This window comes from Panthera onca, chromosome C2, assembly GCF_046562875.1.
Source record: "Panthera onca isolate mPanOnc1 chromosome C2, mPanOnc1 haplotype 2, whole genome shotgun sequence".
NCBI lineage: Eukaryota > Metazoa > Chordata > Mammalia > Carnivora > Felidae > Panthera > Panthera onca.
The window spans coordinates 58061630-58205808 of NC_138347.1; the positions used below are offsets into that span (position 1 = coordinate 58061630).

General features: G+C 40.5%; 3 protein-coding genes and 1 pseudogene across 14 annotated transcripts in view; 3 read left to right on the forward strand and 1 right to left on the reverse strand.

Annotated features, from left to right (window-relative positions):
• Nucleotides 1-2956: 2956 nt before the first annotated feature.
• CD96 (CD96 molecule) lies at nt 2957-99182 on the forward strand. Of its 8 annotated transcripts, none has more exons than XM_060640073.3 (14): nt 2957-3310; nt 5739-6092; nt 24376-24500; nt 33972-34179; nt 37224-37279; nt 48451-48541; nt 51364-51552; nt 58939-59031; nt 80973-81041; nt 81561-81644; nt 90604-90666; nt 91492-91578; nt 95410-95533; nt 97460-99182. In XM_060640073.3, exons 1-14 carry the CDS (start codon nt 3250-3252, stop codon nt 97566-97568), a joined length of 1713 nt encoding a protein of 570 aa, XP_060496056.2. In that variant the 5' UTR covers nt 2957-3249; the 3' UTR covers nt 97569-99182. The 8 variants fall into 8 exon arrangements, with proteins under 8 accessions (XP_060496056.2, XP_060496054.2, XP_060496058.2 ...); XM_060640071.3 differs by having other exon boundaries at nt 2958-3310; nt 90601-90666; XM_060640070.3 differs by having other exon boundaries at nt 2960-3310; nt 33969-34179; nt 90601-90666.
• ZBED2 (zinc finger BED-type containing 2) lies at nt 42257-44039 on the reverse strand. The gene has a single exon (XM_060640079.3). The coding sequence runs from the start codon at nt 43545-43547 to the stop codon at nt 42894-42896; it is 654 nt and encodes a 217-aa protein (XP_060496062.2). The 5' UTR covers nt 43548-44039; the 3' UTR covers nt 42257-42893.
• Nucleotides 87198-90311, forward strand: LOC132683739 (cytosolic 5'-nucleotidase 3A pseudogene; annotated as a pseudogene).
• Nucleotides 99183-117707: 18525 nt separating the features above from the next.
• PLCXD2 (phosphatidylinositol specific phospholipase C X domain containing 2) overlaps nt 117708-144179 on the forward strand; it is a 50445-nt gene continuing 23973 nt past the window's right edge. Inside the window, exons 1-2 of one of the 5 annotated variants that reach the window (XM_060640066.3) lie at nt 117708-118055; nt 118169-118448. In XM_060640066.3, the coding sequence (XP_060496049.1) occupies nt 118286-118448 (163 nt within the window). In that variant the 5' untranslated portion in view covers nt 117708-118055; nt 118169-118285. Of the gene's footprint in view, nt 118449-126414; nt 126689-144179 lie in introns of those variants that run through there. The other 4 variants (XM_060640065.3, XM_060640067.3, XM_081796577.1 and 1 more) reach the window with 4 other exon arrangements.

Here is a 144179-nt window from a genome sequence, read left to right on the forward strand (position 1 = left end):
TCCATGATCACAACTGACTCAGAGTTGGCCTTGAACTTCAACAATTCCAACTGTTGGCTCTTCTGTTTGCTCTGCTTGGAATGACTTATCTTGTGGTTTCCACCAGACTCGCCCTTACAATGTGAAGCCAGCTTCACATTTCCACAGTGATTTCCACACTTAAAATGTTCCTAGCTTACTTGATCCCTCCTCTTCCTTTCCTAAAATCCTGGGCTACTTACTCATTCAGTTCTATGTCTTATGTTTCTTGACTCCTTTGTGGTGTGCGCGGATGTTTCTCTCCAGCAAAATAGCAAATGCCTTAAGAGCAAGAGCTGTGTTTTATCATTTGCATTTTAAAATCACTTAAAACTGTGCCTCTTCAGTAATCTCTTAAGAGTTGGCACTCAATGAATGAGTATTTCTCAGTTATTTGAAACATTAAACAGCATGTTTTCTAAGCATTTTGGGAGAGAAACATGTGCAAAGATAGAACAGTCTACATTTTAATTTTTATATATAATAATTAAGAATAAAATCTAAGACACATCAGTAATATTTGAGCTAACCTCTATGCAAACCACAGAGGTAAGTGTGCCTTTGCTCAACTTCCTATTTCTGAAAATGTCCTTTTCTCATTGAGGGCGTTTAAATGGAGCATTTAAAAAGTTTGCTAAAAACACACAATGACAGCTTGCCTCTAGCAGAAATAATATGTGCCCCTGCTTCTCTTTGTAAATAATTGAATTTGCCTCTGAAGTTCAAGAAGTTCAAGATTTCTTTTTGTATGTGGAACTGACTGCCTCTGTTTTCTCTTCACAAGCAGCAGACTATCATCTAAGGCAGGAGAAACGCTGTGCAATTGGGATTTGGTCGAGCAGGGAGGATAATAGAGATTTTCATGACTTCCACTGAAGAGTTATTTTTAAGTGTAGAGAACGCCTGTCCCCATGCTGCATGGGCCTCTAGAAAATATTACTGGGATTGAAACGCAGTGGGGGCAGTTCCCATCACCTGGGAGAGCGGCGCCCGTGTGCGGGGCGCTGCTGCCACCTGCTGCATGCACACTGTCATGGAGGGGCTGCTGCTTGGGTCTCACAGCTGTAGGACACCACATCCGTTCAATTAACATTCTGTGGGCATCTGAAATTTTTCTTCTCTTAGAGCCTGAGTGAATCCCAAAGGAAACTAGTCAAATCAGAAGGCTCTGGGCCACCGAGGTGTCTATAGCCCTGAATGACACCCAGAGAGGGCCAGTCTGCCCAGCGGCCTCTGCACGGGTGCCTTGGGCAGCCCAACCCCAGTGAGAGGCAAGGACTCCGTCTGTAGCTCTGGAAAATAAGAGATCTTTTCCCTTTTTTTCTGAATTTGAGGGATTTTTTTTTCCTGAAAAGGTGTTTTAGTTTAAAGCAATAGGAGACAGGAGACCACGAAATGCTTCGAGAGGACAGATTGTTTTTAGAGAATTCAGTAAGTTTAGATTTTTATTGATTTCATGTAGGTAATTCCTGATAATATGACAGGTGGAGTGAGATAACCTAAATCCCTCCCCAGGCTTGTAATGGGAACACCACCTGCAGGTCCAGATCTTCTTAGCCCATGTTTGCCACTGTAGTCCATCGCTGTTATTTACTAGAATGTCCAGGGGTAAAGGGGAAGATAGGAAGGCAGGGGTAAAGGGGGGGAGATGAAGGCACTGAGAACAGTGATACCTCCTGACTTTCGGTCAAAGTCTCTGCAGTCTGCAGCCTCCCTGAAAACATCCCTGTCAGCACCACCTGACCTCGCCCCTCCAGGTCACACCCCTGAAACTAAGTGTGGAGATGGGAATGGGGATGGGAATAAAGGTCTGGGGAGCACTGGGCTAGGAAATAAGTAACTCCATCCTCTGGCCTTTACAAGAAACATCATTAGCTTTGTAGTGATGAATTCGGATGACAGTCATCATGGCAACTGTTTGCAGTGGTGGTGTAGAGGGGAGCCTGGACATCCTGGGGGACAGTAGCCCTTGTTTAACCACATGCACATCTCTGTTCCCCCGGTTACATTCTGGACTCCTCAATGGCAGAGGTGATGCCTTATATCTTAGCATCATCCATATTACTCCCAAGTCCTTGCAGAGGGACAGATCAGTATATACAAGGTAGATCAGTACACCATGATGCCACGGTACACGATGGCAATATATATGATGACAACCTGGCCAGAATTCTCTCCTGGTAAAGAGTAACCACCTCAGGAACACAGCTCAGCCTTCTTGTTTGTCTTCAGGCTTGCTGGCTGATGCCTTTATTGTGTTAGTAAAATTAGAGTCACAGAATACTTCACCAGATGTTCATATGGTTATATGTAAACACATATATTTATTCATTTTTACTCTTTGTTCATCAACTTTATGCTGTAGTCCTCAGCCTAATGCATGTTTTCTTGAGTCTGGAAGGCCTATTTTATCTCCAGCTGGAAAACCAATATCTGGCATCATATCCGGCAGGGAAGTCATCATATACTAGGACCCTTCCCTGAACCCCAGTCTGTCTTCTGTAAATGGAGGCAGCTGGGCAGATATCACAGGCGTGGTTGCTGGCTGAGATAGGAGATTCTTTGCCATTGGATTCAGATTGTTTCTGCCTTGCTCTTTCTGGTTTTTGGCTGAGGCACGGGCAAGTTCTTCTGCTCTCAGCAAAAAACGCCCTCCAGCCAGCTGGGTGGGAAGCTTCTCTGCCTGACCTCCAGCCTCGCCCAGATGGGGGTAGAAAAGGAACCCTCCTTCCTCTCCACTCCCCCCCCCCAGAAAATGAAGGTTTTCCTGAAATAGGGGTGACAATTTAAAATTGAGCAGAAAAATGGATATGAAAGACACTAAGCTCACATTTGTTAAATGACTTTGTGCTCTTGAAAAGAAATGTATAAAAAGCACATTATGAGTCGCTCTGCATGATTTCCTTTGTTTGGATTTTAGAAGCAGCTTGACTGACACAGAGATCCTGAAGGAGAGAATCTTTGGATCCTGAGAAGTCTTTTAACGAAGGTGATACACAAAATTTTAGAGAACAATTTCAACATTGTTCTGTTGAAGGTTATACTTAGCTCTGAACCACATTACTTTCCTGTCTACGTTTCATTTCCTGGGGTCTTGCCAAGTGATAAACAGACCCAGGCGTGCAGCAGGTTTGGGGTTTTTCTGCACAAACAGGGTAGCTGGAGTTTGCTTCAAGGCATCAATTGACTTCTGTGATCGTGGAGATGCTGGCGTGAGGCCTTCAGGAGACGATGGAGAAAAAATGGACATATTGTGCTGTCTGTTCCATCATCCAGATACATTTTGTCAGGGGTAAGGCTTCCACTTGTCCTTTCTTGTCAGATCGGCTGCTTTCGGGGTGAGTGGGGCCTCTGTTCATTTAAAATGCGTGCGACTGCGGCTGACATTGATCACTGAAGGCAGATTGTTGCTAAGGTTTTCAGTTACATATTTAAGTGGCAGCTTTCGCAGAGATATTAAGAGTCCAGAAATGATTACTAACGAACACTAAAAACGAGAAGGGAATGAGTAGTTTGTGTCACTGCTCTGAGACATTTTCACCCATTTCCTTCTGAAGAGGACCTCTGGAGTAACTGGGAAATTGTGCTTCTCGGAAATGAAATGCTCTCCAAATGGTAGTGAGAACAACTCCAGAATACTAAAAAAAATCACAAAGCCATCAGTGCTCTGAGATCCTCGCTCATCTTTCTCTCTCTCTCTCAAGGATCCTGTTTCTTTTGTATGGAACAAGCATTACTCCTCCAAATAGCTAACGTCTTTGGGAGTTGAACATATGTTGAATTTTAATGCGGCATGTGTAGGTAAGGACCCAGAAGACAAAGGAGAGTCCTTATGACAGTGGGAACCCGTGTCTTCAGGGCTTATTTAAAAAAAAAAAAAAAAAAAAAACACGAGGAAAGATTAGTTCTGCATTCCATAGCATGGGAGTATTATAGTGAGCTTGAGTGTCTTAAGAATTAACTGTGCTTTACAGATACAGCAACGAAGATCCTAAGAAGAATTTCTAAATCAAAGGAGACTTTGGAATACAGTGCTGTGGATAGGATCAGAGTCGTATTATCAGGCAAAAGAGAGCTTACAGGGAACGACATTAAACTGTACTAACCTCTGTCCTACCCAAACTTTTGAATCCATAAAAGTGTAATAATTCCCATTTGTCAAGTACCTTAGAGAGCCTTGTTTCTTCTCCATTGCTTGTCATCTTTTTATCTTTTTCCTTTGTGAGCTTCAGTGGGACCTGTCATAATAGTATATCATTCCTGTAACAGTGTTCCATTAACGCTAAAACGGAGGCCTCCACTATTGAAGGCATGTCAAAGGCTCAATGCTTAACATATTTTAAGTGCCTTATACCATGTGGTCAGAGAGCTGATGGGAGAGAATCTTCTTCTTTTATGTCTAGTATTTCAAAGTGTTGATTATTGATGATCCTGACCATAGTTTACCTTTAGTGGACACCCTGAGGTATTTTCTTTCTCCCCTCAGGAGCCCCAACTGCATGAAAATAAAGGTCCTTTTGATCTTCATATATTGAAAGTCAAATTTCTTAGTCTTCTCAACCAATTTGGGAGGCAGTTTGGAGGTTATGAAGGTTACAGAAAGAGCACAGACTCTAGGCAACCAAATTCAGAGTCTTTTACTGTGAGGTGTGACTTTAAACAAAGCACTTACTCATCTTGTGCCTCAGTTTCGTCTTTGGTAGAGGGTTAACAACATCATTCTTTGATATGTGAGAAGGATTAAATAGTCTATTTAAAAGCCTCTTGAGAACATACATTTTTATTTTTATTTTTATTTATTTTTTTTAAATGTTTATTTATCTTTGAGACAGAGAGAGACAGAGCATGAACGGGGGAGGGTCAGAGAGAGAGGGAGACACAGAATCAGAAACAGGCTCCAGGCTCTGAGCTGTCAGCAGAGAGCCCGACGCGGGGCTCGAACTCACGGACCGTGAGATCATGACCTGAGCCGAAGTCGGACGCTTAACCGACTGAGCCACCCAGGCGCCCCTGGAGAACATACATTTTTAAAACAGCTACACACGTATCAGTTATGTTTTCAGTTTCAGAAAATATTATTTGTGTGTTATATGCAGCTGTTGATTCATCAAACCAAACAAAACCAAAACAAAACAAAACCAGCCCATGAGAGTCATTGCAAAGATAGCTGTCATAATGTTTGCTGGTGGGCTTCAGGTTCTAAATAGGCTTAATTTTATTCGCAGGTAGAGAACTTAAATTATTCTTTGGACAGACCAACAGACAAAGAGATCAATATTCCCCTAGCGTCTTTAATCAAATGCCTCCTCATTTGCATTGAGTCTCTGCTTTACTGTCAGGGTCACGCACAAGCTCTCTCCTCTACCTAAGGCAACCAGAGAAAAAAATTCCTCAGTTGCTCACCTCACCGAAGTGACCAAGCTTTTTAATTTTTTTTTTTTTCAACGTTTTTTATTTATTTTTGGGACAGAGAGAGACAGAGCATGAACGGGGGAGGGGCAGAGAGAGAGGGAGACACAGAATCGGAAACAGGCTCCAGGCTCCGAGCCATCAGCCCAGAGCCTGACGCGGGGCTCGAACTCACGGACCGTGAGATCGTGACCTGGCTGAAGTCGGACGCTTAACCGACTGCGCCACCCAGGCGCCCCGTGACCAAGCTTTTTAAATAAGAGTCATTCCACATGAATCACGTAAACTGATGGCTCATGTTCCCTTTTCAGGAGTATGGGGAAAAGCATCCAATGAAGAAGACATCTATGCTTTCCCTGGCTCTGATGTCAACTTGACCTGCCAAACATGGAAGAAAGACTTGTTGGTACAGATGCAATGGTCCAAGGTCACTGACAAGTTGGACCTGATTGCTCTTTATCATCCCCAATATGGCTTGCACTGTGCCAATGACAGTCCCTGTGAATCACTGGTGACTTTCACAAAAACTCCCAGAAATGTGTCAAAATGGACCCTGCACTTAAAGAACGTGTCCTCTTCATTCTCCGGGAAGTATGAGTGTAGCTTTACTCTGTTTCCAGAGGGTGTTCGGACTAAAATCTACAACCTGCTCATTCAGACAAATGGTAAGCATAACTGGTAGAGGGAAAGAATCCCATGCTTTCACTCAGCTCTCATTCATTCAACAGGTATGTATTCTGAGCCAACCACATGCTAAACGTGGTGCTAAGTTCACAGAAGTTGAGCAGAAAGAGGTATTGCTTGGAAAGGAAGACCGGAATTAACCAAATAATTCCACAAACAAAAGTAAAATTGCAACAGTGATAAGTGATAAGGACTACAATAGTCTTGTGAAAGAGCATGTAATCGCGGCAGGGAAACTGACCCTCAGAAAGCAACACCTGAGCTCTGAAGTCTGAGGAAGGAGTGGACATTAATACCATTTAGGATGTGGAGGTTTTTGAGTGATCCCTTACAGCTTGTGTAAGGGACTTTATAGTGTTTAAAGAAATGGGAAAATGCCAGCAGGACTGCAGTGCAGAGGTTAAGAGATGAGGTGGGAGATATGGCAAGGACCGGATCGTGTCAGATCTTGTCAGCAATGTTTCAAGGGTTTGATTTTTATCTAAGAGCCATAGGAAGACATTGAAGTATTCACCACAAAAGGATGGCCTGACATTTATAGCCTGGCTATACTTGGGTCATAAAAGATTTTGCTGGCTTCAATATAAGAATGGGGTGAAGGTGGGCCAGAAGGGAAAGGTGGGAGTGAACTAGGAGACCGTCCTCGTGGCCCAGAGGAGACAGAGTGGTAGTTTGGGTAGACATAGAAACAACAAATTATGTGCTTTGGGCATAAAAGTGAGGGCAATATGAGTGAGGGAGAGAGAAAAATTTAGGGTGACATCTGGGGGGGAGGTTGCCACTCACTGAAGGGAAAGGGAGCAGAGGAGGTTTGTGGGGGAAACTATGCAAGGTGCTTTGGATATATGATATATTTAGTACAGGGCAGGTAAAGGCACAAAGGTGGCTGCTGCACATGTAGCATTCACACATACTTGCTTTAGGGGGCTGCGTTTGGAGGCAGGAATCCTAAGCTTAAGTTCTAGCTCCTTTCTGGCCAGAAATAAATTTCACCTGGGGACCATCATGTCCATTCTCTGAACCCATCTGGAAAATGATAATATTGCCTACCCCTAAATTAGTTGGTCCTATAGTAAATGATTTCCATTTATACTAATGGAAAAGAATGAAAATGAAAGCCAACAAATGGAACATGCGCTGGAAATGAAGTGTTTTTAACTCAGGGGCAAAGTGGCCTGATAATATAAGCAAAAAGCAACAAAAATTAACTCCTGAAGGCTGTGCTAAAAGAGGCATGGAACTGCCCAGGACGGGCAGCAGGGAGGGATTTATTACCCCCATCACTTCCTCTTCTTCCTTATCAGGAGATAAGGTGGTATTCAGTCCACCTGTAGACGCGGAGCTCCTCTGCCACTACTTTACAATGCCCTGTTCCCAGTGCTGTTGTCCAGGAAAAAAGAAATACTTGAGTTCAATTGGGGACGGGGTGGGGTGGAGTTGAATGAAGAGAAACAAGGAGACCTGTGTAGAACAGTGCCTACCTGCCCATACCTTGAAGTCAGGTAGCCTGGATTTGAATGCTGGCTCTGTCATTTATTAGAAGTATCATCTTGGGGTGCCTGGATGGCTCGGTCGGTTAAGCGTCCGACTTCGGCTCAGGTCATGATCTCACGGTCAGTGAGTTCGAGCCCCGAGTCGGGCTCTGTGCTGACAGCTCAGAGCCTGGAGCCTGTTTCAGATTCTGTGTCTCCCTCTCTCTGACCCTCCCCTGTTCATGCTCTGTCTCTCTCTGTCTCAAAAATAAATAAACATTAAAAAAAAATTAAAAAAAAAAAAGAAGTATCATCTTTGTCAAGTTATTCAAGTCTCTAAGCTTTTGTTCTATTGTAGAAGAAACATGAATGGTTATAGTACCTCCTTCACAGGTACCATTATTTTGATGATTAAATGGGGTCATCTGTAAAGCACTTAGCATACTTCCTGCCAGACTGGAAGAGTTTGGTAAAGGGTATTTTTCATTAAGAAGAGTAATAATGATAATGAGTGAACTCTATTTATCAGTTCTTATTTATAATGGGTCCTACTCCCTCTCTTCTTGCATTTGTGTAATTTGGAACCCAGCCGAACATTGAACATACATTAGCCCAAGTACACACTGACCTTGGCTTTAGATTAAGATTTTGTACCTTTTGCCTAAATCTGTGAACTGTACTATTGCATCTCTGTGGGTCTAATGTCTACTCCATTGAGAATTGGCTTGATTCTCAATGGATTGATGTACCCTATAGGAAGTAAGTCATATGGGGACATGTCCTCAACATGAGGACAGCACTGGAGAAGAGGTAGTATGTTATCCAGAAAGGAGAGTGGTGTTGCCTTTAAGGAAAGTGTGTTCCTTGAAATAAAGGGCAATTCAAAGAAACTAAGTTTGTAGCTACTAAAAACTGCAACTCTCAGGAGAGGTAGAAGCCATGTCTACATGCTTTGTGGTTGGAAATATCCCAGATGATAACTTTGCTGTTGGTCAGCTGGACCAGATGAAAAAGAAAAATGGCCTCAATGTTAGAGAAATAGTTCTGCTACTGTGTATTGAGTACAAAGCGGGCAACATACAAAAGAGCAAAACAGAACAGGAAAAACCATCCTTCATTACAGAGTGACCAAAAATGTAAGCCTGGTAGAGTGCAAAGGGGCAGACACTTAACTCAGATGAAGCAGTTGCCTTTCGAAAGCCCTATCAAGTCCCCACCCAAGGACACACCTTTTCCCCCTTTATTCCTTTGATCTTCACTCACTTCTTCTCCCATTTGTGCCATTTCCCTCATACATCCCTGTGAGATGTTTGCAAGCTAGTTGGGTAAGCAAAGCACACGCGACGTGAAAACACTTATGAAGCTTGTGAACAAAGGTGAATTGAAGTGGTGTGTAAGAATCTAAATATGAAAATCTGAGGGACCACAGGCAGTTGGGACCTCTTGTTTCCTTTCCGTTGTGCTCTGAGCCATTCTGAGCCCTGTCTGTTCACAAAACAGTATATGCCTAAATTCTGTCCCTATGTTCCTGGGGCGGGGGCGGGGGGTGGGGGTTGCTGAGAAGGGATTCTGTTCTCTTGTCAAAAGATTTTGTTCCTTGGTGTGAGTTAGTGCTCCGAGGCTGTGGACAAGTATAGAAATGTAATAAACCGTTCAGCATTTGCTTCTTTTTCACTTTCACTTGACAGGGTTTTCTTCAAAGTGAGCTTTCAACTTACCCCAAGAAATGCAGTTTTCTGAGTTAAGCCCTGGGTTGTAGTAATCCAGGTTTCCTAGTTTGAATGCAGCTGGACCCGCAGTGCCTGAGATTGTATGAGCTTGATGTGTTTTAAAATCTGAAGTTGCTGGGCTCTGTTATCAAAGTGCAACATGATTTTAATTTTCCAGATCACTACAAAAGCCTTAGAGGGCTGTTGATGTTGTGACTGAAAACAGTAGGAGGAGAAGAAGTAGTGGTAATAGAAGGAGGAGGAGGAGTGAGAAAAGAAATACATAGCATCTAATAAGAGAAATATTCTATTCTGTTGTCAGTAAAAGAATATAATATCTTGATAATATAATCTTGATACTCTGAGTCTAACTACCTTGTCCATAATTTGTTCTCTGATATTTTTTTTCCAGTTTTACTGAACTATAATTGACATAAGACATTGTATTGGTTTCAGGTGTATGACATGATGATTTAAAAAAATTTTTTAACATTTATTTATTATTGAGAGACAGAGCATGAGCATGGGAGGGACAGAGAGAGGGGGAGACACAGAATCTGAAGCAGGCTCCAGGTTCTGAGCTGTCAGCACAGAGCCTGACGCGGGGCTTGAACCCACGAACCGCGAGATCAGGACCTGAAAGGAAGTCAGGCGCTCAACCGACTGAGCCACCCAGGTGCCCCGGCATGATGATTTGATATATAGATAGATCGATCTATGTAGCTATCTGTATATGTGTATAGTGAAACGATCATCACAATAAGTGTAGTTAATATCCATCACCTCACACAGTTGAATGTATTTTTCCCGTGATGAGAACTTTTAAGATTTACTCTCTTAGCAACTTTCAAACATATGGTACATTATTATTAACTGTAGTCACCATGCTGTACATTATACCCCCAGAATTTATTTATCTTATAACTGGAAGTTTGTACCTTTTGACCACCTTCACCTATTTCACCCCCACTCCCTGCCTTTAGCAACCACCAAACTGTCCTCTGTATCTATAAGTTCATTTTGTTCTGTTTTTGAAGATTCCACTTATAAATGAAATCATACAGTAGTTGTCTTTCTTTGTCCACATAGTATAATGCCCTCAACGTCCATCCATGTTGTCACAGAAGGCAGGATTTCCTTCTTTTTTTTTTTTTTTTTTACGAATGAATGATATTTCCTTGTACATTAGAATATTTTCTTAATCCATTCAACCATCAGGACGCACTTGGGCTGTTTCTATGTGTTAGCTATTGAAAATAGTGCTGCAATGAACATGCAGATGTGTATATCTTTTTAAGATAATGATTTTATTCCTTTTAGAAATATACCCAGAAGTGGAAATGCTGGATCATAGGGTAGTTCTATTTTTAGTGTTCTGAGGAGCCTCCATACTGTTTTCCAGAGTGGCTGCACCAATTTTACATTTCCGCCAACAATGTACAAGTGCTCCCTTTTCTGCATATCCTTTCTGATACTTGCTATCTTTTTGGTAATAGCCATTTTAACAGGTGTGAGATGGTATCTTATTGTGGTTTTTACTGGCATTTCCCTGATGCTTAGTGATGTTGGGCAATTTTTCCTTGCCTTTGGGACACTTGGATATCTTATTTGGAAAAATGTCTATTCAATTTCTCTGGCCATTTTTTTTTTTTTTTTTTTAAATTTTTTTCAACGTTTTTTATTTATTTTTGGGACAGAGAGACACAGAGCATGAACGGGGGAGGGGCAGAGAGAGAGGGAGACACAGAATCGGAAACAGGCTCCAGGCTCCGAGCCATCAGCCCAGAGCCTGACGCGGGGCTCGAACTCACGGACCGCGAGATCGTGACCTGGCTGAAGTCGGACGCTTAACCGACTGCGCCACCCAGGCGCCCCATCTCTGGCCATTTTTAAATTGGGTTATTTGTTTAGTTGTTGTTGAGTTGTGTGAGTTTTTTTTTATATTTTAGATATTAATCCCTTATCAGATAACGTGATTTATAAATATTTTTCCCATTCCATACATTGCCTTTTCATTTTATTGATATTTTTCTTTTCTGTTAAGAAGCTTTTTAGGTTGATGCACTCCCATTGTTTATTTTTGCTTTTATTGCCTTTGCTTTTGGTGTCAAATCTAAAAAATCATTGCCAAGGCCAAAAAAACCACTGCCCCTATGTCTTCTTCTAGGAGAGTTATGGTTTGGGGTCTTATGTTCAAGTAATTAGTCCATTTGATTTGATCTTTATGTATGGTTTAAGACAGGCGTCCAGTTTCTTCTATCTGCAGCTATCCAGCTTTCCCAATATCACTTATTAAGAAGACTGTCCTTTCCCCATTGTGTATTCTTGGATCTTTTCATAATAATATTATTATAAGTTAATTGATCATATATGTGAGTTTAATTTTAGGGTCTCTGTTTCATTGATCTATGTGTCCGTCTTTTTTTTTTTTTTAATTTTTTTTTTTAACGTTTATTTATTTTTGGGACAGAGAGAGACAGAGCATGAACGGGGGAGGGGCAGAGAGAGAGGGAGACACAGAATCAGAAGCAGGCTTCAGGCTCTGAGCCATTAGCCCAGAGCCCGATGCGGGGCTCGAACTCATGGACCGCGAGATCGTGACCTGAGCTGAAGTCCGATGCTCAACCGACTGAGCCACCCAGGTGCCCCTATGTGTCTGTCTTAAAGTTTCTTTGAAATTTGCTTATTTATTCTGAAAAGAAAGCACAAGTAGGGGAGGGGCGGGGAGAGAGGGAGAGAGAATCCCAAGCAGGCTCCATGCTGTGAGCACAAAGCTGGACCGGAGGGCTTAAACCCACAAAACTCTGAGATCATGACCTGTGCCGAAACCAAGAGTCGGACACTTAACCGACTGAGCCACCCAGGTGCCCCTGTGTGTCTGTTTTTATAGCATAGTTTGTTCTTGAACTTGAATGCTGACTCTTCTTAAATTCTTGTATTCAATCTTTATCCAACAAATATTTTGTGTACTTAAGGTGCTAGGCACCAGGAATACAATACAGACATGACTGTCATCAAGAATCATGAAGTTCAATGGGAAGAGACAAAAAATAGCCAAATAAGCCAAAAAATGTCAAATTGCAACAGTGAGATGTGTTCTTGCAGTAAGAAAGTAGTGTTTTGAGAGGATATAATAGGAAAATCAAGAAGGGTTTCCTGGGGAAGTGATGCTTGAGCCATAGTTAACCAGGTCAATGTGGGGAACACAGCTTTACAGAAAATGGGATGTATAAAGACTCTGGTAGTAAGGAGATAGTGCAATTGTGGGGGGTTTTAAAAGGTATTATGTCTTGAGCATAGGGATTGAAAGGGAAGCAGTTGAAGATGAGGCTAGAGAGATTGAGAGGTCCAGTCAGGTTTTATCTTTATCCTAAGAGCTGTGGAAACTAACTGATAGATGGTGGTTTTGATTTTTTTTTTAATTTTTTTTTTAACGTTTATTTATTTTTGAGATAGAGAGAGACAGAGCATGAACGGGGGAGGGTCAGAGAGAGGGAGACACAGAATCTGAAACAGGCTCCGGGCTCTGAGCTGTCAGCACAGAGCCCGAAGCGGGGCTCGAACTCACGGACCGCGAGATCGTGACCTGAACCGAAGTCGGCCGCTTAACCGAGCGAGCCACCCAGGCGCCCCTGATTTTGTTTTTTTAATTGTGGCAAACGTATAGAGAATTTATTGAAAAAAGATACAGAGGATAATGTAGAGCAGTTAAAAGACAGGGCAGAAATCTAAGTGAGACATGCTAGTAATTGAGTAGAGTGGCAGTGAGGTACATGGGGAGGAATGTTCAAATTAGAAGTATATTTAGGAGGGGTGCCTGGATGGCTCAGTCAGTTAAGTGTCCAATTCTTGCTCGATATCTGCTCAGTTCAGATATCGTTGAGCCCAGTTCATGAGGTTGAGCCCAGTGTGGGACTCTGTGCTGATAGTGTGGAGCCTGCTTGGGACTCTCTCTCTCCCTCCCTCTCTGTCCCTGCCCCCCTTGCTCTCTCTCTCTCAAAATAAGTAAATATTTAAAAAAAAAAACACATTAAAAAAAAAAAGAAGTAAGTTTAGGATATTCACCCCACAGGATTTGGTGTTGGATTGTACATGTGGAATGAGGAATAAAAAGCATTGTCAGGAGATGCTTTTTGTTTCAAGTATGTGGAACAGAAAAAATGGGGGAATTACTCACTGTGTTAGGAAAAACTAGAAGACAATCAGATTGTGCAGAGATTGCTTTGAGTTTGATTTTGTACATGTTGAGTTAGACATGAAGTTGACACATTCAGGAAATCTCGAGGAAATAGATGATAGATGATAGATAGATAGATAGATAGATAGATAGATAGAATTCCTGTTCTAGAAGAGAGGTTTAAGTTGAAGATACAAATTGGTGAGGCATATGAGTGTGTGCTAACTGAAGTTTGGGGAATGAAAGAAATCATTTAGGCAGAGAAATTCGAGGGAGAAAAGCAATGTGGCCCTTCAGCAGAGTCCACAGTGAGAGACGGAGAAAGATACATCTTTAAAGGTTCCAGAAGAATGGCTGAAGAGGCAGCAGTAAAATCAGGAGAGGAGTTGGCTCACAAAAACCGAGAATGATAACATTTCATGAAAGGAGAGGCTGTCAATTCTGATGTTTCTGAGAGGACAGCGTGGTTATTGGATTGTATTTAGGAACAGGATGGTATTGATCACCTTAACAGAAGCTGTTTTTGTGGCATGGAAGAGAGATGGAAGTTGGGCTGTGGGGAGCAGAGGAGTGAGTAGGAGGCAAAGAGGCAGAGACAACAAATGTTGACACAACTTGTAAGAAGTTTGTTAGTGATCAGAAGAAGGGCATGCGTGCCCAAATGAGGGTTGTCATTGGCGTTGTGGCGTTAGTGGTGGTGGTTTTAATTAATGCAAGATGCTTGACTAAGCTTCAAAGCCCAGTCAAAGTTGAAAGAGAGTAGTTAAATACACCATAGAGAAAGTACAATAAGTAAACTAAGGTTTCGGAGAATATAGGGGCAGTGGGATTTATAATAGCAGTACTACAGCTACCCAGAAATTGGAAAAAGGGACCGGTTTTAAAAACTGTAACAGCAGGGAAGGAAATTGGGATAAGTGCATTTGAGGAGGGCGTTGCCCTCGTCTATTTTCTCTAAAATAGGAAACAAAGTCACCTTCAGGTAGAGAGAGGGAGGAGGCTTCAGAAAGAGATTGGAGAGAGTTTGAAATACCATCTATGAACAGAGGGAAAATGAGTTCACAAGGTAAATGTATTTGGATTTTTGGTCAGGGTTGAACATTCAGTTGAATATGGTAACAAATTGTAGTGAAGACAAGTGTTTGGCTGCTTGGGTCTGGGCATTCAACAGTAGATCATTGGAGAGGGGTGTCTGGGTGGCTCAGTTGGTTAAGCATCTGACTCTTGATTTCAGCTCAGGTCATGATCTTGCAGTTCATGGGTTTGAGCCCTTGAGTCGTAACAGCATGGAGCCTACTTAGGATTCTCTCTCTCTCTCTCTCTCTCTCTCTCTCTCTGTCTCTCTCTGCCCCTCCCCTGCTTGTGTGAGCACTCAATCTCTCTCTGTTAAAATAAATGAGTAACTGGGGTGCCCGGGTGGCTCAGTCGGTTAAGCGGCTGACTTCGGCTCAGGTCATGACCTCGTGGTTCATGAGTTTGAACCCCCGTGTCGGGCTCGGGGCTGACAGCTCAGAGCCTGGAGCCTGCTTCCAATTCTGTGTCTCCCTCTCTCTCTCTGCCCCTCCCCCACTCTGTCTCTCTCTGTCTCAAAAATAAGTAAATGTTAACGTTAAAAAATTTTTAAATAAATAAATAAGTAAACATTAAAAAAAAGTAGATAGTAGTAATTCACTATTGTTGGATTTCTTGTATATTAGTGGGGAAGGGAGACAAACCAAGGGATTTGGGATATTAGCAAGAATATTGCTGAAATTATGGGCTATAGAATTTTAGCTCAATAATGAGGGAAACGAAATAAAGCTGATGGACTGGGAGAAAGTAGAGATCAATTCATTAAAAGACTCAATGAGGAGAGAGAACAGTTGAGATGAAGTTAGTTGCACAAAACGACTAGCAGGGGTGTTTGCAAGTTTGACTTAGTGAGTTTGTAGGTGGAGCAAATATGTATGGCAGAAAAGGTCCAGATGTGATCAGGGGAGTGGATGGCACAAGTGGAGTAGGGACAGCGGAGGTAGCAGTGGCAGGACTGAGAGGCCAGGTAACGGATAGGACAAAGGCACTGTAACTGAAACCACTCAGGATTATATAAGGGGTTAGGCTGGCTAAGGGTGTTGCAATCCAGATACCAGCATCTTCAAGGAATAATGGATGATGATTGGGACATTTGAGTGGGCGTTGACAAGCTTGAAGGACCAGATAGTAAATATTGTAGGCTTTGTCCCTATAGCCCCGTCAGAATTGTTCAACTCTGCCATAGCATGACAGCACCTATAGACAATACGTGAGAAAATGGGCCTGGCCGTGTTCTAGTAGAACTTTATTTACAAAAACAGCCACCAGATTCAGCCCACAGGACACAGTTTTACATTTCCTGAATTAGAGGATAATAGCAGTGAATTTGGGGAAAGAGGGATTATTTAGTTTTTCTCAAAGTGTGTTATATGTAGCTGGCAGTACTCATGATGATTTCAGATGATTCATCAAAAAATTTTAAAACTTCTAATTGTGGAAAATTTGAAACATGCAAAATTATATAGAATAGTATAATGAGTTCCCATGTACTGAACATGCAACTTCAACAATTATTAACTCACAGACAATCTTGTTTCATTTAAACCCTTAGCAACTGCCACCTCCCAGATTAAGGAAAATCCAAGGTATAGTATTTATTTATTTTTTAATGTTTATTTATTTATTTTGAGAGAGGGAGAAAGAGGGAGGGGCACAGAAAGAGGGAGAAAGAGAATTCCAAGCAGGCTCCATGCTTTCAGTGCAGAGCCTGACGTGGGGCTTGAACCTAAGAACCGTGAGATCATGACCTGAGCCAGAATCAAGAGTCGGATGCTCAACCAACTGAGCCACCCAGGTGCCCCAAAATCTTATTTTAGAATGAGTCTTTAAAAGATATATATGTTGTAATATATATATACATATATATAAAATAAAGCCATGATACCACTACCAGAATTAAAAATAACTAGTAAGTTCTTAAGACCATTAAATATCCAGTTGGCCTCATAGTTGTTATTTTTACATTTTGGTTGTTTAAATTAGGATTCACATAAATCACATAAAGTATTGGGAATCATTTGAAAAACATCTTTTAATCTGAAGACTATTTTATATTTATTATTTTTCTTTTCCAATATATTTGTTAAGTAAATTTGACTCTTTATCCTGTAAAATTACCCACAGCCTGGATTGTACTCTTATGTCCCATGGTATCTCCATGTCCCTCTTTCACTAGTTGGGTATAGAGATTTGATCACACTATTTGTGTTTTTATTTTTTGTTTTTGGCACAAAAACTTTATAGATGATGTTGCACAGTTACATCAGAGGCACATAATGTCTAGTTGTGTGATGTTAACAGCCACTGATAAGTATTGCTTAGATCCATTAATTCATTATGGGTTGATAAATAGTTATGCTCTAATCCTATCCTTCTTTCGTTTTTTGGATGAAGTCTTCTTATAGAGAAATTTCCTCTCACAAATCAGCTGTTTATTGGATGTACAGGTTGTATAAGAAAAGCAGAACAGATACTTGATTCTTTCCTTTTATTTATCAAATTTAAAAATGAGTTGGTTCACTAGCATTCTTACAAGGTGACCAAGAAGTATTCTGTGTTAAGTATTATGAATTCATATGAATTTAAACATATTGATGAATTCCAGCCCATTATTATCCTTATTTTTGTTACGAGAGTCCCATATATAAAATCTATTTAATCCTTTGTGATGTAAGTTGCAAATATTTTCCGAGTTTGTCAACTATCTTTCCTTGCTTGTGATATTGTTTCCAAATCAGCTTAATTCTTACTTTTATGGAAAAAGTTTCCCCATTCTCATATTACATACAAATTCACTCATGTTACTTCTAACACTTGCATGGATTTTTACTATCATTTAAATTTGTGATGCTAGGTTTCTAGTATTAAAAAAATGTGCCCAAGTTTATATTTTTATATATTTCTAATGCTTTTTTCCTATTTATTGTTTTTCCTTTCTGCAGCTTAGAAATTTTCTATTGACCTATATTGCATTTCACAAATCTTATTTTTCGTGATGTCCAGTAAGTTTTCAACCCAATCAAATTAGTTCTTAATTTCTGATACTATATTTTAGTTATTGTTTTGAGTAGATTTTTAATTCTTTGATGAGATTGCCCATCTTTTCATTTACTTTCTTCATCTTTTTCTTTATTCTTGAATATATTAAAGAGTTATTTTAATCTTCTTGTTGGATAACTTCAATGTCAGGGTCATTCTTGTGTCTGTTTCTGTTTCTCTCTTGCTTTCTCTCTTTTTGCAACTTCCTCCAATATTATCTCTTCCTTTTGTTATTATTGTCAAAGATAAACCCAACAGAACAGTGCAACAATTAATGGTTTAAAAAATTTCATGTTCTGGGGCGCCTGGGTGGCTTGGTCAGGTGAGTGTGTGACTTCGGTTTGGGTCACCATCTCGTGGTTCGTGAGTTTGAGCCCCAGGTCGGGCTTTGTGCTGACAGCTCAGAGCCTGGAGTCTGTCTTCGGATTCTGCGTCTCCCTGTCTCTCTGCCCCTCCGCTGCTCACGCTCTCTCTCTCTCTCTCTCTCTCTCTCTCTCTCTCTCCACACACACACACACACACACACACACATACATACTTACCATTTCCAATGGTCTTCATTCCATCTCATGGAGTGAAGTTACTGTTTGGTATCATTTCCTGTCAGCCTAAAGAACTTACTTTAGAATTTCACATAAGACAATCTACTTGCAAGGAATCTTGTGTTTTTTTGTTTGTTTGTTTTTTTCCATTTTAATTTCGAAGGATAATTTCACTGAATGTAGCGTTCTTAGTGGGCTGTTTTTTCTTTCAGCATTTTGAATATGTCTTCTGATCTCCTTTGTTTCTGGTGAGAAGTGAGCCATTAATTGTTTTATTGGTCTCTGCGTGGGATAGCTTTGTTTTGTTTTGTTTTGTTTTTCTTAGTGATTTCAATTGTGGCTTGCATAATTTCCTCTTTGTTTCTGGCTTCCAGCGGTTTGAGTATAATATGCCTAGGTGGGTGTCTCTTTGAGTTTACCTTTTTCGAGTTTTAAAGTTCCTGAAAGTGTAGATAATTTGGAGGAAAGTTTTTAAGTCAAATATGAAGTTTTTGGCCATTTTTTCTTCAAATATTTGTCCTGTCCCACTCTCTTTCATCTCTCTATGACTCACGCGGCATACATATTGGACACTTTATACTGTCCTCTATGGCTCTGAAGCTCCTTCTCCTTCAATCCTCCTTCTCTCTGCTCTTCAGATTAGATCACTGATATTAATCAATATTCAAATACACAGATTTTTTTAATGTTTATTTTTATTTATACTGAGAGAGAGATAGAGAGCAAGTGAGGGAGGGGCAGAGAGAGGGAGACAGAATCCCAAGCAGGCTCCATGCTGTCAGCGCAGAACCAGATGTGGGGCTCAAACCCATGAACTGCGAGATCATGACCTGAACCGAGATCAGGAGTCGGACACTTAACCAACTGAGCCACCCAGGTGCCTCTCAAATATACGGATTCTTTCTTCTGCCATCTCAAATTGGCTGTTGAGAATCCCAAGTAAAATTTTCATCATTTTTGTTATTGACATTTCAACTCTAGAATAATTATTTGGTTCATTTGGTAGTTTTCTATTTCTCCACTAAGATTCCCTATTTATTGACTCATTTTCATCATATTTTGTTTTAATCCTACGAGCATACTTATAAGAGCTGCTTTAATGTCTGTTAAATCCAATGTACTACCTATTCAGAATCAGTTTCAACCAGCTGCTTTTTTTCCTGAATAGAGATCACACTTTTCTTTTTTCTTCACGTGTCTTCTTTTTTGTTGAAAACTATACATTAAAGTAATAATAATAATAATCGAGAACTCCGTATCTGGTGAAGTTTTTTAAGTGTTTTTTTTTTAATTTTGGTAACTATCCATATTTAAATTATAAAATCGGTTTCCTCTTGATATCCCTGCTCAATTTTTTATTATAATTCTTATGCCTTTAGTTTGGTTTCCACAGAGTTGCCTTGCATTGACAAAGTCCTTTGGTTGGCCCATCAATGAACTTGACAAAAATTGTGCTCAAATTCCTCCAGCCCACCAGGCTTCCACCTGTACATATAAATGTTGGGTAGGGGCAGAGGGGTGGTTACAGGGTGCATTCAAAGTTGCAGATAGTAATGGGGTCTCCTTTGGCTTTTATTTTCCAGTAGGCTCTCTGAAGTCTCTTCACTCACCTGTGCATTTTCCCAGGCAGCCCAGGATGGGTAGACAACTGCTTTCAGCTCTTCTATGACTCCCTAATTTCCAGAATCTCCATGTTAAATGTCTCTCTGGGCTACTACCCACCCCAAATGGAATTTGCAAACCCAAGCTAACCAAGCTACAGTTTTTCTCTGTTTCCTACCAGGTGTGTGCCTGTTAACTAACAAAGCGTACGATCTTTACGCTCAGACCTAACTTAAGTCTGCCCCTTCTGGACGAAAAGCTGCTGTTTGTTGTAGCCAACTCCAAAATGCGAAAATTACTTTCTCACTGGCCATGCTGGGCAAGGGGATAGAAGGATCCGCAGGCAAGAAGGCTAAAGACTCCTGCTATTTTTACTGAACTTCTAGCAATTCTTCAAGAAGAAATGCTTCTCGATGGCATGTTTTCCTTTGGTCCTGAAATGGTGGTTTTAATACATATGCTCAGTCTTATACATGTTTTCAGCCACCAGAACCTCAATCCAAGCCTTGCCCCATTTTTGATACTTACCTTTTCTTTGTTCTAAAATATATATATGCATTACTGCTCTCTTCCTTATAGCAATGATTTGTTTTTAGTGCTAAAAGTAGACATAGATTCAAGTCACCCCAGCTTTTATGTAAATGCCTCTTGAGTCCAAAGTGTATTCTATTGGAGAATCCGCAGGAAGTGCTCATGGGAGCAATATTCCCTGAGTTCTTACACGTGGCATCAACAGGTTTTATGTAGTCTTTATGTTAAAAGGCTAATTTTGCTGAATATAAAATCCCTAGCTCACATTTTCTTTCCTTGAGTATATTGAATATGGTGCTACATTATTTTCTGGCATAAAGAGTTGCTGTCAGAAGCTAATAATAATCCTATTTTCTTTCCCCATAACTGACTTTAAAAAAATACCATTATAATAATGTGCTTAATGTCTATTATGAGCCTATTTTCCTACTTTCGCAGTGTAATCTTTCAATATGTATTTTCTAATCATTATGCTTTAAGAGATTATACTTGAATTATAATTTTTTAGTATTTTTGTCTGCCTACTGCTTATGTCATTCAGTGTCTTCTATTATACATGCTTTTAATCTTCTTTGCTTATCTTTTTTCTTTTATTTTAAAATGTATTATTTATTAATTTACTTTAAAATTGCCCTTTATTAAATTTAAAAAAAAAATTAATGTTTATTTGAGAGACAGAGAGAGAAGAGCAGGAGCATGGGAGGGTCAGAGAGAGGAGACACAGAATCCGAAGCAGGCTCCAGGCTCTGAGCTGTTAGCACAGAGCCCAACGCAGGGGTCAAACTCACAAACCACGAGATCATGACCTGAGCCGAAGCCGGATGCTTAACTGACTGAGCCACCCAGTCGCCTCACCCTTTATTCAATTTTTAACTTTCTTTCACTGCATTAGCTTTTGGGCTAATATGTCCTTGTTTTTCTTGTGGTTTTCTCTTAACTTCTAAAATAAGTTATTTCCAGCTCTTTCCTGAATTCTCTCACCTATCTCTGCTATGCTTCCTTCTCTCCAGTTGATTCATTTACCAGTCTGGCTAAAATTTTTCACAGCTCGTATCACTTTTCTTATCTCTTTTATCTCATTTTCAATTATTAGGGTATAGTTTTTATTTATTTTGAAGTTATCTTTGTCTTATATGCTGTCATTGTTGTGGGGATGTTCTTTTGTTCCCTTTTCTCTCTTTTTTTGTAGTATCTTTACCTGTGATTCTATCCCATCCTTTTCCTATTGCTCACGCTTAAGGTAAATGCATGCTGATTTTTTCCATGGAAGGGTGGGCCAGGCTAGCTTTTCTGGGGTGTTCAGTGTCTCTAGAGCCATATCTTCTGTTATTTTCAAGGGAAATAATATTCCATTGTACTTTCTGAGATATACTTCCTCTCCTCCTATCCCTCACTTTTATCTAAATTGCCTGTTTGCTTTCTCCTATTGGACCTGTCCGGTTTAATTTGGATTCTACTCCCAGGGGATTCTTCTCAGTGGAGGGATATGTCTGAAAAGCACCCTCTGTCCCGGTGCTGACAAGCTTTTCCTTGTTTCCCTCGAAGGCATGGGTAATCTAGTGCCTGCAAGCCCCTTTCTCCATTTCTGCTGTTATTCTCAGATTAGTCCACATGTTTTTCTAGTGATTATCTGTTGCTTTTGGAGGGGAATTCCCTAGTTCTGAGGGGCATCAGAAGCCCAGTCAATTTTCCTCTGTTTCTTTCTGCTCAGTTGCTGATACCACAGTGGTTCAGTGATTTGTCCCCACCTGTGAATGGGAATATGTTGTTAATTGGTGTCCCTAGAGATACAGCCTGTATGTTTTTACGTTTGCTACTCTAGTTACCTTGTCTGTTTTTATAGGCAGCTTCAGGGATATTAAAAAAATTAGGTAGTTGCATTGCCAACTTCCCAGAATTTGGATGAACTTCACAAAAGTTTAATACTTATATATTTGGGTAAGGCACATTAAAATATAACTAACATATCAAGTGAATTTCATTAGTATTAGTGCCTAGTTCTAAATTAGATATTAGTGCCTAGTTCACTCTCTGTTTAAAATAAATTTATGTAAGTACAACAATTACAGAAAAAAAACATTTATAGTAATTTTAAGAATAAAATTAAGCAGTAGTAATGATGTGCAATCCTGGCAAACAATTTTGGTGGTGGTATACAAATAAATCCATTTGGAAGTAGTGTTATAGCTAAATTGTTTTCACCATAAAGGACAGGCTTTTTTTTTTTAATTATGGGGTTGGAATAATGTTTGGAAGCAGTAATGAAGAACAAGGACAGCAGCGATCCCATCTCCTAATCTTGAAGAAATAAGGGTACAAGAAAATAAACAACCACTATTTGAGAATGATACAAGGAAGTTGTGCCCTAATGGGAAGGCCAGGTTTCAGTTTAGAAAGGGAGGAGGAAAGAATTATCAGTAAACAGGATAGCTACTATTGCTGAGAGATTGGAATATCACTGAGTTCTAAGGGTAGACATAACATTCCAAACTGAGAAATACCCCACTTAAAAAAAAATAGGCTGTTGATAATAATGAGAGTGCTCATACCCCATGATCCATTAATTATACTTCTGGGAATTTATCTTAAGAAGCTGAATGGTCAGGGGAAAGCTATTAGTATAAGGATGATCCTTGCTATATAGATTATAATAGCTTAAAACCCCACACTGAAAGAATACATGATCCAATGTGTTGGAAATGACAAAACAAATGATGGTGTATATAAGTGACAGAATGACATAAAGTCTCTGAAAATTTTAGCTACAAATTGTTTAAGAATCATGCAAAACATTTTAAGTAAAAATACAATCATGCAAAACATTTTAAGTAACGTTTATTAGTTAAGAGGATTGCAAAGTATGAGAAAACATATACATATAAACAAGATTTGTATAGACATGGAAACAATAATATTTTCAGGATATTAGTATGATAGAGTTCTTTCCATTTATCAATTGTTTTTTGATCTTACTGTAGTTTAGTTACAAATGTGTCTACACTTTCCCAAAGAGAAGCTATGAAACTGACATTTATCTCAAATTACGTTAAAAATGAAAATCCATTAACAATGCTTCTTTAGAGTTTCCTCGTGTATTTTTCTATATCATCCGCTCTTTGGAGGAAGGTTTATAAGGTCTAAAAGGACAACTAGAGGGGCGCCTGGGTGGCTCAGTCGGTTAAGCAGCCGACTTCGGCTCAGGTCATGATCTCACGGTCCGTGGGTTCGAGCCCCGCGTCGGGCTCTGTGCTGACGGCTCAGAGCCTGGAGCCTGTTTCAGATTCTGTGTCTCCCTCTTTCTCTGACCCTCCCCTGTTCATGCTCTCTCTCTGTCTCAAACATAAATAAATGTTAAAAAAAAAAATTTAAAAAAAAAAAAAATAAAATAAAAGGACAACTAGACATGAAGGCAGTAAAAAGATCAGTGGATATCAGAGTTTGGCAGGAAGGAGGGACGAATAGGTGGAGCACAGAGGAATTTTAGGGCAGTGAAACTATTCTGTGTGACACTACTATGGTGAATACTTGTCATTAGACAGTCATCAAAACCCATAGAATGTACAACTCCAAGAGTGAATTCTAATGTAAGTAAACTATAGACTTGGGGGTGATCATGATATCTCAATGTAGTTTTATCCGTTGTCGCAAATGTACCATTGTGGTTAAGGGTGCTAATAGCTGGGAACATTGTGCACGCATGGGGGACAATGGGAACTCTCTGTACTTTTCACTCCATTTTGCCATGGACCGAAAACATCTCTTAAAAAAATTACATCTATTCGGATATTTAAAAAGACAGTTCGAGGTTAGGTTATAAAGTTTTACATTCTGACTGATCAAGAAAGTATGATCTGAAACCTAAAGCACAAACTTTGGGGCTAAAACAGAGGAACATTTCAGATTGTGAGTTGGATTCTTTAAGAGTAGTTTCCTGCAAATTTTCAGTGACTCTCAGTGGTTCTATTTAGACAATGAGGACCTTAGTGGGGTTTTGCCTTGTCATAGGTGTGCCCTGACGGTGGATAAGTCTCTATAGTAAAACTGTTCCTGTTTCTCTCATAAAAAAGCATTTCAGAAACCAATCGCATGTTCATGTCTTTGCCACCTATGTTTTGTTATAGTTACACAGGATGAACGGAGAAGCAGCCATGTAATAGAAGTACAGATAAATCAGACTCTGGAAATACCATGCTTTCAAAATATCTCCTCAGAAATTTCATCTGAGTTCACCTTTGCATGGTTGGTGGTAAGTGTTGCCCTTTTCAGTGAATAACTGCAATGATCTTTAAATATTAATGAAATAAAAATGAATAACAAGTAATAATAGGGAAGGAAGCACACAGGAGGAAAAGCAGGCATTATGTGGAAGGTGGGGGACTGGCGGGGGAGGGAAGGGAGGGCACTAAGATTCCTTCTAACTCAGCAAGCCTCCAGGTCTATGAATACAGTAATTTAAAAATTAGTTCCTAAAGGTTAGTTTCTATTTCAAGCTATATACCAAACCATGATTACAGAGAGGCAAGAGTATGATGGTACCCTGGAGAGGAGCCACATCCAGCAGAAACCCCTTCTCACAAATACTTGTTTTATAAACAACACGTACAGAGGGAGAAACCCCTTTTCCTAGAACCCTTGCTGCTGCATCCTGGGGAATACACAGCATTTCTTTAGATCGGGAAAGACAAACTCTAATGCTTATAAGATATAGGCAGAAGGGGTACCTGGGTGGCTCAGTCGGTTGAGCGTCAGCTCAGGTCATGATCTCATGGTTCATGAGTTTGAACCTCCCATCGGGCATTGTGCTGTCAGAAAGCCTGCTTGGATCCTCTGTGTGGGTGTGGGTGTGGGTGTGCATGCGCATGGGTCTCTCTGCCCCTCCCCAATCATACTCTTTCTCAAAAATAAATACACATAAAAAATAAAATAAAATAAAGATAACCATAAACACAGTTTTGAGAATCACCTAATCGGGTATTTCTTTAGATGATCCAAAATATGATTAATTTTTAGATTGTCATCAAACACAGGTTTTAAAAATTTTTGCAGAACTCCTAGATCTCCATGGATGTAATGGCTGATACAATTTATAAAATACTGTATCTGCATAAATTATAATGCATATTATAAGTTACCTACATTTTTATGGACTATCTTGGAAACTAGACCCTTCCTATGCAAAGATTTCTCTGAGGATGTGCCAAACCCAAAATAATAGACTTGCAAGGAGGCCTTAAAATGCAAACTACAGATGCAAACAGCAAACAGCTTTCACTGTCTAGATATTTTTTGAATAGTCAGGATGAAAAGAAAAAAATGTTCGGAAATAACTTTCTCAAACTCTTCTGAGAGGTACGGCATCTCTTTGTCATCCATCAGAAAACACTTTTTTCCTCCCTTTATAAGGTTTGGTTTCTAAAATGCAAGTCTTCCTACCATTACACGTATCATTAGTATAATTCAATTGTTCTTAACAAACAATCGCAGAAAAAAGTTGAAAAGTGGAAATGGTCTCAAGAGGGCAGGAACTGGCTATACTAAACGTTACAGCAATGGAAGTGTACTATCTACACCTTGCTTGCGCTATTCCTGTTTCCCACCAGTGGGCAAGAATTCCACTGTAATTATCACAATTTCACTATCAATGGGAATAATCAAGTTTAATCGCAATCAATAATAATATACTTTAACAAAGCTTGACTGTAGAGATTTATGCTGGCGAGTAAGTTGATCTATAGTGTTCTTATCTTACCTAAAGGGTGGGTCATCTGTTTTTCTAAGCAAGTGTCAACTGAGCTTCTCCAGAGCAAAAAGCTGTGCCCCTCATTTCAAAACTCCGTAGCATCTAATTAGTACTTAGAACACAGGCCCTCAATAGAGAATAAATAATTGAACGGATCTGTTTCTCTGTTTCTCTTTGTCCCTTTCCCTCATAGTCCTATTCATTGGACTCCTGTTAAACTGATGGTCACTAAATTCACACTGGCTATTCAAATGGTTAATGAGCAGCTCATTACATACCAATCACCAGATAACTGAGAAGACAACTTCTATCTAGCAGTTTCCTTCAAAGAAATGAAGGAGACTATGCAGACCTTATCTTTGCATCCTGCCAGGACCTTCAGGATAAATGAGGGACAGAGAGAGGGCACCTAAGGTCACACAGCGAGGCGATCTTAAACTTCTAGAACCTCAAGCCATGCTGTCACTTTGAAGGATGCACCGTGATGCAGACAACTTGAGGGATCTTTTTGATTTGAAGAAATCTCTCTTCAAAGGGAACATTGTATTGGCAAATGTGCTGATGAAATTCCTACTGTGCATTCCCTCTTTAAATGTCAAAATCTATTTACTCCTCTAGTTTACATCTGTGCTCCACAGTGTTGGCAGCTGTGGGGTTCAGCAAGCCTGACATGAAATCATCTAGTGTCCTCATATTAGGACAGCTTTTCAAGTCATGACTGTGACAGGTCTGCAGAGGACATAAATACCACCCCCCACCCCCAGTATTTAATCTCTTATGAAATGAGCAATAATCATCTCTTAACCTTTTGTTAAATGAGCAACAATAGTCCTAATAAGACAATTGTTTTTTAAAACATGCTATAATGTGGAATTTAGAAAAAGGTTCAAGAGTGCAGGTGGTGAAGACAAAGTAAAGAGTGTAGGAACCTACTGGACTGAACTCAGTCGCTCCAGGAAGCTACAAAATGCTCCCACTTCAGAGGCTGCACTAAGCCCTGGAAACGATTTTATAAACTACGATTATTGTAGTCGAGGTCACTGAAAAACAAAAGTCATGTCTTCTGTGTGGAATTTTATAAAATCTAATTAATTCTGTTAGGACCCTCATGACAAGGGTTATCATTGGGATTCTCAGTTATCATTTAAAAAATGATTTTCTCTGTGTACCTGACCCCATGCAATGGCTGTGTTAAATGTGTCCATGGAGTGGTTTCTTAGCATTTGGAGAAGTTACATTCCAAGGTGGTGAGTAGACTGAAGTAGAAAGGCATCAGATGCAAATAGCGTATCCAACATTGATGTAGCGTGAGTGGTCATCAAATAAACACAAAGGGTTAATCTGTCAGCGGGCACTGAGGGTTTCCGTATATGATGGGATGATGAATAAGAAGTCATAGGATGTTTATGTTTAGAGGGAATGCAGTTGGTAGATAAGGGACAAGTAGCCGTTTTTCCAGTTTATGTCCTGGGGCACAAGGGTATGGTCATCTGGGAAATCCTTCAGGCTTATTCCGGGAGCTTCTAAATAGAGTCTAATATTCTGTTTTCATTCCAAAGTATCACCCTGATTTCCTACAGTATAAATTTCAATTCAATCCTGCAAACATCTGTGAATCTGTTTTGAGTGTTAGGTCCTGCAGGGATACAAAACGACATCAAATATATTTCCTGCTATGAAATACAGCTTCAGTAAAAATGTAAAAAAATGGCAGCATAGAGGGAGAACGGTTTGATTCTGAGCAAATGGACCTGGAAAAGTTCTTAGATTATATTTGAGCTGGATAATTAAAGAACAGTTGGCCAGCAAACCCCAGACGTGTACTACACCAAGATCTGGGACCCGTGAGTACAAGTTGGTAGTGGGGGTGTAGAGAGGTGCTGAGGGAATGTTTGTTTCTAAAGTTTGTGAAGAAGGAGAGACCCATGATTTTTCTCCTAAACATCAGGAAAAAAAGGAGAGGACTCTATCAGGTTCAAATAGTTCAATATTAGTGATAAAAGCACATGACTAAAACCTAGATGCTTATGTTTCTTTACATCTCTATAAATGCATCTTTTCCATATACTCTTCTTTAGTATTTGCAATGTTTTATGTTTAAACAAAAAGCGGACTGGCATTATAAACAATGTCAGCTTTCCATGCCTGTGGGAAGCCTTGCTATTCAGAAAATGAAACTGTCACCTTCTACCTGATAGCTGCTGACCCCAATTGTCTTCACCATAATCAGAAATAAAGTGGTAGCCAACCCACAAAGAACTGACAACCAATTGCAATGACGGGAAAAATATTGTTCTGGTGCTCTACAAAAGTGGACGTGGGGAGCTTTGCAAGCAGCCTGCTTTGACAGCACTCACTGGATGGAAAATAAATGGAGGAAGTGTGAAGATAAGAAGCAGTTTGGAGATAAAGAAGTAACAATCGATAAAATTAACAGAATTTATCGAATGAGCTCTATACTATAGCTCAATGCCTGCCATGTGGTATGGTCCTCACAGACCGGTCTGACCTGGAGCTCAGGCCAGCCCAGAGATGAGGTAATATCACTAAATCAAATAGTACCAATGCCTCTTTTCTGCATTGGAAATTCTGATTATAGTACAAAAACAGGAAAGCACCCACAAATCATTTTAAGGCTTGTTATTAAGGTCATGAAGGGACACAGGAAGAGTTTTTCATGGTTCAGTACTACCCTGTCCAACCCTCATCATCCTAATTATTTTTCCCAACTCCTGTCCAAAATGTAATTATCCATTTATTTCTCTTCTGTGGGTCCTGATTTTTTTTTTTTCTCGTGAATTTGTTCTTCTCAAATAGACTATAAGCAGAAAAGGCAAGGACTGTTTGTTCTACTACTCTTATGAGGCTGAATATCGCAGTCATTAACAGCATGACTTTTGGAAGGAAATTCAAAATCCTGGCTCTTGCCATTTACTAGCTGTGTGACGTAGGAGCTAGGATTAGAGTGAGGTGAGCAAGGTCCTCTCCTTAGATGCAAATTTTAAGGGACTGCCCCCCAAAATCAGTAATTAAGGTACATATTTTAATGAAATATTTTTTAAAATCAAAACTTAGAGGGGCACCTGGGTGGCTCAGTTGGTTAAGTGTCTGACTTCGGCTCAGGTCACGATCTCATGATTTGTGGGGTTTGAGCCCCACATCGGGCTCTGTGCTGATAGCTCAGAGCCTGGAGCCTGCTTCAGATTCTGTCCCTCTTCTCTCTCTGCTCCTTCCCCACTCATGCTCTGTCTGTCTCTCTTTCAAAAATAAACATTAAAATAATTTTTAAGTAAATAAATAAAATCAAAACTTAGAGAAAATGCATGATGAATAAAATATCAAAATTTCAAATAAGCATAAGCCGTTGTTTGTCTGTTTTGAGACCCTGGTATGCTGTCCAAGGAGTAGTATTTTCCAATTTGCCTGTGGTTTCTGGGACTTCATGGCATCATGTCCCCCATGGCCACCACTTTACATGGTCATAAAACATTTTTTTGATTGTAGATTTTTTTAATTAATTTTTCCACTCAGTCAAAATATGGGAGAATATTTGAGAAGTGCCTACAGGTGCACACGTTTTTCCTTTTGTCTCAGAATTCAGTACGACTTTGGATATGTGGCCTAAACTAAGTTTTACTTCTTCATCTGTAAAAGGGGATGATTACAGTATTGACTTTATGCTGGTATTGTGAGGTTGTAAATAATACAACTAAACAGCTTAGCATAGTACCTATACTCAGTACATATTGCAAGATAATCTTTAAAGGATCTTTATAGATGACATCTATAATCTTTATAGATGACTCTCTACAATGCTTCAGTTTAGCCTTGCAGATAGTGGATGCTCATGAAGTACAGACTGATCATCAGCGAGGCTGGAAGACAGTCTGTATTACTTGAGTAGCTACTGAGGGTCAGGACAAGCATGGTATACTGTATGTATGCTAATTCAGTCTGTACTCTTCATTAAATCATATGGCTCCTCCAATGTGAGAATCCCAGTAGGTTTTAGAAATATTTATTAATATTTTAGGGGTGCCTGGGTGGCTCAGTCAGTTAAGCATCCGACTTCAGCTCAGGTCATGATCTTGTGGTTCGTGAGTTCGAGCCCCGTGTCGGGCTCTGTGCTGACAGCTCAGAGCCTGGAGCCTGCTTCGGATTCTGTGTTTCCCCCTCTCTCTGCCCCTCCCATGCTCACACTGTGTCTCTCTCTCTCAAAAATAAACATCAAAAAAAAATTTTTAAACGAAATATTTATTAATATTTTTAAAAGTTATCTAAATTAACAAAACTTTTTAAAAAGGCAGGGGGGAGGGTGCCTGGGTGGCTCAGACAGTTAAGCGTCCAACTCTTGTTTCAGCTCAGGTCATGATCTCATGGTTTTGTGGGTTCAAGCTGCCTGTGCAGAGTGCGCTTAGGATTCTGTCTCCCTCTCTGTCTGGCCCTTCCCTACTTGTCCTGCCTCTGTCTCTCTCAAAAAACAAAAAACAAACAAACAAACAAAAAACACCTTTACACATTATCCAATTTTTTTCTTTGAAAAACAAGAAAAGAAGAAAAAAAAAAAACAAACCAGGCAAGAATAAAGATTCTGTACAAGACCTCTTACCAGTATGTTTTCAGCAGACAAAGTTACCTAAGATCATTATTAGGTAAGATCAGAGGTATACTCTCTGACCCCTATCACCAAAGGTAGATCACTGTATTATGAAACAGCTTCTTCACTCAACAAATTGTCCACACCTCTGTAATCTACAATGTATATAAAGGCCTCTGGCTTCCTGGAATTTCTTTTAAATTTTTCATTCCACATACTCAGAAACGAAAAAACAAAACAAAACAAAAAGTTCTTTTTATTGTTTTGTGATTGTTTGGTTTTTATTACTACGTGTTGTCTCTGAGGTTTAACTTCCCTGGACCTGGGCATCTCTGCCTTTTGATGCCCTGACTTAAGCACCTTCTTGCTTTGTTTGACCTTTGAGCAAATTACTCAACCTTAGTTTATTCCAGATTGTCATAGAAATAAATAAGACTCAAAAGGGGCACCTGGGTCGCTCAGTCGGTTAAGCGTCCGACTTCAGCTCAGGTCATGATCTCACGGTTTGCGAGTTCGAGCCCCACATCGGGCTCTGTGCTGACAGATCAGAGCCTGGAGCCTGCTTCGGATTCTTTGTCCCCTTTCTCTTTGCCCCTCCCCTGCTTGGGCTCTATCTCTCTCTCTCTCCAAAATAAACATCAAAAAAAAAAAAAAAAAAAAAAAAGACTCGAAAGAACTTTGCACAATGTCTAAAGCATAGTGTGTGCTAAATAAGTTTAAGCTATGATTAATAAGAATATAAAACTTTAATAGTGGTCGTAGCATATTATTAGTATTAGTTTCCCCTCTTCCAGCTCCAGACATTTCATTGTCTGCCTGGGCTCCTTTTTCCCTCACCTCTTCTCTCATTTGCTGGGTGAAGGCAGCCATTCCCTGCAGATTCTTGCCTGGGCCCCCTTTATAACTCCTCTAGCAGTTAAACTACCCTGGCCCGGCCACACCCAGCAACACAATAATGGAAAAACAGCTTTTGTCTCCCTAGTTTCCAACCTCAGCTTCTGACTGCCTTTCTTCCCACTACAAAGTAACAGATGGAAATGTTCCCACTGGGGAGACATTTACTAAGTGGCCAAAAAGCATTTTGAGCTCTGAAGATCCTCACAAAAAGAGAACCTGTGAGTGAAGCAAGAGCTGTAGAAGTTAGCTCAGTGTGCAGACCTGCAGGGGGAGCCTGCTTCCTTAATTATTGGCCTCCAGATCTGCAGCCATTGAGTGAACCGCGTCCGTTTTCTTCTGTCACCACCCAATGCAGAGGGCTCCTTTTTGGGCCCTGTCTCCAGAATGTAAGCTGTCTCCTTTTAATTTTCTATATGCTTCTTCACTAGGAAGATAGTAGCACAGACTCCTAGGTCCTTTCTTATTGTGGGGTCAAAGGTATGTACATTGTTTCAGGGTAAGTCTCGAGCAGGGCATCCCTGTTTACAAACAGTACTGTCTATGTATCTGTATGTAAAGCTGATAGCAATCTTAGCCCATGTCACCTAAAGAATGGTGTCTTAAGTAAGAGTTTCTACTAAGTATATTCTGGAAATATTTATATAAACTATTTAAATAAAGTCTGCCTTCATGTTTCCGCTGTTTCTGCTCCCAGATCATAGTTGAATTCTCTAACTCTCCTAGCTTCTGTTTCTTCTACTCTGAATATGTATAGTGGTGTTGTTGTTGTTGTTGTTGTTGTTGTTTTTGACAGATTTAAACCAGAAGTTCCAAGTGACAGATCTTTGTTTTCATTATTTCGTGACTTCTCCACCAAATGCATTGCTGTTCATCTCACTTCTCTCCGTTTCCCCTGATCTCTGCACATAATGATTGATTAATCTGTTGTTTAGAGTTAGACCAGTGGTTCTCAGACCTGGATCCTTTGAGGACCTTTTTTTTTTTTTTATAATTTTTTTTTTAACATTTATTTATTTTTGAGACAGAGAGAGACAGAGCATGAACAGGGGAGGAGCAGAGAGAGAGGGAGACACAGAATCTGAAACAGGCTCCAGGCTCTGAGCTGTCAGCACAGAGCCCGACGTGGGGCTAGAACTCACGGACCGTGAGATCATGACCTGAGCCGAAGTCAGACGCTTAACTGACCAAGCCACCCAGGCGCCCCATGGGGACCTTTTAAAAAATGTTCCAGCCTGAGTTTCATCCCAGAACAACTGAGGTAGAATCTGCAGAGGAGAAACTTGGTGTGTCAGAATGTTTTCAAAGCAACTCAACTGAGAATATTCAATTATTTATAGAAGAATGAGATCATAACCCTTCCTCTATCCTTGTGCCCCTCAAGCGTCCCCTCATCACCAGCCCTCAGCACATTTACCGACACTGACCAGCACGATGATTGCCCAGCGATCTCGTCCATGGAAATTCTGGGTATGGCAAGAAGAATAGGAGCTTTCCTTTATAAATGCACGAATGGATATGGAATAGAAGAACCAAGGGCTTCAAATAAACTCTGATTTGTGGAATTTTAATTAATATTCAGAGTCTACCCTTTATGTGTCCTCTATGAAGATAGCATAGAAATAAAAAAGAGAAGGGCAAGGACCATGACTAGTCAGAGGGAAGGAGGCAAGAAAGTGCCCAGGGCACAAAATTTAAGAAGGCACTTACTCTCAGATACCCACCCTGCACTGATAGGGTCCTGAGAGTGAGTGCTAAGAGCCTCTTTATTTCATCCTGGTCCTGACCCCATGGGGAGCTAAAATGAGACCTTTTCCAAAGGAAAGGTGGAAGGGAGGACAACCATAATCATCCGGTCCAGATGAAGATTTAATTAACAAAATGGATACAGCACATCTTAGCATTAGGATTCTTGAACTTTGGGGCACCTGGGTGGTTCAGTCAGTTAATCGTCCGGCTCTTGACTTCAGCTCAGGTCATGATCTCACGGTTTATGGGTTCAAACCCCACATCAGACTCTGCACTAGCAGTGCAAAGCCTGCTTGGGATTCTCTCTCTCTCACTCTCTCTCTCTCTCTCTCTCTCTGTCTCTGTCCCTTTCCCACCTGTGTGCTTTCTCTCTCAAAATAAATAAACTTAAAAAAATAGATTCTTGAACTTGAAATAAGAATTATGATCTTTCATTAGCCCCCAGTGCTGTGCCCTCCAAATCCACTGCTGATATGCACCTTATGGAAAGTTATGAAGGGGAAGTTCTAGTCAGAGGAACATCAAGTTTCTATTCTTGTTAGGAGAGGGCGACTCTAGTCATTGAAAGTCAAATGTAATGATCTTTTCTCTAGTAACATAGCAAATATCTCTTAATTTCACTTCTTCATCCATCACCTGTATTTTTTACAAGATATAAATGAATTAATGCATGTGAACATCTAGTCTGGAGCTGACACGATTGAGTGCTGAGTAACCAGGAATATTTCTTTCAGCAGGAAGATAACGGAACGCAGGAAGCATGTATCACCCAAGGTCACTCCATCAGCAATTCCACACTATTTAAAGACAGAGTCAAGCTAGGTACAGACTATAAACTCTACCTCTCTCCAATCCAAATCCACGATGATGGCCGGAAGTTCTCCTGCCACGTTATGGTCAGACCTGGTAAAACCTTGAGGAGCTCCACCACAGTCAAGGTTTTTGGTAAGAGCTTCCGTTCTCTGGACTCCCTGCCGTCCTCCTGTCCATTTTTCCTGCCTTGTTCTCTCCTACAGAGAAAGTGCCCCGGTCTCTGGAGAGCAGCCCCGCAGGGTAGCTATTCTAGAGCTCTGTTGCCCTTGATACTGGCATTCACGTTAGGGGTGAGGATAAGGGTAGGGAGTTAAAGAATGAGGATTGAGTTAATAGAATAAAATCACACTGAAAGCCATAGAGTGGCCAGTCTCCTGGTGACTACTCCTTATTTACAACTTTAATGTTTCCTGAGAATACTGGGAATCTCTTTAATTATAGCTGCCAAAATCTAATTACTGAGTTGTCTAATTGTCTTGGTTGCTTGCTGGAGTGAGGCAGAATAGGGACAGTGTGAGAAAAGGAAAACGATAAACACAGCTCCAGAGAAACTGCAGGAGTCCCCCCACCCCCAGCAGGGCCAGCTCCTCAGTGAAGGAGCCTGCAGGATGGCCCTCTGTCCCTGCATCCACTGAAGTGTGGAGCGGAAATATCCACGATGGCCCACTCAAGTTTCACAGGCTCTGCGGGGAGCAAATTTGCGGAAAATGTGAAAATTCTATTTTGCTCAGTGAGGCCAGGCGATATTAGTAAATATAAAATCCAAACCCTTGGCTTTGGATTGTTTTCATCTTTGTCCCCAAGAACTGTGTTTTTTACCAAGTCATTTTTAAGTGAAGGCAAAGAGAAAAGCAGTGATGTGGATGAGCCATTAATTGTTTTTGCAAATGAGGGAACTGGAGAGAAAATAACCTCACAAAACCTGAGCACACGAGCTACTAGATTTTCCCTCAGTTCTCTGAATGACCAGACAAATGAATAATCTTTGTTTTCACTTAGAATCTTATGGCATTATTAATAGAGATCAGAGAATTCAGTATTTTGAGGGAAATACAAAGACTGTAGTTCATAAAGATGGAGGCAGCTACAGCCAAGATTTATGTAGTTGGAAGTCTCTTGTAGATATTCTTATGTCTCTCTCTCTCTCTGGCTCCCTTTCCTTCCCTCCCCCTCTTTCCATCTCTCCTTGTGGATGGTCTAAGAGATAATTGATCACCCTTAATGATCATGTTGCTTATGGAGCCTGAACAGTGCTCTGTGAAGAGGTGGGAAAGACTGTTCATTTCTTTCATCGATATCGCTGTCGGCTCACTTACTGGGGCGTGACTGTCTTCGAACAAACACAAAACTGACTCATCTGGCCTGACTTTAGGCAAATCAATGAAGGCAGCTATCCAGGATGTGAAAACACGTGTCGATTCTAAGCTGGGCAAACCATGTCCGGTTTGACCAAGGGTTATTGCACCCCAACTTGATCTAACTGCCTTGTCAACACTTAAACCACACCCTCTATCTCTCTGTGGCAGAGACTTCCGTCTTAGTCTTGAATGCTTTTTGATCTTTCACATCTTACTCTTATCACCCTGTCTGTGTCTACACCTCTCTGTCTCTACGTCTCTGTTTCTTCTTTGATGTCCTCTCAGTGGATGCTTAAAAATAGGAGATTCTGCCTGCCTGTTCATTCGATTTTCCCTGCTTCCTTTCTTTCCCCTTTAGCAAATGGGCCAGCCAGGCTGTGCTTGGCCTGTCTCATCCAGTCTTTAGACTCTTTGTGTGTGCCACGAAGTATATATCCTAGTGGCCCTGGCATGGAAGTATAATACATGTCTTATTCCGAAACCACTCAGCAGTCCTCGGTGATTCCTCAAATAGGACAAACCAAAAATAAAAACTTGAAACTTCAAAATAAATACCCAAGTGTAGCACAGACCCACTGCAGCGTGGTTGCCCTAAATCCACTTTATTTCTTCGTCCTGAATAACACCTCCATCTGTAACAGTGCAGGGGCCAGAAGCTTCCCTGGCTCCTTTGCTACTTCTTGCTCTCCTCTCACTGATCTTCTTGACTTTACTTTCCTTAGCAGGGCATCACCTGCTATCCCAAGTTCGCTCCTGCCCCCTTCTAAGCCCTTAAACCTGATTGTCCTGAGCCTCAAAAGGAATGTCTCTGTAGCACCCCTGCAACTTTCAGTAACTGTTCTTTCTTTCAGGTCCTTCATTCCAATGGTATCTGTTGCTAATATGAGGTCAGAATGGCCAGAATACCCCTCCTCGCATTAGTGATTTTGGGTCTATCTTGGTTTGGGTTCCCCAAAAGAAAATACTGAGACAAGGATTTGAGTTAAATTAATTTATTTGAGGAGTATTTATTGAAGGAATTTATTGGGGGAAGCATCAGAAGAGGAGTCAGAAAGCCAAGGAAGGGAAGGAAGATAATGAAATATACGTGAACATGCCAGTTACCAGTGTGGGCTCAGAGCTCATTCCCACCAGGGAACTCTGGGGGAATACACATCAGAGTTCTCCCAGATAAAGGTAAGGAAGTTGGGGTATTCTCCAGCAACTCCCTATCTGTTCTAGCCATTAGCTCACTAGACGTCCAGTTTGCCCTGCTTGTGGACTGAGTGAGCTCCCATAGGCCCAATAAATCCCTAAGAGAGGGTCACAGGTATGCCCAACAAAAGGCCTTCAGCAAGTAGAGGCAAATGCGTCTAGATGTAACAGACACTGACAGCCTGCGACAGGCTTACTATTTCTCCAGTGGTTCACAGACAGCCTTGTCTGCTGCACTCAAGCACTGACTTGAAGCCACTTTGGTTCAACGTAATGTACTCAATGTCTACTTTGTGCTGGTCACTGGCAAGTTCTAGAGATGGAGGGATGAATGAAAATAGGCTTCAGGGCACTTACAGTCTAACAGGATGTCAAAATCACTGAAATATCCTCCGATGTATTCTAAAATCTGTATTTTCCATGGAAATGTCAATTTCTTAAGGACAGTGAAGTTGATTTGTCCACCTTTGTTTCGTAGGCCTTTAGCATACAGCTGGGCACATAGTGGATGTTTAATTAATATTTGATGAATGATGAATACACACACACACACACACGCACACACACTAGTGGCCAGGTAAGATGGTATTCAGTGACACTAATTGTGTTTTATTTGCCTTTAAGCTAAGCCAGAAATCCCCATGATTATGGAAAATAACTCTACGGATGTCTTGGGAGAGGTGAGTCACATTAAAGCCTTTGAAAATCTATAGTGTAATATGCCAAGGTGTGTTTGGTTACATCATTGTCAGAATATCTTCTCAAAGGACCTTATTCCTTGGCCCTCAGCCAATTAATTGCTAGTGAGGAAGAAGAGAAGCTGAGTTGATTCTAGAGCCAAGTGGAAATCCTTACTTTCTGACTTAGGGCTCTCAGAACATACGATCTGTAATCCTTAGTCCTTAAATTTTCTGGAAGAATCATCTCAATAGTTTAAACTTCTCTTTAATGAAAATTGGAGAAGCTAGGGAAGGAAAAATAGGACAGAAAGCAGTGTGAATCTTAGTGTTAGAATGAGGCTTTTGTTCAGCTGGCATTTAATTCATTCTAATCCACTTGCTGTACCGGCCCTTCTTATAGTCTTTGGTTTGAAGTAACAAGAGGAGAGGTGCCCTTCTATACTCCTTCAGAACCCTGCCTATTTCTTAGGCAGTAGGAGAAAGGGCAGGTGAAAAAGGAAAGTAGAGTAGGGCTGTTTGCCTTCAGTTTCTTGTAAGTGATTCCCAGCCTTGAGTCACTGGGATCTGGGCTCACTTGCCAGCTCTTCTTGTTGGCTGTGACCTTGGGCAAATTACTTCACATCTTTTTCTATCTTTTTCTATCTGTATGAAGAGGATAAGAAGAACATCTGCATATTGTTGTTGTTCTTAAGAATTAAATGAAATACTGTATGAAAAGTTCTTAGTATGCTCTATGGCATATATTAAGTGCTCAGTAAACATTATTACTGTTGTTTTATTGTTATTACTACTATGTGTGTTAATCAGTTGTCTCGGGGCATTTTGACTTAATTCAAGCTTTTCGAAATCCCAAATAAAATAAATATTCTTGTGAACTCTCAAACATTTTCTGCTACATGAGATGAGAGAAAATTATACTCATATTCTAATTTCTTCTAATCCTGAGAACACTACATAACTTAGGATTTCTGATCCTGCTGAATATAAGTCATTTAATTTGACAGCTATATACAAATCATAGCTCAAACTCTATGGGATGGTTTTAGATGGGCATATATTTGTGTCTTTTGTTGATTTTGTGTATTAGTCTCTTAGATAATTGCTGTTATAGTCCCGAGTATATGAAAAAAAATTTAAATTTTTTTGTTCTTCCACAATTAACTCCAATTTTATTAGTGGACATCATTTCAATAGTTTGAATAAAACTAACAGTCTAACGGCACGTTTGGTAGGTATTTTTGTTTCTTATATGGTTCTTCTTATATGGTTCTTTATGCCAATGTTTACAAGTAATAAGGACTCAATCAAGATACAGAACCGTAAGATTGGATCCAGTTTAAAAAAAAGGACTTTCTCTTACATATTATCACATTTCTTCTTCTGTACCCATGCTTACCTAGGTGCTGACTAGGACAGTCAGAGAACCTTCCTTCCTGGGGAATTAGTAAATAATCTCTCACCAACTCTATTTAACCAGCGACAGGACACGGCTTGTCTGTGGATCTTTTAACATTTTGCCAAACGTTAGTAATTTCTTACTCTAATATTCTTAGAGTTCCCATTGTATTTTTAATAGCTTCTTAACTCTTCAAAGTCCTTCCACATGCTTTTATTGAGTGATGCTCTGAAATAGGTGGGGCATCCATAATTTTACAGATGAGAAATGGTGGCCTGAAGAGTCTACACAACTGGCTGAGTCACTAATAAAGGGCAGAGCTGGGATGAGAATTTAGTATGCCCATAACCAGGTAGGATGATATAATGAAAGGAGACCATGATTCAGGGGCAGACAGAACTAATATCAAATCCTAATTCGACCATTTCTTGGCTACATATCTTCATCCAATAGTTAACTTCCATGAGTCTCAACTAAGTCATCTAAAACTGGGACCAGGATTAATATTTCATGGGACTCTTAGGGGAATTAAATTTACGCATAGTAATGGAGTATATTGAACATAATAGATGTCTCAGGAATATTTCTTTCCTTCCCATTATTTATCATTCACCTGCTCCCTTTCATCCACTGTTTCATCTGAAGATATATTCATAAATCTCCTATGTGATTGATTTTGGGAGACAGTATGTGATAATGAAAAAACAGAACATAGATTGTGGAATCTGATAGACCTGGGTCTGAATTCTCCTCTATCACTTATTAACTCTGACCCCTGGGACCTCAGTTCCTTAGCTTCCTCATCAGTGAACACGGACAATGATCTCAACCTCCCAAGAGTGATATAAAGATCAAATGAGAGAACACATGTAAAGTATCTGCCATCTGGCAACCATAAGTATTGGGTATGGTAACTTCCAGCCTGACCCTTCATTTCTTAGAGATTAGCCAATTCAACCTGCACTTACTGCATGCGTACTATGTACTACATATTCACTCCACCAGCAGCCCTTGGAGTTAAAGTAATAGGGATTTGGTCAGTTATGAGTTATGTTTTCCAGCATTACTAAAGCAATGAAGTTTATGGTTAATTTGGTTTTCCTGAAAAATCAAAAAGCTCCCAAATTATTCTAACCATGACACTTCTCAGGTTTAGACATGCCAGCAATATCCAAAGAGAGTGTTACTCCTGTGGATGTCATGTTCTTGTGCATTCTGGGGGCAAGGCTTCACCAGGGCTCCAGCATGGCATGCAGGCTCGCCTCCTCAGCTGAGATGGAAAAGGAGTCTTTAGCTGAAACCTCAGGGCCCCTTCTTGTAGCAGACACAGTATTCGAATAAAAGATGCTGGCCCAAAGAGCCCTCAGCCCACAGACCGTGGCCCTGAATGGCCTACTCTGATGATGTAGCAAAAGAAGGCACAAGACAGATACATGAAAACCCCAGAGTTTATTCAACAGTTCGGTCTTTCCATGAACCACATACGTCTCTCTTTTATACCCGGGCTTTCTGCTTTAACCCCTTCATCTCCATGGGTCTTGTCCTCATCACTCTCTACCTTTATTATGTTTGACAAAAGTTAAGTGAAAAAATATATAAAGAGAACTACCTAACATGAAAGATAGGAAACAAAAGTAGCTGGGGTTAAAATGCCTGGAAAGGAAGAGAAGTGAAAATCATAAGAGCCATGTAAAACAGACACCATAATCTAAAAACACACATTACCATTCAGCAGGATGGTTCTGGTGTCTGTTTGCAGATTTTGATTGTTGCTCTTTATTTAATTGTGGTTTTGCAAAGCCTGAATCTGTGGATTCTTTGACCTTCTTAAGCTTCATTTCAAATGTATGGGTGTATGTGTGTTTAACATTAGGTATTAGAGCTTCTTCCTCTCCCTCCTTCCCTCTGACCTCCCTCCCTTCTTTCCTCTTTCTTTCTTTCTTTCTTTCTTTCTTTCTTTTTCTTTCTTTCTCTTTCTTTCTTTCTTTCTTTCTTTCTTTCTTTCTTTCTTTCTTCTTTTCCTTCCTTCCTTCCTTCCTTCCTTCCTTCCTTCCTTCCTTTCTTCCTTCTTCCCTTCCTTCCTTCCTGGAATCTTATGGAACAATAAGGCTCTGATTCCCAATGTCCAGTCATGGGACTCTCAGTGGCCCTCATCATCATTTAGAAGGTGAGAGTCCCTGAGTTTTTACCTTAGCTGGAGAGGGCCCTAAAAATGGCACCACATCCCTTTGGAAAACCATATGGGAAGTGAAACCTTTAATATCAGGCAAGTTTCTAGAAAAAAATAAGGAGATTACAAGCCTACAGTACAGTCTGGGATTTTCACAAGCTATGTTTGGACTTGTGCTTGTTCCACAAACAGCTCACAGGGAAAACAGATCTGGGTGTTAGAGCTGCTGACAGTCTAAGAATGAGCAAGCAGTAAGAGGGAGCCACACAGGTGAGGACAGAGGGAAACAAGACCCCTTTACTACACCAGGATCTTGTCCACTTTCTGGGAGGCTGTTGCCCATTAAGTGCTTGGATCTATCTACAAGATAATGAGAAACTGTCTTTATTAGCTCTTGTCTCCCCAGCTCCCACCATCCCTCACTCCACCTCCAACCCAGTAAAAAAAAAAAAAAAAAAAAAAAAAGGTTCTGGAGGAATCATCCAAATAAAAGTCAGCTCCAACCCAAAGGCCACAGTCATTGCCACTTTGGTTTAATCTATTCCTGAGTAACCATATTAGGCATACCCTCAATAGATTGTTCTTTCCTTGTGGACTGGTAGGTTTCCTTTTTTCAAAGCATCTTTGAGTATTTAAAAACGAACAGTTTTTTTTAATATTTTTATGTTTATTTATTTATTTTTGGGAGAGAGCACATGCGCGTGCTCCCACAAGTGGGGGAGGGGCAAAGAGGGAGACACAGAATGTGAAGCAGGCTCTAGGTTCTGAGCTATCAGCACAGAGAACAATGCAGGGCTTGAACTCACAAACTGTGAGCTCATGACCTGAACTGAAGTTGGACACCTAACCGACTAAGCCACCCAGACACCCCCAAAATGCACAGTTTTTTTTTTAAAAGTCAGGGAACAGTTGGCATGTAGCCAGCATCTCAAAGGCAGGAATAAAATCCAAAACCTACTGTTCAAATGAATGGGTGGTCTGTGGGGACAAAACTAACGCAATTTAACTCATTAAAATTGACCTCAGAACCTCAGAAAATGTTCTCCGCCCTTCAGTCTCCCAGATAGTCTTCATCTCTCATCTTTCCATGGTGAATTTTTGAGGAGGGATCTGTCTCTCTTCTGCCATGTCACACTTCTTCTCTGTCCCTTTTTCTTTCTTTTTTGGTTTTCTGCCTCTGTTTTTTATTTCTCCTTACTCATCGCCTCTCTCCACCTTTCTTTTTTCCTTTCTGAGTTTCTCTCCTCTCTTCTTCATGATCTCCCTCTTTAACAGACCTTAATATGAAATTAGATTATATTTTTAAATATTTATGAATAAGTTTTTACCTCCTCTATTCTTAACGTTTCTTTCGAGTGAGCTGAAAAGTCTTTAATTCTCTCTGTGCTGATTATACATTAATTACGTACGTGTTGCATTGTTGAAAAGACAGGACTCAGTTTCTGCTGGTGACACAGCTTTAATGTAAGCAGACGATAGAACACAGCACCAGTGGCAGAAAAGACCTACATCGGATGGGTCCCGAGAACTCAGGCTCAAGCTTCTATGTGCTTCCACAGCTGGGCCCCACAGAACAAGCCCTGTACCCAGTTCTCAAATCACCAGCAGTATGTGTGCAAAGGCCTCAGCCCCAGGAAGCCTCAGCTCTGCTCGTGGCAGAGTCCCTTAGAATGAGCTGGTCACATAGGTACATTCCAGCTACCTGGCCAACCTCAACTATCAGAACCCTCAGCTCCGCAAACCAAGTGCTAGGCATAAATCCCATTATTTTCACTCATCACCACTGACAGTATGGTCCATTCTGCACCCAAACTCACAGACCCATGGTAGCAAAACAACATTGATCTTCAGTTAATACATTTTGAGGTTTTGATCAGGACAGCCTTCAGGGGCCCTGTAGAAGTATTTGGTCAATTCAGAACTGCTGAGATTAACTCCTATTATGCACTCTTTCTCTTAAAAACAAAATACTTTATATTTAAGCTAAAGTGGCTCTTTGCTGGGAGCCTGAAGTCTGTGTCTTCAGAATAGATACCTCCCAGGCTGATTTAAACAAAATGGAAAGGATGAGCTGCTGCAGGCTGCTCTTGCTCCCTCCGACAGGCTTCCTTCTCAGCTCTCACCTTCCACTTCATCTCCAGGATGGCCCTTTCTACCTCTTCCAGGGCTCGCTCTCTCCTTTCTACTGCTCTCTCCCGCCATTCCACTGCCCTCTCCCTCCTAAGCACCTCCTTTTCCCTTTGGCTGGCCCACAAAGCCAGGGTCCCCAGCTGCTCCAGGAGCCGGGCCCATTCACCCTCAATACCCATGGGGAGCTGGGGCCCCTGGGACCTGGAGTCCTTGCGCTGCCCCACCTGACCATGGCCAGTCTTCTCCAGCTCCTCTCTATGCATGCTCTTCAGATGTTTCCACAAGGCTGTGGTGCCCACGTTAACCCCCGGGCCGCGGCTCACCTGCCTGCCACACAGGCGGCAGGTGGCATATTGGTTGGGGTGGTGGCCAACACGAACAGGGGCCAGGTGGAAATATTCCCAAACCTCAGAAAACCGGGACCCCTTGTTGTTCGGCAGAGAGGTGGGCATGGCGCTCGCGAAAGGGCCAACCAGTTCTCCCTTCTCACTGATTGCCTCTTCCTCCTTCATCTCAAGGTCTCCTTTTGCCTTCATCCTGGTTCCCTCCTCTTCCTCCTCTTCCCGCCTCATCCTGTCTCGTCTTTTAACAGCTTTCCTTGAGCCAGAAGTCTTGGCTGAACCACAGCTAAGGCAAAAATGAGTAATTGGGAAGGGACTGCGGTAACTCTTGGGGATTCACAGCAATGGCCAAAGGCTGGCCACACCTGGTGTGATGTTTCCTCCTTTCCCCTTCACAGGAGAGTCAGGGTGAGTCAGAGCCACACAAAATGGCCTCCGAGGCCCCCAGATACATTCCCTCCAGGCCCCAGATATGTATTGATCCCTCCTTGTGTACACCAGAACGACAACACAGATTAGTCCAGAAATTACAAAGTTCTTCAGTGAATTCAGGGTTCTCTACATCAACCACTTTCACGAGTGGTTTTTGAATATTGAAAATGTTAGGTTTTCTCCTGATTGTCCAATGTTTCTGGCTTCCAATGTTTCTATGGCCCTGGAGGTCTACATATGGGTTTTGGAGGTTCTGAACCCTCAGGTTGCTCGGGAACCCCAGGGCTGGGGCAACACTTGTCTTCCTCAGTGTAGGCAGAAGCAAGCACAGAGAGATGCTGGTGTGAAAGACACTCACACTTCCTAAGAACTGTTGGAACAAGCAGTCCAAATGCTGGGTAATAAAGTTCCCAATGTGAGATCGGTTTGCCCTTAGCAAGGTCCCTCTGGGGCTGAGATTCCAAGAATTCCAGCAGACTTAGCTGTTTTCAGCAGGAGGAGCTGGCCCACGCAGAGGAGAAGGACATAGAGCACATCTCAACCGACTTGTCTCCCAGCAGTCCTCAGCAAGTAGCTTACACTCTGCCTTCCCAGGGGAACCATCACCTGCAAAGCCAATAGCTGATAAGACCTCCTCGACAGCAGCTTACTCTAGATGTTTGGCTTTTGCACCCCATTTAAGTAAATAAATGGACAATTCAATTTTTAAAAATAGCCTGTTTTCTCCCTCCTTTTTTGCGTCATTTATTAAGTGATTGAGAGCTTTATCCACCAAGCTTTGCAATCCCAAACAGTTGGTAAACACTCTCCTCCCTCCCTCAGCCCCACAGCCCTACAAGTGGGTACTTACAGGCAAGCAAGGCCCCGAGCTTGTCTCTGATGGCTTTGGTGCAGGGTGAGTGCTCCCACACACTGTGGGTAGCTATTAGCTGACTTCTGCCCCCAGGAGGAGGGCACCCACAGGTCCTGTTCCCTCCCACTTCCAGGGAGGATACCTTTCCAAGTGGGCATGTCTCTGCCTGCCCACACAAAGATGCACACATTCCTCTGTACCCCTCCCCCACCCCGGAAAATAGATGTTCTGGCAAATGTTATGTAGTAAAACAATAAGTCAAGCACCTACTAGTCTTGGTTCTGTTTCCAGATAACTAGATCATCTGGCCTCTCAAGCAAAGAAAAATATTTAAAAGAGGGAAAGGGTGAGGTTTCAGCAGAGAAACCACACACCCCAGTAACACCTGTGCTTTCAAATGTTCTGTCCAGTTGTCAGACCATGAGTCTCAATTTTTGGTTCAGAAACTCCGGATGTTGTAAATACAGTCAGTAGAGAAGCCGGGTAGCCTGCACAAAAGGGAAGATGAAGTGAAAGGAATCCTCCCAAGTTGAAGGAAATGTGACAAGTTGAGAAGCAGATTTGCGGTTGCTTTTTATTATATTATGTAACTAGCATTGGAAAAGCTGAAATGTTATTGGCTTCTATTCTCAGTTGGAGTGAAATAAATGAATAGTCACAATTTAAGTACAAATTTTATATTTACGTATATGCTATATTTATATATGTATATTTTGGAAGGAGAACCTACCAAGAGGAGACAGGAACATTTTAAAGAGGGTGTCTGTGGAAGAAAAATCCTTGAGTTATAGAAGAAAAGAGAAATGGCAGAGTAGAAAACATGCCAAGACTGAAAGACAAATTTCAAGTGAAGAAAGAAGGTTGAGGGGAGGAAAGACTCCAAATAGAAATGAAGAGTTGGTAAACGAATAGGGGAACTTAAAAAAAAAAAAAAAAAAAAAAGATTTCTCTTTCTAAACTCAAAAGCTATTTTTTTTTTAAATGAATCTACGAGAAGCCCTTTTGAAAAGGCTCTGCCCAAACTTAGGCAAACTGAATCTGGGCTGACTTACAAATGGTCAGCATTTGAGTATTTCAGCTGTGGAAATAAGGAAATGATCATTCTTACAGCCAGATTTGGACCTACTTTTCCTGATTCCTCAGTCTCCTCATGCTACAACCTTCCACTGGCTTCTCTCTACTTCCAGGACAATGTGCCCAACTCACACATTGGCCTACGAACCCATTCCGTCTGTCAATCTTTGTGAATTCCCCGCCACTTTCAACCACAGACCACCTGTAGCATCCAGACCCATCTCTTCCCTGACTGCAAACTATTACTCTGCTTTCTAAGTTATTCCCAGAATTCACCTCTTTCTGCTCTCCTACAGAACTGTCCAAATACTTTTTGCCACTTATTATATAATTCTTTGTGCTATTGCTCACATATTCCATGTGTACCGAGAAAAAATGTGTTGAAGAAACCAGTTTTTCGCTTGTCTCATGGACATGACAGCCACACCGTAAGTGAGCGAGTGATTCTGACTCCTCAGCAGAAGAATGTGTGCGTGTGCACTTGTAGGTGTGTGCACAGACTCTTGTGCGTATATGCTTCATAGTTTTTTTTTTAATTTCACATGTTTTTCTTCCTACTCATGTGGAAGGTCCTACTCATGTCTGCTTGCACAGCAAAACCATATAAGCTTGGTGTTTCATAAGAGGTTTTACTTCAGTTTGAACTAGTTTAGTCTGTGGTTTTTCAATTTTAGAGAGACTGGGAGGTGTTCAGGACATCAAGCACATTCCAAAACAAAGTCTTGGAACACAGTCTGGAGGTGGTATAGAGTATTTGAAATCTGAATCGCTCCATAAAATCCGAGTTCAGAGAATCCACTAGAGTTAAAGCTTTTTAACGTTTTTATTAAATTGACAAGAGATTTCTTCAGTGAGCCAGTTGCTTTTATAATATAATGGAACCCCTACTTGTTCCTGATATTACCATATCATCATCTTATGGTAGGTTAACCGAGCATGGAGAAAATGAGTCATGAGAGAGGTTAAAAGTATTGGCATTAATAAAAACCTTTACAACTTGTTTCTTAACATTTTACATCCTTTTGTGGGTCACTTGAAGGTAAACATCAATCTTTGGCATTTCATTGGATTAAATAAATTGCACTCTCTTTCTTTCACTAAATAAGAATATATTTTAGGGAACCTGGTTTTATTTTTGGCTTTCTAGGACAAAAAGTGACATATGTCACGGGTTTTTATTCCTGTCACACGTCTCCATTGTCAAGTGTGGCATGAATGTGAAAACTGGGAGCTGCAGCGTTCACTACCCACCATTTTGGATTCCACAGATAGTCGCTTCTGAAAGTCTCATGTTTGCCTTGGGTTTTTGGTAGTGGTGTGGAGGGATGCTAAACTGCACTTCAGTAGGATCTCACCAGAAAATTCTACTTTAGTGTCCTTCAATTTGGTGTTTCAGCTCTGCTCAGGACCAGATTCTTTGGGTGCAACTAGTCTGTGAAGAAATTGGCACACCATGTATTACGTATGGCTAATTGTTCTTTACTAGTTAACTAGTAAATTCATCAGTTGTGGAAAATATTTGAGAGCTAAGAACCAAGACCAGTCATATATGAAATACATACATCTCTTGATGAGACAACAAACAACTCTACGTGGTATTATAATTGGACGGTGTTGGGGTGCTTGGGTGGCTCGATCAGTTAAACATCTGACTCTTGATTTCAGCTCAGGTCATGACCTCATGGTTTGTGGGATCGAGCCACACATCAGGCTCTGTGCTGACAGTGCAAAGCCTGCCTGGGATTTTTCTCTCTGTGTCCCTCCCCTGCTCACATGCATACACACTCTCTCTCTTTCTCTCTGTCTCTCAAAATAAATAAATAACATAAAAAAAAAAAACACCTCATGCAATGGCATGTTTAAAAAAAAGATTGAAATACAATTTTATAGTGTCTCAGATAAAATAATAATAATGAGATCCAGTAATTCTTTTTGGGTATTTTCACCAGGATTTTGAAAAAAAACACCATCTCACAAAGAGCAAATGTGTTGGAAATAAAACATAACTAAACCTATCTCTAAGCTACCTGTTCTGTTTCTCTCATATTTCAGTACAATGTGTTTTACCAGAAAATACCTTGGACTGGAAATGGGGTAACTTAGTTCCCAGTTGTGCCATCAACTACATTCCACTCTCTTTAACCATCCTGTGATTTCTGTGCCTTGGTTCCCCCATCTGTCAAATGGCAATGATAAGTTGTGTCCTACCCCACCCTAGAGGACCGTTAAGATGATAACATGAAAAGTCAATTGCATAAACTCTTTACAAGTCAAAAGTGAGATATTCACAATAATGGTTTTTGTGGTTATTGCTGCAAATAATACTTTACATTATTTGGGGAATGGAAACAACCCAAATGTGGATATCTTTTAGCTTAGAGTGTAACAGAATATTCTTTTCTGGTCTCTGACTGTTAGAGCTTCTTCCTTTTTAGTCTTTGGCTTCCATTTAGCACTGTTTTATTCTTCTTGGGTAGAACAGTGATCTTCTTTTTCCAAAACCCAGAGTCCAGACTTGCAATATTAGTCTAGTCCTAGATTCTTCCCAAGTTGACCTATGCTTCCAGCCATGAGTTCATGACATGTCTATAGGAGACAGTCTATTTGTAGCTCACTTTTTCACATAAGCTCTGAAAGGTAAACATAGCCTTGTTGAAAGTGTAGAAAATTGTTTTCTGCCAATTTGCCCCATGTGACGGTTGGCCGGGATGTAAGGGGTACAATTTTCTGCTGAATTTGCAAATAAGCCTTTCTGTGTTCTGCTTTTACCCCCAGAGAACATTTACCTGCTCCCTGAGGAATGTATTTCCCACAGCAAATCTCACGTGGTTTATAGAAGGAGGCTTTCCTCAAGGTGAAAAAGAAGGTAAGGAAATCAGTCAATGGAAATGGGTTTGGCAAAGAAAGAAAGAAAGAAAACAAAGAAGAATAGAAATTGCCATTTCCTGAGCTGATCTTGGCATTTAAGAACAATTCTCATTCCAAGACAAACATCATCTTGCCTACCAGATGCCATTTTCTGATACCCCATCTAGTGCCTCGAAGAGGATGGGAGTGGGTAACATTTCCAAAATTAAGAAATACCCCTGATTTCTTTAACTCTCAACTGTTAGTCAAAGCAGATCTCTTACATGAGGGCAAAGAAGTTTAATTCAATATATACGTATTAATAATTTCATTTAATTCAAATAACTTAGCACCACTGATTCAAATCAATAAATAAATACTTGCCACTTTTTCTTCTAAGGATCTGAGTGGGGTGGGGAAGACTAAAGGAAGTACATATAAAGGACTGGGCTTTATGACAAGGAACTCCAACAGGAGGATTAAAAATTCTCGGAGCAGGGACACACACTGAGACAAGCTCCGATGAGAATGCATAAAGCCGTATTTTTCGTAGGCGATAAACATGGCAGCCTGTGCCAGAACAATCCCAGCCAGCCCCTGCCTGGGACAACAGCCCTTCTTCTTCCTCCTGAGTCATTTTTTTCTCAAAGCTCAATATGTTTTCAACAGTAACTGAGTCACATAGCTCTTGCTACATTGTTATTTTTAATGGGTAAAAATAAAAAGTTTATATTGATGAATGATCGTATTGATCCACTGTATTCATTTTGAGACTATTACTGGTTTTGTTATTCACTTTAAAAACAATTCACCCATAATCATGACCGGATGCAATCCTGAAAATCTTTCTTAAGGGTCATTATAGGTATGGTCTCCTGTTAAGTAAGCCCTGGTTTGATGTGCCCATTACTCTTCTGGACCATGAGGCCAGACATTGTGGTCAGAATTCTACCACATGTAGTTATTACTTTGGTAAGTAACAACTTCAAAACTAGCATTTAGAGCCTTTAGTGTAAAGAAGCCATAAGGGTCCAGAAAGTTCTGGCCTACAGTGACAGATGGTTTTACGTTAATTTCCTGCTGCCATGTGTGCTATTTGGAGGTTGTACTAACAGTGGCAGTTAAACAGTTTCTATTTCTAAAGGAGACTCACAGGACCCAAATGACAATGGCTATAAATCTACAGCTTATTTCAGGAAAAGGATACAATATAACAACACCATTAAAGTAAAGGTATGCATCCCATGTACAGATTTACAGCAAGGGGGGCAGTGAAATCAGGCACGGGCTCCTTTGCAAAGGGGAGACAACCAATATGGCACAGAGCACCTTAGAAGCAGGGAACCCCAAGTGGAGTCTTGGCTGAGCTTGTTTTATATTTTATTTAGGTGGATTCCTGCTATGTAGACACACTCAACCACAGAGCCTTCCCAGATTCTAGCCTGGGCCAGGTGCAAATCATTAATCTTACCGGTATCAGTCAATAATAAACAATGCTGATGAGCTAAGACAACTGGCCCCCGAGCTCCTTGGACCCACGGTCACCAACAAAGCAATGCTATTAATGAACACACTCCGTACTTTGACTATGGATCAGTGCCATGCAAGAGCTTGAGCCAAACAGTTTAGGGTAACTCCAGGCCTGGTGGAACAGACCCTCACTGCCCAGAAGCTGTGGTTTGACCATTTTAGACTCTAGGTTACCGTAAACTGAACCATCCCTGCCGGAGACCTGCTCCAGCAACCAGGGGTTCCTGAAGGATGAACAGCGTCGGTGAAAAAGTGAAAATAAAACAAAACTAAAAGAAAAAACAAAAATAAAAATGGACACGGACAACAGCAGTGTGTTGAACTGGCCGATTTATTGCCGTAAATGTGGCATTATATATGCTAGTGATTTCCTTGTAGCATACATCATCTATGTTTTTCTAACATTACCTAATTTTGAAAATGTTCCTATGTGTAATCAACCTTTAAGAAATAACATGGCGATTTTCTCGTAATGTTCCCTCATACCCTTTGATTATTGATTAGTTTCTTGCATTATTCCATTATGCATCTGCGTTTATCTATAATCTATAGAGCGTTTGCTCTGCTGTTTTCATGAAAGGTCATCTATCGCTCAACACCTCAAGTGGAACAGTTACAGGGACATGACCGCTTAGTTGTTTCCCCAAACCATTTGTGGTTTGAGGAACGAAAGTGTTCGCCTGGGTCTGAGGTGCCAGGAGGGGGCCAAGAGGGCCTTAGAAACCCATGCCTTATACATTCTCAGAGAGACAATGCACCTAGGAACTAATGAACCATTCTGTACTTTAACCGACTAGGTTCAATCATCATCTGGCATGCCTTCAGGGGGCCAAGTGAGCCTAGGGGTTAGAGTGACTTGTGCCTGTAGATACACTCCTTAGGAGTGGGGCTTTCAAATCCATATGTCTCTCCTTTTTTGGCCTCGTTTGCTGGCAAATGCATGAGGCTATCCTTCCTGTAAGTAGAGGAGTCTCCATAGGGGATGGCAAGGGCTAAATGTAAGGCCGCACAATTTCTTGCGGAACCTTATTTTCTTTCCTAATAGTTCTTTTCCCAGGGGGCCTGTCGAGGGCAATTCCCCAACAGACAATACCCCAGATACTTTTATTAAAGCCATATTACCTAAAAGCTTCCAAGAAGCTTCACTGTCGGTGGGCCGCCTTGCAGTCACCAATCCGTCCACAGCCTGGGCCTTGCCATCAGGCTGGGATAGCTCGGCTTCCAGCACATCCCCAGCCATTTCTTGCCATCACTGTATGGCTCATAGCAGAAAATGTTGCTGACCGATCTTGTTCTTAATCTGTCTTCTAGAAATATACGTTACTAACGAAGAGAGAAAAGACAAAAGTGGATTTTGGGAGCTGAAGTCTGTTTTGACAAGGGTGTATGGTAATAAGCCAGCCCAACCAAACAACCTGACCATCTGGTGCATGGCTATGTCCCCAGTCCCTGGAAATAAAGTGTGGAATATCTCGTCTGAAAAGATCACTTTTTCCTTGGGTGAGTTGTCTATTTAATAAGGTCAACAAGGGGCGGCCAGGACTGCCATAAGCTCAGAACATTTCTAATTAGAACAAATAGAGTGCTCATTATTTCCATGGTGTTTTAATCTCGGAAGACTCTCTACACAACTCAAAATTACTAAATTTCATAGGATCAAGCCTCTTTTGATGAAAAATGGGACTCTGCTTAAAAGAATTTCTTCAAATAAAAAGCAGTTGATTCCTGTTTCTAAAGAATTTCTAGTGAATATGGCAATTTTTTCAAATTTCATTAATAATAACTTTTTGTTAATCTACCATATAATGAAAATTAACACTAATACATTGATGATCAAGAGTGATTCTTAAAATCCTAAAATCTCTTCTGAGTCACTAACAACCTTTAATTACATATAACATTTATAATTTTAATACTTAGGAATGGATAAACCATGTATGAGATATAAAAAGCTTGAGGATAAAGACTGTATCTTAATGATTTTAGTGCCCCTAAGTTGAAGCACAGAATTGGGCAAATAGAAGATTTTTATGACTTGAAAATTGATACGTAGGATCATTCTACTTATTTACAACATTTGACGAACCGGAATATTGACTACTCGAAACCTGACCAACTAATGGAGATTTTGCTACACAAAAGATGTGAACAAATGTCTCAACAAATGCAGTGACAACAGATTGCCTATAAAAAATAGAAGTTTGTAATGACAACTAGCAAACATGCATGTATAACAGCAAAGTAATACTTAAACAGATTTGTTAGCCGTTATCACAACTCTGCAGGACCGTTAACATCTTTTACCACCTTCCTATTTTCAGAGAAATTGTAGTCTATAACATACTCATAAAACCCAAGGTAGTTTATAAGGGAAAGTTCCTCTTTGTTTCAAGGCCAGTGTCTGCATCTTGGGTCCTACCCGGCCCTTTCATACAGGCAGCCATTTGGTTCCCGGGAGCCTTAGTTGGGAAGGGTATGTGGCTCAATACACATCCGTCCCCCTGTTCAGAAGTAGGTGCCATTGTGAATCTGGGACAGTGGCATCATGCCTGTAATGCTGCCTGTGTATGTGTGTACATACACACACACAAACACATCTCCCTCCGAACTTTTAGTTAATCATCCGGAAATGATCATGGGTTTACACTAAAACATCCATACTCAATTTTGCCTAATTCCCTCAGAAGTAAATGCACCTCCTTTCTAGAAGGCTGGACACAGGTAAGGCTATGGTCTTTGAACGGGGTAAAGGCAGCTGGTTCTCCTATAGATTTGCCAGTAACTTTGGCAGACTTTAAGGCCATAAGCTAAAGACCAAATAACCTCAAATTCCTATGGAGAACCTTATTCCCATCACAGACAGAACCATATTTGAAAAACCAGTCTTTTCTGGTGTTAAAATTGAGCTTGTCTTGATTTAAAGATTTTATTTTTTAGAGCAGTTTTAGGTTTACAGCAAAATTAAGAGGAAGGTACAGAGATTTCCTGTATACCCTTCCACACACATGCATAGCCTCCCTTGTTATCAACATCACTTACCAGAATACGGTTCATTTGTTACAACTGTACACATCATAATCACCCAAAGTCCATAATTTACCTTAGGTTTCACACTTGGCGTTGTACATCCTGTGGGTTTGGATAAATGTGCACTGACATGTACCCATCATTACAGCTTCAAAAGGCCCTAAATTTTCACTGCCTTAAAAATCCTTTGTGCTCTACCTATACATCCTTTACCCCCATCCCCCACCTCTGGCAACCACTGATATTTTTAGTCTTTACAATTTTCCCTTTTCAGAATGCCATATAGTTGGAATTACACACTATGTTGCCTTTTCAGATTGACTTCTTTCATTTGGTAATATGCATTTAGCATGTTGTCTCCATGTTGTCTCATGGCTTGACAGCTTATCTTTTTTAGTACTGAATAATATTCCATTTTATGCATGTACCATAGTCTAATATACCCGCTCACCTACTGAAAAACATTTCAGTTGCTTCCAACTTTGGGAAATTAGGAAGAACGCTGCTTTGAACACGCATGTTCAGGTTTTTGTGTGGGCCTGAGTTTTCGATTCCTTTGTGTGAATACAAAGGAGTACAATTGCTGGATTGTAGATAAGACTTTGTCTAGTTTTGTGAGAAAATACCAAACTGTCTTCCAAAGTGGCTGCACCATTTTGCATTCCCACCAGCAGTGAATGAGAATTCCTGTTGTTCCACATCCTCATCACCGTTTCATATTGTCAGTGTTATGGTTTTTGGCCATTCTAATAAGTGCATAGTGGTATCTTGTTATTTCAATTTGCATTTCTCTGACGACATGTTATATGAAGCTTATTTGCCTTCAATATGTCTTCTTTGGTGAGGTGTCTATTAAAGTCTTCAGCCCGATTTTTTAATCAGGTGGGTTGTTTTCTTACTGTTGAGTTTTAAGTGTTCTTTATATATTTTGAATAATAGTCCTTTACCAGATGAGTCTTTTGCGAATGTTTTCCTCCCAGTCTGTGGCTTCTCATTCTCTTGAACTGTGCTATAATTTTGGGATAATAAGGGAGAGCACTGATCCTGATACCCAAAGCACACCATAATTCCAATTTTATAGGACAGTCCTTGATCTAGTATAATTTTAGGCTCTGAGCAGATGGTTATTTTTAAATTGTCAAGTGAATTTTTATCTTTCACGATCAAATATTAAAGACAATAAATCTTGAAGAGTTCAGTTTCCCAAAGTTATAGCTTACATTCTGGTCATATTCTAGCATATATCTTTAAGAATGATTTAGAAGATGCAGTAGTCTCTGTAAAGCAATGTCATCCCTGGATCATACTTCCTTACTTGTTGCAAGTTCTTAAACACTTAGTTCCAAACACTTTCTGCTTGTGGGGGCACTGCTGGGAGCTTTATGAACCCTGAAGAAAACTTCTGATGCCTTGTGTAAGAGTTACTGCTTTATCAGGCCATTACTGTTGACAGATATGGAGATGAAAATCTAGAAGAAAAATCTAAAGCAGAGAAATTCTGAGAATATAACAGAGCAGAAAGGAGGTTTAGTAAGAGGAGTTTTGGTTTCCCTTTGCTCCCAGAGAACAGTTAGAAGCCTGAAAGCTAACAGCTCTCTGAGCTGTTCCCTTCCCCACCTATCTCCTGGTCTCCCAGTGAGTTCAAATGCTCAGGGATTCTTATTCTAGTAAACTGAGAAAGGGAAAGGGGTCGGCGTAGGGTGGTCAGTGGCTCATCAGGCATCTATTTGAGTACGAGGGCCTACAGATTCCTGTGATTCAACAGTGAATACATTTTTTTAAAAAATTCTTTCCAAAATACTTTACCCTGCTGCTACCAAACCCCAAGTTCAGCTGCCCCTCACTCAAAAGGCCATCAATACTCAAGAGAGTTTTGACTGGAAAAGAGTATGAGCTTTGTTCAGGAGGCCGGCCACCTGGGGAGAAGATGGACTCTTGTGCAGAGGCCGACTCTGTGGTTTCTGCCTAGCCTAAGGATGTTTTAAAGGGGCTTAGGATTGGTAGGGGGGTTCAGTAGTCTGTAACATTTCTTGATTAGGTGCAGACTTGGCGGTAACCAGCTAAAGACCTTATCTCAGTGCTGGGGGTTGTGTGAGGGAATCTGCTACCTGTTTCCTTTTTCTTTTATATATATATATATTTAGAAAGAGAGAGTGAGCAAGGGAGAGGGGCAGAGGGAGAGAGAGAGGATCTTAAGCAAGTTCAGTATTCAGCGCATAGCAGGACACAGGCCTTGATCCCACTGCCCTGGGATCTTGACCTGAGCGGAAATTGAGTGGGGCGCTCAACTGACTGAGCCACCCAGGTGCCCCTGCTTCATGTTTTCTGAAGGGCAGGAGTGCTCTGTTCTTTCTAGGAAAGAATCCAAAATCTATAGATATACAAAGGAAGGTTAACCAATCGCATGGTCTCAGGGGATTTGCTAAAGTTTAAAGATACTCGCTTAAGCAGGAGAGGCAGAGGTAGCTTCACTGCTAGCCTAGCTTATCAGAATGTCTAAAATTGTAGCGCTGAAGGGCCAATTTTTTGGTATATAGAAAGAGTTACTTTTGTTTTGTTTTGTTTTGAGGTGGAGGGGATGTTTTGTTTCATTTTAAAACAAAAGTTGAGTGCAAATGCCCCGTGGGGTGGGTAATGTCCTCACTGTCACCAGCTGCCATTCATCATTAAAAGGATTTCCATTTGGGACAGAAAAGAAAGTTATGTATGTCTATTTTTTGGATGTGGAGACAGGATTAACAAGGGATATGTTAGTAGTGGGGCAAGAGAACCACTGAATGTTGAGGTGGAATATGCCAGACAAATACTTATTTCATGATTTTTCTCATACCCTGACTGATCCTTAGGATCCTGGGGATCCTAGGATATCCATTAAGGACTTTTTTTTTAATGTTTATTTTATTTTTGAGAGAGAGAGCATGAGCAGGGGAGGGGTGGAGAGAGGGGCACAGAGGATCCGGAGCAGGCTCTGAGCTGATAGCAGCCAGCCCAATGTGGGGCTTGAACTCACTAGCTGTGAGATCATGACCTAAACTGAAGGATAGATACTCAACCTACTGAGCTACCCAGGCGCTCCAGTTAAATACTTTAATATATACATGCACATTACCCAAGGATCTTGTTAAAAAGCAGATTCTGATTCATCAAGTTGAGGTGGAGGGGCAGGGCCTGAGATCCTACATTTCTAGCAAGCTCCTAAGAGACACCATGGACCACATTTTGAGAAGCAAAGACTTTGCAAGGCCTGGAGTCTGGTTCATTTCTAGGTGGACCAGCTAAGGGCTGATTCGAGCTCTGAGGAAGTCCGAGAACTGACCAGCTGCCCTAGGGGACAGACACCTGGCCACTACTGCCCATGAGGATGGTCCTGGGCACCCTGCCAGGCCTGCTGCAGATAGGACACACTCAGGAACAGATGAAGTTGCTTTCGGCCAGCAGCTTAACCACTTACAGCATGATGGCAAATGTAATGGTCTGAAAACTGGCTGATATCTTCCTGCCAAATTCTGCATTTGAGTTTTGGGAAATAGGTTTTTTTTTTTTTTCTGTTAAGTTTTAGCCACTCTTTTCTACATCCCCTGAGTTTTGTTTTGTTTTCTTTTTCTTTGGTGTTTTGTTTTGTTTGGTTTTTTTGGTTTTGTTTGTTTGTTTGTTTTTTTGGCTGCACATTTCATCTTGAAAGCTATGCATCATTTGTTACAGAGCAAAGAGTTCATCTTAAAATACAAATCTTGCAGTAACAACTCCCTGATACACTGTAAGGTTCTGTGTGGCAAGAACTTCTCAGATTACAAAGATATGTGGTGTTGAAATATGGCTGAATAACATCTTAAAATAGAAATGTTCCATCAATGAAAAATAAATGCTTCCTATTGTAGAAATCCAGGATTGAGCACAACCTATCAACATCTTCTTTTCTAGGAGTCAACAAACTTTCTGTTTTTATCTGCCAGATAGTAAATATTTTATGCTTTGTGGACCATATGGTCTCTATCACAATTGCTCAGCTCTGCCATTGTAGTACAAAAGCAGCCATAGACATTACATAAACAAATGGATGTGGCTGTATTCCAATAAAACTTTATTTACAAACATAGGCAGTGGGTGGATTTGACTTGTGGGCCATAGTTTGCCAACTTCTGTTCCAATCAATCTACAGAGAAAAACACCTAGGCATTATTTTTCCAGGCCCATGTTCCATCTTATTAAGGTCACTACTTTGGAAGATGATGCTTATTATGCATCAGCAGTCAGATAATGTACTTAAAGTTGGTCTTCTCTCTTCCAGTGTTAAAAAGGAATCTATATTCATTCATTCATCTACCTGCATTTGCCAGGAATCAGAAACACAGAGATTTCACAATCACTTCTGTTGAGGGGTATACTGATGATATAGAGCAATAAGGCTTTTGCTAGGGTAAACACTGAGGGCTATGAGCACATTGCAGAGATCCCTAGGGTCTTTCAAGTTTGAGAAGGTGCATACCAGGAAGTCTGCGATGGGTAAGTATAAGGAAACAGCATATGCAAAAAGAAATAATCCACAGAGATCGGATTGAAATATCACCTGTTGGGTTGAGGGTATGATTTGAGATGTAAAAATGATAGGCAACTTCAGGAAATGAAGTGGGATTGTAATGGGGGGAAGAAAATAATGATCAGATTTGTATGTCGTGCTGAAGTGTTCAGGTATGTTTCAGATGGTTCGGGTGGAGGAGGATGGTCATTCCACCAGCCTATTTGTATACTCTCCATGTGACTTTCTCCCCACCCTACACCCACCTCCTCAGAGGTTAATAGCGAGGGATCATTTACATGATAATATGATAACCGGTCAGAGCCAACTGTGAGCATTACCCACAGCCAACAGCAACAACAATACTGCCAACGCTGAAAATAAAACATGGATACATCTTGATTACAAAAACAAATTCCTTCCAACGTTCTATGTGCTATCTGGTGGCATAACTTATATATCCTTTTCCCTTAAAGCAAATTACAGACTAGAACCAATAGTATAATTTATAATTAAATGTCCAGATAATAGACACAGCACACCAGATGTGTGACATTGCACCCAATGTCATTATATGTAGAAAATCACAAAATCCCCTAGCCTGAAAATCATTTAACCATATTTAACCCAGACATTCCTAAAGTTAATAGATCCTTCTGGCATTTTTGGATTGTTTTATACTGCTAATAGGACTATTTTACAGTTCAATAATAGAGGCTTAAGGAGTTGGCGTAAGTGTATAATATGATAAAACAATGTATTCTAGGCTCACTTTCACCCCTACCTGCCCCCACACACATTGAGAAAAGTTATAGCCAAATAAAAATTTTGTGACAAAAAAAAAGGCATCTGAGAAAAAGCAATAATAATGCCATCAGTCTTAGGTTCATTGATGTTACATCCAGTTGGAGCATTACATCGTTGTTTCTCTTGCTGATAAAATTTTGCAGGCTTGTGGATTTGTAAACTGTATGATTACTTTTCAAATACTTCACGATATTAGCTGCTATAATTATTTTACCAGGTCTTGGTTAAATGTTATTTTCTCCAGGAAGCTTCCCCTGACCTTCCAATCTCGGTTGGTACCCTTTCTTTGCACCCCCGTGGCACCCCGTGGCACTCAACACAATGCCTGGCTACCTGCCTGTTATCTAGGCTTATGGTCCTTAAACGCAGCCCGATGTCTTTGTCATTCACCGCTGCATCCCACAGCCTTGCATGTAATAGGTCTTCATTAATGAATTGTTAGATGAGTAGACAAAATTGTGGGGGAAATTAAGTCAATACATCATCCTTCTGTTACAATATTATGGTCATCATTAATATCCATTTCATCCTTTCAGGCTCCATGAACCCTCCGACAGACTCTCCGCTTAATGTTGTCACACCTACCCTTGGCACCCGAACTTCTCCAGCCAACAGAGTATCTCCTACAAGTAAGCATGTTTTCACACAGCCTTCCTTTCTCTTTTTTTCTTTTTTTAATTATTTTTTTTTTTAATTTGAGTATAGTCGAGACACAACGTTACATTAGTTTCAGGTGTACAACATAGTATTTCAACCTCTATGTTGTGCTGTGCTCACCACAACTATAGCCACCATCTGTCACCATACAACATTGTTAAAATACCACTGACTATATTCTCTCTGCTATGCCTTACATCCCCATGACTTACCCCTTTCATAACTAGAAACCTATATCTCCCACTCCCTTTCACCCATTTTGCCCATCCCCCCTCTCCCTTCTCCTCTGGCAACCATCAGTTTGTTCTCTGTATTTATAGATCTGATTCTGCTCATTTGATCATTTGTGTTTGTTTTTAGATTCTACATGTAAGTGAAATCATATGGTATCTGTCTTTTCCTGTCTGACTCACTTCATGTAGCATAATACCCTCTAGGTCTCTCCATATTGCTGCAAATAGCACATACGGATGCATAATATTCCGTCTTCCTTATCCATTCATCTATCAATAGACCCTTGGGTTGCTTTCGTATCTTGGCTATTGTAAATAATGCTGCAATAAACATAGGGGTGCATATATCTTTTTGAATTAGTATTTTCATTTTCTTCGGGTAAATACCCAGTGGTAGAATTATTGGATCATATGGTATTTCTATTTTTCATTTTTTCTTCATACTATTTTTCCACAGTGGATGTACCCATTTACATTCTCACCATCAGTATATGAGAGTTCCTTCTCCAACACTTTTTATTTCTTGTCTTTTTTATTTTGATTCCTCTGACAGGAATAAGGTGATATCTCATTGTAGTTTTGATTTACATTTCCCTAATGGTTAGTGATGTTGGACATCTTTTCATGTGTCTGTTGGTCATCTGTGTCTTCTGTAGAAAAAAATGTCTGTTCAGCACCTCTGCCCATTTTTTTTTAATTCAGACTTGTTTTTTAGTGTTGAGTTGTATAGGTTCTTTATTTTTTAAGCTTTTATTTTAATTGCAGTTAGTTACCATAAAGTGTTATATTCGTTTCAGATATATAATATAGTGATTCTACCATTCCATACATCCTCTGGTACTCATAATGACAAGTACACTCCTTAATCCCCATCTCTTATTTCACCCATTTCCCGCCCCCCCCCCCCCACCTCCCCTCTGGTAACTATCAGTTTGTTCTCTATAGTTAAGAATCTGTTTCTGGAGTTTTCTCTCTTTTTAATCTTTGCTCATTTTTTTCTTTCTTCACATGAGTGAGATCATATGGTATTTGTCTTTCTCTGACTGACTTATTTCACTTATCATTGCACCCTCTGGCTCCATACATGTTGTTGCAAATGGCAAGATTTCATTCTTTTTTATGGATGAATAATATTCCATTGTATATATGTACACTACATCTTCTTTAACCATTCATCTATCAATGGACACTTGGGCTGATTCCATAGTTTGGCTATTGTAAATAAGACTGCAAACATATATGTATCCCTTTGAATGAGTGTTTCTGTGTTTTTCGGTAAATACCCAGTAATACGATTCCTGGATCGTAGGGTAGTTCTATTTTTGATTTTTTGAGGACTCTCCATACTGTTTTCCACAGTGGCCGCACCAGTTTGCATTCCCACTAACAGTGCATGAGGGTTCCCTTTTTCTCCACATCCTTGCCAGTGCTCGTTGTTTCTTGTTTTTGTTTTTAGCCATTCTCATGGGTATAAGGTAATATCTCATTGTAGTTTTGATTTGCATTTCCGAAATGATAAAATGAATAATGTTGAGCATGTTTTCTTGAACCTATTGTCCATCTGGATGCCTTCTTTGGAGAAATGTCTGTTCATGTCTTTTGTCCATTTTTTAATTGGATTTTTGTTTTTTGGTGTATAAGCTCTTTACATATTTTGATTATTAACCTCTTATTGGATATATCATCTGCACATATCTTTTCCCATTCAGTAGGTTGACTTTTTGTTTTGTTGATGGTTTCATTTGTTGTGTAAAAGCTTTCTATTTTCATGTAGTCCCAATAGTTTATTTTTTTCTTTTGTTTCCTTTACCTTAGGAAGCATCTACAAAAATGTTGCTGTAGCCAATGTCAGATAAATTACTTCCTGTGTTCTCTTCGAGGATTTTTATGGTTTTAGGTCTCACATTTAGGCCTTCAATCCATTTTTAATTTATTTTTGTGTATGGTGTATGAAAGTGGTTCAGTTTCATTCTTTTATGTGTAGCTGCCCAGTTTTCTTAGCACCATTTGTTAAAGAGATTTTTTCCCATTATATATTCTTGCCTTCTTTGTCATAGATTAACTGGCCATACGAGCATGGGTTTATTTCTGAGATCTCTATTCTGTTCCACAGATCTATTTTTGTGCCAGTACCATACAGTTTTGATGACTATAGTTCTGTAGTATATCTTGAAATCTGGAATTGGGATACTTCCAGCTTCGTTCTTTCTCAAGATTGTTTTGGCTACTCAGGGTCTTTTGTGATTGCATGAAAATTTTAGGATTATTTGTTTTAGTCCTGTGAAAAATGATGTTGATATTTTGCTAGGGATTGCCTTTTGGCATGTAGCACTGAATTTGTAAATTGCTTTGGGTAGTATGGACATAAAATGCTGTTGGTATTTTGATGAGGATTGCATTGAATCTGCAGGTTGTTTCAGATAACATGGACATTTTAACAGTATTAATTCTTCCAATCAATGAGCATGGAATACCTTTCCATTTGTGCCATCTTCAATTTTTTTCATCAATGTTTTAGGGTTTTCAGAGTATGGGTCTTTTATCTTCTTAACTAAGAAGTTTATTCTTAGGGTTTTTTTTGGTGCAATTATAAATGGAATTGTTTCTTAATGCCTCTTTCTGAGACTTCTCTATTAGTGTATAGGAAAACTACTGATTTCTAGGTATTAATTTTGTATCCTGAAACTTTATCAAATTCATTTATTACTTCTAGTAACTTTGGGTGGAGTCTTTAGGATTTTGTCTACTTAGTAGCATGTCATCTGCAACTGGTGACTATACTGTTTTACTTCCCATGAGCTGTCCATCCTTTAACCAAGCAGATTGACAGAGAAAACATTTTCAGAAAATCTGTATGATTCGTGTTCTTTTATTATCGATACCATTTTAGGTAAACATAGTAAGTACTATTCTTATGGCTTTAAAGAATTAACATAGCTTCCAAAGCCTTTCACTTGAAGCTCTGGCAAGATTAGGGTCAATAAATATGCAGTGAGAAATTTCAATTCTGTATTTATTATTAAATAGGTTAATAAATTGACAGTCTTCTTCTAGAACTGTGTTCTCAGTGGGGTGTTTAAGAAATTGGTTATAAATGGGCATCCTGTGGATCAGATGTAGTTAGATAGTTTTAAATTTAAATTTGTTCTGGTTCAAATTAATTTTGACAAAGTTGACTGGTGAGGACTATGAATTCAGCCTCCCAGTGGCATTATTAATAATGGAGGTCAGGCTGGGTCAGTGTTACTATGGCAAAGGGATAGCAGTGACTTTCAGAAGGTCGTATTGATGCAAACAAATCATAAATTCCCATGTCTGTGGCCTTTGTGTTTAACAAAGAACCATGGTTACTTTCTTTAATACAAAAAAAAATGTATATTCTGTGTAGAGGAGTACAGTTCTCATTTCTTATTTAATTAAAACTATCAATTTTAGCTCAAAATGAGAACTGAAATTGAAATAAAACAAAAGCAGTTGGTAGAAATGAACGATTCTTTCAGACTGTAGCCTTTTGGCATACAGCCTGGAGTCACTGTCACAGGTTGGTACCTCTCAGAAAATGAAGCATGTGGCAGGGTGCGAAATGTCTGCAAATCACCCATCAGAAATTTTACATCCATCTGACTTTTCCTAGTTTGTAATGTTTTGAAATTTTTATTTGAAGCTGATTTTTCTTCCACTTCTAACTCATCATTCGGCAATAAACTATAGTAGATTATGTTACTCTTCATTCAACAAATATTAGCATATTCAAAAATAACGCCTTAAATTTCTTTAGTACTCCACGTATTATCCAGTTATCCAGTGCTACATAACAAATTACTCCCCAAATTAGCAACTTTTAAAACATGTATTGTCTTACATGATTTTAGGGTCAGCAATCCAGGAGCAGCTAAGCTGGGTCATATGGCTCTGTTTTTTTCATGGGGTTGTCGTCAAGTGGGGTTGGCTGGGTCTTTAGTTATCAGAAGGTTTGACTGGGGCCGAGGGTTCTGCTTTCAAGTTTGAGCATGTTGTCCGAAGGCCTTCGTTCCTCACCACATGGTTTCTCTCCATAAAGGTTTCTCACATTATGGCAGCAGCCCTCCCTCAGACCAACTAACTCAAGAAATAGAGTAACCAAGACGAAAGCCACACTGCCTTTTTATTGCACAGCATCATTTTGTTTTATTGTATCTGTTAGAAGTGAGTCATTAAGTCCAGCTCATACTCAAGAGGAAGAGACTTAGGCTCCACCTCTTGAAGGCAAGAGTATCAAAGAATTTGTAGACAAATTAAAACCACCATGTCCTGTCATTTAGAAAATATTTGCACATAAAATGCAATGTGGTTTGATCTTTATTATGAGAGGTAGACAGAGCAAGCATTATTGTCCCCATTTTCCAGATGAAGACACTGAGATGCTGAGGGCTTAAATGATCACACAGCTAGTAAGTGACAAAGTTAGTATTCACACCAAAGTCTTCTGACTCTAAATCTAGTTCTATCCACATGTGATACCAGGTTGTCTCCAACTGGTCTGAACACTTCATGAGGACAGGGGATATATGCTTAGCACAGAGTAGACACACAAAAATACTAGTGGAATAAATGAATGAATAAAAGAATTAATGAGAATACTGTTCCTTCACTATACAAATGTCATTTAATAGATTCCATGCTGTCTTGAAAAAGAGATGATATTTTGTTCCTGCCTTCAAAAAGGTCGCAGTGTACTTGGAAAGAGATAATATGTGCACATAAAAATGATAATTCAAAATAGTGAGGTGAAAGGTGTTACATCTTACAGAATTAAAATGCTCAGGGAGAGGTGCAGACCAGCAAGTCTCGGGTTTTAAGTAAGGAGAGATCCCATAGGTACATGGAGTCAAGAAATGTTACTAAAAAGAGAAAATAAGATGACCCTTTAAGTATGTGTTGTATTTATTTGACTCAGTTGAGAGCTTGAAGAAAACATTCTAAACCAAGAGAACAATGTGAGTAGTTGAGCGTTGGTGAGGATGTGGGTGACAATTTGACAAAATGTTAGTAGATAAGCTTGTGTCAGTGGGTGGGATTGTGTAGCAAAGAAGACTAGAAAATGCAGAATAAAGAGAACCTTAATCCCCAGCCTAAGGTTTCTCAATGTTCTCCCAAAGGAAATGAGGCTGGGAGTTCAATTAATATTTTTTAGAAAGGAAGTGATATAATTCATTTACCAAATATTCATTAAGCTCTTACTATGTCCCAGGTACTGTTCTAGGTACTAGGAATACAACAGGGACCAAAAAGAGAAAACAACTCTGCCCTCATGACATTAGCATTCTGCCAGTTAAAAGCAGAAATTCATTTCTTCTAGCTGAGTTTTCCACGGGGTTGGGTTAGTTGACATACACAACAACTTGGAAGGAACTGGAGGGTATTGTGCTAAGTGAAATGTCAGTCAGAGAGACAGATAGCATATGTTTTCACTCATATGTGGAACTTGAGAAACTTAACAGAAGACCATGGGGGAAGGGAAGGAAAAAAAAAGTTACAAACAGAAAGGGAAGCAAACCATTAGAGACTGTCAAATACAGAGAACAAACTGAGGGCTGGTGGCGGTCGGGGGCTGGGGGGCAGGGAAAATGGGTGATGGGCACTGAGGAGGGCACTTGTTGGGATGAGCACTGGGTGTTGTATGGAAGCAATGAATCATGGGAATCTACTGCTGAAGCCAGGAGCACACTGTATACACTGTATGTTAGCTAACTTGACAATAAATTATTAAAAAAATAAAAATAAAACATGACTTGCATAATGCACGTGTAGATCAAATTACCATGATGTACACTTTAAATACCTTAAAATTTTATTTGTCAATTATACTTCAATAAAGGAATGAATAAATAAAAATGTGACTTAAAAGACTACTAAAAAAAAAAAAAGAAAGAAAAGAGAACAACTATGCCCTCATGACATTAATATTCTGTCAGTTAAAAGCAGAAATTCATTTCTTCTAGGTGAGTTTTCCATGGGGTTAGTTGGCATACATTAAAATGCTTCTATCAGACCAAACATCATTCTTATTTCTGTGAAGAAATGCAAGGAAAGGAAAAAGACATTTGTTCCCTTTAAGAAACCTGCAATATAAAATATTTCTAGTATTAGGGAAGGAGAATACAGTCAAATAAACATATTTATCAAAAAGCTGGAACATATGTTACTTGAGCTATTGTCACACTAAGCTGATATGGTTGGGAAAATCCCAGAGAGTCACAAGAGCTCATTAAGAAAAGATCCTACCACACTGAACCTCAGGACTGTTTGAGATCAGTGGGTCTCACCAGGGAAGTTTTGCCACTCTCCCTCCCAAGGACATTTGTCAGTGTCTAGGGCCATTTCTTGTTGCCACGATTGGGGGAAGGGTGCTACTAGCCAAGGCCAAGGATGCTGCTACATAATGTACGGCACGGGACATGACAGCCACCACAAAAAAGAATTATCTGGTCCAAATGTCAACAGTTCCGAGGTTGAGAAACCCTGTTTTATTTTTTGTTTTTTTTTAATATAATTTATTGTCAAATTGGCTTCCATACAACACCCAGTGCTCATCCCAGCAAGTACCCTCCTCAGTGCCCATCACCCACTTTCCCCTCTCCTCCACCACCCATCAACCCTGTTTGTTCTCTGTATTTAAGAGTCTCTTATGGTTTGCTTCCTTCCCTCTCTGTTTGTAACTTTTTCCCTCTTCCCTTCCCCCATGGTCTTCTGTTAAGTTTCTCAAGATCCACATATGAGTGAAAACATATGGTATCTGTCTTTCTCCGACTGACTTATTTCACTTAGCATAATACCCTCCAGTTCCGTCCACATTGCTACAAATGGCAGGATTTCATTCTTTCTCATTGCCAAGTAGTATTCTATTGTGTATATAAATCACATCTTTATCCATTCATCAGTTGATGGGCATTTAGGCTCCTTCCATAATTTGGCTATTGAAAGTGCTGCTATAAACATTGGGGTACAAGTGCCCCTATGCATCAGCACTCCTGTATCCGTTGGGTAAATTCCTAGCAGTGCTATTTCTGGGTCATAGGGTAGATCTATATTTAATTTTTTGAGGCACCTCCACACAGTTTTCCAGAGCATCTGCACCAGTTTGCATTCCTACCAACACTGCAAGACGGTTTCCCGAGAAACCCTATTTTAGATCAAGGCTCAGGTATAATAAGAGTAGCTAGTTCTCACTTTACAAAATCTGGACCTCTGTCAAAATAATAATAAATTATGTTTGGAACAATTTTCAGTCTGAAATGTCAAAAAAATGTTAAATCAGTGGCTCATTATAGCTAAATAAAACTTATTTTCTTAGGATAAACCCCGAATTACTACTGAAAAATCCAAATTTTGTCTTGAAAATCTGGAGGGTGATTGTGAAATCACACAATGTCTCAGAAGCTGGGAGGATCCACCCTTTGTGTTCTTTAAGAAAGGAAGCAGGATGGAACATGTCATGGAAACCAACTTCAAAAGCCTATGGTTTCAGTCCAAATTCTAAGATGGAATGCACCGTATAATTCAGTCATAATTATTAAGCTACATGTCTTGCTGCAAACATCCAGTTTGTATCTTTTTTTTCTTCTGCATTGAAAAGGTACTTTTTAAACAAATGTAAGGTAATGGAAACAATATTCTTCTACTAGAGAAGGAGAACCTTATAACTCAGAGCCAACTGTAAGAGTTACCCAGGGAGCCCCGTGCATTTCAACCTGAACTGATGGTGTCTTCTGAGTCCCAGCTGCAACGGCAGCACTGTCCTAGGAAAAGACATGAGGCTGACAAGCTAAATGGGGAGATGAGACAAGCCAGTGGGATGGAACAGTCAGAGACACCTGACCAATCTCAGGTGGGGCAGTACATGACTCCCACTGCTGAATAGAGCTCTATGCCTTCTAACTCTGACTTGGAATTGGCTACAGGTTGTGTGACTTAAGAGAACAGGCCTCAGAAATTCCAGCAATCGTTCAAGACATTCATTCATTCGACAAATACACATTGAGTGCCTACAAGGTGCCAGGAACTTTAGAGGTGCTGAGATACAGTGATGAACAATACAAGCAGGGACCCAGTTGCACAGAGCTTACAATCTAGCAGGACCCACTTGCCTAGCATCCTCTTTCACTGCCCACAGAGCCACAGGCCTTTTGGCTCTGCCTCTTTTTATGACTGCACATGACTCTTGGACCTGATGATGTTGGTTTTGATATTAAGCCTTCTCTCAAGCTTTAGCTGGTCCTCACAGTCTAGATCCTTCTACCCCCAAACACTTCGAATAAAATACCAGGTCCAGGATGATTCTAACCATTGTCTAACTCTCCAGGCAAGCACACCTGATCCTTAGCGGGTGGGGGATCAGACACTGAAAGGTACAGACTGTTGGCAGCAGCTTCCCAGGGGATGCACCAAAACTACTGATTTATGAGAAAGCATGTCAGAATGGCTGAGGGATGACACCAGAAGATATGCCATCGGACAAGATTGTCAAATGTAGATCACTGGGGGAAGCAGATCACAAGATCAATCGCAGGTCGAGATGTTGGATGTTAAAGTAAGAAGGGGCTCTGGAGAAAGCTTGCTAGCCTGCCAACGTAGAGGAGTGCTGGTAACAGCAGAGGACGGAATCAGGGAGGTCTGCACAGGGAGCTGGAAGGAAATATAGACTCAGGTGGAAGAAAGATGAGAGATGGATCTTCAGACAATCGTCCTGAGCACAGATATAAAATAAAATGAGTGTCGGGCATGAGAAGACAAGCACGGTGAGTGCTGACGGTGCTCGTTGGGTGGGCACAGCTTGCTTAGGTGAGGTGCCAGGTGACGGTGAGCTTCAGTTAAGGGCCAAGGATTTGGACTGGAACAGAATGCCAACAAAGAGCCACTGTGGCTTTGTGAGTATGTGAAAAATATGGGTGAAATAGAGGTGATGTGTATGGTAAGTGGTAGAAGCAAGGGTAGAGCATGCAGACCAAATGATGCAGATTCTAAGCGATGTAAAGTGATAATGATCTGAACTAGAGTGGGCGTATGCAGCAATGGAGAGTACTTCAACAGAAGATCCAGCATGGCTGGTTTGCCTAAATATGAGGGATAAATAAAAGCTTTTTAGCAGACTATCATACCAGTTTTTTGCCTGGTAATTACCTAAATCTTTAACCAACTACCCCAATTATATTATAGTATTAAGCAATAATATTAATAATATCTGTTAGTATTTGAGTGCCCCTGATGTGCCTGGCAGCGTTTTAAACTAGTAAATGTATTATCTCTTTTAATTCGCCCAACAACGCAATGCTACAGGCACTATTATTATCCCCATTTTACAGATGAAGCTATTGAGGCACAAAAAGTTTAAATAACTTAACTGAAGTCAGAGAAACAGCCCTAGATCCAGAAAAATTGCTGGAGCCCAGACAAGTTTGAGAGCCTGAGCCCTACTGCCTCTGACAGTACAGGATGGGTGCTCAATAAATATCTTTAGACACTGAATAAATCCATTCCCATGTGAAGCTGGTATAGCTGATATGAAAAGGTCAACATGACAGTTATGCCTATATTAATCTTTCTCTTCTCTGGATCGGTGTTTTCTGAGAAATGCAGCCTCCAGAAGTGGGGCTAACATTTCCTCAGTCAGAAATAAATTGGAGAAAAAATCCTCTTCCATCCATTATCCTTCCCTTTTCAACATTATTATAATATAATTTCATTGTCCAGAGATACGTACAGAATTCATACAAAACTCCGGCGCTCTCCTTTAATCCTGGGAAATTCTCATCATTGCATCTTCTCAACCACCTTGCACCTGGGGCTCATGTTGCAAGTTGTTAAAGAGTTTCTCATTTTTTTCCATACCCATCCCCCATAAGCCAAGGGTAGCCTTCTTGATGACTAGTTTACTTTGAGTATTTGTTTATCCAGTTTTCCTGCTTGGGAGCAAGGTAGCTCTGGGGGAAAAAAACTATCAGTTGACCTATTCTTCTGTTCATTTCATAAAGTATTGAGTGTCTTTAAACACCCCACACAATGTGTGATGAGCTCTGTCCTGCTTCCTGTCATTTCCCCCAACCGGGTCCTAGAAACCCTTCCTAGACCAGAAATCCAGTAATACACACTGCTTTAGCCATTCAGTGAACACACGTTCCCCAAACAATCTGCCTCCCATGGGCAAAGGGTCTTGAGCAGAGATTAAGATTTCACACCATATATTTCCTTTATGCTGGTGTAAAGGTCAATATGCACATAATCCTGACATTAGGGCTTGATGAAGCCAACTCACATGTGTTTAGATGTAGTTGATGGCCTATATTCTTTTAAGTGCAGTTCTCCAGTTAATATCATTATGAGTCTAAAGGCTCTTTGTGCTGCAGGTGCATTGATGGAGTATAGTAACACATTTGCAGGAAAGGCTAGGTGGCTATGTGGCTAGATACTGTCAAGAGAATAGAATGTCAAGTGAAAATGTTACTATCTGAAAAAACAAATTATATTTTCAGACTCAGTTTTACATAGAAATAAGGCAAAGTCTTGGGGTGCCTGGGTGGCTCAGTCGGTTAAGCGTTCCACTTCGGCTCAGGTCATGATCTCACCGTTGATGAGTTTGAGTCCTGCATCAGGCTCTGTGCTGACAGCTCGAAAGTTTGGAGCCTGCTTCAGATTCTGTCTCCATCTCTCTGCCCCTCCCCTGCTCACGCTCTGTGTGTCTCTCTCTCTTTCTCTCAAAAAAAAAAAAAAAAAAAAAAAAGTAAGGCAAAGTCTCGGACCTTTGAGCTTGACAAACCAGATCACAGCAGCAACCTGAACTTACAAATAACTTTCACTTTTACATTTTGTTGAATAAACAAGCTAAAGTGAGTAAAATTAGCAAAAAAAAAAAAAAAAGAAAAGAAAAGATTTTTCCTTTCCCCATTATTCCCTGTCCAAATGAGCTCTGTTGAATAATTTCTCCCTAGACTCTGAAAGCTTTTTTGGTGATTTTCATATAATAAATGTTGTCTGGTCCCTTTCAGACTCAAGAACAGACTTGTGTCAATAATTAAAAAGCCTTGACAAATGTAGTGTCAAAACTTGCAAAAACTAATTTGATCCAGAACTTTCTTCCCTTTCTGCCCACTGTGTGTTGGTGTACCTCAGCTGCAGAAGCCTGGGATGCGAGGTTGTGTGTTTTATGTCTGTGGAGGGTGGAGAAAATGTCTCTTTGATTGTCCAGCTCAATCCTGTCTTCCACTCCTTGTTCGGGCCTCGCTTTAGGGGTCATAGCATGCAGAAGAGAAGAGAGAGGTAGATGAAAAAGACCTTCCTTGTCAGGCTGACTGCAATCTGACGTAGGTGCCCTGTGGGTGGGGAGAATAAAAATTGCCATCTTGACCTCATGGGCCACTCTGGCAAATTTCTCAGAAATTTGGGACTGGCCCGTGGCTATTGTCCCCTTGATGCAGGATGCAGGTCCTGCCTCTCCACCAGGCTTCTATTATCCCCCAATAGCCCATGAGCTGCTGGAGGTCTGTCCCCTTAGGAGCTGTTTGCTCCTCCAGATATTCCTGGGTGAGATTTCTTTCCATGGCATTCTGTTTTATCTGAGAAAACATGCCCCTTGGCCTCCTATTTGGTGGAAGTGCTCCTCTTCTCCAACAGGGCCATATCTCTCTTCTCAACACTACTAGTCAAGCATAGGCTCCTAGTGTAGTCTCTTTAGCCTGAGTCAAGCACTGGTCGTCTTCATCCCAAACTCCAGGACACGTAGGCCAACAGCTCTGAGTAGTTCTCTTGAAACCACACTTCACTTGAGCTAAGGTAAGGGGGCAGGTTCTTCTTTTACCCACCACCCACGTGAGAGGGGACCTGACTCGTAGCACCCTGACAACTCTCTTTAAAAAAAAATCTTCACTGCGCCTAAGATGGCTCAGTTGGTTAAGGGTCCGGCTCTTGATTTCACCTCAGGTTATGATCTCCTGGTCGGTCTTGAGATCCAGCCCTGCCTGTGTTGGGCTCAGTGCTGAGTATGTAGAGGCTGCTTAGGATTCTCTTTCCCTCTCTCTCTGCCCCTCCACCACTTCCCTCTCTCTCTCTCTCTCTCTCTCTCTCTCTCTCTCTCAAAATAAATAAGTAAATATACCTTTTAAAAAATCCTCACCTGGGGCACTTCTGCCCCTATCAAGTCTTGAGATTGATGATGGACAATAGTTAACAGAACACACTCCACATGCCCCTCATAGGTGGTCCAGAACTCTGCTTTAGAAGTGACAATGACTTGCCCTATAAAATCATTCTTAGCCTCTGGAACGTCATCTAAAACAAAGGTACAAAGAGGTCCATTTGAAAATTCTCTTTGGTATTACCCCTTAAAATTCAGCTTTTAAAAGAAAGTCGGTGAGACCAATGATGATCTATCCAAAAAGGAAGTCAAGAAAGCAATCACATTTATAATAACATCAAAAAGACTAAAATACTTAAGAATAAATTTAAGCAAGGAGGTGAAAGACTTGTACACTGAAAACTATGAAACACTGATGAAAGGAATTGAAGGAGACACAAACAAATGGAAAGACATCTGATGTTCATGGAATGGAAATTTTAATATTGTTAAATTGTCCATGCTACTCAAAGTGATGTACAGATTCAGTATAGTCCCTATCAAAATTCCAATGGTATTTTTTCACAGGAAGGGAAAAACAATCCTAAAATTTATATTCACAAGAGACGTCACATAGCCAAAGGAATCTTGAGAGAGAACAGCATTGGAGACATCATACTTTCTGATTTCTCAGTATACTACAAACCTTTAGTAATCAAAACAGTATGGTGCTGGCATAAATACAGACACATAGATTGACAGAACAGAATAGAGAGCCCAGAAATAAACTCAACCATATATGGTCAACGGTTTTTAACAAGGGTGCCAAAAATACACAACAGAAAAGCATAGACTCTTCAATAAATGGTGTTTGGAAAACTGGATGTCTATATGCAGAAGAATGGAATTACAGCATACACAAAAATCACCTCAAAATAAAGTAAAAGACTTAAACATAAGACCTGAAGCTATAAAACTTTTAGAAGAACACATAGGAGAAAACCTCCTTGACATTGGCCTTGCCATTGATTTTTTAGATATGACACCAAAGCCTAGGCAACAAAAGCAAAAACAAGCAAGTATACTACATCACGCTAAACAACTTCTGTACAGCAGAGGAAACAACAAATGTAAAGGTAACCTATACATTGGGAGAAAATATTTTTAAGCCACATATATGATAAGGGACTAGTATCCGAAATATATAAGGAACTCATTCAACTCAATAGCAAAACAAAAAACAACTCATTAAAAATAGGCAAAGGACCTAAATAGACATTTTTCCAAAGGAGACGTACAAATAGCCATCAAATACATGAAAAGATGCTCAACATCCCTAGTCGTTAGAGAAATGCAACTCAAAGCCACAATGAGATATCACCTCCCACCTGTTAGGATGACTATTACCAATAATAATAATAATGATGATGATGATGATGAAAATAATAAAAGATAACAAGTGTTGGTGAGGATACGGAGAAAAGAGAACTCTTGTCACTCTTGGTGGGAATGTAAACTGGTGTAGCCATTATGGAAAACAATATGAAAAACATTATGGAAAACAGTTTTTGAGGTTCCTCAAAAAAATAAAAAAATAGAACTACTATGTGATCCATTAATCTCTATTCTGGGTATATACACAAAGAAAAGAAAAAAAAAAAAAAGAAAAGAAAACCAGTCACCTCTAAGAGATATAGAAACACCCTAAGCTTCCATTGGCAAATGAATGGGTAAAGAGATTGTGTGTGTGTGTGTGTGTGTGTGTGTGTGTGTGTGTGTGATTCAGCCTTAAAAAAAAAAGAGAGATTCTGCCATTTGTAACAACATGGGTGAACCTGGACAACATTACACTAAGTGAAATAAGACAGACAGAAAAAAACCCTGCATGATCTCACTTATAAGTAGAGTCTAAAAGAGTGAACTACATGGAAGCAAAGTGTAGAACAGTAATTCCTGGGGCAAGGAAGAAGAGACAATGGGGAGATGTTGGTCAAAGTGAACAAAGTTGGAATTATGTAGGATTAATAAGTCTGGAGATCTAATATACAGCATGATAATTATAATACTGTATTGAATATTGGAAATTTGGTCAGAGTAAGTTTCAGGTGCTCTCATCACACAAAAAAATAAATTGTTACTATGTGAGGAGTGATACGTTAATTAGCTGACAATACTAATCATTTCACTATGTATGTGTATATCAAATCATGTTGTTACCTTAAATATATACACTTTTTATTTAAAAAAGAAAGTAAAACCTGAGGCAAGGAAAATAAGAGCAAAAATAAACTATTGGTACTACATCAAAATAAAAAGCTTCTGCACAGCAAACAGTCAATAAAACTAAAAGGAAACCTCCTAAATGGGAGAAGATATCTGCAAATGATATATCTTATAAAGAGTTAGTATCCAAAATATATAAAGAACTGATACAACTCAATACCAAAGAAACAAATAATCCAATTAAAAAAATGAGCAGAAGACATGGATAGACATTTCTCCAAAGATTCAGATATCCAGCAGACACATAAAAAGATGCTCAATGTGACTCATCATGAGGGAAATATAAAGCAAAACTACAATGAGATATCACCTTACACCTGTCAGAATGGCTAAAATCAAAAACACAAGAAACAAGTATTGATGAGGATATAGAGGAAAAGGAACCCTCTTGCACTATTGGTGGGAGTGCAAATTGGTGCAGACATTGTGGAAAACTTGAAGTTCCCCTGCAAATTGAAATAGGACTACCCTACGATCCAGGAATCGCACTACTGGGTATTTATTAAAACACACACACAACTTATCTTTGTCTAAGTTGTGCGTGCGTGCGTGTGTGCGTGTGTGTGTGTGTGTGTGTTTTAGTAAAAACAAATAATCTAGCCCTAGAATTCTGTGTCTCCTTCAGCTTGAGATGGATACTTACGTAAATAAAACCCACCAGGATCATGGTCACATTAATGGAGGAAGAAAATGGGTGGTAAGGAAGAGCAAATATCTACAAAGTTAGCCTGAAAGTTTTCATGTTATATCCAATTTATTTTATTTCCACTACTCTCCTTTTTGCTCACTTTGCTTCACCCAAATTGGCCTTCTCACTGTTCCCACAGCATACCAGAGTTGCTTCCACCTCAGGCCTTTTTACTTTTTCCCTCTGCCTAGAAAATTCTTTCCCCCAGGGGCGCCTGGGTGGCGCAGTTGGTTGGGCGTCTGACTTCAACCAGGTCACGATCTCGCCGTCCGTGAGTTCGAGCCCCGCATCAGGCTCTGGGCTGATGGCTCAGAGCCTGGAGCCTGTTTCCAATTCTGTGTCTCCCTCTCTCTCTGCCCCTCCCCCGTTCATGCTCTGTCTCTCTCTGTCCCAAAAATAAATAAACGTTGAAAAAAAAAATTAAAAAAAAATCATCTGGAATCTTAAAAAAAAAAAAAAAAAAGAAGAAAATTCTTTCCCCCAAAATCTACATGGCTCCCACTCTCATCTTCTCCCAATCTTTGTTCAAATGTCATCTTCTCAATGAGGCTTTCCGTGACCACCTAATTCGAAACTGTAGCCTCCTCTATCTCCCTTCCAGTCCCCTTTCCCTGCTTTATTTTTCTCCACAGAATTTTTTTAGCATCCTGTAGAATTCACTAGCTTGTCCCCACAAGAAAGTGAATCCCATAAGGGCCTTTTTTTTTTTTTTCAGTCTGATTTGTCTGCTGAGGTATCTCTGTCACCTAGAACAGTGATAACACCTGGCTGTAAGTAAGTATTGATAACTCAGTAAATATCCTGGAGCTTAAGGATATTTTTTTCAAGCACAGAGGAGGAAGAGATTAACAAAGGAAAGGCTTCAGGGAGAGCGGAAGAAGGCTCTATAAAGAAAATGGCACCTGGTCAGGGCTTGAAGACAGGGCAGTCTTACAATGGGAGGCTGAGAGAGGATGATGGCAGAGACACACAGACTATCAATTATCCTGGGAGGTAGTGTGCTGGGGACAATGATTGAATTCCAGAGCTACCCCCTGGTTCTGCAGCAAGGCCAACTATACTTTATAAGTCTACCAGAGTGGAATGAGTATAGTCTCTGGTGTCAGACAGGCTTGAGTTCAATTCCTATCTCTGCTGACTACTAGCTGTGTAATCTGGACAAGTCATTTTACCTCTCAAATACTGTTTCCTCACCTTAAAAACCAGAAGTTAGTATTATCTAGTTCATATGGTTATTCTGAGTATCAAATATATAAATGCATAAAGAACAACTGTAAAGCTAGACCCACACAAGCCAGTCTGGAAAGGCATGCCATGATCAAAACAAGAGTCCAGCAAAGAAAATTCATCTTAAAATAAATCAAGACCTCTACTTGTATTTTTTATTTCCTTGAAGGAGGAAACAATGACCAAATCACAATTTCTTTTTTTTTAATTACCATTTTAACTTTTATCCTCCACTTACCTTGCATCAATGACTGCTCACCTGTCTCTCTCATTTGATACAGAGTAAGTTCATATTAAATGATCTTTAAAATTTTAAGTTGTTTGGAAAATATTTCAGCATTTCCCCCAAATTAACCCTCCATGAGACCTCCAGCATTTCCCTTTGTTTCCCTTCTCTGGCAGTGAGAGGGACAGTCACCAGGAAGATGGTAGGAGTCCAGATGAAGAGATTCCATTCTGTTTCATAATGTCACAAGGAGCCAACCAGAATTAGCTCTTAAAGAACATGATTCTGTCTCCTCCATTTAACTCAGAACTGACTAGAGCTGTCTTCTAACCTAATTGAATTTCTAGTGATAACATAAAGGGGTAGTTTTTAATTTCCATGGAAAAACATTTTTAAGTTGAAATAGGAATGGGCTAGGAAAGTTTTGAAACTTCTCATCTAACCTCATGGCAGTTTTCAAATTAATATAAGCAAGACATTTTGCACAAAGTAGTGTTTTTCTCCTAAACCCCTTCTTCTTTTCTGAAACATGGGTTATTATTATGTATCTCTGGATACTTGCAAGGTTTAATAACAATAAGCATTCAAACTGAAGAACATATAAGCAACCAGCAAACAAAGCAAACAACTCTGTCACTGGGTTTGGCATATTACTCGCCTACACAGTATGTCATAATATAGAACCAAGTATTGAGTGCTGAAGAGGCTTTGCTCTATTATGAGTATAAATATAACCTTGAAACAGAAAGACAAAAAAAAAAACAAGCTGCTTTATTCACATGCTGAAATACATGATCAACATGAATCTTAAAGACTTGGCTAAGAGGAATAGAAATAGAATTCTTTTAAAATGCTCTATTTGATGTCAAAAGACCGCCAATTATGTCCTCTTACAGTTATGGATCTCCAGGCCAGGCCCTAGGAAGAGATTTCTTCTAAAAGCAAAAACAGCCAAACAAAACAACGCTGAGAAACAAGCAGTGTTTCTGCCACTAGTGGGCCACAGTTTGATCACTGTCCTCTGCGGCTGAGGCCATGGGTGTGCACTGTGACAAGCAGTGGCTCACAATCTCATACTCAGTTCAGTTCATCACACAGAACAAACCCTCCTTGAGGGCTTACAAAGGCCCAGCCCTGATAGACACGTCCCACACGTTGCTATTGCTAACAGTGCGTGAGACCGCCTACGGGGTCTTTGCACTGTCTGTGTCCTCTGCCTAGAGGCTCCCACCACCCCTCCCCTGCTCCCACTCGAGTCTGCTACATTCCCCAGGGAAGCCTTCCTGAGACTCTGCATAAGCCGTTTCCTCTTTCATGTGTCCTCATATTTGGACTGGTTTCTGTGATTCTTTGGTTGATGTCCATATCCTCTGAACTTCAACTCCAGAGGAGTGCTGCCAGTCCCAAGCACAATGCCTGGAAGATAGAGGCTCCCAAATGCTGGGTCAATAAGTGACAGAACAGAGGAAGGGGGTAGCAGGAGATAACAACATGGAGAATGTTGGAGGTCAGGTCATGTAATGCCAAAGGGCCTTGAAGCATAGTGTAAAGCCAAGGGGAGTGAGTGGGATTTAATTTACCTAAAGTACTAGATAGTTTTCTAAATGGCTTCAGCTCTGACTTGCACATGAGGATCAGGGTCTCATGGTAAAGGGATCATGCTTTCAATAACCTGTGCAACCAGGTACAGACCCTCAGGCCAAGACCCAAACCAAATTCAGCTGGAGACCAATAAAACTGAAATGAGCTTGGACTTCTTAGCGATATGACGGGGTGTCATTGATCCTTTTGTTCCCAGAAGCTTATTGGCACACATTCAGCCCTCAACAAACTCTGCAGGCCTGTGAGAGGAAGCATAAAGCTGCACTGATATGTATGCCAGGCAAGAGACACAGTGACACAAAGATCAAGGTGGCATGTGAGCCTGGGGCAGTCAGTGTTCCTCCTCTCACGTGGTCCAAGAACAACATGTAGATGCAGTGGAATGAATGAATTCTCCTTTCCCTGCAGTAAACTTGCAGTAAGCTAGGATTTATGTCACATTATTTTCTGATTCTCCAGGAAAGAAATTTAACCAGTCATTTTAATACACATGAAATTCTCAGTCACGTTATCCCATGTCATCAGGATTCCACTGATTCCTGACAGAATTAAATCACGTGGAGCTAATGGTCAGTGTGGGCAATCACTGGCTGGGGAAAGTGTCCATTGCTTGTAAGTAAGAGGTATTTTAAAATGTGATTGGCAGTTGCTTATTAGACTGAGATTTCTAGGTAACAGCAATATTGCCTACAAATAATACAAAGGTCTCTGATGATTACCTCTTAGTTCTTTTTCTTCATCATTATTATCACCATTGTTATCATATCACCACTTTAAAACCATTCCTTTCTGCTTTCACTTATGTAATCACTCAGTGAATTCTGTGGAGGTTAGGTCTCAGAATGAGAGGGGAGGGAGAAGTAAAGGAGGAAGGAAGGAAGGAAGGAAGGAAGGAAGGAAGGAAGGAGGAATGGAGGGAGGGAGGGAGGGAGGAAGGAAGGGAGGGAGGAAGGAAGGAAGGAAGGGAGGGAGGAAGGGAGGGAGGAAGGGAAGGAGGGAGGAAGGGAGGAAGGAAGGAAGGAAGGAAGGAAGGAAGGAAGGAAGAAGAATGAATGATACTGGTCTGTGGGAGGTGAGATAATAGACTGCCACCAACAATAAAAGTTTCACTCTCTCCTACATGAGGAATTGAGTCCCAGAGTAAAGAGATCCTTCTTTTCGTCCTTCTGAGAATTTCTCAAAAACTGGATAGAGTCTTTCTTCTCTTTCTCCTTCTTTCTCCCTTTTGCTTTCACCTCTTCTTCCTCTATTAATTAGGAGAAACACCTATCTCTCAGTATTTCACAGTATCCAAAGATTACTTATGACTAGTCATTTCTATCCTTCTATGCAATTTTTCCTTGCCTTGTTTTAAAAAGGAGATGAGGTTACTTTAAAAGTACATCACAATACAAAAATTTTAAAATAGGTTACCGAAGGAATTGCTGCAGACAGGGACAAAGGTAGAGCCATCTCAGTGAGAGAAACAAAATTCAAATTCATTCTGTGATCCAGTAGCTGGAATGACACAGTCATTCAAGAACCCAGGTTTCTGGCAGTTCTATCACCTTTCATTCGTGGGCTTCTATGCCTCCCTGCATCATCATATCTGATAGTACATGAGGGAAGATCATGGAGGATCTTACATGGAAGGTTTTATACATCAGGCCTTGAAATGACAACCATCACTCCTATTCACGTCCCATTGGCTAAGACATAGTACACGGCCATAGCTAACCGACCGCACAGGAAGCTAGGAGATGCAGTTCATGCACACCAGAGAGAAGAATGGGCTTGGTGGTCAGCTGATAGTCTGCCACGCTGACCTTTATTCTCACTAAACTCTGGGAACAAGGGCAGTGTTTCTCTCTCCATGTCATCCCCAATTCTCGTACACACTGAGCACTCAATAAGTATTTGCTGGGTAAATGAAGCTGTGCATATTCAGTATTCAAAACATTTTTTCTGCCACCCTGATGCTTGTTGCCCATTTTAGTTCCTTATATGGCACCATCTGAAGCAGCCTCTAACGCATCTCCCCATATCTGACTATTCACGGAGTTTGGGCAGAGCGTGTCTTTGGTGTTCATTAGCAGGATTGCAAAACAATTGTTGTTGATCATTTCTCTAAATTAGTTATAGATGCATAAACCATGAGGCCAATTTATCAATGTGTCCTACATGTATTTTTTTTTAGGGATTTGATTACCCATGTTTTTGTTTTTAATTTTTAATGTTTATTTATTTTTGAGACAGAGAGAGACAGAACATGAACGGAGAGGGTCAGAGAGAGAGGGAGACACAGAATCTGAAACAGGCTCCAGGCTCTGAGCTGTCAGCACAGAGCCTGACACGGGGCTCGAACTCACAGATTGCAAGACTGTGACCTTAGCCGAAGTTGGACGCTTAACCGACTGAGCCACCCAGGCACCCCACCCATGTTTTTTATTTAAGCATGTGATTTGCCAGAGCTGAGGTACCTGGGAGGCTGGGATACCATTCACTACTATCTAAAGCTTACAGGTGAATGAGCATACTGACCACCATACTATGAGGATATTTTTCAGAATATTATACACAGTATACAGTATTCTTTTTTAAAAGACAGGTGAGAAATTTATTTTTTAATCATAATAAAAAGAATTGCTGTGTTTCTTTTGAAAATTGACTGTTGTTATGATGGCCACAAACGGCAGAACATATACTCTTTATTTCTTGGCATTGTTACTAGAAAGTTCTGATGAAATGTGGGATCCACATCTGTTAAGAGTACATGACATCAAGAAATGCATTTTGTGTACCATCTGCACTCAGGTTTAGACAGAGGTTAACATACTTTTTCTAACCATATTTTCCTTGGCTTTAGTTTCCCTTTCTATCTACTTCTTTTGTCTTCTTGAATTGAGTATTTATGTATGCGACCTTAAATATATTTTTGAAACAAAGCAGAAATACACAAAAATAAATGCATTAAACATTTGTTTTCCCAAGAGATAAACCATGTTTTCAAATGGAGTGTGATTGGGTACTTTTCATTTTCAATCTATCTTGCTTCATCCCCTGAGGTATTTTCAAATGAATATGAATTCGTCTTTCACTTTGGGAGGAAAAGAGAGAGGAGAAGAATGGGAAATGATAGACTGTGAACATGGGGATGATTTTGAAAGCTAAGAACTAACGTAGATATGTAACCATATTGAGCATATTAAAATATGTACAATCGTGAAAACTCAGTACAAGGTAATTTCCGTGAGGACAAGCACCTCATGTTCATTGTTGAATGTAGACTGGAGCCTGGCACACAAAAGACACCAAAACATCATATTTTGAAAGTGTGAATGTGATACACTTGGAGAACTGAGTTAATATCACAGAAATGATATTGAATATTGGGTATGTAGCCACGAGCATATGCCTTTTGGACTCAGTTGCATCGTTTATAAAATGAAGGCAGTAGGCCCTGTATTCACCAAGGTTCTTTCTGATTCTGATATTCCATGCTCTGCATGCCACCCTTGTTAATTACAGTGGCATATCAAACATGGGAATGTATATACCTTAACACTTTGGGAAATTTGTTTTCAAAATAGGATATCCAGCTACATCATCAACAACCCTTGGAGACGTGGGTACATCGACTCCAAATACCATCCCTCAAAGTGAGTACAGCAAGGCTTTCCTTATGTGACTGAAAAGAGACAAAACACAAGTTTTAGTATAGCTATGACAATGTTGAGGTTTGGGCAAAAGGCTACAATTTTCATTTAATGTTTGATATTTTGGTTTTGAGTTGCTCAGTGGCAAATTGTAATCTAAATTGTGGCTATATATTGATATGACAATCACTGTAATCTTAAAAATATGGGTTGGTGAATTATTATACTGCACTTCTCATTTCTCATGGAATTTTAAGATAACATTAAAGTAATCTTGACAGTACTCCCAGTGATCTGAGTTGGTGACAGGAACAGAAAAAGAAAGAAAATCAGTGACAAGTCGGCATTAAACATAAACTACAGAGCTTTTGCTTAATATGCCAGCTGTGTTCCCGTGTAGGAAAGCATATTTTCAATTTCAGATTTCCCCAAAGTCACATAGATTAAAAATTCAGCACATCAAAGTAAAGTCAAATTACAGCTGTACAAAAAAGGTTGGATTCTGAGAATTTTGTCTTTCAGCCAGCAATTCCAATGCGACTACCCAAGGCTTCAACTACTCCTGGACCTCGAGCGGGAAAGATACCAAAAACTGCACACGTGACTGTGAGTCCCTTGGGGTCTTCTGGACCTCATTAATTCATCCGACACCTATAATGGACAACCACTACGTGCTCTGTTCATAATCATATTAACAAACACTAAACAAAGCATCTACTGTGTTTAAAGCACTGCTGCAGTTAGTTGCCAGGGATACATCTGTGAACAAAACAGAGCTAAGTTCCAAATTCTAGCGGAAGAGAGACGGGCACACGGTGATGAGTGATCGGGAATAAATAAAGCAGCGGAGGGAGACCATGAGAATCAGGTGTGAGGGTGGGTTGCTGTTCTAAATAGGGTGGTTTTGCAAGGCTTTACTGAGGAAGGTGACATCTGAGTAAAAACATACCTAATGGAGACGAAAGAGCAGACTATGAGTGTATCTGAGGAAAGAGTGACATATCCAGAGTACACATATCACTAACGACAATGAGAAGAGGGGGCCCAGTGTGAGGCACAGAAAGGGTCTGTCCATTTAATCTGGCTGCCTCTCAGCAGCCTGTGCTGATGCTGCTTTGGCAGGTAGCAACAGGATCTAAAGAGGAAGTGCACTGCCTCTTAGTGGTAGAAGACGAGGATCTGTCTGTGTGGTAGGCGAGTGGCAAGGGCTGTGGCTGCAGCAAAGCCCCCAGGGGCCGCTGGTGCAGAACTCTGCATTTCGCTACTAGGCCCTTTTGCACAAAGAGTGAAGGTGTGTGTCTCTTTTAGGGAAGCATTTAAGTTGTACATTTAAAGCCTCTAAAAGTCTTTGATACCCACTGGCTCAGTCATCTCACTGCTGGGAACTTGTCCTTAGGAGATTAATCGAAGAGCAAAAAGCTGGGAACTTGTCCTTAGGAAATTAATCGAAGAGCAAAAAGGAACATGTGTGATATTGCTCTTTGTCGCATTAGTTATTGATTTTATCTCTTTTGTGGACTTCAGGTGCACACATTTGGATTAAGCATAATTCTTAATTCAGGACACACTTTCACCATTAGTCCGTGCATGATTTAATTTAGTGTAATGTATTTCTTTTAGCATATATGTTAATATAATAGACACTTGTGAATTCAGTGCCCAAGTGCAAGAAGTGAAAGGTGCTCAGAAGACAGAGCACCCCCGGAGATCCACAAATAAGTGTAACCAGAGGTGGCGTGGCACATTCCTGTGAAAAGAAGAGGCAATTAGCAAATGGATCCGGAAACATTGATTATTTATAAGGAAAAAAAGTATTAAAATATATGTCTGCCATGCACATGACAGAAAAATAAGCTCCGCGGCGTATATGATCTTTATGTCAAAAGCAAAACATTAAAGCATGTAGTAAAATAAAAGTGAACTTCCTTTTGGCTTTGGGGTAAGGAAGGGCTTAAAAAAGAGACATAAAGCACGAACCATAAAAATGATAGAAAAGCTAGAATATAATAAAATTAAGAAAATTATTTTCATCAAAAGACACCTTAGCAAAAGTAAAAAAAAAAAAGGCAAGCTATCGTGTGGGAGCAGATATTTGCCACATTATATAACTGATCACTGAAAACTGATCAAGAATACATAATTGACAAAGGAGCAGGACTTTATACCAAGAGTATATAAAGAATGGCTACAGATCAATTTTGAAAAATGCAAAAACATTAGAAGATGAGCAGAAAGGCACATCACCAAAGATATACCACGGTGGCTAGAAAACATCCAAAGAGGTGCATAACCTAACAATCAGGAAATGCAAATGAAGACTAGAATCAGATAGCCATTTCACATATAATCAATCAACAAAAATTAAGAAGTCTGAAATTGCCAATTTCTTATATATTGCTAGTGAAAGTATAAATTGGTACCATCATTTCCCATCATTTTGACATGATATTTTAAAGCCAAACATTTTCATACCCTACCAGCCAACAATTCCACTCCTGAATGTATACTCCACCCCCCAACACACACGTTAGTATACGTATCCTGGAGATGTGTACACAAATGTCAGGGAAAACACTGATAGCAAAAACTATACATAACCTAAATGGCCATATCCAAGAGAATAGATAAGTTGTTGCATAGTCCTAGAATAAAATACTGGAGAGCAATGAAAAATGAGTAGATGACAGCCACATACAACAGCATGAATGAATCTTAGTAACATTGTAATGAGTCAAAAAAGTAAATGCCAGGTGACAATATATGGAATGATATTTTTAAATAAAATTTTAAAGCAAGTACAGCCAGACACCATGTGGCTTAAGCATAATATATGATAAATACTTAAAAACTGTAAAAGCAAGTGAATAATGGACATAGCATTCAGAATAGCATTTGCTTTGCAAAGGGCATACAAGGAATGAGACAAGAAGAAGGCATAATGTTTATAATTTATTATAATAGTCCAAAAATCTGTGTGTGTGAGTAGGGGTCTGAGGGTGTCAAGGAAAAATATGTCCAATAATAAGAGAATATGGAATAAGATGAGATCATAATTCAATGCAATATTATGAAGCCAATCCAAACAATAGCCATACTGTGCTAAGCTAGCCAGTACATCTTATTGTATAGACAAGGGTACTTGCTGGAAAATTTTTACCCATCAGATATAAATTGAAATTAAGAATCTTAGATCGGGGATGAAAGTCCATACTTAATAGACTAACATTTATCTTCTATGGTGTTAACATAAAATTGAGTTTCTAATGGACTTGACGAAACTCTCCTTTACCTACACTAGTTTGTCATCCTTGATTCTTGATAGTATAATACAAGTTAAGTCCATGAGATCTTTTTTGTTGTTGTTGCTTACTTGTATCCTCAGTGCCTAAGGTATATAGTTGGTGCTCAACAAATATTGTTGAATAGATAAATGAATTAATACTTGTTGGTTATGGGGGAAATTATGTAGCAATGCTGATAAAAGATTATTGGACAATATTATAGGAAAAAGCTGAACTCCAACTTAAATTTATGCTATAATTACATATAAATTGTCCCATACTTTCATTCTCAGAATAATCCTTGGTGTCTAATGATTTCCTTTATTTTATTTATTTGATTTTTTATTGAAATTATACTGAAATGTAAGATACACAAGAATAGGGACCTAAACCTTTTCCTGCCTTGTTCACTGTAGTATCATAATGACTGTAGCCATGGCAGGCATACAATAGGTGCTCAGCAAATATTTCTTGAACAATTGAAAGAATCTGTGTACATGTGGGTAAAGACAGGGAAGAAAATACATACATACACGGTGAAAAGAAATGATCTAGGGTGGCTCAATTGGTTGAACGTCCGACTCTTGATTTCAGCTCAGGTCATGATCCCAGGGTTGTGGGATGGAGCCCTGCATTGGGCTCTGTGCTGAACATGGAGCCTGCTTAATATTTTCTCTCTCTCTCTCTCTCTCTCTCTCTCTCTCTCTCTCTCTGTCTGTCTCCCTCTGCCTCCTCCACCACTCATGCTCTCTCTCTCTCTTTCTCTCCAAAAAAGAGAAAAGAAAAGAAAAGATCCACTTAATTGGAATTTTCGAACTTTTTGTTTGCTTTAATTAAATTGTTATTACAATATTATGTGTGCCCAGAGTAAAAAATAATTCCTGTTCATCCCATGCATCATATCGTTATGAAACATAGAGGCTACCCAAAGTATTTTCTGCCCCAGAAACTGGAAAACTAAAAGTTTCCAGGAGTGCAGGAAAGTGCTTTATAATTTACACAAATATATTCTTGGTCTTTTTAATAGATTTCATAATGAAATGAACTATTGCAATTCTCCATATCATCTGTCCTTTCCCACCTGAAAACTTCATTTATCCTCAAACATCTCTTTATCATTCTTACCATAATAGAGCCTTAGAAAATGTGAAATCTAAGAAAGGACTCTGAAACCCAACAAACAAAATTTTCTCAGCAGTGAAAACCCACATTCCTACTTATGCAAATAAGAATATCTTGTTTACTAGTTGCCATTTTTAATCCATAAGCTTAGAGAAAGAAATTCCCTACAGTGAGTTGCTCTATTTATAATCATTCACAAAAACACATTAGGATCCGACAAGTTAACATTGATTGCTCACTCCCAAACTATTTTTGAAACATGTTTCTACTCGTTGGATTGGACCGTAATGTGACATCCAATATTAGATGATGCATTTGCCAAGATTCATGACAGGCATTGGTAATAGGATTTTTTTTCCTTCTAGTATGTTTATTTCAGTAGATTTATGAAATGTTCACAGGCAGATAAAGAATGGTAATGGATGGATTTCTGGTGAAATAAACCCACCAACACTGTTTCTAAGGCTCTTGCTATTTCCGAACACATTCTAATGGGATATTTGCTTATACATGCATTTTGTGTAGCTTATATATATTTGGATGTCACTAGAAGATTGTGAGTGCATTGCATTTTCACTAATTTATAAGTATATGTTTTCATATATTCTTTTGTTGTCATTTTATCCACTTGAGAATATTAGAATCTAATCCTAGTCCAGCTTCCAAGTTTCCAACAGTCTGGAACAGAAATGTGTATTTTACTTGAACCACTTATGAAATGGGGGTACCAAATCTGACTATCTAAATGCCCAAAATATATAAGGTTAATAACATCCTGAGACATTTGCATTTTGACATTCAAGTGATCAGGCCATGGAGCAGAAAAGTGAAGCTTGATTACTTTTTTTATTTCTGTTTTCCCTGCCATCCATCGGGTCCAGTGGAGCCTAAAGCCACATGAAACTCAGTCAGTCTGTCTAAGTTAGACAAGCAGAAAAATGATATGCGTCTCCACGGGCCCCTATGCCTCCAATTTGCCTCATTACCAAAATCAACAAGCTCACCATTACCTCACACACGTGCATGGCCACACACACACCCACACACACCCACACCTGGGCCTCAGAGTACTTGTTAATGACTTCACATAGGGTCTTTATTTTGTTCTTTGACCAAACATTCCTGTTTCTTCAAAATTTATGTACTTTTCTTCGCAAATCTTGCAAGTGCATTGTTTTCTCTGTCCTTGATCCTGGTTGGTTCTTTTCAGGCTTTTGGTAACTGTGCCGAATAATTTCATAGCAACCCCTTCTACTTTCCATAGGCAGAGGGGATGGAGAAGCTGGAGTTGAGGGGTTGAGGGTCCATGGCAAGCACATAGCAATGCCAGAATCTACAACAGTGTTGGGCCCTGCTCCTATTTCAGGCTGCACAATATTCCCTGCAGTCTTGATGTTCCCTGTTGGCTATGATGCTGATTCTCTAAATTCGCCACTCTTGTCCTCAAATTCGAAAACCTTATATGTCTCGGATCACTTCTCATTCAATTTTCCTCTTCTGTAAAACACTGTCCTCTTCCCATTCTGTTACCTAGGTCCTGATTAGGTCAGCTACAAATTAAAGATTTGTTTCTCTGATTTTCAGTTCTATCTTCTGTTAAAATGCCAATTTCTGAGGGCATCATGGGTCTCTCCACAGATAGCACACAAGTCTGCCTTTCCAGAGATCATGAGTGTCATCTTTTTTCATGGTCAGGAAGAGCATGAGGGTCTCATCTATAGACGAAGTGGTCGTGACAAGAACAAACATGGTAATTAGTGCCAACATTTGCATCCTGGTATAAGGAGTGGTGCTGTCCCAGTGCATATTTACCCTGAAGAGGAAGATGGGGTAGACAACCAAGATCACTGAGATCCCTGTATCCAAGCCCTGCATCTCTGAGTATTTCTTGCCACCCATGCCATTGTTTCAGGACAAAATCAGGGACAGAAGAATTCAGAATGGCTTAAGGATGATTGGATAACTGAGACAAGTCTTGGTAAATGTAAATGTAAAAATGTACATGCAAAAATGATGCCCAAATTTCAGAGAAGTTCAACTTACATCAAAAACCGTACAAAAATAATAGAAATTATCTGTAGCTTTATCAAAAAAGTAGCAGTTTATCTTCAGGTACCTATGGACTTTGATATGGCACTAAGTAGGTTTTCCTGCAAAGGGAAAAGGTGCCCGACATGTCATAATATTATTGACAACCACAAACCGGCTGCAAAAATGAATGTCAAGAAAGTTTTTGCAACTAAGGAAAAATACCATGTTGTCAAAATTGATTCTGCTTTTACCGTAGAAGAAAAATATCCCTTTATGGTAGAAAGACATGCCAAGGCACATAGGTTCCTTGTTGAACAAGCTTTTCCCAGTGCTAAATTTAAATAAATTATGGAAGAATCCGATGTTATGTTCAAGGAAGAATATAAAAATTTATTTGAAAAACTCCAAAAACACAGCATCCCTGTGTTCATATTTTTGGCTGATAATGGTGATGTACTTGAGAAGGTTATCCATCAAGCTGGGATTTATCATCCAAATGTCAAAGTAGTGTTTATTCATGGATTTTGATTAAAATGGAGTCTCAAAAGATTTAAAAGAGAATTAACTCATGTATTTAACACACATAATGGTGGCTTGAAGAACACAGAATATTTCAATCAATTAAAAGAGAGTAGAAACATAATTCTGCCGAGAGACTCTCAAAGAAACTTAAGGATGGCAGATGGAGTAGCCAATGTGGAACACATTCTGAAGATTGGATATCTAACTGATAAAGTGGATGAGCTTTTAGAAAAGTATTATGTTAGTGAGAGATGAATCATTAGAGGTAGCCAACTCTATCTTACTGAGGATTCTATAAGTAAGTATTCTTCAGGAAGACCTCTTTCCTGTGGGAGCAATTGATACAACAATTGCTCATCTCTTTGTCTCGCTGAAAGACTCTTATGTATAATACATTCTCGCTCTTAAAGTTTTTTCTTTACATTACCTAAGTGTTTTCAGACATGCTGAATCCATCAACTGGAAGCTCCTTTTTCTTCATCTCTCTCAACACACTCCCCACTATATTTTTTTAACAGATTAAAAACAAATCTTAAAGCCAAAATTAGAAAAATAACTTTTGCTTTTCCAAGTGGATTCTTATGTTTAATTTTATCACACATTTTCTGAGGAGTCTTTTTACACTTGGAAAATTCCTAGAAGTCTAAAAAGGAAGATTTATGAAATGGCAAATAATTTGCATAATTTTAAGTCCTACCATTTTTGTAATTTGCGTGGATCATGCTGATGGTATCACCATCTCCTGAAATTGTGCTATGCTTGGTTATTTTGCCTGAAGAAAATCAATATTGACCAGAAAAGATTGGCATTCTAGATTTGGTGAAAAAACTGTTGTTTTTTACAAATGGTCTGTATGTACTTGCTGATGATAAACATGAAATGGAAAAAAGAATCTTAATACCCACTTCCCTGAAAGGGTTACTACTTGTTCAACTATTTATATCTCAGCATAAATTAATTTATCACATCCTTTCTTACAAACAGACTTTGAAAGATAAAAAATAAAGTATCAAGCTCTAAAAATAAGTAAAGCAGGCACCAAATTGGGCAAAAAAAATCTTGTAAGCTTATCTGGAACAATTTGCCTTCTTCCAAATTTTACCTAAATCCAGTCCTGGTCCCAATTTCTTTTTAATTAGTTGTTGTTATTTGTTACTCAAATCCCTAACTTAATGGCTTAGCCTTTTAAAATGGGATTTTAACAAAGGGCTCAGTCCATCATCACCTATTGACCTTGGTATTCTTTCTAGAACAGCAATAATAAAAATTAATCAAGATCACTTGTGCAGGGTCAGATAATTGTACTGAAGATGAGAATGTCTCCTTGATCTAGTCACACTCAAAATAGCTGCGTGCAAAACCCCCTTATTTCTGGGGTGACCCCCCAGTGGAATTAGCTATGGCAGACTGCACTGTGAGCCATCCCCGGAGAGCATGTGGCCACACCTCTTTGAAGGGCCTGATAATATACCTTCAACTGCCATTGGCACCCAGGGAGGAACCAGGAAAGAGGAGGACTAAGGACTTTTTTTTTAATGTTTGCTTTGGTTTTGCTTATTTGCTTTGGTCTTGACACACAAGAAGACACTTAACTTGGAAAATCGTAGATGCTAATGTTTTAAATAAATGAGCATAGTGTTTTTCTACCAATTGCAACTATGTGCAACTATAGCTATTTTACTTTACACTACACTATAGGCCTGAAATGCACAGCCTGCCAACAAGTGGAACTTTGCTGCCAGAGATGGGGAACTAAGCAAAATGAGTCGATAGATCTACTTCAAAAGCCATAGGTACTTCCTGAGTTTGCTGCCATCGACTCAAGGGGAAGGTTTGCTTCTGAATCCATCAAGACGACTCACACAGCAGCTAGCGTGGCCTATGACCATAGGGGGCTGATAATTCATATTGACACAGTTCAGTTTTCATAGCCAAACAAGAATGTCAACTTGTGCACAAATACAAATTATTTTGTTCCCTCATGCGTGTTCTACCAAGGTCTTCAAAGTCCTGTTGGCACCTTTTCTCAACAAAGGGCCACCATAACTCAGCTGGGCTTTCATTCTCTCCCACCCATTGGATGGACAAGAGAACAGTTACAACACACTCTCTGTGGCTAAAGGAACCTCTCCTAGTGTTTTCCTTCCATTCCTTCTTCCTGCTTCTAAGTGGCAATAATCAAAACCTTCCCTATTGGAGACATCTAGATCACAAGTTTTCCCTCAACTCCCGCTTTATTTTGGGACATTCTTATGTATGCTGCAGCGTAGTTCAATGATTTTACTTTACATATGCATTAATAATATTTTTTGTTTTATTATTTATATAAATTACTTATATATTATATATAAGTATAATATATATATTATATATATGTATATAGTATATACTATATATATAATATATATATAGTATATATTATATAAGTATATAGTATATAAGTATAATATATATATTATATATATTACTTATATAAATTATATGCATTAATAATATTTTTTGTTTTATTATTTATATAAATTACTAAATTCAAGTAAAGGTCAAGAAAGGACAATAAAATAACAACTCTTATGCAGCTTGACTCTTCCAATATATTCTTCCCCTAGCAGCTCCATGGATGCCCAGTGAAACAGACAGTTCATCCCCCTCAGGTGTAGGCTCAACAATTCAAGGTGAGTACTTGGGGGAGATTTAGGGTCAAGGAGTATAATGACCTGCTTTATTTGGGCAGAGGAGGAAAAGCAAGGACAGGTAAGAAACCAATCTCAGGTATTTAAAAGTGTACCTTGATGATGAAAACAGCAATAAATAGAACCAAAATTTTTCCCAGTCACGATCATTCAAAGAAGATAGAGACCAAGTCTTAGATTTTTTTTCCTCTATTTTATTTCACAATGAAATCTACAAAATAGCATTACTCGGCTAAGCAAATTCATTAAAATTTTATTTTAAGTGTTAATTTTCCATTAGAAAATGAGATGATTTGTCAACAGAGATTTTTCTACTAAAATGTCGCAAAAGAAGTTTTATTGACTTTTTCAAACACATTCGAGTGGGAGAATTGGTATTTTGAGTGGCTGGACCCCTGATACCCTGGGAGAATAGAGCTAAGTCAAATTTTTCTATGGCTCCAACATAAGACATTTTCCCATAACCACTTAAATTTCTCATGGAGATTCTTTAGCAGATATTGTTTTGTTATATGTGCTATACAGCTTCTCTCTCTCTCTCTCTCTCTCTCTCTCTCTCTCTCTCTCTCTTTTTTTCCTCTAAACCAATAGAAAGTTTCACTCCTTTGGTAGCCGTTAGATCCTAAGATCCTAGCCTTGCTATAAATTGGTCCTAAGAAAACTTTATACATAGTACCATAGGAGCATTTAGGCCATTAAAATTGAGCCCTTCCAAGTAGCAAGTGAAATCCAATCATGATTCTACACCGCTTGATGGGGTTGAGGTGACTATTAGGATCAGTTCGGGTGTGTCCTATATATCTCTAGGTGATGTCTTCACCAGCACAACCAGAACATCTTCAGAAGTTCCCACAACTGCCAAATCTACTAACAACAGTCACATCCATATCACTGGTGAGTCATTTACCTGTTTAAAAAATTGTGTGTCTTACTCACTCAACAAATAATTTGTCGAGTACCTACCATTTGCCAGACCTGGTGTCGGTTGTTGGATATACACTGTGAAAGAAGTAGATCTTTCTCGTTTTGTATGTAGAAGAGACCTGCGTAAACATTGGCCTTCTGAAGATTATAATCTATTATGGATGATATACAGCAAGTAATCATATAATTAATTTGTGACAAATGCTATGAAATAGTACAAGGCATTGTCAGAATATAACAGAAAGATCTGATTCTTACTGGGAACAAGAAAGGAGCCTCTGAGGATATATTGAAATTAAAATCTGAAAAATGAGGAAACCTAGCCAGGTGAAAAGTAGTGAGAGCATTTTATCCTGCAAAAATATATCTGAGACCAGAAAGATTGTTGGAACAAAGAGTATTTATATAATTAAACTAATAACATTTTGTCAATACTAAATATGATTTCTTGTTTTATCTCATAAGAGATCAAGGCCCTCCTAACCCAGGGGCATTATCAAGTCTTTCACTTCAGGAGGTGGTCACTTGACTGGTGAATGTTCCAGTTGGGTGCTCAGCTTATTTTTCATCGAAGGTCATGCAGTCCTCAGATCATTGGAGTACCATCCTGCACACCACACGGCACTAGGACTGCAAACTGAAGGCCCAACAGTGTCTTTCAGATATTGGTGGCTTAAAACTGCCTGGTTCAGTGATGGGCAAGATTGGAGCCCTGCTTCTCCATTGAGACATTCCTGAAGTCAGCGGTCTCATTTTCTGTATTTGGTAGGGAGAAACATTTTAAGCATTGATGTAAGACCCCTTTAAAAACTTTTGTTCTTGGGGTGCCTGGGTGGCTCAGCTGGTTAAGTGTCCAACTCTTGATTTGGGCTCAGGTCATGATCTCACAGTTCATAGGATTGAGCCCCATGTCGGACTCTGCACTGACAGCATGGAGCCTGCTTGGGATTCTCTCCTCTCTCTGCCCCTCCTCTGCTCTCTCTCTCTCTCTCTCTCCTTCTCTGTAGCTCTTAAAAATAAATAAACAAACATTTAAAAAGTAAAAAAATAAATAAAACCTTTTGTTTTTTTTATGTATCTGTAACTTTGGGAGTAAAATGTTGTGTCCCACCATGTTACCAGTGTAGAGCCTAGTAAATTTTGACTTGACTAAAGTAGAACTTTGTGTAGTCTTGGGTTAGCCATCTGTATGATTGTTTCCCTTATGATTGTGATAGTCTAGTCTTTACCAGTTCCACTACTTCCATGAACTGTTGTGAACTAGTCACCTGCACATACAACATAGCAAATGGGTGTGCATTATAGGATTACATGGGCTTCCAGAGTGCCCTCAGCATGTGCTTGGACAAGGCTGAGGTAGGGTGAGCCTCAGGAACATCCTAAGTCTCTAGGTGTGTGTCATAAACATGACAATGTCATATGGCTGCAGTCTAAGCTATGTAATACATAGAAAAGACTTGGTAACTAATATTTTGAACCCAGTTTTGCCTATATATTTTGAGACTTTGCTTTATAAAAAGCAGTAGAATAAATCTGAGACAATAAAAGAAATTAAAAACCTGGTCTCCACCTACAAACAGTTGACAATCTAGGTGAAGCAATAAAAAAATTAATCCAGATAATTTTGACATAAACTGGACATTTTGCCCAAATGATCTACATAATCTGAAGAGTTATCAATAATGTATAAGGAATTTCACTGGAGTGTTACTAGAAATAACAAAAGCCTGGGAAAAATTTAACCCTTGAATGTTAAGAAACTAATTAAATAAACCATGATATGTCTATACACTATCCACTCATTTAATCAAATAAGGTAAAGCTCTATATACCTCCATGGAAAACATTCCAAGAGCATTTTTTTAAGAGAAAGAAGCCAGTGACAGAACAACTTGTATAGCATGCCCTCATTTGTAAGAAAAGAAATACATATTCATTATATATATATATATATATATATATAATAAATATAAATATATATAATATATAATATATAATATATAATATATATGTAAATGTATATAATTATATATAAATATATATGTATATTATATATATATATATGCTTAGATATGCATAGAATATTTCCAGTAGGATACATAATTAGCTATTAAAATGTTTTGCCTCTAATGTGGGTTACCAGCATCTAAAGCCATAAGGACACTTCCTTTTTCATTATAGTTTTATATTTCTATACTGTTTGAATTTTTAACATGATTTTAAAATGCTTTTCAAAAAGGAAAATATTAAGTAACTATGTAATTATAGACATCCCCTTTTATTGTCTGCAGTAAAATCAGACAGTCTTATTTCCTAAGAGAGTTAATTTTCTTAATTCTTCCTTCATGTTAGAAAAAAAGTAAAACAGTCTGGAATATGATATTTACATTGCCTCTGGTCTAAAATCAACAATATTTGAAAGTCTTTGATTCACACAGCTTGACTTAGTGTTCAAATGCTAGAAATGTAATGAATAAATTGAGTGTGGCTATAATCAGAGGGGTAAGAAAAATCAGTCTACATTACACACCAGTATAATTTCTACCAGTCCTTTACTTTTTTTTTAATGTTTATTTTTGAGAGAGAGAGAGAGAGAGAGAGAGACAGAGAGAGAGAGAGAGCAGGGATAGGGCAGAGAGAGAGGGAGACACAGAATCAGGCTCCAGGCTCTGTGCTGTCAACACAGAGCCCAACGCGGGGCTCGAACTCAGAGACTGCGAGATCATGACCTGAGTTGGCTTAACAGCTGAGCCACCCAGCAGCCCCTCAAACCCTTTACTTTTGACTTCCGCCCTTTGCAGACCACAGAAAGAGCAAAACTATCTGGCTTTTGCTTTACTCCTTTGGTCACTTCTCCCCTTCCTATTGCCTAAACGTAGAGAAGGAGGAAGAAGGAAAAAGAGGGACAGTGGTAGAAAGGATTAAAAACTCTCTATTCTGGATATCATGCCTCAAGTGACATCCAAACGAAAAGTCTTAGATGATGGTCTCTTGAGCATATAATTCTTTTTTTTTTAAATTTTTTTTTTAACGTTTATTTATTTTTGAGACAGAGAGAGACAGAGCATGAACAGGGGAGGATCAGAGAGAGAGGGAGACACAGAATCTGAAACAGGCTCCAGGCTCTGAGCGGTCAGCACAGAGCCCGACGCGGGGCTTGAACTCACGGACCGTGAGATCATGACCTGAGCCAAAGTCGGACACTCAACCGACTGAGCCACCCAGGCGCCCCGATGAGCATACAATTCTATAGGTATTATCCAGGCCTTCTCGATTTGGGACTTTCAAGGCATTGGAATATTACAGTTATAATGCCTTTTACTCTTTCTTCCTCCTCCTAATACACTCAATAAATTCCATAAAGCATTTAATGACTCCTTAAAGAATAGGAGAAGCCAAAGGTAGGGCATTATTTCACATATAAAATTTCCTCTACCGGAGTAAATTTGGGATACAAATCTACAGCTTATCACTTTTACTTCTTCCTTCTTTCAAATAACATTTCATTGCCATCATGTGCCAGGAATTGTTCAGGGCCTCAGGAAAATGAAAGGGGAAAAAAAAAAAAAGATGGATTCTGGAACATTCTAACATTCTAAGAGAAACATTCACATAAACAGTAACTTCAGAAACTCAAAAACAGAAGTGAGAACAAGGCATAGATATGATCCCAGAGCATGACTGTAGTCAGTGGTGGACCTTGCAGAAAACATGTTTCAGGTAGGAGAGAGAGTTCAATTAGTCATGCTTTCTAGTTGCCAAAGTTTGACATGAAAGTTTGTCTCTCTATGCCCTTTGCAGGTATCGTGGTTAATAAACCTAAAGACGGAATGTCCTGGCCAGTGATCGTAGCAGCCTTGCTCTCTTTCTGCATGGCATTGTTCGGTCTTGGAGTGAGAAAATGGTGTCAGTACCAGAAAGAAATGTGAGTATCATCCTGAATCTGCAGGAACAGAGATGGTTTCTCAGTACAAAACATTCACGCAGCACTTGAAGTATCACTCCTGTCCAGAGTTCCCCTCCTATGTAACTGAGGAAATGAGGCTTGGGGAAGCTCAGAGAAGCTTCCCAGTTTGCTGAGCACCACACACAGCTGGGACTAGTTACAGAACTTGTGACTTGGGGTCCCCCTCTGTTCAGTCGGTGACACTCGTCAGATGGGACAAGTCAGTGGGCATGAAATGAGAACTGAGCCTTGCCTCACCTCAAAAACTAAAACTGATTTTTCTTTTAATCTTCATTATTTTTTTCATTTTCATGCATCTCTGAACTGCCTGGGCCCAGCTGGGCCTAGATGCTCAAGTGTGAAATTGAGTGAGAAAGGTAATTTTAAGAAACTCCATCTGCTTTTCAGCAGAATGGGGTTTTACCGCCCTTTTCCCTTTTCCCCAAGGAGAAAAGAAAGTAAATGGTGGGTTGCCCCCCTTTTGTCTTATGGAAATATGTTCCAAAATTCTTTTCCCTTCACTCAGCAATCTGCAATGACATGTAAGATTAAGCCTCACTTTTCTGACTTGGCTATTTGGGATCCAGATTAGACTATGATTGGAGGAGACCCTCCAACATAGAGAGCGTCTCTTCCACATCTCTTACAGCTACTATCTAAGATGCCAGTGCCCACTGTGCAGGACCTTCTACTTAAAGTATCCTTGAGCACTCTATAATCATGTGCAGGGAGTGTTTCGTGGTGAGAAAAATAAAACAAAATTAAAAAAAAAAACAAAAAACACTAAACCAGTAAGAAATTCTGGACTTTTATCCAAGGACTACACTTTGGCTACCATATACCTTGAGGAGTTCTTAATTTCCCTGAAAAAACACAGATGCAGATTTCTTAGAATTTTTTCCACCTTTTGATATATATTGTCTATGCGAAAGCATCAGAAAACCAGGTAATAGGCATCAGATATTTTTATTAAAGTGAGAAAATGGGAATCTGAGATTTTGAATTGATTTTTTTGATTATTCTGTATTCAGATGTTTGTGTTATATCGAGATGAGAGTCTCTCTTTCTCCCTCCCCCTCTCCCTCTAAATTTTTGGAGAGATTAAGGTGCTGTGGATTTACTGAGAAGAGTTGGAGGTGTTTGAGTCAGAGACATAAATGTTCTCACAGTTGTATTTCTGTGTCCTGATGTCAAGAGAGCTGGAGCATTTGTGCTGCTCACATGGAGGCCTGATACACTTCAAAGAGATGAGTTGTGCTAACATGAAACATTATATAAAGATGCCTTTAAGAATGTTCACAGATTCAGATGTAAGGGATTCTGGCATTAACCATCCAGTACCAACCAACTCAAGGACTCAGAAGAGCTTTTCTTCCCACCTCAAACCTATCCCCACAGTATACAGCGAATGTGTGGGTGAGGGCTGGGGGTAAGGTTGGCAAAGGGATTATTTGAACAGCTTCAGTCTTTGGTCCCAGAAGTTAAAAATTGTGTCTCCGGAGGAGTGTTTTAACCCACATAAGAGAAACACCTCTTCTATTAAGAGGCAGTTGCCATGGAGAGTGTAGGTTCTGGTTCAAAGCCTTAAATTGCTGGTCTGGTTCTCTTTAGCAAGTTGCTGAAGACCTCTGAGCCTCAGTATTATCTGTAGAATGGTGAGAACAATATCCAATCCCTAGATATGAATTAAATAATGTCATGATAAAAATGCTTTGCCAACTATAAAATACCATATAGATATTAATTAGTGATACTAAAATAATGCAGATAACAAGCAGAAGGTTATGCAAGGAAAAATTCTGAGAGGACCGGTGGGCATGTCTCTTGCTCTGTTTCCTACTTCCCTACTTCCTTGAATCACTGCCTCACATTCTCAGCAATGAAAGAGCAATGTTTTGTTCCTAGCATGGAAAGACCCCCGCCTTTCAAGCCACCTCCACCCCCCATCAAGTACACTTGCATTCAAGAGTCCATTGGAAGTGATCTGCCTTGTCATGAGATGGAGACACTCTAGTCCCTTGAGATTTTGCCATAGAGAACTCGGCTAGAATCCTGCAAGAAGGTGGACATTGTGCTTTATTAATATAATTGCCCTCGAGCCAAGCCTGTACTGCAGCTGAAGTGGATGTCAGAAGTGAATGACCTGTTTTCCCAGCAACCCACCCTCTTTCATCTGCACATGCCTGAAATTGAGCTAGAGTGAGAGGTTATGTCACACCCATACCCAATGCAATCTGCAGAGATTTTCTTGTTTATGTTAGAAGTGCAAATCAGACTGCTGTTGTTAAAAAGTATTTGCAGTGTTTTTATTTTTCATTTTCGTTCTCTGACTGAGGTGACGACAGTGGTTTCAAGCATATGTCCATGCCAGACCCTCTTCTTTTTGGATATCTGCCACCATGCTGAGCTATTTACCAAAAGTGTGATAATCTCTGAGGTTTGTTGCATTTCCTAAGAAAATTGCAAAAAGAAGAAAATGTGCAAGTTCTAGCAAGAGTTCCAAATAATTGCAAGTTGTCTTTGTACTGAAAATATTTTGCTTGTGGAGGAAAACAGAACACCTTGCACAAGAACACCAGTCCCAACCCCACTTCCTCCCACCATGTTCCACCCAGCCTTCTGCCCCATGGGATGAGGAAGGATCCAAGGGAATTAGCTAATGACCAAGTAGCCTAGTAGACACAGGTAGCACTTCACTTGCCTCTAAAATGATCTGCACTAAGAATGGTCTCATCCTTAGCTTTATCTGTACGTATGTGTGTGTGTGTGTGCATCTATCAGACTATTACAAACTGTTGTGTGAGTAAATAGGTAGCCTAACCCCAAATCAAATCCTGTAATTCCTGTTCTCTTTTTCATCTGGGGACTCTCCCGTTCATCCAATCTATACGTTTTGATCTGTCTTGAAATAAATACAGGTTCAAATCAGACTAGCATTGATGAATTAATCCTGCTTCTCCCGTGTTTTACAAAATAGTTCAAACAGAATGCAGAGGTGCTGGAAAAGAAGCCTAGTTAGCCAAACTTGTTCTGTAGTCAGCAATAGTTCCTGAGTGAATAAACTGCTGATGCCCTTTGTCCCTCTCAGCCACCCCCGAACCTCTGCCCTAGGAAGCAAGAACAGATGTTGCTGTCAGATATGATAGGGAAATGCTGCATGGATTTTAATCTCGAAAGGAACATTTAGTTCCTTTGTGCTTTTCCCTGACTACGTGTGAGAATAACTCGGAGAGTGTGTTGATGCTTTTTGAACATCATGGCTGTCCTACTCCGGAACAATTCAGTCAGAATCCCTGTGGAATGAAGTCCTGGCATCAGGATTTCTGGGTGATTCAAGTGTTCAGCCGGAGTTGAGAACTACTGAACCAGCGGAAGTCCTTTCTCATTAATCAGAATCTTGGTGGGGTGCCTGGGTGGCTCAGTCGGTTGGGCGTCTGACTTCGGCTCAGGTCATGATCTCGCAGTTTGTGAGTTCGAGCCCTGCGTGAGGCTCTGTGATAACAGCTCAGAGCCTGGAGCCTGCTTCAGATTCTGTGTCTCCCTCTCTCTCTGCCCCTTCCCCACTCGCGCTCTGTCTCTCTCAAAGATAAATAAACATTAAAAATTTAAAAACAAAATCAGAACCTTGGTTAAGTGCTTATTTCTTGTGGTGACCAGCCTCCAGTGTGTCCTGTGTGATCCTTGCCTCTTATATAGTCCCCTGTGATAGTGACGGCAACTGACTTCTGTAGCTGACCAGGGCTAGGGTAAGGCAAGCAAGACACCTAGGGTGTAAATGGTAAAGAGGTGTTCAAATCCGGGGCCACACTCTTCCACGGGCTTGTAAATGAGTACCAGTCCCAGGCCTAGTATAACCAATAAGTCACCAGAGTGCGATTTCCAGGGCTAGGTCATAATATACGTTGCGGTTTCTACCTTGATCTCTCTTTGCCCACTGTGTCTGGAAGAAGCCAGTTGTCGTGATGTGAGGACACTCAGGCAGCCCTGTTGAGAGAGCCACCCGTCAAGGAACTGAGGCCTCCTGCTAACAGAAAGTATCAACTAGTGAGCCATCCTGGAAGCACCTCCTCCAGCCCCCACATAAGTCTTCAGTTAACTGCAACCTCAGCTGATCCTTTGGGACCTCGTGAGAGCCAGAACCGCCCGGCTAACCTCTTCTGAATTCCTGACACGCAGACACGGTGTGAGATAATAAATGCTGGTTCTTTAACACCACTGACTTTGGGTGTGATATGTTAGGCAGTAATAGATGACGAATACAGCCCAATGAATGGGAAAATAAACTAATCTTTGCCTGCCTAAATTGCCCTCAATTCCTCATTAATTCTCAAGAAATAAATAAGACTAACTTCATATATGTATGACTGTTGCTCCATATGTAGTCATTTTTATTTAATACAACCTAGTCATCGGTAATTTATGTTCAGGTAGTTGTGGCTTTGTTTTACTGTCTCATTAGAAGGCATGAAAACAAGCAGAGGGGTTAGGGTGGAAGGGGCAGAGTTGGAGGATGTTTAGATTGTTTCAGTAAAGGGATGGACACTTTTACAGTACAACACAAATCCATGTCATTCTTCAGTCTGCCCTATGACAGATGTCTCACAGTGTTTTTAGATCAGCTCCTCTTGGAAGTGCCCCTCTTTTGTCTTAGAAATAAGTTCTGGTCGGCATTTGCAAATTCGTCTCCAGTGTGAATACAGTGAGTATCTGCTTACCCCCGAGAGGGACATGCATTCAGTGGGTCAGAGGAATTCTTGACAAATCTGCAAAATAAAGACACTCGAGATGCTTTCCAGGCAGGGCTGGGATCTTGATCTCCCTCATTTGACTAAAATGACATGGCCATCTCACCTGCACCTTAAAATTGTGTGTAAGTTCATAGAACCTGTCTTCAGCCAGCAACCCCTCCCTCCAGAGGTGGAATTACTTCTTTCCCACATAAGAAACAGCAACACTAGGGGCACCTGGGTGGCTCAGTCGGTTAAGCGGCCGACTTCGGCTCAGGTCATGATCTCTCGGTCTGTGGGTTCGAGCCCTGCGTTGGGCTCTGTGCTGACAGCTCAGAGCCTGGAGCCTGTTTCTGATTCTGTGTCTCCCTCTCTCTCTGACCCTCCCCCGTTCATGCTCTGTCTCTCTCTGTCTCAAAAATAAATAAATGTTTAAAAAAAAAAAACAAAAAAGAAACAGCAACACTAGAGTCGAATCTCCAAGGTTTCTACGTGTCTTCATCACTGCCTTCATTTTCACTGAGACGAAGCCATGCATAAGCATTTTCACACCTATTTCTAAAGCACAGTGTGTTAGACGCACTTGTTCAGAAATATCTGCTTCCTTACCCATAAACAGCCCTTGACTTTGGGCTTGACCATGTGATTTGTTTGTGACAGTGGAATATCATGAGTGTAACTAACCCAAGACTTGAAAGGTGCTTGTATGATTGGACTCACTCTCTTGTTCTCAGCCATTACCATGAGAAGAACATTTTCAGTCTAGCCTGCTAGCTCCAAGCAGAAGAGAGACCCATACAGCAGAGCAGAACCACCCAAGCCAAGCCCAGTCTAGATCAAACACCCTCCAGTCTACCTCAAAGGTACATAAATTAAATATTGTATGCTCCTGAAATTGTATAACTGCTACACTGCATTATTATAGCAATGATTAACCTATAAGGTCCAGAGGTAGGTATATTTTGGTTCATATGCAAATATGGTTCATATTTTGGCTCATATGCAAGTCCAGAGGTAGGCATATTTTGGCCTATATGCAAGTGCCTAGAGTGAGAGATAAAATGTGCATTCATCAAATAGTCTTTTGAAAAAAAAAATTCAACCTAAGTTTTGTTTTAACTGAAGAATATGTGGTTGGCTGGACCAAATAACTTCGCATTATAGGTCTTTAAAATCATAAAACCTTTGGCTAGGGTGGGCATTAGAGGTCATATTACAAAAAAAAGGAGTTAAGAAGCTCTGTGAAATTGATTTGCCCAGTATCACATAATTAGAAGTGATAGAGCCAAAATGATGGAAATCCAATGTCTGATTTTCTAGTCCACAGTGTGATCAATCTCCATTATATCAGAATATTTCATTGCTTTGGTGTCTCCTTTTACTATAGACAAGAGATGTTTTGTGTGCATTTAAGTAAATATTGATTTTTTTAATGCCCAAAATTGTTGACAGAAAACAAAGAAAAGTAGAAATCATTGATCCCTGAGGGTAGAATGGCCAAGAAAGTGTGGGAGGAAAAAAAAAAAAAAAAAAAAACGACTAAGAAAAGAAAAAAGATTGATTAATCAGAAGCCAAAAAGTTTAGAGAATCTGACAAAGGCCAAAGATAATGAAAAGAACATTGTCTCAGAAGCTCTGAACAAGTGAAGAGGTTCTCGAGGACAGCCCTCTTGGCGTTCTGATTTAAGGGTGTTGGCTTTGCTTGAACTTGAAGATTGACTCCGCAGAAATACAGAAACTTTGTTCTCTGAGGGCTGACAAACACAGCCTGAGTTTTTGGCAACAGCAAAGCTTGAGTGTGCAGCAGAGACAGCTGGAATGGTGAGTGAAAGTTACCACCATGGGAGAAAAAGACATTAACTGGCAGAAATGGGCTGATGTACCAAAGAAAAACACAAGATGAGATGGTGAAAACAGGTCACTTTATCTCCCAGCTCCTACATAGGGACCATTTTCCTGGCATTCTGTGATTACTCACAGAATGCCAGGAAAGCATGAGCAGAGAGCAGGAGACTAGGTCCTTAGGCAAGATCAGGGCCAGAGCACGCTTTTGAAATTACTCTTAAACTCGGTCTAGTGCTTCGGTGATGTGTCTGGACATTAGTCGGGTGCAAATTAACACAGGAATGAGAACACAGTAGAACAGAACACAATTTTTTCTCCTCCACCAGCAACTTTGTACTCTTCTAACCTCTGTTAATGTTCTTCGCCTGGTCGGCTCACTCAGATTCCTCATGTTTGCCCAACGGCTCTGTGAGATTGTGTTTATAGGGAGGCACACTGAGCAGAGTAACAAATCCAAGATAACAGCATAAAGAAGAGAACACGGATGGGGTTGCATCCAGCTACCCTTGGTAAATGCCAGGTGCATGTGCACTTTTGCCTTGAACTCTGTCAGACAACTCCCAATTTACTTTCTAAAGAAGTCCTAGCAACAAATAAAACTGATTATGGTAATAAAGCCATTCGGCTGTCACCAGAAAATACTCAAAATTTCTGGGAAGGCAGAGCAGAGGGGATGGAACAACAGTTACATGAATCTTGACGAAAGATTTGGTGGTGAACCTGATAACCTGGGAACCACACACAAGACGTAGCCTCTCTATGCTGCACTTTTTCTGGTCAAGGCATAAGTATCTGCTCATGCTGAATGGTAAGAGGAAAAGAGATTTGAGAATCCCATCTGTACTGGGTGTTGTATGGAAACCAATTTGACAATAAATTTCATATTAAAAAAATTAAAAAAAATAAAAAGTTACTGGAATAACAGAAAAAAAAAAAAAAAAAGATTCCCATCTGTGGTAGAACCATTTTTTGCACCACTAGGTTGGGATCAGCATAATTTTACTCTTATAGGTAATTGGGTCGCATTGGATTTTTGTTATACATAAACTGTTGCACTGATTCAGAGGGCATGCTTTGATGCCTCATAGATCTGAATCTGGCATAATTTTAATAGGAATTGATTTTAATTTCTGTGGCCAGTTAATAGAAAAGTATGACAAGCACTGTTCCTGAGTACCTCTTTTAGATGGCCATTTAGGGTTTGTAGATTTCAAACTCAAGAAACTGATATAAAAAATAACTAAGAACCACACCCTCCTTGCCTTCAGTGAATATAGAATTTAATGGGAGAGACAGATATTTAAACAAAAACATATGAAAAGAAGAGAGATGAATAGAGAAGAGGGTATCATATCAGGGACAGAGTATGAGAAATATTTTCAAAAAGCTTCAGAGAGGAGACTGTCAGTAGAGGCAAAGGCATGAGACATAGTTACAGGACTTGAAAACCTTACCTAAGGATTACATATACAAAGAATATAAGAAGGACTAAATAATGAAAATCTCTTAACATAATTTACCATATAAATAGGGCTTAAGAAGAAAAATATACAATTACTCTTAAAAGGTGAAGATGCTTAAAAGGCCTTTGGCAAAATTCTGTGCCCATTCTTAAAACTCTTGAGAAATGGTATATTTCCTTAACCATATGTTTATACATAATATGTGTGCATATCTATATCTATATATATGTACATATATATGCTATTATAGTGCATAGATATTATTACTATATAGTTATATTTATACATATACTATGGTACATATACATATATATGTGTTATAATATAGTCATAGTGCATATATACTATAACTATTACTACAAATATAACTATAGAAATATGTATGTGCTGATACAATGAAAACAAAGATGGACACATTGGACTACTTAAAAATAAAGCAATTTGCATGAAAAAGATCAAAGTCAAAGGCAAATGATAAACTAGGTGAAAATATTCACAACATATATTACAGATAAGGGGTGATAAAGAATTTACAAATATTGAGGATAAATAAGTTTTAAAAACTTGTGGGAAAATGAGCCAGATATGAACCAATGATTCACAAAAAAGAAATAAAAATAACTTTAAAAATTGTTTTTATTTTTACATTTAATTTAAATCCAAGTTAGTTAACATACAGTGTAGTACTCGTTTCAGTAGAACCCAGTGATTCATAACATGCATATAACACCCAGTGCTTATCCCAACAAGTGCCCTCCTTAATGCCCATCACCCAATTAACCCATCCCCCCACCCACCTCCCCTCCATCAACCCTCTGTTTGTTCTCTGTATTTAAGAGTCTCTTATGGTTTGCTTCCCTCTCTGATTTTATCTTATTTTTCCTTCCTTTCCCCTATGTTCATCTGTTTTGTTTCTTAAATTCCACATATGAGGCAATCATATGATATTTCTCTTTCTCTGACTTATTCAGCTTAGCATAATACATTCTGGTTCCATCTACATTGTTGCAAATGGCAAGATTTGATTCTTTTGATCGCTGAGTAACTGAGTAACCCTCCACAGTATCTATATACCACATCTTCTTTATCCATTCATCAGTCAATGGACATTTGGGCTCTTTCCATAATTTGGCTATTGTCGACATTTTGTAAAAATAACTTAAACACTTGAATAAATTCAGTCCTTGATATTAAAAGAAATGCAAATTAAAACTTCACGAAGACGCCATTTCTTCCCCATTCATTCATGAAGAATTTCAAGTGTTTGACAGCATGCTCTCTTATCAAGGCTGTGGAGAAACGGTTACCCTCACATGTTGTTGAAGGGAATGCCAAATGGTACAACCACTATGGAGAGGAATTTGACAATATCTAGGAAAATCATATAGGAAGTTATCCTCTGACTTAGCAATTTCTCTTCAGGAATTTACCCTGAAGCTCTACTTCCAACAATATCAAATTTCATATGCGCAAAGTTATTCTTGGTGGCATTATTTGTAACTGCCAAGAATTGAAAACTATCTAAATGTCCAAACATAGGAGATAGGTTGATTACACTATAGTAAATACACAAAATGGAGAACTGTACAGCTGTCAAAAGAAGAAAGAAGAAAATCTCCATTGACTGGTATAGAGTGATTTCCATGAGATAGTATTAAGAAGAAAAAGCAATGTAAAAAGACTGTATAATATGTCACCTGTCCATAAGAAAGAAAAATTATAAATGTATAATTTATATAATACGATGTCCAACCATCCTTCATTGGTGGTGTTAATTTTGATTGTATATGTGTGCATGTGTTGTGTTTTAAGTATATAGACATGGCTATCTTTCCCAGGTATGTCTTTTTTTTTTTTTTTTTTTTTAACGTTTCATTTGTTTTTGAGACCGGGAGAGACAGAGCATGAACAGGGGAGGGTCAGAGAGAGGGAGACACAGAATCCGAAACAGGCTCCAGGCTCTGAGCTGTCAGCACAGAGCCCGACGCGGGGCTCGAACCCACAGACCGCGAGGTCATGATCTGAGCCGAAGTTGCTGCTTAACCGACTAAGCCACCCAGGCGCCCCACCAGGTATGTCTTTTGAAAGGACCAATGAACAAGATATTCTAGTAGCAATGAGCACACCTGGCACTCAAATTCTGCTCAGTAACATAATTTCCTGCTGAAAGGAATCAGAACTTTTCTTTTCTTTTTTTTTTTTTTAATTCTTTAATGTTTATTTATTTTTGAGAGAGGAACAGAGAGAGAAGGAGACACAGAATCCAAAGCAGGCTCCAGGCTCCGAGCTGTCAACACAGAGTCTGACACGGGGCTCAAACTCAGGAACGAGCCTCGAGATCATGACCTGAGCTGAAATCAGAAGCTTAACTGACTGAGCCACCCAGGCGCCCCGGGAATCAGAACTGTTCAAAGCAGTGTCTGATTGAGGGCAAAGAAGATATAGTATGATATGGAGTATTTTGTTATGTCAGAAAATAAGAACGTATTCCAAAAAACACTGGGGTATACCCGAGGGATGTAAGAGTTAGCTTGAAGGGTCTCCTATTGGCTAAATCTAGGATAATTTGAATACTGATACAATTAAGTATACTGATGAATTGGAAACCATTGAAAAAAAAAGCTGAAACTTATGAGTCCTTACCAGTAATAGATGATTGGTATATAGGCAAGGAGAAACAGAGAGAAAGAGAAAAGGCAGGGGTGGGGGGTGGGGGTGGAATCACAGTAAAGATGGGATCAGGCTAGATTCATCAACAACTGCTAAATCAAGGAGTAAGTTTTGATGACAATTACTGTATTTACATGGTCTCTAAGGATTTGCCAGAAGGATGCTTATTAGTTACAAGAGAGGGAAAAGAAACAGTAATTATGTAGTGGAGAAGTTAAATGACAACTTGACCAAGTGATCAAAATGGACATCGCCAGTGAGGAGTAGATGAACATAGCGCTCCTCCAGATGTGATACCCTAGGACACAATATCACCTATGCAGTATTAAAGCAGAGAACAAATAAACTGAATCCAATCACTGAGTAACATCAAATAAATACAAAACAGGAGATGTCTAAAAGATGAAGAAAGGCTCTCGAAAATATTCCAGATTAAAGGACGTAAAAGGATATGCCGATTCATTGCAATATCTAACCTCAGACTGGATCCTTTACTGGAGGGGAAGAAAAGCTACGGAGAAAATCTGACAATTCAGATCTGACATGTGTCAGATCAGCTGACAAAATCGGACTACGGGCAGAAGACTAGAGGAAGGTATTGACAACTCTGCTGTGGTTATGTAAGAGAATATTCTTATTCTCAGGAAATACATACTGAAGTATTTAGGGGTAGATGGCCATGTATGTATACATATGTATACATATATATGTATGAGTATGTATATAACATTTGTATATATGTATAAGTATGTATATAATGTACTCTCAAATGGACGTGTGTGTGCGCGTATGTAATACACACATACATTCATGCATGCGCATATACGTACAGAGAGAAAAGCAGATGGTAAAGATATTAACAATAGAGGATTCTAAGTGAAAGGAATGTCTGGGGTTTTTTTTCTGTTTTTATTTTTGCAGTCTTTTTTAATGTTTGAAATTATTTCCAAATAGAAAATTTTTTTAAGTGCTTAAGTAAGACCTAATAAATAATGCTTAATTTTACTCAAAACCAGCCTACCTTATCAGACTTCGCAGCCCTTAGATGATATGATAAGACACAAAGATCTTTTAGGTCGAGGAACTTTTGCTTGACTATTCTCTGGGAGTTATTTCATCTGAAATTTCAGGAGAAAATAAATGAGGATTGATCATGCAAGTTGGCTGTTTTTATTTCATTTCTGGGTCTTATTCTGCCTTAGGTACTGGCTGGGATCCACCAAAACTTCAATCAATTTTTCTTTCTTAAGGAAATGAATAGAGCCCTTTGATTTTCCCAGGACTCCAGGGCAAGCTTTTCCTCTTACCATTAAACCATTTCATATCAAAGGAGACTAAGCTGTGTCCCTCCAGACTTCACCCAAGAGAGAGGCTTCAGTTCTTCCTAAAACCCTCGGGCAGCTGTTTTTGTTGATACCCTGGTAGAAACTATGGAAACAGATCCCTCACTCAGGGCAGTGGCAGATGTAGGCTTCCCCAAGCAGAAGCTAGGAGTAGAAAGCCCCTCAATCCCTTCCCTTCTCTTCCTAGATTACTTCGTCCGTCACCCACAAATGTTCGATAAACAGCTTGACTGATACATGTTTGTTCAATAAATACTTCATTTGAAGATACTCTCTGTTTTACTGAGACCAAACTTTTTCGTTTGCTGTTTTTACTGTATTTAGTGCAATGTTTAAATGAAAGTTTTCAAGGGGCGCCAGGTGGCTCAGTCGGTTAAGCGTCTGACTCTTGGTTTCGGCTCAGGTCATGATCTCACGGTTCATGAGTTTGAGCCCCGTATCGGGCTTCAGGTGACAGTGCAGGGCCTGCTTGGGATTCCCTCTCTCTCTGCCTCTCTCTGTCTCTCTTGCTCCCCTACTCGTTCTGTCTCTCTCTATAAATAAATAAATAAATAAATAAATAAATAAACAAACTTTAAAATTTTTTTAATAAATAAATGAAAAATTTTAGGTAAGGAAATGCCAGCCATGAACTCCTCTCGAATGTCCTTAAGAGTGTTGAGTTGTTTTGTACAACTCAGCACGCTCAGAGTGAGGGCGAGGCCCGGGACAGGTTAGCACTCAAATACTGTCTGAATGAATGACAGGGGACAGTGAATGGGTGACTAGGAGAGAGAAAAATGCCTTGTGGAACAGAGAATTTAGCTGAAACAGGACTCAACATGGTGAGCTGAGATTTTTTTTTTTTACTTACTCTGTGTCACAGATGAATACATCCACTTAACATCTATGTTCTTCAGAATTTTCTTGGGGCACGTCAGCCAGACCAGGGCCTCAGTCTGGGTGTTTGGCAGTGATACCTTAGATTGAACAGGCCTCTGGATCAAAGTTTCGCTCAGTTTGATAGAATCAGTCATGTATCCACATGTGCGGAGGAAAGGCCAGATCCTGGGAACCAGTGAAGACTAAAATAAGTACATATGAACACCACGAGGGGTGATGGGAAATGGGGAGATGTTGGTCAAACGTTACAAACTTCCTGTCTATAATAAGTTCTAGTGACCTAACAAACAGCATGGTGACCATAGTTGACAATACTGTATTTTATACCTACGAGTTGCTGAAAGAATAGATTTTAAATGTTCTCACATTAGCAACACCAAAAATGCACCTAAGCAAGGTGAAAGGTGTGTTAACTAACCTTATTATGGTAAACATTACCCAGTACACACGTAACAAATCATTACATCATACACCTTAACCGTACACATTGGTATGTGTCAATTATGTTTCAATAAAGCTGGGAAAATAAAAAAGAACACCAGTTAACCAGGTGAGGAACCATGGTCTGAAACTTTGAGAGCAAGAACAGATCTCAGTGGGTCAAAGGATAGCCATGGAATTTCTACAGGTGAGAGTCTTCCCTAATCAAGTCAAGAGCAGAGAGTTCAGCCATAGAAAGGAGATCTTTGATCCTCTCCTCTCTTTAAGGAGGCTGTTATGTCTCTGATGGCAAGAAAAATTTAGCCCATATCCTGGGTTTTCAATCTGCTGTTGCCCCACGTTGCCTAAGGTTTAGAAAACGGACACTGTTTCAAGCTTTGGCCTCAAATCCACCCATAGTCTTGTACTTTGCTGAACCAGGTTGGAGAATGAACCAAGAGAACTTTACTGTGTATATCTGGATTCTTGGTGACTTTCCCTCAGACCTGAAATTTTCATATGAGGGGACATGAATGCTCATCAATACGAATATGTGCTACGAAGGGCTCCAAGCCACAGGATAAACTTAGCACATCTAGAACATAATACATGTATAGATATAATATACATGTATAGATATAACAAAATTTGAATGGATTCATAAAAAACAAACTATGCAACTTGAAAGAAATGTCATGATCAGTGCTTGCCAAATGGGGCTCTGGGCAGTGTGCACATCCTCTTCTTCATGCTTGGTGGAAAGGTTGAGAAGTTCTGCCCTAGGACTGCACACGCACCAGTCCTGTCACTGTGAAGCTGTTGGAAGCCCAAAAAGGTGACCCCCATCCAGGTCATTCATACCCCTCATTCTGAGAACTTTTAGTAAGTGTTTTCTGAGGCTGGCTTCCTGAGGTCTGAGCATCTCATCCTGGGTACCAAATGTGAGGAGGGGCTAGAGAACATTTTGAGCTGTCTCACAGGTAAGAGTGTGTGACTGGTTTAAATCTCTATTAGAAAACTCCCAAGGGGCGCCTAGGTGACTCAGTCCATTAAGTGTCTGAGTTCGGCTCAGGTCATGATCTTGCAGCTCATGGGTGTGAGCCCCGCATTGGGCCCTGTGTGGACAGTGAGGAGCCTGTTTGGGATTCTTTCTCTCCCTCTCCTTCTGCCCCAGTCCTGCTCTCTCTCTCTCTCAAAATAAAATAATAATAATAATAATAATAATAATAATAATAATAATAAAGAACTCCCAAAATCACATCTCAAGATTTGGGGGATAGCAGCATGGTTTTAGGATATCAGGTACATATTTACATATAAAATGTTCCACTAGACCCAGTTCTAGCAAAGAAGTCAAAGTGAGGAAAGGTAATAGAGAAGAGAGAAAGGAAAAGCTTAACTCTGAAAAGGTAAAAAAGTATTTGCAGCTGGAATGGGTGGAGGAACAAAATATGGTTCAAGAGACCAAAAAAACTCATCTAGTCTAATCTATCAAATGCTTCAACCTCTTCTAACACATTACTATCATCCTCTTGTTGCCAAACTTGGCTTGGATGTTTCCAATTGCAGGGACTCATAACTTCCCTTATTTCATTCTGTTGCCTAACGCTGACTACTAGAACATTCATTTTTATACTTGGCTGAACAGAAAGATGTGTGGGATAAACTTTACTTTCTTTTTTACTGATGCTACTAAAAGGAAGCAGAAGCTGTGGGGACCGATAGATTGTTAAGACAAACTACAACTTCTGCCATGAAGCAAGATGTGTGGCTGGGTTGGGGAGTTACCTGCAGAAAATTAAGCAAATCAGAATCCTTTGATACCAAATCGTCAAACAGCCAAGAAACATACTAAAGTCTTGACTATAACCTACTATTCAGAGAGCGTGGATAAGGGAAAAACACTAAAGACTCATTATTTTTATTTGTACTAAAATTTATATACCATGTTTTTTTTTTAAAAAATTGTTAGTCAAAGTAGATTTCTCAAACTTGTAATTTTATTTTCTTTTAATGTTTTTTATTTATTTTGAGAGGCAGGAGTGGTAGAGAAAGGGGGGAAGGGGAGAGAGAGAGAGAGAGAGAGAGAGAGAGAGAGAGAGAATCTCAAGCAGGCTCTGCTCTGTCAGCACAGAGCTCGACATGGGTCTCAGTCTCACAACACGAGACATCATGACCTGAGCCAAAATCAACAGTCAAACACTTAATCCACTGAGCCGCCTGGAAACCCCTCAAACTTGTAATTTTAATATTAAAATTGGGAGAGAATGATAATATCTGCTCTTAATTGCTCTGATATTTACTCCACAGATAATGTGTCATCATGTAATTTCCACCTAATGTCTGCAACCCCAAATACAGAGTCAGGTCATTAGAAAGAATGCATTCCTCTTTAAGATCAAATTTGCTAAGTAAATAACAAAGGTACAAAAACCATTCTAACTGTGACTGAAGGTCAAGTGTTTACTAGTTTACAGTAGTACACACAAGCTCTCCTAATAGTTGATGTCATTCGCAATGCCAAGAACCTTGAGGTGGGATAAATAAGGACAGCAGTTGGTGTTCCTGGCCACTTAAGCCAAGATCAAGCATTTCTGCCAAAACATGCTTCTCTAATTGCATACATTTACACACAATATGGATAAGAATTGGTTACTTTTCCATTCGTCCTAGTCTAACTTTTTTTTTTAATGTTTATTTATTTTTGAGACAGAGAGAGACAGAGCATGAGCAGGGGAGGGCCAGAGAGAGAGGGAGACACAGAATCCGAAGCAGCTCCAGGCTCTGAGTTGTCAGCACAGAGCCTGATGCAGGGCTTGAACTCACAGACCGAGAGATCATGACCTGAGCCAAAGTCGGACGCTCAACCAATTAAGCCACCCAGGTGCCCCGTCCTAGTCTAACTTTTTTGACAGAGAAATTGACATCTCAGAGTCTTGATATAAATAAAGCATTTGAGACATTAAAGTCCTTCTGGGAGCTTTTTAAAGGGCAGGAAAAGAGGGGTCACCCCCAGGGGATTTAATTCAGTAGCGTTAGGGGGGTGTAACGTAGGAATCCGTATTTTTGCATAAGTTCCCCTTGGTCTTACTGGTGGTGCTGGTAATGGGCATCAGTTTTAGGGTAATTGAAACTGAAAGGAAATTTACCGTGTGCATGAAGTGTGCCTTTAGTACCAGAAGGTGGCTCCATAACATATTAAATCAGGCATTTTGCCACTAGTTAACTAGGTTTTGAGGCCTTTATTTTCTCTCAATTACCTTTTTGGGAGGTAAGGAAGAGCTGAAAAAGGCAAGCAGAAAAGGATTCAGGAATGTGGTGTGTGGAAGGAATAAATGGATATTAAATGAATTTTAAAATCATCACTGGTTATTAGCTCCTCTCAAATGTATTATAGCAAGTGTTGTTGCTAAAGGAAATTTTCCTTGAAGTATACTAAAAAAAACAAAACAAAACAAAACAAAAAACCCCAAAACTGGATGTCCACTAAATATAAAAGACACAGAGGCTCTCAGGATCTTCCTGAGCACTAAGCTTTCAAACCTGGGACAAACAATCTTATGGCCTGCTACTACCACTATTCACTCTCATTGACAGAATCCCAGTCGTGGGCCATAAATTCCTGGTGGACGGGAGGTGATACCACACACCAACACTTCCTGTTTCAGCTTCTGCTGCCCTCTTTCCCAGTTCCTCAAAGACACTCAGCTGGGTATCAGTAGGGCATGGGTCACAATGACATGGTGTCTGGCTCCAGCCTAATCAACAAAATAACCGGACCCCCAGCTCCCGATTGCACCCGTGATGTCAGAAAAGTCTGTGATGCACCCTATGTGTTCCTAAGGCAATGTTCTTGGTTCCCGCCCTTTCCTTGCAGGCTCCTGAATGTCTCGAGTTGCAACAATGATGTCACTCTTCCTGGAGGTAATTGCTGCTGCTGTTCACCATGTCCTCAGCACCACCCATGTTGGTGACATTTCTTCATCCTATTCTGATCCTTGTTGCACAGTGTTTCAGCTTGAATTGGGGAAAGAAGGTCTGGAATGACTAGGGATAAGCTCTGCTGATGTGAGACACAAAACAAAGCAGCCTACATCCCATATATCAGTTACCTGCCTCCTCATGTCAGTCCTTCACCCTCCCCACACCCTCCTGGCAGGACAAAAAATATATATATATATATATAAAGGAGACACCACAGTGGAACTCAAAACATCCTGTAACCTCACTCACCTCTTGGCAATGCCACTGGACTAAAAGCATTCCTAGATTGTGATTCTCTTTGAGGTCTGTTCCTTTCCCATCTAGCACACAGACTGGGAGGTAAGATTGGGTCTTGGATTTGGAGGCCAGAGACAGCCCCAGCCGCACTGTCATTAAGTCAACATATTCCCCCTGTGATTTTTAGGGTGCCTTCAATCACATAAAATCCAGGCTGTCTAGCCCTGCCAATCACACATGGCCAAATGGCAAGCCTTTTGGGTGTTTGCTCTGGGACCCTCACTGTTCATTTATGACATGATTCCAAAGAACACGAACCCTGTTAGACACTTTCAAAATAGAATGTAGCCTCCAAAAGAGGGCAAAGCCTGCAGTCACCTCTTCAGGAATTGAGCGGGGTCCTTGATCAAGTAATAGACAAAATGTCCAGAAAAGAAAACGAAGTTTGCAGATATAGAAACAGATTTGGTAGTAGGTAACAAAAGTGGATGAACAATTTAATGAGACTTGCAAGTGATAAAAAATTCTTTCAGAGCTAGTCAGCCTGTCCACTCGGGCTCTAGAATTCTACATCTTTGGAGATGAGAAGTGGGGATGAGAGGCAAGCACCGTAATTAAGAAAGTCTATGCATTCATTTCCTCTCTGTGTGCCAGAGTTTCTGCATGCTTTCCCACTTTTTTCTTGCTTAGATGACTGATGCCAATGATTTACTTGGAAGACTGTGTTTCTCCATCTGTTCTTCATTATACTGACTTATCTTCCTAAAGTACAATGTGAGTCATTTTACTCCCCTTCTCAAAAATCTGCAATGGCCTCTTTTGTCTATGGGGCGGGGGCGGGGAAAGGTTCACAGTCTTTAATATACTTTGGTCGTAAACAATCTTTACCAGATTTAAAATACTAATAGGTAACATAGAATGGGAAGCCACTGGCATAGTGATCAAGAGACTTGGTGTCACAACTCTGCCACTAACTAGCTATGAGATCGTAGGCAGAATTACTTTCTAAGCTTTAGTTGTCCTTAGTAAAATGGGGATAGTGATAGTTAACTCACTGGGCTGTTGTGAAAGTTCAGTGATAATGAATGAGTCCTATTTCCCACTTGTTCCACATACTACCACTGTAGGGGATTTTCCATTTTTCTTTCTCTGCCATTCACTGTCATAGCTTTGCTGCTCATGGTTTCTCATCAGCACATCCCTTTCTCACTCCAAAACCCTCCACCCATTTTCCACTTGCAGAAACTTTTTTCAGAATTCCAGTCTGCATTTGAATGCCTCCTCTGATAATGCATCCCTTGGCCCTCCCTACCCCCAGTCATCAAATTGTATTTGTCATCCTCTACGCATCTCTATCACCCCTTCACGCCATATCACAATGTGTAATTCACATATTTCACTCCCTTTTCTCCTGAATCCTGTATTATCTGAGATTCCTCAGATGCCAAATTTCACTTAACTTTTCCTCCATTCCTAGCACCTAGCAGAAATATTTGTACATGATAAGCTCTCCATTCCATGAAAATTATCCCAGTCCTTCCATTAGTTTGGTCCTCCATTCCCTTAGTAACTTTTATAATATATTGACTAAATCCCAAACATTACTTTTATTTTAAAATTATTTTCCCAGAGCCCAAATTTCCATCGACTGATGAATGGATAAAGAACAGGTGGTATATTTATATAATGGAATACTACTCGACGATGAAAAAGAATGAAATCTTGCCATTTGCAACAACGTGGATGGAACTAGAGGGTGCTATGCTAAGCAAGATAAGTCAGTCAGAGAGAAACAAATATTATATGATTTCACTCATATGTGGAATTTGAGAAACCAGATGAACATTGGGGAAGGGAAGGAAAAATAAGATAAAAAACAGAGGGAGGCAAACCATAGGAGACTCCTAAATACAGAGAACCAAGTGAGGATTGCTAGAGGGGAGGTGGGTAGTGGGATGGGCTAAACGGGTGATGGGCATTAAGGAGGGCACTTGTTGGGATGAGCACTGGGTGTTATATGTAAGCGATGAGTCATTGGGTTCTACTCCTGAAGCCAAGACTACACTGTGTGTTATCTAATTTGAATGTAAATTTAAAAATATATATATTTTCCCCTAAATATCTCTGGCATAGTATAAAAAATCCCACTGATAATTTGGTTTCCATTACATTATATGAAAGAAAAATCATTATCTTATACTTATAGATTCTCAGCTGAGATTCTTCACGCAAGTTTTTTAAATTACAAAAGCGATGTAAAAATATTATAAAACCTTGGAAAAGAAAGAGCAAAAGCAATACACGTTCCCACCTATCAAACATGAGCCTGTAATCTAAGGCTTTTGCTACCTACGAGTGTGGTCTGAACCAGCACAGCCACCAACTTAGGAATGCAGAATCTGTGCCCATCTCAGAACAGTGCAATCAGAATATGATAGATTTACACATTAATGTGTGAAAATCACCCCTCTAAGACACGACAGAGAACCCCCAATCTTCTGCCTCCTTCTAACAAACAGCACCCGCTAGACACCAAGTACAAATACCGTGATTTCATCTGCAAGATCTCTCCCAGGACTGACTCAAGAATATATGAAAAACATACGAAGAGAGTGTTGCCTTCTTTGGAGCTGTTTTCTTGTCCAAATCAAGTAGTTGTGATCAAAAAAGCTGCCAATTTCATAGAGGTGCAAACCTTCCCGTCTTCAGTGATTCCACTTCTCTTGTTTTTGAATTTTCACAGTGCTGTCTCTAAGTCTAAAGTTTCACGCTTTTTTAATATGCTCACTCCTTCCTCGAAGAGCTCAAAACTCAAGGGGAAGAAAAGACATTGAAATGGACATTCCACAATAGAGCTTAAAGCACACATTTTGCTTGCCTTGGCCAGTTTCATAAAGTTTTGTGTTTAGAAATTCTTTTTAAAAGGTTTGAAGCTCAAGGAAAGCCCAGAAAGATGACATTTCAAAAGTAAATGTTGTGCTCGTCCTTTACAAAGTGATTTTTCTCTGAGAAAAAAAAAAAAAATTGTGGACTCAAACAGACAACATATTCTCAATATCCTGTGGTGTACTTGAAAAAAGAGTGCTATATTGAAGTGCCCTTTAAATATCAGAAGATACATGATAAATAGTGTACACTTTCTTTTTATTAAACAAGGGATGGGGCGCCTGGGTGGCTCAGTCGGTTAAGCGGCTGACTTCGGCTCAGGTCATGATCTCGAGGTCCGTGAGGTCGAGCCCGCGTCGGGCTCTGTGCTGACAGCTCAGAGCCTGGAGCCTGTTTCAGATTTTGTGTCTCCCTCTCTCTCTGACCCTCCCCCGTTCATGCTCTGTCTCTCTCTGTCTCAAAAATAAATAAACGTTAAAAAAAAAAATTTAAACAAGGGATACTCCTCTAAAGGGGGAAAAAAACTTTCTGTAATACCATGCAGCTCAGAGAGCTGAAAAAACAGGCTTAAATGAATGTTAAAAATAGCCTAGAAGGGGAACTTTGAGTAAGATGTCAAAAGGGAGTCATAGGCAGCAAGAGTTCTGTGTACTGAAATGCGGCTGGGGCGCAGGCATTGCTGCTGTGGGGGTGGGGGGGTGGTCATTCGGTGATTAAATGTCAGCCTCCAGTTTTCCCTCAGCAAAGCTTGCTGTTTGCTTTTCATATAAGCCCCTCCTGAGTCAGCCAGGAGCTGCCTGACCTGAAGCCTTCCAGGGCCTCACTATCAAGTTCCAGGTTGTTTTTCTTAATTTGCCAGTTTGCCAAGATGTTTCTGTGATTATCAATGTGCAATGTTCTCAAGTCATTAGAGACCCTATAGTTTACCACCATGAAAAAGTACCATTTGAAGGAATAGGGAATATTGCAGAAAGCATGGAAATGGGTTTGTGTGCCTACAAAGCCTCTGGGCTTGAGGATTTCATTCCAAAATAGGATTTCCAACTAGTGCCGACATAGGAACTGCTCCCTGAATGCCCCAGCAACCCTCCCTGCCTTATGTGGGTAGTGTGAAGAGCAAATGGAAGAAAGAATTTGCAAGAAGGTTTCAAATAACAAAATAATACAAATGTGAGTTATCACGATCCCCTCCTCCGTAAAATGGGAAAAAGGGGCAAGTGAATCTTCATTATGTAACGGTTGAAACAAACCATCCTTGACGTTGTCATCCAAGTATGAGATATTGCACGTTTCTCAGCCTCTTTACTTCCCGTATGTCTGCTGCCTCTGTGGTTTATGGAAAGTGTATAATACGTTCTATGTAATTGTCAGCGTGTGTGTGTCTAGGGAAAGAAGGAAGGAAAGAGACATTTGTGGTCGTGTTCAACATCTGAGTGCTGGCTGCGTGGAAGGCCGGAGGTCAGACCTGTCTGAGGTCTGACCAGCCCAGGCCAGCAAGTTTCCCCGCCTGCAGTCCCCGCAGCGGCGCCTGCCTAGCTTCCCTGAGGCAGGAGTAGCGGAGGGAGGGGACCCGGCCGCGGAAGGGTGGGAGCGCTCGGAGGGGCAGCCCGGGAGGGCGCCAGCCAATCGGAGCGCGCTCCGCCAGCGGCCAATCACGGGCCGCGTAGCCCGGCAAATCTGCCCGGCAGTGCGGGGCGGGGCTGCAGGGAGTCCGGGTGCCGCCGGTTACACTTCTGAGCGCCTTCGGGAAGCCACAGGGCAGGGGGAGTGTGTGCTGAGAAGCCGGGGGAGGAGTAGTAGGCAGGCCCAGCTTCGGTGCCAGCCCAGTGACACACTAGCGGGGTAAATCTGGCTCGTGATGTGGCGGCCGGGCGCTCACGTGTGTGTAGACCCACCGGCTTCTCTGTGTGCCGTGTGGGCACCTGTCGTGTGAGTGGCTCCGGGCGTGGCTGCTCGTCGGACGTTCAGTTTCTGTAAGATTTATCTCTAGGGGCCTACCTAACCCCGGCTCCAGAGGGGAACGTAAGAAGTTTAACGGAGCCAGGTCTGAGCAGATTAAGGGAGTGGAACAGTGGCTGGGCCAGAGAGGGTGGGGACTGCGGGTGCTGGGGGGTGGGTGTGGGGGGTAGGGAACCATCTATTTGCCCCGTCTCCCAGGCAGAAGGCCCTTTGGCAAGACTGGCGTGACAAAGGTGGCCCTGGAATGTCTAAAGTCTGGACCATGATGATCACGGAGTGAGTGGCACCGGGCAGTTTGTTGACTGACAAAGAGGGATGCTAGCAGTTAGGAAGGTAAGGAGGAAACTCAGGATGGGGACCATCTGCTCCCCCAACCCCACCGGGACAAAGACATCATCGGAGGTCTGCAATGCCGACTGGATGGCCTCGCTCCCCCCTCACCTCCACAACGTCCCCCTTTCCAATCTGGCAATCCCAGGTACTCTTCTATTCCTACTTGTTCCCACTGTGTTTGCTTCTGCCATTTTAGTGTCATTAATGGATTGGGTTGCTTTTCTGTTGCGCTGAGAAAATAATTGCCAGTGACCTTACCAAACCTCTTTTTATTTCCAACCAAAAACTTAACACTGAAGCAGCTGCCATAAACAGATTTAAGTACACTGCATCATTGGCAAAAGAGACTCAGAAGAATGGAACACCATTTTTTGTTTATTTGTTTGGTTTTGTTTGGTTTTGTTTTTACTTGATAGCCTCATTCTAAGAATGTTACATTCTTAATGTTGGAACCAGGCCACATGAGGGGTGCATTTACCTGAATCACTTAAAGAAAAAAGGAGAGCTCAAGAGTAATGAATAAAGAGCCATTAACAATTTTCAATCTGGATCAAAATCAAAACTGAAAAGTATTTCATGTCTCATTCATCTGACCTTGCATATACGAAAAACAAACAAACAAAGAAACGAAGTAAACAAAGATTAACATTAGAGAACAGGTTCAGAACCAGGACTGAGTATAAAGACACATGTTTTTGCTGTTGGAAAAGCCAGAATTAGAGAATACAAATGCTCATCAGAGGTCACAGGCAGTCATTAGGTGTGATGAGCTGGTGTTTGAAGATTTCTCTCTATATATATATACAGGTGTCTGCCTGACTGATCTAGAACTAAAGCCTTGAAAAGCACTTCTGCTCCAGCCACTGTTTCTCGCCTGGGGGTTTTATGCCTTGGCATCACTCTCATTAAATTTATTAAATGTGTCCTCTTCCTTCCGCTCAAAGGCTGGTTAAAGCATGGTTTCTAGGGAAGGACGTGTGGCCTCCAGTGATCCTGGTCTGCTGTGCTGGACAAAGTTCCAGCCGCCTCAACTTGAAAAGTACCCCTAGGGGCAGGGGAGGGACTACTGCCAATGTTTCTCCCACCTGGAGACATAACAGTTGATGTTCACCCCTAGACTATCAGACAAACTCCCAGGCATCCCTGGGAGCAGTCTGATTTTTTAGTGGCTGAAAAGATGACCTCATGCAACCCAGATCTTTGCTTTCTATGCATGAGGAAGAGCGGGGCTGGCTTCAGATGCAGCCTTTTCCTTACTTGCCTCTTCTTTTGGAGGTCTTCCAGGTTCATTGTCCCTGTGGGCTCTTGCTGCTTTTGAGCAAAGAGAGGGCTGCTAAATCTCTTTATGGTTATGATCACTTGTGTTTTATCAGCCATTGACTATAGCTCCTTGGGAAATGCCTGATGGTCATGCTCCTGAACAGGTCTTTTCCGTGTTTAATTGACGCCTGTGGAGTCATCACTGAGATGATGCACAGGCTTCTTTTAACATTAGTCATTTGTCTTCGGGCTTTCCGGTGGAATTGTTTGGTCAGATGGTGTGGCAGGTAGTATGTGTTTGCAAACAGCATGGCATCTTAGGCAGGCCCTAAATGGCTCTGTCATTCTGGGCATATCCGGGGTAGGTTGGAGCTTCCTCCTTCCTGTTGTACTTTGGACGGCTCAAAGCACAGCAGCAGCTCTGCCTGTGGCCTTGCACTCTGACACCATGACTCCAGAAGGGAGCTGGGCATTTGTTCTGCAATCTACAGGGTATCTCTCTAGAATTACTAGAATTGCCAGGGGAGGGGGGCAAAACAGCCAGAGCCTGATGCTGTAACTGGAAATGCTATGATTAGCCACCATGGAAGACACAGGATTTGTTCACCCTGCTTTGTGAAGTCTGGTCCTTCTATGCAGGGGGAAAAAAAAGAAAGAGAGAGAGAGAAAGGAAAAATGACCTTGACTCCTCTGACTCCTCAACATGCTGAATTCACTTCTGTGAATGCCCTTTTCCCAGCAGTGGAAGGGGCTTGAGTATATGTCTGCATAAGTCCAACACAGGAAAATCACATATTAAGTGCTAGCCATTTATGGACCCACCCCCACCCAGCCCTGCCCCCTCCCCACCGCTTTTCTTTCCCCTAACTCAAGCTTAATATTCCCTAGCTAATGGCTAGCAGTCAAGCTCTGCCAAGGCTTGCTGAGAAATTCTGAAATACAGAAGGCATTCAGGAAGTAGTATTCATCATCTTCCTCCCCCATCTGCCCTCATCCTCTTCCCCTCCATAATCACCTTCATCATAATAGTTATTATTTACTAAGCACTAACCTGCAGCACCCACTGGCAAACATTGCCTCAGATCTTTACACCTCCAAGATAGGTACTAACATCCTCATTTTGGAAATAAGAACATTCTTGTCCAGAGAGGTTAATTTTTTTTAAGATCACACAAATAGTGAATAACAGTACTAACATTCAAGCCCCTATCTAGCTGGCTCCAAACCCATACACTATCCCTGTGCCTCCGAGGGGGGCCTTGGAAAGGGCAGAGCAGCTGTGTGTGTGTGTGTGTATTGGGGGAGGGGGTGGTAGTCTCTAGCTAAAAACCAGTTTTCACAGACTGCCCTCTGCAGCAATGAAATAATTTTTAAAATCAGGTGGTCTTTATCTGAGTGATTATGTATCACTGGGAAGAGATAGATAGACACTCATATTTGTATAAATATCATATATCTGAGTAATATATATTTTCATGTTTATAATTTCATATGTATATATGTATTTTATATGATATATGTGTGAGTGTGTGTGTGTGTATGTGTGTGTGTATATATATATAACATATATACATATACATATGTACATATATATGTGTATATATATACATATATGTATATATGTATATATATATATATATGTATATATGTATATATATATATATATATATATATATATATATAGTGGTACAGAAGTATCCCTGTTTAAAACTAAAACCCAGTAAGTTTCAAATTCAAATGTATTGCTTAAATCTATTTTGTGTGGTATGTATGTGGGCGTGTGCTCCTGTGTCTGACCGACGATGTGGGATGTCTGTAAGATTGTGTCAAATCTGTCAGGATGGGGGTGGGACAGCAGTGACCTGGGAAAGGTCAGAGAAAAGGCAATAACAGAACTGGAATAGAGTAAACTGTTAGGTTCAAGTGCATCGGCTGCATTTGCCTAAGTCGTGATGGGAGAGAACATGTGTGAATGTGCACCTCTCAACAAAGCCTTGATGTATTATTTTACTTACACAACTGTTAAGGACACCTGTTAATGGCCAACATCACCCAAATATATTGAAATATCCCGGACAAGAACCTCAGAAAATGAATCTCATTGCCAAGTGTTTAGAATGACTGGGGACCCCAAGGGTAAAGGATCTGGAAATTGCAAAAATCAGATTTTTAAATTAGGCTTCAAAATCTACATATATTTTCACTGATGTTAATGAAAGCATGATATTCTTTTTGGACAAATGGACTGGTAGGAAAAATTTTTTCTGTAATTTGCATAGCTTTTAAATGAACTCTTTTTTTGTATTTTAGTGTATTCCTTCTCTTTTAAACCATGCTTTCCCCCTTCTTTTTATTGAAGGTAAACTCTTTAGTCTATTGGAGAGAGCCTTCAACTTAAGAAATTTGATATTGTTGATTCTGGCTGTTTGATACTGAAGAAGTATCTGAATTGCTCGGGACTTAGTTTCCTCATTTGTAATTAAGACATTGGGTTAAATTAAATATAGAGTCTTTTCCAAATTAAAAATACTTTGATTAATTGGAGGTTTTGTTTTTTTTTTAATACCTGTTCTTTACCTAAATGTGAAAAGAGATGGGAAGAATGACTTATGTTAGGTCTAAAAGCCATTTCTTTTAGGCCTCTTTAAAACAAGAGATGATTTTGGCATGTGCAAACAAGTACTCACAATTGCCAAAATGAGGCAAGGCCCTCTCACTTTAGCATCCTAAAAGGGACTGTAGATTAGTGGCTCTAGATAAGCTGACCCTGAGTACGTTTTAAGAAACTTCCGTGCTCAGGCCTGGGGGAAGACCCAAAGATGAATTAGGCATCAACCCTAGTGTAAAGGAGCTTACGATGTAGTTTTATATACATATATTACTGTACATAATGAAAAATGATTGGGGTAAATATTAAAACAGAGATATAAAGAAGGTGTTATAGAGGCACATGGAATAGAAAGATTAATTCCCATTAGTCCCTACTTTTCAGATGAGGAACTGCTTTGTTGAAAAAAATGGCATTTAACCTGAGATTTGAAGAATGGTCAAAATTTCAAGGGATGTGGCTAGGAGATCTGGGTTGGAAGGGGACTTTCCTGGTGAAATGAGCCAATTAAGGTAAGGGATGGGGGTATATACGGGAAGTGGTTGAAGGACCGACTTTCTTGCCTCCCAGTAGTGCTTTGTTAGTACCTGTCTCCTAGCACTTCTAATCACATTATTATTTTTAGCTATCTGTCTTCCACATTGTCTATGAACAACTTGCACACGGAGAGTATGACTGATTTCTCTTTATAATCCTAGCTCCTAGTACAGGGAGGTATCTTGGTCATTGATGATGAGTGAATAATGGAATGCATGGGACTGGGGAGTAAGGATGCTGGAGAGTGGCTTGCTCACAGCCACCATCCTGTTCCATTGTGATCAGAGCTAAACTGAATAGGTCAGTGAGGCTTACGTGGTGAAAAAACCATATTAAGCAACCTGAATGTTTTCTGACCATTTCTTGTTACTTCTGCATAATGTTCCCATAGCTCTAGATAGGCTCATCACTGAGCCCCGTTAGAAATGAAAATTCTGGGGGCACCGGGGTGGCTCAGTGGGTTAAGCATCCAACTTCATCTCAGGTCATGATTTCACGGTTTGTGAGTTCAAGCCCCGATTCGGGCTCCATGCTGACAGCTCAGAGCCTGGAGCCTGTTTCAGATTGTGTCTCCTTCTCTCTCTTCCCCTCCCCCACTTGTGCTCTGTCTCTCAAATAAATAAATAAATAAATAAATAAATAAATGTAAAAAAATGAAAATTCTGAGGCAGAGCAAAATGGTCAGGAGGGTCAGATGCAGAATTCTGATGTCACTTCTGTCCTAGGAACAATTCTTTCTCCCGGCATCCGCTCTGCCTTCTTTCTTCCCTTGTCAAATTTCAGCTTCTCGTGTTACCTGTCTGGCCTCAGCCTCAGTCTGCTCTCATTTCTCATTCCCCTCTTCACCTTTCTTCTACTGACCTGGCCTCTCCCTTTCCAGTGTCAGCCCTTGCTCAGATGCTCCTCAGTGCTCTCCAATTCCCAGAACTTCTCCGTTCTCATCTTACTGACAATCATCCCCTTCTTTACCTTTCTGGAATTCTATCCTTGTCCCATGTCCCATGCAGCTCTGCCTTTGGCCACGTGGTGATTTCTTCAGCTCTTCTCACATCCCACACGCATGACATGTAGACAACATTACTACAGGGGCAGGATCATTACTCAAATCCTGCTTTGGGAAGTTGGATTAGGTCTGGAGCATCTAACAGAGATTTGGGGAACCAAAACAGCATAACATACACTGTGGTTCAAGAAGTTTAGGTTGGCTCTGCTTTGAGGGTAGCATGAACCATGAGTTGGCCCTAGAAAGAAACTCATCCTCCTACAGGATTTGAGGCTGTGGAAAACCAAGGACCAAGCTGAGTTTACCAGGATTGAGCCAATCAAGCAAAACAATCTAATGGGACCAAAATGGACTCTTAAGTGAGAATAGTTTTAGTTGGTTTTCATTTTTTTTCCCCTCTGGGTGGTAATGGTGAGTAATAAAAAGAGGCTATGACTTTGGTGTTCTTATTAGTAGCTGTTTCTTCTAATTCTAAGAAAGCTCATCACATCCTTAGATTTCCCCACCCTTGCCCCCCAATCACACAAAAGCCACAAGAAATTCAAGAATCACACGTGTCTGTAAGAAGCAGAACCATGGATTGGCTTAGAGCATTAATGCTAGAGCCACTCTGTCTGGATTTGAACCCCAACTCTGTCCCTCGTGACTTTGTGACCTTGGGCAAGTTACTTAACCTCTCTGTGCTACAGTTTTCTTCTCTGTAAAACAAAGATAATAATGGCACTACCTCATTTAGTTAGTATGACAAATAAATTCATTCATATAGCGCGCTTAGAATAGTTTCTGTCACAAAATAATGTGTCTTTAGAAAATTAATTATGATAGTCCTTTATTAAAAACCTGCACCTGAAATGGACAACCAAGAAAAAGTATAAGATCAATCCATACCCTAAAGTAATTTGCAGTCTAGTTAAGGAACTGACCTTCCAATTAAGCCATGTGGCTCAGTGTTCCCTGTCTGATCAGATCAGGATAACTTGGTCATCCCCTCAAGGGACTTAGAATTAAGGGAAGGGTACCTGGATGGTTGCCCAGGATGTGAGTACCAAAGGAGCTGTAAGTTGCAGGATGAGGGGTGACCAAGAGAGCCAGAAACTCCTCTTCAGCTACTTACTGTGTCCTCTCATCCCACATTCAGCTGTCCAACTTTGTCATCTGCAGCCAGCCAAAGACTTTGGAAAAGACACAACTCTCTTTGACAGGACCACACTGGGAACTCCTCTTCTGCTCTTCTCATTTCCCCATCACTGGCCCTCCTTGCCTAGTCATTGTGCTCCCAGCTCCGGAGTAGGGATGTTACAGAATGCTTTCCTTTGAATAGGTCTTTTTACATACTTTATAACTCTCTCTGCAGCCATCAGAATAACCTCACAATCTTCAAACACACACACCACCACCCATTGGCCAGTGCAGGCACACTGAGCTCTGACCTTGGCCTCACCCTCAGAAGAGCCCATGCCTCTTACTGTTTTCCCTTGATAAAGATCCTGCAAAACATTCCTACTGACCTCTCAAATCCTAGGAGCCCACGGCCTTCAATTACAGGCTGCTGTTTCAGATTTGCTTCTGAAGCTGAGAATCGGCTTCTATCACATGAGCTGATCTGGCCACCACCACCCCCACCACCCCCTGCCCCCATCTCTGTGGGACAGGTTGGCTCCAGTCTCTCCCAGGCCCCTAAGAACTTCTAAGTTCAGGCACACTGGAGGGAATGTTAGTGAGATGCTTTGCCTTTGGGAAAAGATTGGACCTCTTTACAAATGCTGAGTAACCCTAATTAGAGTTTCAAACCATGTCTTCAGAGGAGGGATTATTTATAGACATTGTAGTAGGTGTGTGTGTGTGTGTGTGTGAGAGAGAGAGAGAGAGAGAGAGAGAGAGAGAGAGAGAGGGAGGGAGGGAGGGAGGGAGAAGGGAAGGAGGGAGGGAGGGAAAGGATTTGAACACACATGGAGAACCGAACTGGCTGGGTGGGTTTGAGCAGTTCTGTACCTGGTTGAGCAGCGAGGGCCCTTCACCTTCTCTCAGCTATGGGAATTTGGATTCTATTGCTGAGTGCCCAGAAGGATCAATCAGCCGGTGGAGGATTACATTAATAGGCCTCTGGTAGCTCCAAGATGAAATGGGTTTGGCCCCAGAGGACTTGCATTGCTCTAAGGGGGAGGTATAGGTTGTGCTAACCGTGAAGGGTCAGCCAGTCTTCCTTGGATGCATCTTCTACTAAGCAGCTGGAATTTTCTAAGAGAATGACAGGTGTTGTTGTTGTTGTTGTTGAATTTCCAATTATCCTAGAACTATTGGCTATAAGGTATTATTTTTTTCCAGAGAACGTTCTGTCAGTAATTTTTTCCTCTGTACAGACCTGACAAGATCAAAATAAAGAGAGAAGTAGGAAGCATTTGTACCCTGTAAAGCTAACGTCTTGGGGTGCACAGCAGTCTGCAGTAATGGTAGAACTGAACAGTTCTTAGACTCTGTCAGATTGAGATGAATATTTTATGAACATGTATGATTTGAAGGCTTCTTTGTTGGAAGCAATATTCTTATAAAGTATAATTGAAACTGGATGGAAAAATGCCAGAGATAAAGGTGAAGACAGTAGCCCTCCTTTGTCCCTGGGTTGGAGTTCAGGTCATTGACCTGACAGGAGGTGCCCGTATGGATCTTCATAAGAAATACGTGAGCACATTGTGTCAATTTGGCTAATAATAATTGCAGGTGCTTAATCTTGGTTTTCCTTACCTACATTTGAAAAAATGTATTCATTTCAAGGCAAATCATGTACTCAAAGGATATTCATTGAGCACCTTTTGTGCCAGGTGCTGTGTTAGATGAGGTGAATATGGACAGCAGAAGATTCTTCTCCCTTCTCTTCATGAAGTTATGATCTTAGAAGAAAGTCAAAATTCAAACCCTAGGGAGAAGAATGAGTGGGGTGCTGTAACACTCAGAAAGCCGGTTCCCACTTCCGTTGCTGGTAGGAGGCAGGAAGCCCAGTCAGTTGGGCTTTCAAGGGATGACCTTTGTGGAATCAAAGAGCAAGTAGTGAATAGCCAGGTGTTACAGGTAGAGGGAAGATTGTCACAATGCAGAGGTACTGTGGAGCGAGAGATTAGCGTGACCTTGAGGAAACCCGAGAAGTCTGGTGTGGTCAGAACATAGACTTCATTTAAACAAAGGAACAGAGACGAGGCGGGGAAAGTAGGCTAATGAGCCTGGTGTGCCATGCTAGATTAAACCTTAAACATTATCCCAGGGCAGACAGCAGCCATTGAAAGACTTGGTCAGGAATGGGTGAAAAGCCCTCAAATAACCTCATACAGATGAATAGAAACAAAGTGACACATCAGTTATTAGGAATGCTGAGGGATAATATGGGAAACTTATTTCTTTCATTCTATTTAGTACATACATATCGATTTCCTCTCACATGCCAGGCCCCCTCCTAGACACTAGTGGTTCAGTGATGATCATTACACGCTGCTCCTGCCTACAAAGAGCTTACACTGTAGTGGGAGAAATGGACATTTAATCAAGCAGTTATACTGGATGTGATGAGTCACTGCTTTCCTAAAAAACAAAACAAAACAAAACAAAACCTCAAGTAGTTCTAACACAATATACTATGATATATTATGTAGAATGATTAGGGAAGTAGAAGTTACTGCTGAAAGGAGCATATAACAAGCATTTACCAAGACTTGGGAGTCTAGGGAGGCCTCCTAGAGGAAGTGTTGAATAAACTTCAGTTGGAAGGATGCACAGAAATTAGCCCCCAGGATAAGAGAAGCAAGGAGAAGTGTTCTAGGAGAGGAAGCAATATGGGCGAAGACCTCTACGAGAGAAAGTGATCCACTAAACACACCAGAATCGTTCACACTAGTTGTACTGTTGGTTGCAAGGAGGAGAGGGGCAAGGAATAAGGCGGCAAGACACAGGGAGGTCTAATAAGGCATGTTAACAAGGTGAATGACAAGGTCAGCTTCATGTTTTGGAAAGACTGCTCTGGCTGCAGTCCACGAAATGTATTAGAGTTGGGAGTACTGTCGCCAACAAGACCAGTGAGGTTGTTGATGGGGCCATCCAAGTGGGAGGAGATGTGGGCCTGAGGACAGGGACAGTGTGCATGAGGGAAAAGGGGAGACACTGGAGATATACTGGAGCAAGTATCCATAGGACTTGGCAATTCATTGGAGGGTGAAAATAGGGGCAGAGAAGAAGGAGCAAGTTACAGGTGATGGAGGGAAGCAGGTGTGCTTAGTTTGGGGCATGCTGAGGTCGAGGTACCTGTGGGACTTACCAGAATTGGGAGAAGGGCATAGACAGCACCCAGTGGAAATTATTGCAGAGCTCAATCTTACTTTTCACAATTTGCCCAACCCTCTACCCTCACCCACAGCTACTATTATATCTAATATAAGATGATTTGAGTTTGAAATTAGTGCCTTGTATATATGTATGTATGTGTGTGTGTATATATATATATAAGTGTTTTATATATATATATATATATATATATATATATATATATATATGTAAAATCATATATATATAATTTTACTTTGTTCAGGAACTCTGTCCTGAACTTCTAGTCCCAAATAAGCAACCCTCGGAAGCTCATCTAGCATTCACTCATTCTGCATGAGTTCTATCATGTCTTGTTTAATGATTTCTTCAACTATAGTGGCAGTTTGGGGGCGGGAGTCGAGGTTAGCTCTGTGCACTCCAGCACAAACCAGCTGTGAAATGGAAACTTTAGTAACTTTACCATGTCATCACATCCCATTTATGCCACACACTCATATCTAGGGTTACACTAAAGGCTTCATAAAAGCAGGAGAATTTTGTAGTAGAATATTTAGTTTAATATAGGTTTTTCTTCTACCCTAAACATTTTCTACTTTTCTCCTGAACTTTTGTATTAGTCTTATTTTTGTGTTAAAAACTGAAAAGTTGTTAAAGAGAATGTGATTATCTTAGAACTGAGAAAGCTTATCAGGGGATGATCAAGTGCCCTTTGTGAGGTGTTACTCTACCAATGATGATGCCATCTGTTCAGATACAAAGCAGAGTGATAATTAGCAAAATAGAGAAAAACTTTCTTATTAATGAATTACCTATACAATCTCTTACTTTGGGGTGGGGATCAGAGTCTACTGGATTATCTGAGGAAGAGTCTTTCAAAAGAAAATAGATACCCATCCATCTGTAGAGGACTTTAAAATGCCTGCCATGCTGGGCACCCAGGTGGCTCAGTTAAGCGTCCGACTTCGGCTCAGGTCATGATCTCGTGGTCCATGAGTTCAAGCCCCGCGTCGGGCTCTGTGCTGATAGCTCAGAGCCTGAAGCCTGGTTTGGATTCTGTGTCTCCCTCTCTCTGCCCCTCCCCACTCGTACTCTGTCTCTGTTTCTCTCTCAAAAGTAAATAAACATTAAAAAAAATTTTTTTTAATGCCTCCCATGCATGGAATTGAAACCCCTTTGACTCACATAAACCCTAGGATGTTGGGGCCGATTCAGAGAATATCTAGGGCAGTTGGATTCTCATGGTGCCCCGCAGAGCCCCTGTGAGGCTTGGTGCCCCTCAGGACTCCTTCCTCAAGGCCAGAAGTGGGGACTGTTGGGGCAGACCCTTAACAAGCCCTGCTTGAATTTGTTTGACATATAAATACCTCTTTTGACAACATTCCAGGTCTGAAAAGCACCACTAAAATCCCTGATTTACTCCAACTGTCTAGCTCATCCAGCCAGGGAGGGGTAGACCAGGAGTAGCTCTCTGGATTCCTGGGCTAATATTGGTCCTCAGGCAGTGGGATGCCTCTTGGCTTCTGAGTGCATAAAAAGAAGTTGATCAGCATCCTCTGCTTTCCAGTGTTTTGCCTTACCCAGTTGCTTTGTTGCCTTGTGAATAATTCTGAATTCAGTAGGCACCTGATTAAAAATTAAATTGGTCACATGGCTCTCTCAGATTTTCCAGGCAGATTGACAGTTATTATTAATACTCTACCACATGTCCTATGGAAAATAATCCAATCGGATAGGTAAAGTTTATCCCTTTGGGCCAACAAGGTTTAAAGATGTTATTCTGTGGTTTGGGAGTCCGCTAAATGGTCCCTGATCTCGAGCCTTGGACTCATGTTGACTTGATTCTGTAAAGCTCAAAGATGCCTCAGCCTTTCTGCACTTGTCAGCATGAAGTCAAATTCTCTACAAATGCTGTATTTTCCCCAAGGACCTAATTCAGGTGTGTGACATCGGAGACCCATGTTATTAGAGATGTTATTAGAAAATACTTTACACAGGCATAAGTTGCAGGAAATCTACTCTCTGGGACTTTTCCTTTTAAATTGTTCAATTCAGTGTTTTATTATAGCTCCTCCTTTAGTCATCCTTTTTGGTTTATTTTTGTCCTGTGTGTTTTCTGACATATTCCTCCTCATTGACCCAAATAACTCAAGCTAGGACAGATGGAGATAAATGGAACAAGGTATATAGGTGCTGGGGGTGAGGAGGTGCAGACAGTGAACTCAGCCTGTTTAAAGAGGATGGATGGACCAAAGAGAAGTTTGGGAAAGGATCAGAGTCCCTAGGCTTACCTGCCCTAGGCAACTCTCTCATCTGTTCATTCAAGCAATCATGCTTACATTTATTCTACATACACGTATTCGGTGCCTACTATATGCCAGAAACTTAGGAACTGTAGGGTTATGGGTGTGATAAGATATGCTCCCATCCTGAAAAACTCACAGTCAGATGGCAGTGACAGATATGGAGATAATTGCCACACAGTGTCCCAGGTTCATCACGTGTGGACAAAAGTCCGTGGGAGCACAACGAGAAAAGCGGTTGAATCTACTTGGCGGAGTCAGTGAGCTCACAGACAAATGATTGTGACCTGGGTCACATACAGGTAATTAAAATGAAAAGGCAGGGGACAATTAATTTATTTCCAAGGACTGTGAGGGTTTTCTGTTTTGCTTTGTTTTTTTAAGCAAATCTTTTGGTATATCCCGTAACCACAAGGCCCATTTCTTATATATAACTTTGCAAATGGGTATGTTCTAAGCTCAGGCCACAGACCTACTTTAACATGCAAAATTACAATTTGTTCATATCACATTTCCACATTCATAGAGATGAAATACCTGATCCATAACACAAGATGTTTTCTATAAAAGCTGCCCTAAACATTTTCATCATCTAAAGACACGTTCATTTTTAGGTCTGTTCTTAATATTTTTTATCTCTATTTTTAGTTTTTATACACATGAGAAACAGGGTAAAAAAGTAGTTCAGAGTAGTTGAGAAGGGTTCTGTTTTAGCATACTAAGGATCTAATCCTAATTACTAGTTACATTACCTTGAATGAAAAGTTTAATCCCTCTGTCCCTTAATTTTCCCATCTGTAAAATGGAAATAATTACAGTATCTACTTCATAAGCACAAGGTTAGAGAAAACACAGTCCGTAAATCTGCCCTCACTGTGACATCAATTGGCAGTTTGGGGGTCTTCAAGATCACCCTTAGTTTTGCCAGATAATTTGCTAGAAGGACTGACAACTCACTGGAAACTGTTATACTCACAGTTACTGTTTATTACAGCTAAAAGCTACCGGTTAAAATTGTCCAAGTGAAGAGGTGCACAAGACAGGGTCCAGAACAGTTCCAAATGTGGAGTTTCTGTTGTCCCATCTCCTGGAGCTATGGACAGCGCTACTGTCCTGGAATTGATGGGTGACAGTATGCACAAAGTACTGCTGGCCGGGGCAGCTCACCTGAGCCTTGGGGTCCAGAGTCTTTACTGAGGCTCCACATGGCTGACCTCAGTATCCAGCCCCTCTGAGGTCAAGCCTATATCTATATGACTCAAAGCCATTACCATAAATCTCATCCTTAGATTTTTTTGATGTGGCTCCAAAGTCCCCAGGTAAATAAGGATGCTCATATCAGGCAAGCTATTCCAAGGGTTCCAGAGATTACCTCACCTCCCAGGGCCAAGAAAAAGACCAGCCCTCTCCTTGGGCAAAGTTACATTCTTTTTCCTACACAACAAAGTTGTTTCAGAATTGAATGAGATATACCTGCAATGTGCTTAGAATGTTGCTTAACACAAAATAAACATGAATTTTGGATACACAGCTATGTTATTAATAAGCCTTTTTGATTGTCTAATGTATACCTAGCATCATACTGGATACTATAGGAAATCTTTGAAACATTAACGAGGTGTAGTGTGTAATCTTGTAGGAGAGATACAAAGGTTCAAGTAAAGCAAATGAGAGCAGAATGTGGTGAATGCAACAGTAAAGAAGTAAGCAAAGTGCGCTAGGGACCTGGGGAAGGGAACAGGTACTTGCAGATGGGGTTTCAGCTGCCCTGGGAGGACACCTGGGAGCTGGTGGAGGATGGGGAGGATTTTGATACGGGGAAGAGGGGCATCCCAGACACAGAGAACCAAAGGAATGAAATCAGAGATGGGAAAACAAGGGTACCTTCAGGGGACAGAGGAGTGACAGAAGGAGGTGGGAAAGGACTGGGCAGACAGACTTAAGGCAGATTGAGAGAGGTTTTCAGTGTGGTGTGGAGCACTTCATGCTTTATCTGGCAGACCGTAGCGAGCCAGTGGCAATTTAGGGACCAGAGAAAACCCTGAAAGAAAATGCAATCCCTTTTCATAACTCCAGTCTTTGTACCCGCTCGTTCCTCTACCATCACACATCACAGCCTCCCTCCCGACAGCCCCCACTTCACTTGGCCCAAGACAACTCCTCCTGCAAGAAACAGCTCAGTGTCATTTCTGAGCACACCTCCATTAGGGGACGCATTGTATGCCATTGGGACTGCTTACCTGTCTTTCCACTACACACGGCAGTGTTTTGTCACCTCTATATACTCAGTGTTTTGTTCAGAATAAGTACCTTGCGCAAATAAAAAGGAGGGAGCCAAAGAGAGGGAGATGGAATTTGGAAATATCTACAGAAAATTTAAGGAAAAAGAACACATATTTCTAGCTAATTTAAGGAGAAACTAGGACACAAAGAGAAAGTAGAAATACCTAAGGTAAGACAAAATCTTGTAAGTGCCTAGCAAAGTCCTCTCAGGGTATCCCAAGGCGAGATGAGATGAGATGAGATGAGATGAGATGAGATGAGATAAAATAAAATAAAATAAAATAAAATAAAATAAAATAAAATAAAAATAATAGAAGAACTTACTTATATAACACGTATAAAGCATTTACTAGGTGCCTGAGATTGCTGCACTTGATTGATGTAAATCTGGTTAAGCTTTACAACCCAGTGATGCAAGTGCTATTATCTCCATTTTACAAATGAAGAAACTTGAAGTTCAGAGAAGTTAAGCAAATTGCCACAAAAGTCCTGATAACAGTACTAGAATCGTAAAAATTAGATCTTGCCAAATCCATTTAAGTGCTCTTGAGTAAAAGACATTTATGGAGATGGAGATTGACCCAGTGCTGGACTGCAACTTCACTTCCTCTTGTTGGTCGTAATAAAGAACAGTTTTCTTTTCATCCGAGGCATTTGTTTCCATGCCAGGACTCTAATGCCTGAGTACCCATGAGGATGGTTGTGTTTGAAAGACTGCCTGCTAACCTGTTCCGGCTGAACAAGCCACATCTTTTTTTTTTTTTTTTTCAAGACCAAACATCTAGGAGACTTTTTATTGACTCAGAACAGAAGCAGCCCAGTGGTTTAAGTGGTCTGTGTAGTAATCGCCCAGCAAGGTTCCAGCAGAGAAAAAAATCTTTCTGCCTTGATACCAAAAGATCAACAGAGGCTTTGAGCATGTGTGTAAGCTTGTCAGGACACTCATCTTCCAGAGTGGGGTGTGTTTTCATTCACTTTCCCTGCTGTGTGTAATGTACAAATTTCCTTTAAACCTATCATTTCATGTAATTTAGACTGCTACTTGTTCGATTTCTCCTCCTCCCTTTTCCCTTTCCTCTGTCAGAGTACCAAGCTTAGTCTTTCATTTACAGGACAGAGAAAAAAACCCTCGTTCCTGAGGGGACCTAGCTGAGGAGCTTCCCTGGATCGTGACCATTCTGCAGTTTGTCAAATGAATCTTAAAATAACCCTGCCCTGTGAAAACTTTCAGCCGAGCTAAGTGACAATGAAGGTGTTTTTTTTAAAGTCCCCACAATAAATTTCATAAAGATGTCCCACAGAGCCATCAAACGCCAGCCTTTGGAGTGAAAGGAGCTGTCACATAAAGGTTGAACAAGAAGTGAGCTACTGGCCAGTGTGTTCAACGTGCAGATCCACCTCTAGCCAATCGCAAGATGGGAAAATGAGGACCTCCACCTGTGTGAAGGGGAATTTCCCCAGCAACTTCACAAAATGCTCAGATGAGCCAAAAATAAATAAAAGACCACCCCTCAGGCTTGGATTGATTTGCTTCTTGCAAATATGATGAGTCAAGTCCATAAGCACATTTTCTGCTTAAGTATAGGCCATATGAAAGAAACGTATCTTATTGCTTTGCAATGATTAATAATCCTTGTTAAAATAGGGTCATGAATTCCGTTAGTGAACTGTTACTAAATTGGAATCATCCGGTTCTTAAGGAAGAAGAGATCCTAAGGCTCATTTGACCCACCTTCCTAAATTTGCAAATGGAGCGACCAACCTCCAGTGTGAATTTGCAATGTGAAGTTCACACAAGTAATCAGAGCAGAACCAGCACTGGGATTGAAAGCTCTGAGCTGAGGAACGACAAAGAAAATGTTTCCTCAACTGAGAGAAGGTTACAGTGCCCTCGTGTGTCCCTACATAGAAATTATTCATGTCTTTACAAAATAGAGAGTCACTTTAATCTCTCCTTCAAGTTCCTGCATTGGGATGAGGGCAGGTATTTAGCACTAAAAACAAACCCTGCGATCACCATGTTTTAAGTAAATATGCAGTGCATTTGACTTATTTAATCATTAAGGATATGGAAGCAACAATATCCCTAGAGCCGCTTTGTGTGGATTCTGGTTGAACAGACTTGGATTTCTGTCCCAGGCCACTTGAGATCTCTGTAGCCCTGAACTAGTCACAAAACCAGCCTGCCCCTCAGTTCCTCATCTGTAAAATGCTGGTAATCACTGGCCTGCAGGATTGTGGCAGAGATGAAAATGTTGTGGGATCTTTTACCTCAATCGCTGGGGTTCGTGGTCTCGCCACTTGGAAGAATGAAGAAAGAGGTGGACACAAAATGAGCAGCAGGCCAAAGTTTATTAGAGTATAAGATTAGAAAGGAAGAACAGTAAGAAAGCTCTCTTCACAGAGAGGGGGCATTTGAAAGTGAGTGCCCACCGATAATAGGAAAGGGTCCTTGTTTTATAAGGTTCTGGTCATCCCCACCCCCCCAACTTCTCCCTTGTTCCTTCTCACATTTTACCTTTATTGGCTGGATAATTAACTCTAGGTGTTGGGTTGTCCATTCCTGATTGGCTTGTTTCCATTGTATGAGGGATGGTCTAAGGCCACATCATTCCTTGTGGGTCATAGGTTTTATGGTCTACTAATTTTTAGGTCTTTTGTCAAATTCCTGAGAGAAATCGGGGTGGGGGGGGAGTAGGTGGTCTCTGTTACATTCTTAAGAGGAACCTTATGCCTGAGGGGGTTTGCCGTGGTCAGACACTCCCACCATTGTTCCAAAATACGTGTTTTTCCCCACCCAGGACCTCAGGTCCTATCCTTTCCCTCTCTGCCTACTGAATCCTATCTTTTCCTATCATAAAATGAGATCATGTAAGCAAAATGCCCAGCTGGACATTTGGGTACATAATAAATACTCAGTAGATTGAAGTAGTTGTTATTGTCAGACGTGAGCCCTTACCAGGGATCACCTGCCGAGTACATGAGGAAGGAATGGAATGCAAATGCTGGGGAGATGGACAGATTGTCTTTGGGATACTTTTAGCTCTCCGATTAAAGAGGTTTGCATCAGCTCCAGGGGCAGAGGGAAAAGGAGTTAATTTTTAAAGAAATATGTACTCGATATATGATTCGTCCAAAATAAATTCTTCCTTCAGATGGGGAAATTTAAATGGAACTAGGCCAAATGGCTCTCCCATAGGTGAAATTTCTTTCAGAGATAACATCTGGTCCCTGGCACCAAGGGTCCAGCAATCAAAGAAAAAGTTTCTACTCTGAAAAAAGGTCTGAAAATTGGATTTATTTATGTCATTGACCCAGTTCTTTTCGAAGTCTTTATTTTTTGAGAGGGGTAACTATATTCAAATCAATAAGAGCAGAGGTGAAAAACAATAGCTGGATGAATTCATCCTTTGATTTTAATTTGCCTTAACTGTTTATTTGATGAAACAAACTATCTCAGCCTAAGTGTTGGGCAGAACTGCAGTAAATCAAGTTCTTGCCCCAACGAGCGAAGGTTCCCTCCTCCCTCCAGTAATTCTCACAGCCATCCTTTTCATACACGTGGGAGGGAGATATCATTACGTACACTACAAGGAGACTTGACTGTTTTTTTTTTAATTTTTCTTATGTTTATTTATTTTTGAGAGAGAGGGAGACAGAGTGTGAGCCGGTGAGGGGCAGAGAGAGAGGGAGTCACAGAAGCCGAAGCAGGCTCCAGGCTCCGAGCTGTCAGCGCAGAGCCCGATGCGGGGCTCAAACCCACGAACCGTGAGATCATGACCTGAGCTGAAGTCAGACACTTAACCGACTGAGCCACCCAGGTGCCCCGAGACTTGACTTTTAATTGTTAGTGGAAGTGCAGAGTCTGGCGATTCTGTCTGTACCTTTCAGGAGCTTGTTGGAGAATTGAAAGAAATAGTCCAATAGTAGGTGAGCCGGAAAGGTGGTGGGGTGAAGGAACACGTCGCCTATGCATTGATCCTCGATCTTTTTTGTCCTTACATCACTGGGGAAAAGGAAAGGAAAGATTGGGCCGGCCTCTGTTTTCTAAATGCTTATTCTAGATACCATTGTCCCTGGGAGGTTTCCTTAGATGATGGCACTCCAAGAACAGATAAAAGGCTGCTCAGAGCTTGCAAGCCTCGCCCCTGGGGTCGTTCATCCTTTCTGGGAATCCGGTGCCTTTAAAGAAGGCAAATGCACACACGAAGCCAAGGCATTTATTATTTATGGGCAGCTCATCGAGCTTACCTCTGTCTGTGGAGGAACAGAATGGAAGCGTGTGAATCCCAGCAGTGAGACACCATGCTCAGCAGCACCGCGCAGTGGGAGGCAGCACGCTCAGCCACACGTGCAGCAGTGCCACGTCAGCTCCAGAAGGCTCTACTCTGCACGGTTGCGGTGCTCTTCTGGGTAGTGGCAAGCTTGAGCTGGACTCTCCTTGTGGTCGTAAATCTTTAGTCAACTAACAGAAAGGTATTGCCTGACTCACACTTGCAAGTCTCCTATTTGTGTGGATTAACTGAACAGTATATCGTGTGGCTGCTCTCGTGACCTCAGTAGCATTTGTGAAACTCGCTCTTCCTGGCGTTTGTCTCCTTTTCTGCATTGTGCTCTTGTGTCTTAATACATTGCCTTTCTCCGTAGAATGGCCCTAAAATTTATACATCTTGCTTTTATGGATGCTTAACCTTGCTAGCCCTGTGATAGGGTTTTAATTCCAGCATACTTACGAAAGACTTTTCGTAAAGGGATCTTTTTGAAGACCATCTCAATCAGAGAGAAGCCTCCTCCTGCTTTCCCGCCTTCTCCCACCTTCATGTGGCACCACCCCCACTCCCCAGCCAGGTGTACCCCCTGCCTGCAGACTCCAGCCCAGGCAGGGTGCCAGAGGCAGAGAGGGACAGTCCCGCGAAGGGGAGCCCTGCTGTGATGGGGACATAAACAGGGCTGGACAGAGACACGGTTTGCTTTGAGCAGCTTAATAGTGCAGCACCCCTTCACTGTCTCGTTAAACCCTACTGGTTCTCGACTTAGAGAAAAAGGCAGAACTGAGACGGTACCACACCTTTGAAAACTCCCTGTTAGGTTTGTTCCCTCCCCTGAGTCTCCCTTGAGCTCTGCAGGCCCTGTGATTCCCTCTTTGTTCCCCCTTCAGATTCCCAGCCTTCCTCCGGGCCTCCCACCCTCCTGTCTCCCTTTCCTCAGCGGAGCCCTTCAGGGCCTTCCAAGTTTCTGTCTCCAAGCTCGCACGTCCCACCCCCGCTTAATACTGCTTCAAGTGTGTCTGAAGCCGTTGGTGCCCAAGATGAATATTTCAGCTGTGCTTAGCAAACAAAAGATACCACAGTTACCAGGACTCACTCTGCTTAGAGGAGAGTGTGTATTAAAAAGGACCTTTTTTTCCTTATCACATGTTCATATTCGAGATGAAGAGTTTACTATGTGCACTAAAAAGAGCTTTTCTTTCTCTCTCTCTCTTTCTTTCTTTCTTTTAAAAAAATCTTGCTTATTTTATAAGAAGTCACTGGTAAGAACCTGTGTCAACTGGCACCAAATCTGCAGTTTACCCAAGGTCCCCTGTGGACTGGTCCCTTCAGCTCCCACTCTGCTGGTGCACCCGTCCACATGGCTGTCCCTGGGAGCCCACAGTCCTGGCAGAACTGGCCGTCATGAGTCAGGAAGATGCCAGAGAAGGAGCTGAACGGGCGTCCACAGAAAGAGCTGAACAGTAAGGGATCTGGAGTCCAGTTGAGCCAATGATCTCTGAAGGGCCAGAGGGGTCCCTCGTACTCCTTGTCACCATCTGAGTCTGAGAGTGGACACTGGTGCTAAGGGAGTGAGTAGTTCCTAAATAGCTCTTCTTTCTAAACTTGGCCTTGCTGATAAGTTCCATGTGCATACTGAGGTGTATGTTTAGCCATTTCTAAAATTAAGTAGTGGTGTTTCCAATCCTTCAGATTCTGTGTCTCCCCCCTCTCTCTACCCCTCCCCCACTCATGCTCGCTCGTGTGCTCTCTCTCTCTCTCTCTTTCTCTCAAAAAGAAACATAAAAAAAAATTGTATGAAGAACAGAGTCATCTGGGTTCTAGGTAAATCAAGGCATAAAATCCTCTTATTTTCTCAGAAAAAATTTAACCCTTTAAAATGACTTAACAAAGCATCCGACTCTTGATTTTGGCTCAGGTCATGATCTCGTGGTTTGTGAGTTTGAGCCCCATGTCAGGCTCTGCACTGACAGGCTGCTTGAGATTTTCTCTCTCTCTCTCTCTCTCTGTCTCTCTCTGCCTCTCCCTCCCTCTCTCAAAATAAATAAATAGACTTAAGAAGATAAAAAAAAATATGTTTAAAAAATAAATTAATTGGGGGCGCCTGGGTGGCTCAGTCGGTTAAGCGGCCGACTTCGGCTCAGGTCATGATCTTGTGGTCCGTGAGTTCGAGCCCTGCGTCGGGCTCTGTGCTGACAGCTCAGAGCCTGGAGCCTGTTTCGGATTCTGTGTCTCCCTCTCTCTGACCCTCCCCCGTTCATGCTCTGTCTCTCTCTGTCTCAAAAATAAATAAACGTTAAAAAAAAATTTTTTTTAAATAAATTAATTAAATAAAATGGCTTAACAAGGCACCAGGCTGTCATCTCTGAACCTCAGAGATGGACGGACAGTATCTGGAGAAGCTATTCAGCTGGGCCTCTCAGGTGCTGATCCCAGTTCCATTTGGGATCTGTTCTCTCTTCCTTTCCTCCTTAAGAGATGGGAGAAGAGTAGTCTCTTTCTTTGGCTTAAACACGTAATATCTTTTCCCTTTTTAAAGTATGATACTGCTTGTCTTCTGCTGTTTGCACTTTGGGTCTAGTTGAGCCTATATTCCTACCCAGAAACCTTCTGGTCATATGAATGACGTAGCTCTGTTACGATAGAGTGTAAGCAAGGTTGTGGTCTTTTGCATTTGGGTATCCCTTAATATCCTTTAGTTCTTGCTGTTTGGGGAAGGGGAGGAGTCTTCCTTGCAGCTCAGATCTTATTAACTTGCCCTGGACGTTTTTTTTAGGATCTGTATTTTACCTTAATTTGGAAAAATTAATTTGACATTCAGTGCCATTTTCTGCAGCATCAGCTCCAATGGGTAACTGGCAAAACAACTGCATCTGTTTTCTTGCAAGCTGCCTGCATTACTCTGGCCTCACTTGACAGGGTATAGGCTAATAATCAGGGAAAGAACATGTAAATGACAAACCATGTGACCCAAAGTTCAAACTGAGATAAAATAGACAAGCCCTAATTGAACATTCTAACATTCCTAATAGACAATGCATACACTTTCAATGTATGTTTTAAGAGCAAGCTCATAATGGACGAGACTGTCCTAGGTGTCGATAGAGATGATACGATTAAGTCCTGATAAAAGTCTGGAGTTTACGTGGAGTTTAGATGGCACCTTAAAAAATGAGCTCAACATAATAATTGTCTTTAAAAGAAATTTTGCATAATAATTATTATGTTTATTTGAAGCTCTATGTTGATATTAGTAAAAATACTTCCCATGAAGTGGTGCCTTTTTTTTCGATTCTTAAAAGCATACTTTTCGAAGTAATTGTAGCATGGTGTCTTTTTCCTCCTGAATAAGAAGTTTATCTGGATTTCATCTCAGATGGGCCAGTTTTAGTGTTAGCATATACACACAAACATGTACATAAAAGCTTTGGTAACTGTGAGACATTAGTTCCAAACACCCCTATCATGACCCCGCTATGAAGGCTCACTGGCTAAATGTTTGCTGTAACAACTTGTAAATTCATTTCACCTGGAATTCACGAGTCAAAATCCCCTCAGAATGAATTCACTCATGTGGGCTGGCAAACACCTTGAAGTTGCAGGGATATCCAGGCGAGAAGATGGAGAATGTTGTTATCCATGGCTCAGCGGCTCACCCAGCAGGCTTGAGTTATGTGGATGTGCTCTCCACTTCCCATATCGGTGAGAATGTCTTCTAAAAGAGTCAAAAGCCTATGAATAAAACAGGTGAGCCCAAGAGGCCTGAAAAGCCCATACATGCAAAGAAAATTAGGAGGTGATGAAGCATATTGAGAGAGGCAAATTAACATCAACGTGGTCATGCCCCTGTGCCTAGGAACTATGCATCAATATTTTCAAATGTGTAAGAAGATATGGAGAAACTTCTGAAAGTAGTGTTGATTCTGGTATTTGGTGTTTAAACTATATTATGGAAAAATTCTTTTCTTGGATGGGTATCTCAGTGTTTGAGTGTTGCAGCGATATTTGTGAACTCTGATGGGTCGGGAAGACATTGCCGTTTTTTCCATTTCAATAATAGAAAGAGGCTGGATTTGTTTTTCAGTACTTGTTTTAGTACAGAAATCTCTTGAGGATGTCTAATGCTATGATGTTAAAAATAGAAAGTTCAAGAATAAAGAATATCCTTGGAACTTCCTCTCCTATACTTTCAAATTCTGTAGTCAGTGTGTTTATTTATTCCTGAGTTATTTACATTGGAGCAGACTAGAGATAATTTATTATTTTATGTTTAGTGCCAGCTTACACTTAAACTGTAAATATGATGATCTGAACTTCCTCTTTTTGGTGTTGGTTCTGGATGTAACCTAAAATAAATCAGTTCAACTGCTAATTTCATTTTTCCTATTCAACCGCCACAGTAGATCCTGAATATAAAATGTTTAACGAAGTTTCACAACATTATTTAAAAACCGTATAATATCATCCAAGTGGAAGATGACACAAATTCTTTAATAGTGAAATAATAATAATGATATGTTTGAGCTCATTCTGTTGGCCAGGGACTCTTCCAAATGCTTACCTGAGTTAATCATCTAACCTTAACCACAAACCATTGATGTTGGTACTGTTGTTATTTCCATTTCACAAATGAGGAAACTGAGGCACAGCACTTCAGTCCCATAGGTAGTAAGCAGTAGAGCCACAATTATGAACTTAGGCAACCTGGCACCAGACCCCATGCTCTTACCCACTGTGGTCACTCTCCATCTAGCTTATTCAGAGCTATGGTAATTCATCAAGTTGGGTCTCAGGACTGAACATTCCTCTTGCTCAATTGGTACCTTGTAAATGTCAAGTCTGGGTCCTTTGGGGCTGAGGAGGCAGAGAAATTACTTGTTGAACTTGGAGATGCCTAGTGGGAATATTCAGAAGATAACTGGACAAAAGGGAATTGAGTTGGTTCCCAACTTATGAGTGTTCTGGCAGCAGGGAAGAGAACCTTCCAGTACTGGGGCAATTTATGGATAGATGTCCATGGAGAAACAGTTGCTGGAAGCATTGAGAGACATGCCGGTTAAGGATAAGAAGAGGTGCAGGGCCAGAGGTCCAGCCCGGACAAGTCAGATGTCCATTTGGCTACCAGAGAGTTCAGTCTAGAGTGATTTCTCAGCATTTTGTTTTTTTATCACTCAAGGAGTCTCTTTAGCCATTTCTATCCTGTTCACCACTCCCCCTCCCTCCACACACAATGATATTTTAATACCACAGATATACTGTATATCTGTTGAAGTACTGTGTTGCTTTATACATAAAAAGAGTGGGATTTTTTCATCCCCCAAGAACCGATTTCTGTCCCCTGGGACAGAATGTCACCCCATTGAGAACACATAGCCTGGAGGCACCGAGAGAGACATTGAATGGTGTGTGGTGGGAGTATGGGTTTCAGTAAACCAGCTTGGAGGGGGCTAATGGGCTTCAAAGTTAGAAGGGCTCACCAAAGGCGAAGTAGTATCTAGGGGGTGGGCGGGGGAGGGGGGTAGAGATTTTCTTAAATATGTGAGGTCAGAAGTTCTTTGTCATGGGGTCACCATCCCCACTTCCCCAGTGCCACCCAGAGATGTGATAAGGCGTTTCTTTTTCTCCTACTATTCACTTAACTCTCGTCTCAGTCTTCCTTCCGTGGCTGTAGGTCACCGTGTAATCTGAATTACCATTGTGTTTTAATGAAATGTATCATTTCAGGGTGTGTGGTTTGAATTTCCTATTTTATGTAGAGACCAGCTTCCCAAGAAGCTTGCTTTAAATTCCTTTTAATTAAGTGAGTTCAGAAAAAAAAAAAAAAAAATGGCTGCTACTCCAAATTGCAAGAAATGGGTAATGAAAATGCTGTAACTAAAAACTGCTGTGTGCTCACTTGAGATCTAGTACTTCCGAACTAACAAACCTCAGAAAGAATCAAGTAGCAACTGGTATTCCAGATGAAGAGCAAACTGGTTGTCCCTGATGCCCAGAAGACCAGCTTATTTTCTTGGACCTGTTCTCTTCGACAATCTTGTAACCTAATGCTATCCAGGAGAAAATAACATTGAGCACACAGCTTGCTAACTCTTCCCATTCAGATCTCTTTCCTCATGATTTTGCTGCCACGATGACTTTATTCCGAACTCTGTAACCCAGCCCCTATCTCAAAGGTCCTTATTAACCTTACATAACCTCATTGAATCACTTACTAGAAAGCGTGGTAAGGAAAGTTACGTTCTCCCAATATTTTTCTTCTTCACAAACAAACAGTGGTTATCCAACTGATCAAAAGGCAGGAAGTAGGAATTCCTGGAATGAAAGATATGGTGAAGAAAGCTTTTACCAAGATATGGGAAAGGCAGTCCGCCCGATTATTATTTGAAGATTTGAAAGTGCTAGAAGACCAACGGGACAAGGTGATCCCAGAAGTCAGAAAGCTTGTTGGGAAAAGAGGACCTGCTATTTATGGCAGCAGGTGTCAAGCCTGGGTGCACAATAGAATCACTTGGGGGTTTTCCAAGTTTTCCATTCTCAACGCCCACCCCAGAGAAATTCTGACTCAATGGGTCTGGATTGGGTCTTGGGCACTGTTGTGTTTAAAAGCTCCCTGAGAGGATTCTGATGTGTACCACCTGATTTAGATTTCAAAGTGTTTTCACATACATTAGCCAGGGTTTTGTACACCTAAAAACAGGAAAGGGAAACATTTGTAATGCCTGTTGATTGTATAAGGGAACAGTAGGAGAAAGAGTAGTAATTGTGAAAATGCAAGGTGAGCAGAAAAGAATTTTCCAAATATTGGACAAAAAAGCCTCACCTTTGTAGGGCTAACATTAGAGATGCTAGCAGTCCATTGAGTGCAGAACATGAAGGAGGAGCTTGTGTGGCCACATTTCTTGCTCTGTGTAGACTGTTCCTGAGATGACAACAAAATCCCCTACCCAGAGTCTGAAAATAGTCATCTAATATTTGATGTCTGGTAGTTCCTAAACCTTATTGAGTCCACTCTATAAATGAGAAGTATGGGAGGAAAGAAGAAAAACATTTGTTGATAGTCAAGATGTATGTCAGAAAATATCATGTTAATATTTCCAAGTCCATTTTGGGCAGTGCACATGATCTGCATGTATAGGCAGAAGACGTGCCCCAACCGTGACCTTCACAGCTTTCAAATAGTTATAAGTAATAATTCCACACATGAAAGTGGCGATTGACAACCTTGGTTATAGCTGAAGGAGAAGTAGAGCCAACACGGGGCTCTCCCATTGGGGGGAATAGAAGTCAAGTCACAAGGAGGCAGAAGAAA

What these genes read in the sequence shown, in the direction of transcription:
- ZBED2 (XM_060640079.3), bottom strand. Translation starts at nt 43,547, where the DNA reads ATGAGGCGGGAAGAGGAGGAAGAGGAGGGAACCAGGATGAAGGCAAAA.
- CD96 (XM_060640070.3), top strand. Translation starts at nt 3,250, where the DNA reads ATGGAGAAAAAATGGACATATTGTGCTGTCTGTTCCATCATCCAGATA. An exon ending in CTACGGATGTCTTGGGAGAG is followed by an intron (nt 37,280 to 48,450) that starts GTGAGTCACATT and finishes TTTTACCCCCAG; the next exon opens with AGAACATTTACCTGCTCCCT. An exon ending in AAAGATCACTTTTTCCTTGG is followed by an intron (nt 51,553 to 58,938) that starts GTGAGTTGTCTA and finishes TCATCCTTTCAG; the next exon opens with GCTCCATGAACCCTCCGACA.